General features: G+C 43.2%; 15 protein-coding genes across 17 annotated transcripts; 12 read left to right on the plus strand and 3 right to left on the minus strand.

Moving 5' to 3' along the window:
• Positions 1–17735: 17735 nt before the first annotated feature.
• Positions 17736–20396, minus strand: lsm3 (LSM3 homolog, U6 small nuclear RNA and mRNA degradation associated). Its single transcript, XM_079297240.1, has 4 exons — positions 20277–20396; positions 19246–19356; positions 19037–19132; positions 17736–18357 (listed from the first exon to the last, which is right to left on the minus strand). Exons 1-4 carry the CDS (start codon positions 20295–20297, stop codon positions 18277–18279), a joined length of 309 nt encoding a protein of 102 aa, XP_079153366.1. The 5' UTR covers positions 20298–20396; the 3' UTR covers positions 17736–18276.
• Positions 20397–20547: 151 nt separating this feature from the next.
• Positions 20548–22847, plus strand: LOC306775201 (E3 ubiquitin-protein ligase TRIM39-like). Its single transcript, XM_079265507.1, has 2 exons — positions 20548–20676; positions 20753–22847. The coding sequence occupies exon 2, from the start codon at positions 20770–20772 to the stop codon at positions 22153–22155; it is 1386 nt and encodes a 461-aa protein (XP_079121633.1). The 5' UTR covers positions 20548–20676; positions 20753–20769; the 3' UTR covers positions 22156–22847.
• A 6542-nt stretch (positions 22848–29389) lies between these two features.
• LOC306775542 (E3 ubiquitin-protein ligase TRIM39-like) lies at positions 29390–38822 on the plus strand (the record flags this gene model as incomplete). Its single annotated transcript, XM_079265994.1, has 2 exons — positions 29390–29422; positions 37593–38822. The coding sequence occupies 2 exons, from the start codon at positions 29390–29392 to the stop codon at positions 38820–38822; spliced, it is 1263 nt and encodes a 420-aa protein (XP_079122120.1).
• Positions 38823–40220: 1398 nt separating this feature from the next.
• c1qa (complement component 1, q subcomponent, A chain) lies at positions 40221–44989 on the plus strand. Its single transcript, XM_079266219.1, has 7 exons — positions 40221–40353; positions 40929–41102; positions 41526–41702; positions 42364–42443; positions 42952–43068; positions 43736–43816; positions 44602–44989. Exons 2-7 carry the CDS (start codon positions 40940–40942, stop codon positions 44740–44742), a joined length of 759 nt encoding a protein of 252 aa, XP_079122345.1. The 5' UTR covers positions 40221–40353; positions 40929–40939; the 3' UTR covers positions 44743–44989.
• Positions 44990–46645: 1656 nt separating this feature from the next.
• On the plus strand, positions 46646–49867 carry LOC306775798 (complement C1q subcomponent subunit C-like). 2 transcript variants are annotated; one of them, XM_079266310.1, is made up of 7 exons: positions 46646–46782; positions 47745–47860; positions 47936–47998; positions 48159–48312; positions 48885–49025; positions 49408–49534; positions 49645–49867. In XM_079266310.1, exons 2-7 carry the CDS (start codon positions 47755–47757, stop codon positions 49777–49779), a joined length of 726 nt encoding a protein of 241 aa, XP_079122436.1. In that variant the 5' UTR covers positions 46646–46782; positions 47745–47754; the 3' UTR covers positions 49780–49867. The 2 variants fall into 2 exon arrangements, with proteins under 2 accessions (XP_079122436.1, XP_079122437.1); XM_079266311.1 differs by having other exon boundaries at positions 46698–46804.
• Positions 49868–52086: 2219 nt separating this feature from the next.
• LOC306797664 (complement C1q subcomponent subunit B-like) lies at positions 52087–55034 on the plus strand. 2 transcript variants are annotated; one of them, XM_079297047.1, is made up of 5 exons: positions 52087–52228; positions 52739–52898; positions 53280–53511; positions 53888–54002; positions 54538–55034. In XM_079297047.1, the coding sequence occupies exons 1-5, from the start codon at positions 52226–52228 to the stop codon at positions 54745–54747; spliced, it is 720 nt and encodes a 239-aa protein (XP_079153173.1). In that variant the 5' UTR covers positions 52087–52225; the 3' UTR covers positions 54748–55034. The 2 variants fall into 2 exon arrangements, with proteins under 2 accessions (XP_079153173.1, XP_079153172.1); XM_079297046.1 differs by having other exon boundaries at positions 52148–52228; positions 52709–52898.
• Positions 55035–55631: 597 nt separating this feature from the next.
• Positions 55632–58895, minus strand: LOC306797818 (protein SPMIP1). The gene is made up of 4 exons (XM_079297254.1): positions 58619–58895; positions 58284–58458; positions 57461–57563; positions 55632–56373 (listed from the first exon to the last, which is right to left on the minus strand). The coding sequence occupies exons 1-4, from the start codon at positions 58789–58791 to the stop codon at positions 56255–56257; spliced, it is 570 nt and encodes a 189-aa protein (XP_079153380.1). The 5' UTR covers positions 58792–58895; the 3' UTR covers positions 55632–56254.
• A 1038-nt stretch (positions 58896–59933) lies between these two features.
• LOC306797597 (14-3-3 protein beta/alpha-1) lies at positions 59934–71799 on the minus strand. The gene is made up of 7 exons (XM_079296949.1): positions 71672–71799; positions 67397–67558; positions 66401–66541; positions 65214–65337; positions 64360–64523; positions 63305–63400; positions 59934–62521 (listed from the first exon to the last, which is right to left on the minus strand). Exons 2-7 carry the CDS (start codon positions 67547–67549, stop codon positions 62465–62467), a joined length of 735 nt encoding a protein of 244 aa, XP_079153075.1. The 5' UTR covers positions 67550–67558; positions 71672–71799; the 3' UTR covers positions 59934–62464.
• Positions 71800–75654: 3855 nt separating this feature from the next.
• LOC306775543 (nuclear pore complex protein Nup107-like) lies at positions 75655–79341 on the plus strand (the record flags this gene model as incomplete). Its single annotated transcript, XM_079265995.1, has 9 exons — positions 75655–75681; positions 76102–76300; positions 76378–76484; positions 76687–76789; positions 77852–78012; positions 78090–78215; positions 78311–78424; positions 78905–79072; positions 79150–79341. The coding sequence occupies 9 exons, from the start codon at positions 75655–75657 to the stop codon at positions 79270–79272; spliced, it is 1128 nt and encodes a 375-aa protein (XP_079122121.1). The 3' UTR covers positions 79273–79341.
• Positions 79342–80943: 1602 nt separating this feature from the next.
• LOC306775544 (nuclear pore complex protein Nup107-like) lies at positions 80944–89531 on the plus strand (the record flags this gene model as incomplete). Its single annotated transcript, XM_079265996.1, has 10 exons — positions 80944–81005; positions 81192–81228; positions 86292–86490; positions 86568–86674; positions 86877–86979; positions 88042–88202; positions 88280–88405; positions 88501–88614; positions 89095–89262; positions 89340–89531. The coding sequence occupies 10 exons, from the start codon at positions 80944–80946 to the stop codon at positions 89460–89462; spliced, it is 1200 nt and encodes a 399-aa protein (XP_079122122.1). The 3' UTR covers positions 89463–89531.
• Positions 89532–91087: 1556 nt separating this feature from the next.
• LOC306775545 (nuclear pore complex protein Nup107-like) lies at positions 91088–99623 on the plus strand (the record flags this gene model as incomplete). The annotated part of the gene is made up of 10 exons (XM_079265997.1): positions 91088–91149; positions 91336–91372; positions 96419–96617; positions 96695–96801; positions 97004–97106; positions 98146–98306; positions 98384–98509; positions 98593–98706; positions 99187–99354; positions 99432–99623. The coding sequence occupies 10 exons, from the start codon at positions 91088–91090 to the stop codon at positions 99552–99554; spliced, it is 1200 nt and encodes a 399-aa protein (XP_079122123.1). The 3' UTR covers positions 99555–99623.
• Positions 99624–101360: 1737 nt separating this feature from the next.
• LOC306775546 (nuclear pore complex protein Nup107-like) lies at positions 101361–109920 on the plus strand (the record flags this gene model as incomplete). Its single annotated transcript, XM_079265998.1, has 10 exons — positions 101361–101422; positions 101609–101645; positions 106709–106907; positions 106985–107091; positions 107294–107396; positions 108431–108591; positions 108669–108794; positions 108890–109003; positions 109484–109651; positions 109729–109920. The coding sequence occupies 10 exons, from the start codon at positions 101361–101363 to the stop codon at positions 109849–109851; spliced, it is 1200 nt and encodes a 399-aa protein (XP_079122124.1). The 3' UTR covers positions 109852–109920.
• A 1556-nt stretch (positions 109921–111476) lies between these two features.
• LOC306775547 (nuclear pore complex protein Nup107-like) lies at positions 111477–120021 on the plus strand (the record flags this gene model as incomplete). Its single annotated transcript, XM_079265999.1, has 10 exons — positions 111477–111538; positions 111725–111761; positions 116805–117003; positions 117081–117187; positions 117390–117492; positions 118532–118692; positions 118770–118895; positions 118991–119104; positions 119585–119752; positions 119830–120021. The coding sequence occupies 10 exons, from the start codon at positions 111477–111479 to the stop codon at positions 119950–119952; spliced, it is 1200 nt and encodes a 399-aa protein (XP_079122125.1). The 3' UTR covers positions 119953–120021.
• A 6730-nt stretch (positions 120022–126751) lies between these two features.
• LOC306775548 (nuclear pore complex protein Nup107-like) lies at positions 126752–130398 on the plus strand (the record flags this gene model as incomplete). The annotated part of the gene is made up of 9 exons (XM_079266000.1): positions 126752–126778; positions 127199–127397; positions 127475–127581; positions 127784–127886; positions 128921–129081; positions 129159–129284; positions 129368–129481; positions 129962–130129; positions 130207–130398. 9 exons carry the CDS (start codon positions 126752–126754, stop codon positions 130327–130329), a joined length of 1128 nt encoding a protein of 375 aa, XP_079122126.1. The 3' UTR covers positions 130330–130398.
• A 1556-nt stretch (positions 130399–131954) lies between these two features.
• Positions 131955–140510, plus strand: LOC306775549 (nuclear pore complex protein Nup107-like; the record flags this gene model as incomplete). The annotated part of the gene is made up of 10 exons (XM_079266001.1): positions 131955–132016; positions 132203–132239; positions 137283–137481; positions 137559–137665; positions 137868–137970; positions 139033–139193; positions 139271–139396; positions 139480–139593; positions 140074–140241; positions 140319–140510. The coding sequence occupies 10 exons, from the start codon at positions 131955–131957 to the stop codon at positions 140439–140441; spliced, it is 1200 nt and encodes a 399-aa protein (XP_079122127.1). The 3' UTR covers positions 140442–140510.
• Positions 140511–141990: the final 1480 nt, after the last annotated feature.

Consider the following 141990-nt stretch of genomic DNA (forward strand, 5'->3'; position numbering starts at 1 on the left):
TAGAATTACATTTCAGTCCAGAACTACAGGAGGCAAAGCAAAGCCACGAGAAGACAATAAGGTCAATAAGTGTCCTCTTCACATTATACATCAGCTCCATGTTGCAGGCTAATCGATTTTAAGTACAAAGATCTACATTTAGAAACGGGCTTACAGCACTTAGTTACATAAGGCGATAAGACAGGAGTACACATTTCCATGTGATGAGTTGTTACAGGAAAGCTTCTCACAAAAGGATCGTGTACTTTAAAGTGCACGGAGAAGCGGCACACGAAGTGGCCGTGCTTAGCGTTGGATCAGAGGTGACGTAGTCGTCCTGGCGTCGCCCATTGGTTTGTGGACTGACAATAAATAAAAAATATCCTGGGGGAGGATCTACTGAAAAAACCCTCTCAACCCCCCCACCCCCCCCCACCCCCATATATCCACATTTGATATCATATCCTAGTCCTTATAATCTGCCTTTTCACCATATTACCATGCAGTGTTCGGGTTATTCCCCATGCAGATGGTCTTTGTAGCATTGTTTTGAACAATAACAAAGGTTTTACTTGGTCACTTATCAGACACCGAGCACCTCCAGCTGGATCGGTATCCCTGCCTCTCCTGTTGTTTCTATAAGATGTACCCTGGAGGCAGACGATGGGACTGAAGAGTGTGAATTTGTTGACTTCTATTAGTTCCCAGTGTTCAGTACAGAGCGGAGCAAAGTGAAAGACGTATCCACACTGAGCACGTTTACATGCACACTATATATATGAACATCATATTCTGGATTAGGTCTTATTAATTAATTATCAAAAGATGCATTAAAGAAGAACATGTGACATAACAGCTGCCATGCTCTACACGTTATGCTTATTTGGAGGTTGAATGTTTGCAGGAAATGTTCGTGCAAGTCAAACTGCATCTTCTTAGAAGTGCCACCAGAACATACATACTCATGTCCATTGAAAACAAACTTTCCAGCTTTGACTCCAGACTCTCGCTCATCGAAGTCCTACACCGGGAATTCCAGGCTCTGCGCCACAGCCTGGAATTCAGTCAGAACCAAATCGACTCACTCACTCAGGACAACAAGTCACTTCATCATTCATCATAAAAACATCTGAAACACATCTTCAATAACAACACCATGGTTTCATTCCCTCACTTGGTTCAGAAGTACGGCATCAGGAGCAATCAATATCTGCAACTCAAATCATCCGTTCAATCCAAACTTAACATTCAGGCCACTCACCTAGAATTACCCCCTCAACCTCAGAATTAATTAATATCCCCTCTTCAAAAAAGTTCATCTCAAAAATATGTAGACAGTCACAGTCTGACAAAACATCATCCATACCATCAAGAAAATGGGAATCAGACCTATCCATCACTCCTGATGCTGATTTCTGGAACCAAATCTACAATAACATCTACTTCATGACTAAAAATGCCAATTTACAACTAATACAGTATAAAAATACTTCACAGAATTCATTACACCGGGCAAAAAATGTTTCAAATGGGATTCACGTCAGATATCTGTCCACATTGCACTCAAAACAGCCTGGATAGCTTTGTTCACGCCACCTGGCACTGCACACCAGTTCATCACTTTTGGGATAAGTGAGTCACTGTCTGTCTTCCCTTGCTGCCTCGTCCCTTTGTCCCCTTCACTGTGCTTACTAGGAGACATCTCAACAATACATCTGAGTAAAACAAACCGCAAATTACTCCTCGTGGCCCGAACTATCGGCAAGAAAACTATCCTCATGAACTGGAAATCAAGGAATAACACACACATCGCACACTGGAGGAACTTGATGACAGAATATATTTCAATGGAAAATCTAACCTCATCCATCACATACAATACAACAGAACACCATTCCACCTGCTCATCCCTCACAATGTTTCTGCAAACGTGACACCACCCATTCTATTAATATTGAAATATGTGTAGTATATATACCGGTGTATATATATTTCTTTTTGTGTATTTTTCTACTATTGATTTCTGTTTTGTTTTTCTTGCCGGACAACCAATTGAAACCCACGTACATGCACACCCATATGCACACATACTTACCTGTTTTTCATTTTTTCATATTTTGTTTTTGGTTTGGTTTTTTAAATTATTATTATTATATATATATATATATATATATTTTTTTTTTTCCTCCATCTCGAAAGGCTCAAGGACATTCTCACACACACACACACACGCACACATACACACACACTGACGATATGATATTTGCTGGCTTTTATCCCACTGTTCTTGTCATCCTCTTGTTGTTATGTCTTCTCAAACCATCGACGTCGGCTACACCGGTGTTCCTCCATCAATCCTCCGATCATTTCTATTCTCATCTTATTTATTTAATCCTCTCCCCGTTCTCCCTCCTCGCCGTCTTTTCCTTTCCTTCTCTCTTTCACTTTCTCTCTCTCCGTCTGTCTGACGGACACTTTGAGGACAATGAGAACAGGTGTAATGAAAATTTGAGCTGAGACCCACACTCGTCTCTGGTAACAAAGCTTGCACACACACACACACAGACACACACACACACACAGACACACAGACACACACACACACACACACACACACACGAGCTAGCTACACGCCAGCTGGAATGTTTAAAATGAGTAAGCGGGGATTGGCTGCAGGCTACTTCCTGTTGAAGGGAGTTACATGACGATCCACGACGATCCACAACGAATGTCACACTGCTGGTACTTTATCCAGGCTGAGAGCAACACACTTCCTGCTGCAACAATGTTAACGATTATTACTTCCTGATGCCGGTGTCAAGAGTGTCAAGAGTCATAAACGTTGAACTGGCTTCCTCGTGTTCAACGTCGCTTCATTTGTTTTTTACAGGATCCTTTCCAACAGCAGACATTTCTTTCTCTTACTGTGGACTTTCTGTGACTTACTGCAGAGACTTAAAGAGGAGAAGCACTGAGTAACACATTCTGTGACGCCCCCCCCCATGCATTATTACATCTATAGATGCATTATAAGTCTTATAATACAGCTATAGATGCATTATAAGTCTTATAATACATCTATATATGCATTATAAGTCGTATAATACATATATAGATGCACTATAAGTCTTATAATACAGCTATAGATGCATTATAAGTCTTATAATACAGCTATAGATGCATTATACGTCTTATAATACAGCTATAGATGCATTATACGTCTTATAATACAGCTATAGATGCATTATAAGTCTTATAATACAGCTATATATGCATTATAAGTCTTATAATACAGCTATAGATGCATTATAAGTCTTATAATACAGCTATAGATGCATTATACGTCTTATAATACAGCTATAGATGCATTATAAGTCTTATAATACAGCTATATATGCATTATAAGTCGTATAATACAGCTATAGATGCATTATAAGTCTTATAATACATATATAGATGCATTATAAGTCTTATAATACAGCTATAGATGCATTATACGTCTTATAATACAGCTATAGATGCATTATAAGTCGTATAATACAGCTATAGATGCATTATAAGTCTTATAATACAGCTATAGATGCATTATACGTCTTATAATACAGCTATAGATGCATTATAAGTCGTATAATACAGCTATAGATGCATTATAAGTCTTATAATACATATATAGATGCATTATAAGTCTTATAATACAGCTATAGATGCATTATACGTCTTATAATACAGCTATAGATGCATTATAAGTCGTATAATACCGCTATAGATGCATTATAAGTCTTATAATACAGCTATAGATGCACTATAAGTCTTATAATACAGCTATAGATGCATTATAAGTCTTATAATACTGTGTGACCTGCTTATAATCGTAGTTATAAGCACTCATAAATATCCTTAATGCTTTATAACAATAAAAATACACATTTTAAAGGTTATGTATCATAAAACATGATTGCTGGTCACTCTGACTTTTTTGCTGGATCATAGTGTATTATAATTACCATAGGTTTAATACATTATATCTTCATAATGCTCTATAATCACAGTTAAAGTGCATTATAATGTGATTATAAGTTAGCCTAAGGACCCGTTTATCTTCAAACCCGACAGGTTGGCTGGGGGCTTCTTAATCGGGTGAAATAAGGAGAGAAAATATTCTTTAAAGGAAAGCGGTGCTATTTTGTTGACCAGTGGGTGTTTAGTCTTTGAGTTGAAACTCCTCATGACAGTTCACTGTATTTTCTACCAGTGCAGAGCAACGGCAGATCGACGACCGCGGCCGTCACCTTACAGGCGACCCGCCCTTTGACACGTTTGGAACGCCCGGTTTTATCCCCACAAGGATGAAATAATACAAACATTACACAACATGCGATACGTTTGTGTCAGAGGTAAGGAACCGCTGGATGCGAAGTTCAAGCAGGAATGGAGAGCAGAGCTGGGAATAAACTACACTAAATAAACTATTAACAACGAAGACACTGGATAGCACACGCACACATGTAACCTCAAAGGCATCGTTTTACATTCACTACACAGCAGCACGACGGAGAGAAAATGCACACACACACACACACACACACACACACACACACACACACACACACACACACACACACACACACACACACACACACCTCGGTGTGAGGTCACTGTGTGTTCAGTTTGCTCTGAAGCTGCAACGCCACAGAGCATGCTAACATCACGCCTTCATATCTCAACGTTACACACTTTATGAAAGAAAAGGGAAGCGAAAAACAGAGCCAGCTCACTCGGCGTGAGAAATGTCTTATAAAGAGGTCAGACCCTGAAGGCAGCATGCCTTGCAACCAGGTTCAATGAATATAATGTCCAAATACAACACATTACAGAAAAACCACCTCCAACCCAGATCTGACTTCGCAGCCGCCTTCAACCTGCCGTTGGAGCTTCAACGGGACGAGCTCAGCAGCATCCACACGACCCAGATGGGGTTGGCCAAAGACAAGGTGGTGGTCCAAGAGAATCCTGTACATAGACTTTGGCGGGAAGTTCCACTGCGTGTACGACGGATGGAGAGAAACCGCAGTGATCCTTGTCTTAGCTTACTAAGCCTCAAAGGCACCAATTCCTCCTTGTTACAATTGGTTTCAGTTTGAATCCTGTATTGTACTGCTTTTACCCCTCAGACTTAACAGTGGAAGAATTAAGTACACAATCTTATATAAACGGCTGAACACCTGAAGAGTTTCGTTGCAATGCGACACCTTCTTCAGCAACCAGAGGAAAGAGCAGCAGCATAAAAGGGCTGTCATTCTTTGATACAGCAAATAGAGAGAGGAATAATATTAGATAACAACCATGTGAAACAAAGACACTTAAGTAATTCATAGAAAGCAGTCACGTCACCTTTTAAAAACATTAAATTCAACATGGCTGAGTCCTTGATTTGAACCTTTGGAAATTTATTTTTCCAAAAATGAGCTTCAGAAGATCTCTCTTGAATTTCAGCTCCCGCACTACAACACAATGGCCGGACCCAACAGCCAATGGCAGGCCACCAAACCCAAGAGAAGAACCTGACCTCAAAGTGGTTCATAAACCACCACTTAAAAAAGATCCACCATGAGCTGCATCATCCGGATTCTACCCGAGACGAGGCAGGAAGAAGGAAGTGAATCAGTTCGCTCTCAAAATATTCAGTAGACTGTAAATCCAGACAACCAATCACATTGAGTTCCCAATTCAGATAAAAAGTGGTGTTTCCCCGATTCTGTATTCCCTTTTAAAATCTCTCTTTAAACAATATGCGATATCAGTGTTGCTTAACAGAAATACAGGACTCTCCCAGATAATGTAACAATCTTACAGGTTCATGTTATGATCGTTTCTTCTTTCGTTTTCATGAGCTAGCTCTGTCCACCGTACGTAGAGAAGCCAGTAGGAAGTGCGAAACACAACGGAAGCAAATTTGTGTCTACGGATTTCTGAACAAATCACAACAACATTTGATTTCAGGTGCAGATTGTATCATTGGTTTTCTAATTCACAATCAAACATTATCTGCCATTTGCCCGGCATATCACGTTTAACCGCTAACCCAACGAAGGAGGTTTGTTTCCTGTGAAGACGGACACTTATTATGAAACAAATATGCAATGTAACAATTGACACGTGTTGCTGGACTTTTGTAGGAAAACACGAAAAATGAAAAGTAACTTTTTCGTAAGATGTACGAACCGTTGTAAGAGGATACTTTGAGATATAAGTATCAGTGAGCTAAACACATTCACGAGGGCTTTGGCAGCGTACGGCAACTCACTCAAACCAAACCCCAATTTCCGACATTCAATCGCCAGTTCACCTAAATGTCTCGTTCGGCAAAAAAGAGACCAGATCCCTTTGTGGGAACAAACAGTATCGCAAAGCTTCACAGTTCTAGAAACAGTGGGTTGTCCTATTCTAAAAACAGCAACTCAATATGTTTTCTTTGAGAAAAGCTGACAGTCGACACAAACAACTCACTTATAAAACCATCGCAACCTCAAGAAGCTAAAATATACAACTGGATAAGAAACAAAAATCCAACTACCAAGTTAAACATTTCACAAAAAAAACATCCTAAAGTATTATCCCAGAACTTCTGTGTCTCTGCGCCCCCCCCCCCCCCTTGCTGTGAGCCAGATATGAGATATTAAATGATTTGTTTACATATTAGAGGCGACAGGATGGAGAAGTTAGATCCACAGAGCGCTCAGCGGGCTCACGTTTGGTGTGCGAGAGAAGAATGGAGACATTGTGGTGCAATTTAGTGTGAGGCTGGTTAATGTGCTGGTTGATTTGCAGCCACTTTAAACAATTGCTTCGACAACAAATCTTTCATAGTGGATGGAAAACTTTTATTTCAACCAAAGTTTAATTTTAGCCAAAGCCAGTTTTTTTTTTAGAGTCTTTTGATGGGAAAAGCATGCTGGTAAGGTGCTTCGACAGTCATGCTGACAGGCTGCACTGTTGAAACAAAAAGTTCTTAAAAATCACATTCTCTTTTAAATAATGTTCATGCTTTGTTACTGTTTGCAGTTTGATTTTATGTCCGTAATTATCGCCGCCAAGGAGGTCACTGTATTGGTTTGTCAGCCGGATTACAGAAATACTACTGGCCCGATTCTCATGGAATTTGGTGGAAGGGGCCGAGCAAGAACCCATTTCATTTTGGAGTGGATCCACATCATGCGGGGGATATGAATGCATTCATTTTCAATTTTGGAAACAGCCTTTGCAGGTCTGTTTCTAAAACATCAAAGAATTCTGAAAAAAACTCTTATTTGATAGATATCTATCAAATAAGACAGAACAAAAGCAGGAAATCTTCCAATCTGGGATGCCAGAACGAAACGTTAAATCGATTCATCGACGAAAAATCTAAGATGAGGTCAGAAAAGGGAAAGCTTTAAATTCATGACTTATTCTGATGAAAGAAACAGGAGCCAGAGCCGACTCTCGGTTTATGAAACAAGAACAAGTGGAGATAGAGAGAGAGATGGAGGAACAAGAGCAGAGTGACGGTGCACAACGCTCTGAGGAGGTATGTAGGTCACCTACAATCAGACCACACCTCAGTCTGTGCTGACAGCTCTGACCTGCTAACCAGCAGCAGGTTATGGGTCACAAAAGTTACAAGGAATGAACACAAAGATTGTCTGCTAGCTTCAGCATAGAAGTGTTGAATCTTTTAATCGTACACCATTTAGTAACACGCTCTCACGCTCTGGGAAAACGAGAAATAAGTCAACTTGTTTGCCGTGATCTCTCCACATGCTACATCGAACTGGCCTACGTGTCTTTTGTTGTTTCAGACTGTAGACACGTAGCCTATGAAGCAGTATTCATACAGTGCAGTCTCGTGCATGAAGCTCTTTACAGACCTTGACCTCGACACTTTCTTTTTGTTTGCAGCGTATTGGTGTCCACAGAGAGTAAAAACCTCTGCCAGAGGGGAGGCAAAGCCGCAGCGTGCAGAGCTGCTTACCGTCTGGACAGCTAAAGACAGAGCAAATACCAAAAACATCCCAACCAGCCTCATAACACAGTCCAGACCAAAACATTATTATCCCCATCTGAATTCAAATCAAATCAAGCTGCTGTTGCCTGTTTGCAACAGACTGATGAACATCATTCGAAGCCAACCGTACTTCCAGTCTGACACCGAGGAGATGAATCAGCTCTGACAATCCTGAAAACAGACACTTTCACTCACAACTCATCACGAAAACGAATGAACAACAAATGGAAGTCAGCAGGAGCAGACTTTGAGGCCCCTGTTTCTGTGGACTTTACACAAACCATCTTTCAATCATTCGTCTGGTATTTTTAATTAGTTGTAACAAAAACTGCTTCCAAACCCAACCGCTCTCCTTTCATGTGTCTGTCTTTCATGTGTCTGTCTTTCATGTGTCTGTCTCACGGTGGAGCTTTATTTCTGCTGAGAAGCAAAACAGCACGTCTGATCTATTCGGTTGGTGTTTAGTGTGGGTTTAATGGCTTCTGTATCAGCGGGGCATCAATGTGACTTATCCAAACCACATCCGACCACATCGTTCCAGATTCCCTTGCCTAAAGCAAGTTGCCTTTTGGGAACTGATTTGTTTGTGGTTGGATGTCTCGCCACAGAATGTCCTCAGCAGCAGCGATGCCGAGAGCAGAACGCATGCGATTCAACACCCACGACTTGAGAACCACCAAAGCAAAGGTGCGCCATATTTGTCTCGCAAGCCAATGAGAACAGACCATTCAAACATTATTGGCATATTATCTAATTCATCAATATAAAATCTCAGAATAACTTGATCTGTAATGGTTGGATAGGCAGCTTAACATCAGTCAGCGTATCCTCGTACAACAGTCTGTGTGATATATATATATATATATATATATATATATATATATATATATATGTATGTATATATATATATATATATATACATACATACATACGTATATATATATATGTATGTATATATATATATATATATATATATATATACATACATACATATATATATAAATATATATATCATTGTGTAATGTATTAATATTATATGCATATTAATTAAAATACATCAAGTGTACATGCTCAACAACTTGTTTGAAGGACTGGGAGTTCTGTGCTGTCGGTTCTGTACCAACATGTGGCTCCTGACAGAACTTCAAGCAAACAAATGCTGCCGGTGACAACAGCTCATCGTGAGTTACATAATAGAAAATGCCGCGGCTCATTAGCTTCCCCTGCATTTCTTTCAATATTTCGTGATGCTTTGTTTGCGTGTCATTGTTATGCAAATGAGCTGTGTCAAGTGTAAAAGTCACGTGTTGGTTGGAGAGGATGCTGAAGGCCGGCGGGGCGGTAACAGACATCAGTTGTGTTCATGAGACGCAGGCGTTGCTGGTCAGGTGAGTCGAGGTGATTTGTGCAACAACGCTGTGACAAGATGAGGTTTTCATGGATTCATCGTCTCGTGCATAAATACATGACAGCAGCGCTCTCTACAGCACGCCGCCCGTCCACCGGCTCCGTTCAGGTCAAGGTGAGTTCATTTAACAGAAGACATCAAATCCTTTCAGAGAAGAAACAGCAAACACTGCAATCCAAAGCGCTAGCCTCCCTATTGTAACCATTTCATATGCATCTTACAATTGATGAAGACCTCAGGTTGTTTTTATGTCGTCTGAGAAAACGAATGCCAGCGTCTGCACATCATTGATCTCTCTTATTAATAACACTGACTCCTTCACATCCATCCTTCCTCTATGGGCAACAAAAACACTTCGTAAGGTTCAGGACAAACATGGCGAGCGTTTTAATGAATATATGAACTGAGTAAAATGTAAACAACGTAACACACCTCAAACTTCACTCGCTTTCTTCAGCATTATTCTTCAAGCAGTGGCTTTTCTTCTGGTTCTTCCACAGAGCCTATCTCTGTGCAGTGGACGGCTTTAAGGTGTCCTGTGGACAACACACAATCCTATTTAGGGGATTCACCGCAAAGCAGATCAGACCACATTTCAGATTATATTTTTTTGGATTTTTTTTCATTTAACTAAACCAATTTGAACTATTTTGTGTCGGTCCATTACATAAAATCTAAATCCAAATACATTTTAATTCCAAGTTGTAATCCAACAAATCCAAAGGGCTTGAATACATTTGCAGCACACTGTACTCGTACAAATGTCTCGCAAAGGCTCTGCCGGTTATTTGTTTCGCATTAAAAGTAGAACGCAAATCAGATCAACGCTGATATTAATCTCTGGACGACAGGCCTCCGCCGGTCACCTCAGCCAAATCAGATGGTTGCAAATTGTGCGTGCCATGTGCTCGGGACGGCCAGCTGACTTTGCTTAGAGGTAAATATCTGCACGGGTTCAGGATGTCACCAAGCAGTGTCCATCTGTCACGCATGCGTCAGTCCGTCTGCCTCTAGGGCTCCCGGGCAGAGAGAGATATTTTACTTCATCCGCTTTACAATTTATTATCCCTCATCTCTCTCTGTCCACTGATTACTTCATCCCTCACTTCATCCCTTTCATTCCCTTCTTCATTAAAGTCTCAGTGCCTCTTGTTGAGCTCTTATAATCTATCATGACTGACGCTGTCTCAGCCCACACTATGTCCATGAGAAATATGTCTCAAATAAATCTGTGTTATTGTAACTCATACCAGCAATAAAAGGGAGGCACAAAGGCAGCTTTGAGGTGACGGAGGACAAGGACATTTTGAGAGCTGATAGTTTGCATCCACTCACTCTTTCCTTTTTTTACTTCCCCGGCTGATTCTCTCCTTCCTCCTCCTCCTCCTGGTCGATGTGGGGAACCACGCGGTTAACTGCGGTCCGAGCCTTAACGGCGGTTTCTCGGAGACCTTGTGGCGGCACAATGACACCGTGGGCGGCCAGTTGCCACAAAGCTCCACGATCAAAACATCTCCATCAACCAGCAGCTGAGTATTCCACAAGAATCCTGTAAACACTTTAGTTTTGGGTTGATTCCACAATTTAGGAAGAAAACATGGCCGCTCTGGTAGAGCTGAGTGGTTGAGTCGCTGAGGATCCTGTTTAAGACTAAATCCCATCAAAGCGTTCCGCTTTCTTCCACTATGTCACGAACAGAGAATATAACTGTAGAAAATGAACAAACAGACATTTCATGAGTTTAACTCGACCCATCTGGTCCAGGTCAAGACCTGAACTCCTGGAAACATTTGATGAACTCAGATTACTTTGTCAAAAAGGTCTAAATGGTTTAGCAACAACAGTTTAACATTTAGCTCCTTGGGTCCAAAACAATTCTAAACACTGGATGATACAGAGGACCACGGTGTGTTTGGGATGCAACTAAAGAAAGGCCATTTGGTATACTTACCGGACACAGAGAGACGAAGGCCGCTCGGAGGAACTTTAAAATACCTTCACCAACACCAGGCCACCAATGTTCCCCAGGAACAGAGAGCCGACGCTCCGCTCGGCAGCGCTCTCCATCTCCGCAGAGTCGCTGAGGCCTGATGAGACACAGGTGTCATCATTTGATCTAATGATCCGATTGGATGTTGTTAAGTTAAGCGGAGATGCTACAGGTGAATCAGGTATGAACTATATCTGATGTATCTGTCTTAATGTAGGTGATTACCTACATTAAGACAATGTTATTTTGTATTACCAGTTTTATGAAATGTTATGATTAAATATGCAAATGAGGCATTATCTTATCAAATAGTACTGACAGTTGTAATATGTTTAATGTTATGCACTATCCACCGTCAAATTCCTTGTATGTGCATGTATGTATATGAGACCAGCAGTGGGAGACCAGTTGTGGGAAATGAGGGAACAAGTCTTTTATTTCCATGGGCAGCTCCAGTTGAAGTGAAGACATGTGACTCCTGACTGCTCCAGTGGGCTGTGGTCACACTGGGCAGCTCTCAGGTATGAACGTCTGGAGTCACCGCAAAGCCTCTCTTCCGTTCTCGTATACTGTTCCCAAGACTAGCAAGGACTCGGGTTACATGCTTACGATGAGGATTGTATTCATCGTGTTATTATGCAACACTATATATGCATGGGTGCATTATCAGAGGATGGGCCTCTGGGCCCAGACATGCACAGACATCTGATACATAGGAGCAAGACATGCTTTACAGTTTGTTCTCTTTGTTGTTGTTTTGTGTCTCTTTGTTGTTGTTTTGTGTCTCTTTGTTGTTGTTTTGTGTCTCTTTGTTGGTTTGTGTCTCTTTGTTGGTTTGTGTCTCTTTGTTGTTTTGTGTCTCTTTGTTGTTGTTTTGTGTCTCTTTGTTGTTGTTTTGTGTCTCTTTGTTGGTTTGTGTCTCTTTGTTGTTTTGTGTCTCTTTGTTGTTGGTTTGTGACTCTTTGTTGTTGTTGTTTTGTGTCTCTTTGTTGTTGTTTTGTGTCTCTTTGTTGTTGTTTTGTGTCTCTTTGTTGTTGGTTTGTGACTCTTTGTTGTTGTTGTTTTGTGTCTCTTTGTTGTTGTTTTGTGTCTCTTTGTTGTTGGTTTGTGACTCTTTGTTGTTGTTGTTTTGTGTCTCTTTGTTGTTGGTTTGTGTCTCTTTGCGTGACGTTTTGGAGATGAAGACCTTGGGGGGGGGACTTTGGACCCCTGGGCCTGTGCTTGGTAGGCCCTGTTTAGTAATGCATGTGACCACATTTCTTTCACTTTGTTTTCATTTAAACTTTAAGACATAGTGGCACATCGAGTCCACACACACACACACACACACACGCACGCACACACACACACACACACACACACAGCTGAGCCTGGGTCGCTGCTCTTCAGCGCAGCAGGCAGATCTGCGTTGGCATCTTGGTATTTTCTGGCCATCTGTCCGGTTCTCTTGTATAACTGATCCCTCTGGGCTGCGACTCCTAACCCCTACAACGGGTCACTTGTGAGAGGAAAAGGACTCAGGGCATCAATTCGTTTTTTTGCATCATAATTTAAATTCTTGGCTTTGCAGCTCAGGCAAATCCCAAACAAATAATCTGGCGGTGTGGATGTTCCTGCCATCATTGGCTGGATGGTAAGAAATCAGAATAGTTCTATCGCCACATAAACGCCGGTACTGCAGGATCACAGCACTTCAGGGAACAAACCCAAGAACTGTGTTTTTCTTCTGATCCTAAACCTCCTGAGAAAAAAGCTACAAAACATCAGCATCACGTTTCACAATCGGTCCTGTCTCAAGTCAAATATACCATTTAAGAGCATTTAAAACGAGTACAAAGAGACTCTGAATTAATACAAAAACACCAAAACATTTACAAAGTGACACAAAACAAACAATAAAGAACAAAAAGAGTGAAAGAAGTCGTGTGAAGTGCTGCTGAGTTTGTGTTACTCTTACTTGTGTTCATCTCTAACTGAGATAGTTTCTCACCAATCTTTGAGGCAAACTGCTCCTGAACTCTGAGAAAACGAGTGAAGATTCACTTTTGACATTTTCGTTGTTGTCAAATGCACCACACCCACACACACACACACACACACACACACACACACACACACACACACACACACACACACACACACACACACACACACACTGCACCAGCGGCAGCTACGAAAAACAAAGTGTCAAAGCTGCTGCTACACGTCATTTAAACACAGAAGTTGGGACGGGCAGCTGCATTCAAGGACACCTGTGGGACACTTCACACACAAAATAACAGCCCACGCAGGGATTTGGTGCAGTGTTTGGGTCTCACGTAATCTGCATGTTGATGTTCCGCCCACAGGAAGAGTAAAAGCTGTAATTATTTTACAATTCTTACCACTGACAAGAGTTTTTCTTTTTTAAATGTGCCGTTCAAAACGACCAGAACCCCAACGAGTACGAAGTTAAACACAGAAAAAGAGCAGCAGACAGTCGGAGGGTGGTGATATTTCTGATGCCTCCATGAGAGGAGCAGTGTGTGTGTGTGTGTGTGTGTGTGTGTGTGTGTGTGTGTGTGTGTGTGTGTGTGTGTGTGTGTGTGCGTGTGCTACGTGTCACCTCTGTCTGCAGTTATTCCTGTCCACAATGCTTCACCATGTGACAAACCTACACTGAGTCTATTTCCAGTTCTTCTTATCAACTCTGTCACACTTATGCACCAACAACACTGGCAGTAGAACCTTCCTGTGAAAAAGAGTTAACCGCACTGTAAACACTTCCATGTCATTATTAGACGCTCAGAGAAAATGATCCGAGAAGTGCGATGACGTGGTATGAAGACGGAAAACAAAAAACACAGGCGTGGGTCAAACAAACACACGGCTTTCAACCAGAAGACCAGTGTTCACGTCCCAAAGTGTTCCGACTCATTAGAAAGGTCACGTGTTTTCAGCACTGATGTTACTTTATTTACGTGACGTCCTTTTTTAAGCCCAACCGCGATGCTTTTCCTGAACCCAAGTAGTTTTTTCGCCTAAACCGACGCAAATGTTTCCGTTTAAAATGTGCAAAGTTAACCACATGTTCATTGCCACCAAAGTGGAGCTTCATAGTTTGGGCTAGAAAGCGACGCCAAGGCGATGGGAACGTGTTGGTACAAGAAGCAAACTACAAAAGACCAGAAATCAAATACAAATACAAATAATGCAGCTCTTTTAATTAGAATGCGTATCATATTCTTCGCTTATTTTTCAATGCGATGTTACAGAACACGCCTGTGATAAAGGTTATTTTCTTGTATATGTAGACACAGCAGCTGGCAGAAGATGACTCAGCACTAAAACAGTAGAATAATCACAGAAAAGCTGAATTTAAAACAGGAACGGATTCCTATCGTGACTTTGAAAGCGAAAACGTTTTCACGGATCCACAGAAACGTTTTAAAGGTGCTAAATTCCAAATGCAGAGCATTAATACAGCAGCAAACAACTATTAGCTGTGTAACATATAGTGGAGCAAGATCCACCGGTCCCTCCTCAGGTAAACACTGTTTGCCCTGTTTGCACTGTCACAAATCAGTTGACATATTGCGAAACAACCCTTCACTCAAATGCCAAGGAGACAAACAAGCATTGGTGTTTGGAGAAGTGACGGGGGCCGCTTTAAACGAGTTCAGCCACATTCAGGGACCCCGTTAGCCCGAGTGTGCTGAGAACGCAACAGAATATCTCTGACACAAGTGCGAAGACGTGAAGCACGAGGTTGTGAAGCATTTATTTGGGGAATCGGATGACGTGACGCTTGAGGACCGTCGTGTCTGAGAGCACTTCAAACTGCTCGCTGGAATGTGCAGAACATCACGTACTGGTGATGAAAACACAACGAAGCTCTTTTATATCCACCGTCCGGTCGCTCGAGTGGTTTGGTTTGTGTCGGACAGCTCGAGAGGCAATATAGAGCAGAACAGGAAGACCGCTGTTTACAAATGATCAGTCGCGTGACTTCACCTGAACATGGCTTTCACACTGAGATGACATCACATACATGGTTTTTAATGAGTACGAAGGGGAGACTCCCAAGTGCTATTTGGCTTCCTTTTATATTTTATAATATCTATAAACAAAACAAAAACAGAAGACATATCAAACAGACTTAAACCAAAGTAGACTCAGAGACATGAACCGAAACGCAGGGATTCTTCTGGGAGTCGTGAAAAGGCCACTTCGGATGATGGAGCCTCGCGCTGCACAGAAGAGTGTGTACGTTCGGTATCATGAGTGTGTCCTGAACAACTGATGTGATAACAGCACAACAGAACGAGGTGAACTCTCTGCAGAACACCGTGTGTGTGACTGTGAGGTCGATGCTGATAGTTCTGTCTGGCTCTTCAGAGATTAAACCAGCAGCCTGTTCAGAGGCGATGCTGGCAGCTGAGCGTAGGTCTGCGCCGCCCTCTGGTGGGGGAAACGCAACAATACAAGACTTCAGTACATTTACTCCAGGACTTGCACTGTTGTACTTGTACTTGGTTATTTCCATTTTCTTGCCGTTTTACGAGTCAACATATTGTTCCTTTTACTCCACAACACATTTGAAAGCTGTAATTATCCGTTGCATTAAAGACGGAGAAGAGTTTAAACAGAAAACATGTGAACATCACTCCTCTGGTTGTATAGAAGTCTATGAGAGAATGACTCTACTTCTCTCTTGATTTATTACCTCAGTAAACATTGTAAACATGAGTTCATGTCTCAATCTCTAGTTTCAAGTCTTCTTCAACACAGCATGATGTTCATTTAGTACATTATGGTCGTAGTGGCAGATGTTAATGAAATAAAAGAGTCGACAAGAGATGAGATCTTATACACTTGAGCGGTTTATTTGCAAAGAAGGCTAAAGCTGTGGTGTCCATCGTCTCTTCATGTAACCTTCTTTGTGATTGTGTGTGTGTGTGTGTGTGTGTGTGTGTGTGTGTGTGTGTGTGTGTGTGTGTGTGTGTGCGTGCACCTTTTGGCTCAGCTAGATACGACCTAATATGGTGAGATACGTGGCTGTGATGTCGGCTCAACTAAATGTTATCGAAAATGTTGCTAATTTCTGGGAAGAGGGCTCGTTGGCCCGCGGAGGAATGTTGGCGTGACGTGGAGCCTTGAGATCCGGAGAGATGCGTGTTGTTTGTGAGTGTGTTTGTGAGACATGTGACTACAACATACAATGATACTAAATGACGTATTTGACTCGACCAGATGGTCCATTTAGAGTCAAATGGACCATACAGCAGGGTGTGCTTTAGGGCGGGGCTGGCTGTGATTGACAGGTCTCTGTCTGAGCCGTATGGCGTCACTCCTCCACCGTCCAGAGGGTCCCTTCTGTTCACTGGTTGCAAAAAAACAAGATGGCGACGGCCAAAATGCTGCTTCTTATACAGTCTATGGTATACATACATTGGTGATGATAATTTTAGGGGAGTGGCTTTGGAGGAGCCCTGAGGAGACAGGCCTGCCAGTGTTGCAGACTTGGCAACTTTATATCTAGATTCAGCAACTTTTGGAGCAATAGTGCTGCTCGCTCCTTTTACTGGAAGAGTTGACAGCACTGGTCTGAGTTGTTAGGTTGGATAATTGTTCAAACATAGCGTACTCTTGCTAGTTTACCGACCCTGCCTTTAAAGGCAGTGTGCTGTAATACAACAGTATTTACAGTGTGCACTATGTGAACTCAATCAACTGAAACACATTTTAGACCCAGAGCTCCACCACAATGCACAGGCCACAGACGTGGTAATAATCAGAACTCATCATAGTTTATACTGTATTTAAATAGTGCTAAACTCTCAACATGTTATTTATGTACAACATACTCACACTGACCTGGAGCTTTACATTCACTTCTCCTGGTTCAACTGTGTTCAAGTGTTCAGTAAATAAAACCAGCTCAACGTTCACTAATGCATCAACACATCTGTAATAATAATCCTGTCATGCAAAGAAGCACTCTGCATGATGAGTAGTACTTATCGTACTTGAAGTATGTTTTACTTGTAGTCATGAAGTATTTATATTTATACACATTTGTCAATTTATAGATGAAATGGTGATACTGTGTGTGTATATATATATATATATATATATATATATATATATATATATATATTCATGGTTACCGCAGTGGGTCATTTTGCACGATGCAGACACCAGAATGAATTATAACTTATTTAATTTACTACTAATCCATTGATTTAGTGCCGACTCATCGCCGCGGCTCTATTTATCATCATTAGTGACACAGAACAAACTTCCGGAGCAAAGACTTGAAACACACGTTTCTTTTGAAATTACCTTTTTTATTCAAGTTGCCGAAACCAAATGTTGACATCTGAGCCCGATGCACTCTCCAGTCCCACGAAACACGACAAAATATACATGTAAAAAAACAAACTACAACTAAAGCTAACGTCTGAAGCAGTTACCTGAAACCACGACGAGACACTTGAAACACGGCCTGGTACTTTCAAAGACTGTGAAAAAGAGGGAATTCAAAACAATATTCAACAACTTACGGTGGGGATTCATCTACTGCTCTACCGAGCACAACCCAGTAAAAAAACCTGAGCAACGGAACTCAGACGGTGGCCTGAAACCACCTTTTATTAACAATATTTTACCCAAATAAAAACAAAAGAAAATGGCGTCTCTTTGTCCAAAACAAGTCGTCTTTCTGTCTTTGAGTCAAGACATACGATGGGGATGAGCAGTGACGTGGTGCAGCGTGTTGTGAATGTTAGGAGGACGGTGTTGACAGTCTGAAGATGTTTGAGCGTACAGCCCCCCCCCCCGGATCAGCGTTAGACACCAGGAAGTGGTGGAGGACTAGCCCACCCGGAGGGGCGGAGCTACGAGGACGACGCCGTCTCCTCGGACAAACAGCATGGGGATGTTTCTCTTGGTCGACTGTTGAAGGAGATGAACGTCATTCACAACATATGATAGAACAGAACTTTAACAGACACAGAATGCATGAATATTATTAGTTATAGTTCACAATCTGATATCAAGACTTTGGTCTGAAGCTGTTTTCACAACAACATAAATAGATATTAGAGATGAATTATGACTTTAACGCTCATAATACATCATGAAACGACTAATGACAAGATTTGTTTTATCCATAAAAATATAATCTTTTATTTCCGAATGATGTGAATTGTGTTTTTATGAAGAAAACAAACACTATAGATGAGTTAAACAAAGTAAAATAATAACATTTAGATTGTTTGATGGTTTACAGACTTCAGAGCGGTTTGTGAGAGTCTGGATCCTCGAGGACCAGCTGCTATAATCACAACAGAGGGATCTGTATCCGTCAACATGGATCATCAATGAGCAACAGTTAGTATCGCCGGCTAAACACGTGATCATGGATCTCTAGAAGTTACACTTGTTATATTTGCTCCCTTCTTTTCTTCTGTGCTGATCTGATCTGTGATCAGAACCGTGACTTCTATGATCCGTGGCACCACTACTACTGTAACTGCGTCACAATAAGCATTTAAAATGCTTCTTTGGAAGGTGAATCACGGCCCCACAGCAGCAGTTGTTCAGTAAACAGAGAGGAGGAACCATGTGGTACCTTGTACAGTTCTTCGTACGTCTCCTCGTCGATCTCCACCGTCGTCACCGTCTCCTCCACGTCACCGAGGATCATGTTCAGGTGCTGATCGTAAGCCTGGGACAAACACACCACCGCACATGTGAACTGGGAGAAAAGCACAGAAGAGACTGCAAAGCAAGAGCAGAAAAAACAGTCCGACTCCCGCTGCTGTAAGTGGTGCGTCTTACATGCAGGCGGCCGCGGAGCTCCCGGTCGTTCCTCATCTTGACGTAGATCCTCTCGTCTAGACTGAGTCTGATCAGGTCGAGTGGCTCCTCCACCGTGTTGGTAGTCGGTTGCTGCAGCACACGAGAGAGGACGTCAGACATGTGACGGAGACAGATTTCAAGAGACAAAAAGAAGCTAATTTAGCGGGCTGCTGCTTCTATTAGTTAGTTGCGATCTTTGGAAAAAGCCAAAAGGTTGTTTAACAGCACTCACGGCTGATTAAAAGGTTTTTACAGAATGTTCAGACCATTCTAATGAGGGATGTCTGAGACATAAATACATTTTATTGTTCAGCAGACCATTCTAATTCATCCACGGGGTTAGAACAGTCATCAAGTTCTACTTGTAAACTGAACACATTTTGGCTCACCTTGCATTAGAGGGTTTAATATTTTAGTGAATGACACGTGAGACAGATTTAATCACCAAGTCTCTTGTAGAAACACTTAACTTGAACTAATACTGCTGTAAAACAACTATTTAGAGAAAGTAAATCAGACCCAACTAAACGTTAACTAATGCAAAAAGGACACAAAAAGATAAGAACCGTGGTGAAGAGTTAATTAGATAGAAGTGTTGTATTTTCTACATTTTATATTTGAGCATTTAACGTCATATCCGGTTAAAATAATCCATTAAAACATTTGAAAGAAGTCAGACTCCTGTAACCAGTTTATCCAACAAACTAAACCATACAAATACAAGTTATTAGCTTTGAGCTATCGTGTATTTAGCCGGTTTAAGCTCTTGACTGGTCAACAAAACAGCATCAAACACGTGTAGTCATTTTTGACGGTAGCATTAAATGCTAATTTAGTTAGCTTTGCAGACCGCTGCGCGCTGTTTACGGAGCAAAAACAAACACAAGAGACACGATAACCTCCCTAAAAACAAGCTCTCGACTCAAACGTTGCCCCGGGCTTCTTCTGGGACCGTGAAATAAACGCTGTGTAGGAGATTAACGGTACAAATATGACGAGGCTGCACCAACCTGCTCTACTTCGTCCGCCATTGTTTTTGAGTCTGCGTCGTGTAGTTTGACCGGTACGTAAGTTGCCAGGTCCGTTAAAGCAAAACACGCGCTTTCAGATAGCAGCCGAGGGGACTCCTTCAGTCTACAGATCCAGCAATGAGTTAATACTACGGGAGACACGCCTCAGTGTTACATGGGAACCAACAACATTCATCAGAGGAGGCGTGACAAAGCTCCACCCCTCGACTGACTCGCTTGAGACGAAGCAGGAAACAGTTTGTCTTTCTCCCGCACTAAAGAGACACACGCAGCCTGAAAACAGACGATCAGATTCCTCTGAGTGAGTTCAGCTCCAGGAGAGAAAAGAGGAAAACTACAACACTGCTGCTTCAACCTGCTGACGCTCCACACACTGAATGTGAGTTTGACTAAAAACAGTGAAGTTAGTAGAGGAGGGAGGGGAGCCATGACTGATGTCCTTTCTGTGTTTTCAGCTTCACTCACAGACTAAATGGCTTCCAGATCAGAGGAGGATCTCTGCTGTCTGGTCTGTCGTGAAGTCTTTAGAGATCCTGTTGTTCTGTCATGTAGCCACAGCTTCTGTAAAGACTGTCTGAAGAGCTGGTGGAGAGAGAAACCAACTCAGGAGTGTCCAGTTTGTAAGAGAAGATCTTCTAGGAATCAACCACCTTGTAACCTGGTGTTGAAGAACCTGTGTGAGTCCTTCTTACTGGAGAGAGATCAGAGAGCTTCAGAGCCTCTCTGCAGTCTGCACTCTGAGAAACTCAAACTCTTCTGTCTGGACCATCAGCAGCCAGTGTGTCTCGTCTGCAGCGTTTCAGAGAAACACAGCGACCACAGATTCAGACCCATCGATGAAGCTGCAGAGGATCTCAAAGAGGAGATCCAGAAATCCCTGAAGCCCTTAAAGGAGAAGTTAAAGGTTTATGAAGAAGTTAAAGTGAAGTCTGATCAAACAGCACAACACATGAAGGTCCAGGCCCGACGCACAGAGAGGCAGATTAAGGATCAGTTTAAGAAGCTTCACCAGTTTCTAGAGGAGGAAGAGGAGGCCAGGATGGCTGCACTGAGGGAGGAAGAGGAGCAGAAGAGTCAGATGATGAAGGAGAAGATGGAGGCTCTGAGCAGAGAGATAGCAGCTCTTTCAGACACAGTCAGAGCCACAGAGGACGAGCTGAGAGCTGAAGACGTCTCATTCCTCAACAACTACAAGGCTGCAGTGGAAAGAGTCCAGCAGCGCCCCCTGCTGGAGGATCCACAGCTGCTCTCAGGAGCTCTGATAGACGAGGCCAAACACCTGGGCAACCTGGCCTTCAACATCTGGAACAAGATGAAGGACATGGTCTCCTACACTCCTGTGATTCTGGACCCAAACACTGCTCATCCAGAACTCATCCTGTCTGAAGATCTGACCAGTGTGAGACGAGGAGAGAAACAGCAGCTTCCTGATAATCCAGAGAGGTTTGATGAATACTTGTCTGTTCTGGGCTCTGAGGGATTTAACTCAGGGACTCACAGCTGGGATGTCGAGGTAGGAGACAGTACAGTCTGGAGACTGGGTGTGATAGCAGAGTCTGTCCAGAGGAAGGGACGCATACTGTCTGGATTATGGAGAATATGGTTCTATAATGGTAAATACTCAGCACAGTCACCATCAGCTCTCACTGATCTCAAAGTGCAGAAGAAGCTCCAGAGGATCAGAGTGAATCTGGACTGGAACAGAGGAAAGCTGTCGTTCTCTGATCCTGATACTAACACACACATACACACCTTCACACACACTTTCACTGAGAGGATGTTTCCAATCATTCACACTAAAGATGAAGTGAATATCTTACCAATGAAGGTGTGTGTGACAGTGGAACAGAGCAGTTAGAGATAAAGATCATAAATATATTCATGGTGTTGATGTTTTAAAGCCTTAAAGCTTCACCTGTCCTCCTGATGTCTCATTCTTCTCAATATATCTTTATTATTTCAGTTATTGTTGTATTATTGTTGTTCTTTAGTTTGACAATCAGCTGTTTGTTTCTGTTCTCTACCTTTTCATATATAAATATATCACTTAGTTGCTCACGTTGTGCTTTGTTCAGCCGTTCTCGACCGCCGAGACCAGAGGCTTCATGTTGTCGTCTTGTTTTCACGATGTTCGTCCGCTCCGTTCTCATCCATGTGATGTATCAGGAACGTCTGGAGGGAACTTCTTCACCTCTCACACAAACATCCACTTGGACTCAAGGATGAACTGATTATAACGTGAGGTCAAAAGTCACTTTGACGTCACAGAACAATCAAGAATTCATCTAATTATTCATTATAATTCCACACAAATGATGAAGTGGTGACGTTGTGAACAGACATGTTTGTGAACTGTAACGTGAGCGGTTGGTGGAGGAATACAGCCGTGAGTCGGTCGTTCTAGTTCTTGTTGTGGATACTGTGTCGTTTTAAACTTGAGTTTCTTTGATTGTTGTTGTGTGTGTGTGTGGAGTCATGACGACCAGCGAGCACTTTGTGGAAGCTGATGGATCCAAATGACGAATAAAGAATCAATTCATCATCAACTGAAGGTTTGAGCTTCAATCATTGTTCAGAGGTTCAATTACATGAAATGTTCACAATTTACACGATATATAAATAAACTAATTTAAACGGCACAGGTCGGGAGCGAGCGAAGGACTTTGAAAGTTAGCGGAAAGATTAACGTGAGACAACATCCGGTTTCTTCAGAGGAACATCCGGTTTTCAGAATAAGATGCCAACAAAGTATGAATTATATTCACGTTAAGTATGAAACATGCTGCCTGCATCTCGTGAACCAAATGTTATTGCACTTTTGTTCATACAGCAGGACTTTTAAAATAAAAGTGCGCAATACACTACTTTTGAATTCATTCTTGAACTTTGCCATAACAATGCGATTAAGCACGATTAATCGCAAAATATCCATGCGATTAATCGCAATTAAATATTTTAATCGTTGCCCAGCACTAATATATATATATATATATATTAAAACTCTCAATATCACATTTAGCACCTTTAGAACATGTTTGAATCTGATGCAAACTGTGTACAATCAATAAATAAAGTCATATTTTGACATTGTTGTCGAATCGTTCAGTGTTGAACGACAACGATGGAACTGGTGTTTAGGAGAAAGGACACCTGAGATTACACTGGCCAGGTGTTAATGGTTGTAACCATGGAAACACGTCAGCAGGTGTCTCTGATTGTTAAAACAGGTTAATAAAATAAAATCCAACCAAACATAATAAAGAAAGAACCAACCCCAGAATAACTGAATAATGCTGATGATGAGTCTGTAAAATAAGTGTCTGAGTCTATTAAACCAATGAAACATAAGAGAGCTGATTTAAGAGGTCTGTGAGTTGAACAGTTGTCTCACGTCTTTGCTCTCAAAGAGCTGAATCCACCAAAACATTCAGCATCAAAGAAACACGCGACTAAAAACTCCCAGAAGCATTTATTTTAGGAGACAGCCTGGAAGAATAAAAACGTGTTTCAGCTGCTTCCGGTCAATCTGAGCAAGCTGCTCTTACAACAATCACAGAAACCGAGCATTTATTTTGAAATACTGTGTTTGTAAAGCTGATCGTCTGTTGAAGACCAAGCAGATGCAATCACATCACCGGCCACAGGAGGTCAGTGCTGGACCACAGAACACAGACCCAATGTCCCCCCTACAGCCTCAAACCCTGAACCCTCAGGGACTTACTGACGTCACCTGGTGAGTGGTTGACGGTGAGAGAAATCTATGACAACGACAACAAATATGATGTATAATTGTGGGTATTTATTTGATACTTTGTACTCTTCCTGGCTCTTTCCTCACACGATGAGGTCATTTCATATTTACTCGTTTTTGTCAAAAAATGTTAATTTGTTTTTTTTTGCGTTCGCTTGTTTTGTGCCAAGAAGAACCAAGAGATTAAAGCGGAAACAGCAATGTGAAGACAACAAGTTGTCCGTGAACCGAGCGCTCGTTACCACCGAGACCGTTGAGATTCAGCACTTCCTGTGAGGAGGTTTTCGTTGCCAATGTCATCATTCAATTGAATCAGATTGGCCAAATCAACTGGCAGGATGACTCTGCAGAGAAATGAAAGGGATCGTTTGGGTGTTTTGAAGTTGAGTTACTCGACAGGAGACGATAGTTTGGAGAAGCAGACACGAGTATCAGCACAGCAGCAAAGTCAAATACTGCTGTGGACGGGGGACGCATGCAAAACGTGTTTTTGACTCTTATGAACAACGCAAAACGCTGATAGCTGATTAATCGACCGATATCTTCTCAAATCTCCATGTAAAACGGTGACGTGACCGCTGGAGGCTGCGCCGCCATCTCGGCCTCTATCGGAGGCCGGCGTCCTGCGTCTCATCGGCAACGACCAATCAGACGCGCTCTAGTTTCAATCCACTCTGCGAGGATCAACACGCAGATCATCCGAAACCGAATCTTCACCGTCTCCCATCAGAGGACGTGTTTCCCCTCGTACCTTCACTTCACTTTTACATCTCCGCTTTAGAAAAACAATTTGATTTATGTGGCTTTAATTATGGATGAAGCCAAAGTCAATGGAGCAAACTGACACAGATGAATTTACTCAGCCACATACTAATGTGTATACACAAAGTCCTCCAGCAGCAAGTTTGTTCAGAGCAGTGTGTCTCCTCTGCAGCTTGTTTCTGCAGGATCTCTTTAAAACACAAGCTGAGGAGGAGATGAAGGAAACACACACGATCCATTGACATCCACTTCTCATTATTCACTGAAAATGAGGAGAAAGAGCAATAATTAGCACTGCCCTCTGCTGGTTAGCATCCAATCAGCAGCAACAAATGACGCAAAGACAACATGTGAACAGGGGATTGAAGCATGTACAGCATGTTCAATCGTTCTATAAATAATTTCATATCTTGATTTATTGATTTATAGTCATTTCCCCCTCTTATTTCCCGTAAAGAAGAGATCCTCGCCCGCGTTTACACGATTGATCCGTCTTGGTTTTCACGAGTTACATGCCAACAAACACAAATGCAGGACTTTCACCCAGGAGACCATTGCTCGTGTCTCCAAAACCAAGAGTTATTTAAACATAGTTTAACGATGTAACACCCTTCTTATGTAACATAACAAGCTAGCTGTTTTAGTTTACGGAAATACTTATTTCAACCCAAATCCTCATATTATTCAAACCTAACCAGGTGGTTTTGGTGCGTAAGTAAACCTAAAAACGAAGTCAACCTGAGTCGGAAGGTTCTTTTGAACAGAGCCTGTCGAGCAGAAACTGTGCGTTTCCTGATGTGAGTGATGTGAATTCTGCTCATTTGCATCAGTTTTTGCAGCATTAGTTCCTACTAAACCTTTCAGCAAAGTAAATGAACAAGACATTGGTGCCACTGAAGTTTTCCGCAGCAGAATAACTTTGGGTTTCTTTGGTTGAACTCGTATCCGTTCGCCTACTGTGACAGAAAGCCATTATGGAGAAGGGGAGTTGCAGCAATTTAGGCTGCGACCCACTGCTGGCTATTTGGAGCAATGTGAATTAGAGCAGGCAGCAAATGATAGCTATCTGTCATGAGGCTAGACATCGCTGCTGAGCAAAGAAGAGGAAGAAAGAGGAAACGAAGGTAAAGATGACGAGACAGAGGAGACAAAAGGAGAGCTGAGGAAAATGGAGCATATGTCAGGAAAAGGAAACGGAAGGACATGAGACTGTGAGCGGGGAAGATGAGAGCAGTTCATATTCAAAGCCTGGAGCCAGAGGGAAAAAATACAATCTATTTATGGAGTGAAAGCTCTGCCAGAGATCCCTTAGGATCCGTGATGTCTTTCTTTGTGTATTTACATGACAGAATTATCTGTTCAAAACGTTGTCTCCGCTGCCCTCAAGTGGCCAAAAAGTAAGTTATGTGATGTATTATGAAGAGCAACACAAACCAACAGGGAGAGCCGGGGTCCTGCAATAGCGTCAGGGGATGAATTGCGCAATAATGACTCGCTTATTGCACGGCTACATACTGAAGAAATCAATAATTTGACCTGAAATATGGATTTAAAAATTATTTCATTGCTCCAGCTACAAAGAATAGTCCGCTTGCTGAAGATGGCGAAGATTGAGTGTTGGACAAAGCCGAGTAATAGTGCTGGCTTCAGTTGTTTGGTGCTTAAACCTTCAGATCAGGAAGTGATACAATCAAAAAGTGGTACGTACCAATTTGTGCAAGGTCCCGGCAAACAATGGCGTCAGTCAGCGCCAACAGACCAGTAAACCTCATCTCATGGGAAGGCGGACAATTCGCGCAACATTTTAAGGACATTCTGCAGATGATGATGACGGATTTTAGTTCTTTCGCGTGTCATTTTACGCTACGTTGTTACTGTGAAACGACAGCAACAAAAACACTTCGGTTTAGGAAAAACATCAGGTTAATTATACCTGTTTGTAAATGAAGGACTTGATTTGTTGGAGGGTCAGCGGCTCGTCAGCGGGACACGCTGACATTAACCGGCTCTTTGTCGTGCTAATGCGCTCCGGCAATGTGTTATCCAGACTAATTAATCCGCAACATTCTGTCACGGGAGTTCACGGGTAGGACCCAAATGCAGACCACAGGAGACAAAGTCCAACGGGCAGACGGACGGGCCTGCCACCCAGATTTTCGCCTCAGACAGGTCCAGGGTTTCTTACGTGGTCGGCTTACTGCGGGGAAGGGCTTTGGACTGGGCCACGAACACACTGAGCATCGACCAGCCTAATCTTGTGGATTATGTCGACTTTGTGGAGGATCTGAGGAGGGTTTTCGACCACCCAGTGGACTCCGAGGATGCAGCTCAACGCCTCCTCCGCTTGCGACAGGGTCAGTCTGTTCTGTCACGGGAGTTCACGGGTAGGACCCAAATGCAGACCACAGGAGACAAAGTCCAATGAAACAGGTTTATTTGGTAGACAAGTGGGTGGCTGGTGTGAGTCCCGTGGCTCGACACCGGGGGCTGGTAGCTCGACGGTGTGATGTCCCGTGGCTCGACACTGAAGAGTTGACAGATCGACGGTGTGATGTCCCGTGGCTCGACACCGGAGAGTTCGTAGATCGCCCAGTACTTTCCACCCGTAGCAGAGAGGAGAGAGGTTAGCACAGGAAGATACCATGGGGTTTACTCACGACACGGCGGACGCTACCGAGGCAGAAGACAATACAGACTGACGCCCCAAGCCTGCAGGCCCAGGGCTTATATGCTGCCGGGTAACGAGCCAGATTGTCCGCAGCTGGCATCCATCAGAGCGGTAGCAGTGGGAGGAGTCTGGAGGCAGGTCCGAGAAAACACCAAGCACATGGCATAACAAAACACACACAGGGGAATGACAGACACATGAGGAGAGGAGATTGGAGGGGAAACAGAGGTAACCACACAGTGGGTCAGACCGGGATCCTGACAGTACCCCCCCCTCAACGGGAGCCTCCAGGCGGTCTGCCAGTCTTGTCCGGGTGCCGTCGATGAAAATCCCGAACGAGAGTGGGGTCGAGGATCCTAGACCGGGGCACCCATGAGCGTTCCTCAGGACCGTAACCCTCCCAGTCCACGAGGTATTGGAAACCCCGACCCCGAGGGCGAACATCCAATAGTCTGTTGACCGTATGCGCTGGACCTCCGTCGATGAGTCGGGCGGGTGGTGGGGGTCTGGCCGGAGGGCACAGGGCACAGGTGGACACCGGTTTGATCAGCGACACGTGGAACGTCGGGTGGATCCTCATGGATGAGGGAAGCTTCAGACGAACTGCGGACGGGTTGATAATTGTCTGGACCGCAAACGGACCGATGAACCGGGGAGACAACTTCCGGGATTCGGTCCGTAATGGGATGTCCCTGGCGGAGAGCCACACCATTTGACCGACTTGGTAATGTGGAGCAGGGATGCGGCGGCGATCCGCAAAACGCTTATTCTGTTCCGCCGTGCGGAGAAGGGCGGCCCGGGTCTCCCTCCACACCTTCCTACAGCGACGAAGGTGGCGCTGCACTGAGGGAACAGCTATCTCCACCTCCTGGGCGGGGAACAGAGGTGGCTGGTAACCCAGGGAGGCCTCGAATGGAGTGTGGCCCGTAGCCGATGATGTATGGGAGTTGTGGGCATATTCCACCCAAGGCAGGTGAGTACTCCAGCTGGAGGGATTCGATGCTGCCACGCAGCGGAGGGAGGCCTCGAGCTCCTGATTAAGCCTCTCCGTCTGCCCGTTGGACTGGGGGTGGAACCCCGAGGACAGACTGATGGTTGCGCCGAGGGCCCGGCCGAAGGCTCTCCAGACCTGGGATACGAACTGCGGACCTCGGTCCGACACAATGTCCACCGGGATACCATGCAGACGGAACACCTGGCTGACCATGATATCCGCCGCCTCCTGAGCTGAGGGAAGCTTGGGCAGAGCGAGGAAGTGAGCCGCCTTGGAGAAGCGGTCAACCACCGTAACGATGACCGTGTTTCCATGAGAGGGTGGCAGGCCCGTCCGTCTGCCCGTTGGACTTTGTCTCCTGTGGTCTGCATTTGGGTCCTACCCGTGAACTCCCGTGACAGAACAGACTGACCATAAAATGGACGCAGCGACCACAGGAGCAGCTACGCTGGCCGGACATAGCACGCAGCTGGAGGCACACCAGCAGATGCTCATGGAGATGCGTCAAGCCCTGCAATCCATGGCAGGTGAGGTCTCTGAGGTTGGCCGCATCTTGCAGGGACTGGTTCGGACAGGCCAGCTTCAGCCGGCTCCAGCCCCGGACCCATCACCTGCACTCCCCTCTCCAGGCCTCGCCCCGCCGGTTCGGGAGTCCCCCGTGCCACCTCCGGAGCCCTATGACGGAACGCTGGGGAGATGCCGGGGCTTCCTGTTTCAATGCAGGCAGGTGTTTGACCGACAGCCCCAGATTTTCGCCTCAGACAGGTCCAGGGTTTCTTACGTGGTCGGCTTACTGCGGGGAAGGGCTTTGGACTGGGCCACGAACACACTGAGCATCGACCAGCCTAATCTTGTGGATTATGTCGACTTTGTGGAGGATCTGAGGAGGGTTTTCGACCACCCAGTGGACTCCGAGGATGCAGCTCAACGCCTCCTCCGCTTGCGACAGGGTCAGTCTGTTCTGTCACGGGAGTTCACGGGTAGGACCCAAATGCAGACCACAGGAGACAAAGTCCAATGAAACAGGTTTATTTGGTAGACAAGTGGGTGGCTGGTGTGAGTCCCGTGGCTCGACACCGGGGGCTGGTAGCTCGACGGTGTGATGTCCCGTGGCTCGACACTGAAGAGTTGACAGATCGACGGTGTGATGTCCCGTGGCTCGACACCGGAGAGTTCGTAGATCGCCCAGTACTTTCCACCCGTAGCAGAGAGGAGAGAGGTTAGCACAGGAAGATACCATGGGGTTTACTCACGACACGGCGGACGCTACCGAGGCAGAAGACAATACAGACTGACGCCCCAAGCCTGCAGGCCCAGGGCTTATATGCTGCCGGGTAACGAGCCAGATTGTCCGCAGCTGGCATCCATCAGAGCGGTAGCAGTGGGAGGAGTCTGGAGGCAGGTCCGAGAAAACACCAAGCACATGGCATAACAAAACACACACAGGGGAATGACAGACACATGAGGAGAGGAGATTGGAGGGGAAACAGAGGTAACCACACAGTGGGTCAGACCGGGATCCTGACACATCCGGGTGTAAAAAGTAAAGCCAGTGATTTTGCATTCTTTTAACTGAGAATGGTTTGTTTTGTTTGTCGTGTGTTTGGTGTGTTACAAATGGGCTACAACTGAATTTGGTTGTGCGTCCCCGTGTTGCATAATGACAATAAATGATCCCTGAGTGGTGTCCGATCGACCGACATTGCCATCCATGGAGCCGCACGTCTGACGGCAGCAACACGTTTACATCTGTGTTAAAACGAACACATCGTTCATCTCAGAGCTTGTTAAATGAAGCAACCAAACCACCGAGGAAGAGCGCCGGTCCAGAGGACGAGCTTCTCATTCAAACTGAGAAGTGGTGACCAATAAGCACGAAGAAAAAAGAGGCTGCACATGATGAATATATTAAACCCATGTTTGACAGCAGCAATATTTTCTGTGCAGTGGAGCTCGTTGCAGAATGACGGGATCATTTATTACGCAGCTTGTTTACCAAAAGCAGTTGTTACTCTCCGCCATGCATGTCATCTGGATATATATCGGTGTATGTGTTGTACACTGCAAACTGGGAGCCACTGCAGACGTCGTCCCTCGTGCACTTGTCCTGCGTCTGTCCCGCGTTAGCATGGACGTATTACTGAAAGGGCCTTTCCAAAGGGTCAGGGGGCCTCTCTCACGAAATGTTGTTGCGATAAACGTAAAAGAGATCGCAAAGCAACGCCACATGACCACAAACACACACAAAACAACCCACGATGACCACATCGAGACGCTAAATGACCAAGAAAAAGACCCAAAATGACTAAAAGCAAACCAAAGTGACTACAAGGAGACACAGAACGACCACAAACAAACGAAAATACCTAAAATAGATGCAGAATGATTGCAAATAGACCCAAAAACTACAAAGAGACTCAAAACGACAAAGAATAGATGCTCAACAATGAGAGAGATGCAAAATGACTTCAAAAGGACGCATTACTCATAATATAATGACTAAAAGTAGTCTCTTTGAGTTTGGGTGTCTTGTTCCGATGTAGTCAGGGTTGGGGGGCCTCTGACATGCCTGTGCTCAGGGGCCCATTGTCTCACAATCCGTCTAAGTGCATTAAGCCGACAGTCTCTTCACGATCGAAGAGAAATCTGAAGGTTGCTGCTTCGTACAGACGATGAGTTCGCAGTCTTTCCTGCTTTGTGCTCATTCCTGTCGGTTCTTCAAAGAATGTGCAGCGGTAAGATGTTTGTAATAACATGAAATACTGCCGATGCTTTTCAGCCAATTAAAACCGGGAGTCTGGGAAATGTATCAAATCCACGCATTCCACATTATGTGAAGAAAGTTGCGCTGAGGGCGGCATTATCTGCTCCATCACGATATTAGCTCCATTATCTAATGGGTTTTGGATGTGACCGCACTGCTGCACGTCTGCCACAACGCTGTGTCATCAAATATCTTGCAGCATTACAGACTCAGGTGGGGGGTTGATTATTGCAAATGGAAGGAGAAATGAGGGCGAAAGGGTGGAGGAAAAGTGATCAATGTTGGCAATACTCGTTCCTCTCTCATTTATTAATCTCCGTTATAAGAACGCAGATTCATTTTATCACAACAGCAAGACGGGAAAGAAGAGGTGGAGAGATACTGATGACAAAGGAGAGGAAGCGGAAGAGAAATGAATGTTGGCATTCTGATGAAGACCACGTTACACACTGAATGACGTCACAAAACACGGTGTGTGTGTGTGTGTGTGTGTGTGTGTGCAGCTCGGGAGCCAGAAAAAGATTTTGGCATTGTGTGTTTCTACAAACCACGGATACGAACAATGTTTTTTTCTTTATTTTTTTTTTGTGAACGTTTTTGCATTCATGTCGAGGAAGTGACGTCGTATGTGGAGTGACAGTTGTTGACTTTCAGCCGGGAGGCCGATGTTTATTTCTTGTGTGAAATCAAAAGTAAATGTTGAGTTTACGCTTGTTGAGGAACGTTGTTCAACATTTTACTGAACATTACGCAAGAAAGTTGACTACGGGCAGTTGTTATTATTCATGCTAGTTATGTTGGTAGGCTAGTTACGCTACCATGTTATGTTCGGTTGTTCTGTTACGTTACTTTGATACCTTACGGTGTTACTTTACACTGTTACATTACTTTGTCACGTTACTTTGTCACGTTGTTATTTTACAACGTTACGTTGTTTTATTACATTGTTGCTTTTTATTTTCATACAATGATGTTTTTTTTCAAACCTTAACCAAGTACTTTTGTTGCCCAAACCGAACCAATTGTTTCACAAAGTTAACCACGTGTCATTGTGCGTTTTAGCAAGCGTGATATGAGGCTGATGTGAACCATCGTTATTAAATGTATATTTGATTCCGAAACTCGCATCCGGTGTTCTGGCGACTGGGAAGTTGGAAAATCCTGCAAAACCCTGGATGAAGTCGAACAATGCGCCGCTCTGCTCGACAACCATTCATTGGATTCCAATGAAGTCTGTGCTGAGACTCGTGACCCCCAGAGGATGGATTGTAATTACTTTGGCGATCCCCTGACCTTTCATCTAGAGCCGCCAAACGGTCAAAATTATCACCTGTGAAACATCATAAGATCATCATTTTGCGGCAAAAAATGGTTAAGCCTAATGACTTTGGTTATTCCCTGATCGTCCCGCATCCTTTATCCATCCAGTACTTTGGTTCATGACCAAATACCTGCAAGACGAATGACATTCCCATCAGCTCAGCATGCACTGTGTAATTAGTGCTAATAGCTAATGCTAACATGCTAAACCAAGATGGTGAACATGGTAAATATGCTGAACATCAGCAAGTACCGCCTCACAGAGCCGTGAGCGTGGCTGTGGACTCTTGGTCTTTCAGTACAGATAATTGCTACCTAGCACCTTCAAAGACTTTGTGTGTGTGTGTGTGTGTGTGTGTGTGTGTGTGTGTGCCTCTTAGGGATTGCCTAATTATTAAAAGAAGCCAACAGTAACTGCTGCACTGAGACAGGATGCAGACCCTGGTCCCTGGCATCTCAGCAGAGCATGAAGCTTATTTTTACAAAACATAAAACGAGTCACGTGACTAAACACTGACTTGACCAAATATGTCAGCATTGACTTTTAGGCTTTCGGGCCACTGGCCAAGCTGCGGTGTTTATACTCGATGTGCCGTTCGCGGCATTATTCTCCTAAACGCCGGAGTGCGTACGAACAAAACCTGTGAAGAATGAAAAAGACGAGTGTAACTCATAGATATGCCCACAGACTGAGTAGATATGAACACAAAAACTCAGAGTATTGAAGAACACGGAGCTGTAAGCGTGAACTAATTTGTCCATCCTGTACTTGAGTCGCTGACACATGATGGAGGGATTTAAAGAGATGAATATGTTGTGTTTTCTATTGTTGTTATAGTTTGGTTCAGTCTGAACCACACAACGTACCGCCGCCGCTCTTCTCTTCCGTGCTCCAAATGCACAATACGGGGGAATTAAATCAGCAATCAAAATGCTGACATGCACGTCTGTTCAATACAGTCCTGTTTCAAGCACCAAGTTCACTTTAATACTGAATGTATTCTAGGTATGCTCAGTTCAACGCACTCCGGATTTGTTTGTTTGTTTGTTGTCATGTCACTTAACCCCTGATGGGCAGGTGGCAGCTTGCATAGTAGCATTCAGTGTATGAATGGATGAATGAGCTTTGAACGGTCAGAAGACTCGAAATATATGCAAGTACAAGTCCACCTATTTGTTTGTTTATCATATTCTTATTAATCAAATTATGTTTACAGTTGCACTGTGTTTACTGTCACGTTTACTGTTTCTTCTTATTCAGGGTTATGCTTTTGCCATATGTTCTGAACGGCGGCTGTCCTTTGGAGTGAAATGACATTCCGACACAATAACTCTTGAAATAAAAGATGCAACAAAAGTGAAAAGGTTTTGTTCATTTGTTCTTTGAAAAAGAAACATTCAGTGTGAACACAGCGTAACAAGTCCACGGTTGCCCTCAACTCATGCTTCCACTTCCTCAAACGGGACAAAGACAAGTATGAATGTGTTGTGACTGTGTAACAGTTTCCTCTGAGGATGCAGACTGAAGAGGATCCGGAGCCAAAGACGGTTGCCCTTTTCACCAGTGATGCATCAGAAATCATTGTTCATCGTCCGTGGCTGTGCGGTGATGTCATCGCCAGAGAAACGTTCTCTCCTCACGCTGACTCCGATCTGTCTCCTGGCAGCGAGACTTTGGACAGTGACACATTTGTGTGTGTGTGTGTGTGTGTATTTGTGTTAACATGTACTCTCTCTGTACATGGAGGTGTTCATGCCTGTTTTTTTTATTTTGTTTGACCAAAACCCATATTTTGTCAGGAACAATTCGAATTGAAGACATTTTTGGAAAGTGGCATAAGGTCTTCAAATGGTAGGTTTCAGGGTTAACATTCGGTTCATGTTAATGGTAGCGGTAAAGTTAACCATGTCACTCTTATTATTGTTAAGCGTTGGTTAGGCATCATGTCGGTGAGGGACCCTCACAAGTATAGACATGCAAATGTGTGTGACTATGTGTGTGTCACACCGGCTGCGTCTGCCAACACACCGGCACTCGGGACCGACCAGGAATGAGATCTCACTTCTGGCTCGCCGTGCTGCAGCGATGGCGTCAGCAAGACACAAGAATAAAAAAGACCTCCTACAGTTCGACGTGAACATATATACCTCATTATGCAAGAGAGAGACACGCAAACCTGTGTGTGAATATGTTGCGACTCAAATGTTTGTGAGTGGAAACACACACTTGACCTCAAGTGTTCTGTTGTGGACGTGTTTTATTGAGGAAATGGAGCGTTTGGGCGTTTACATGGACCGATATGTTTGAATGGTGCAGTGAAACAGGAAAATGACACCATCACTCCTCCTGCATGGCCGTCATCAGGACTTTAATAATGCTGACGTTATGTGTGAGTCCACTTTTATTTTATTTTTAAACACAACCTGCTCCGCTTCTGGAAGTAAAAGTCCTGTTTATTTTTAAGACAGTGTTACACATCAGCATGGGACTCTCCCGGTGAGATCATCAACACAAAAGATTAACACCTGTGTCTCAAAACATCAGGTTATTTGGGGGGGGGGGGGGGGTGTAGAAGTTAACTGCAACTCCCAGGCTGCATTTCAGAAAGAAACACACCATCACCAAGCTCAAGAGTCTTCCTCTGTAGAGGGAAGAGAAAGCTAAAGATTACGGTGTTGAGGAAAGAGTTAAGTCAATCAATTAAGTTTTATATTACATGTTAGTTTTGAATGATTTCAGTGGAGGCGGCGACTAGTTTTCTTCTCAACTTCAAAATAAACTAAGTAGAGGCTTTAAGATAAACCAGGCGGCAACCTCCGGTTCTGCCGAGTGAAGCCAATGCGGAAGTGTGTTAAAGCTGCATTCTCTCTAGTGACCACCAGGGGGCGACTCCTCTGGTTGTATAGAAGTCTATGAGAAAATGACTCTACTTCTCTCTTGATTTATTACCTCAGTAAAGGTTGTAAACATGAGTTTATGTCTCAATCTCTAGTTTCAAGTCTTCTTCAATACAGCATGATGTTCATTTAGTACATTATGGTCCATTTAGAGTCACACAGACCATAAAGCAGGGGATGCTTTAGGGCGGGGCTACACACTGATTGACAGGTCTCTACCTGTAAACGGCGTCTCTACGTCACTCCTCCGCATTCCAAATCTGGTCATTTTTGTTCACTGGCTGCAAAGAAGGCCAAGATGGCGACGGCCGTAATCCAACTCGAGGCTTCATAACATCAGTCCACAAACCAAAGGGTGATGACGACTACATCCACTTCTTATATACAGTCTGTGGGATGAACCTATATGACTCATAACACATGAGGATACTGTACAGTTTTCCATCAGAGGTTTACTCGCGTACAGGTTCACACTTGAGGCACTGCAGCGCTTCAGCTGCATAATCACATTTAAGGAATTTGACAAAATGCTTAAACAATGAAATTCCAAATGTCTGCAGAGAGAGATTGCAGATCAACCCAATCAGATCAGTCGATCTGTGACAACTTCAAGGAGTGATTGATACTTTTAAGGCTGTTTTTTCTTTTTTCATGAATTGTAGGGCTCGTTAAACCAACAGCTTATCATCGTGAGTCCGACCAGATGGAGGCCTGGCTGTGTGAGATTCTGTCGACAGAAACACTTTTCATGTGTTTGTGGCATTTTCCGGCTTTCCGCTTTGTTTACTACGTCAGCTGACTTCAGGACTACTTGCTCTGAGCGTCTCATATAATCGTGGCGTGAAAATCACAAAAAAAGGACGAATTGCGAAGTTGAAAACACGCAAACTTACTTCAGAAATTGGCGCGCTATTCATCGGCCCTTTGGGTTGTAAGACTTTACCCGCTCAACACTAAAATTATTTAATATGATCGATGAAAGGACCTTTACTTTGAAACCCTTCTCAGTCTGTCAATTTAAATAAAGGTGCACATTTTAACTTTGTTTTTATTTTGTTTATATTATTGAACAGTTATCAAGACAGTTGAAGAAGTTGTGTTCATTTTTGTATTCAAAATAATCATTCTTACATGGCCATTTTTTTGTAAACTTAAACTTTAAAATGAAAATATAAGTATTTTTTAAAAGTCAGTGGGCCTGAAGCTTCTTAAAGTGCCCTTCAGCGACACTCAGCCTCTCTGCCAGCTCGCAGGTGAATAGATACACGGAGTTTCTTTTCCTGCAGGGATCAACATTATTATCCAGCTGGTGACTCACGCAGCAGATACAGTATGAAAAGCAACATTTCACTCTGATTAAGTCGGGTGTAAATACTCGTATCGCATCTTTCCTCATAGCTTTCAAGTGCCTGGCACGTCTATTTCTGTGCGAGCCCGCTAGTGCACAGCGGGCGGTGGGAGCGTGCATGTGAGGCAGCTGCTGGCATCAGGAACTGAAAGCGCATGTATATATATATATAGATATATATGCCAGAAACCTGAGCTGAACTCGGCATCAACCGGTTATTTCAGTCCGTGGACACTCAGACGACGCGCTCGGCTGCGACACAGATACAAATGTTTTATTATTCACTCATTGTGCTGAACATTTGAATAATTACGCTTTAGTTTACCAGATAAATCAATAACACCATGAGTGGGTTGTCTTTACGTTGTTTTTGTGTGTATGAGGGTGATGCAACGCGGGTCAGATGTATGTCAAGTTCAACACTAAATGCAACTAAAATGCTGCTTCATGTGTTTCTGCTCTTCAAACAGACACAGATGTTTCCGCTCAATGTTTTTAGGCATACGTGCACAAGAATGACGGCAGCAACAACAGAGGATTAAAGCATGAATAGAAGAGAATTAGAACCACAGTTGAAAGTTACATCAAATTTCTTTATTTAAATGTCTCATTTAATTCTGTATAATGAAGACTAACAACTGCTAATTACTCACTCAATCACACAATGAATCTCATTGTGTGAGTCATTGGAGATACATATATAATCCCCTCTGTGTTGATCACGGTGACCGTCACTAATGAGCTTTTCTAAGGGAGAAACTCACATCGCAATTTACATATTGTGTAACAGGCCACGTGTAACAGAAGATCATCAAGAACTGATCCACCTGTTAGTTTGGTGATAAAGAACCTGTGTGAGTCCTTCATACGGGAGAGAGATCAGAGAGCTTCAGAGCCTCTCTGCAGTCTGCACTCTGAGAAACTCAAACTCTTCTGTCTGGACCATCAGCAGCCAGTGTGTCTCGTCTGCAGAGATTCAAAAACACACAACAACCACAGATTCAGACCCATCGAGGAAGTTGTACAGGATCTCAAAGAGGAGATCCAGAAATCCTTGAAGCCCTTAAAGGAGAAACTGAAGCTCTTTGAAGAAGTTAAAGTGAAGTCTGATCAAACAGCACAACACATGAAGGTCCAGGCCCGACGCACAGAGAGGCAGATTAAGGATCAGTTTAAGAAGCTTCACCAGTTTCTAGAGGAGGAAGAGGAGGCCAGGATGGCTGCACTGAGGGAGGAAGAGGAGCAGAAGAGTCAGATGATGAAGGAGAAGATGGAGGCTCTGAGCAGAGAGATAGCAGCTCTTTCAGACACAGTCAGAGCCACAGAGGACGAGCTGAGAGCTGAAGACGTCTCATTCCTCAACAACTACAAGGTTGCAGTGGAAAGAGTCCAGCAGCGCCCCCTGCTGGAGGATCCACAGCTGCTCTCAGGAGCTCTGATAGACGAGGCCAAACACCTGGGCAACCTGGCCTTCAACATCTGGAACAAGATGAAGGACATGGTCTCCTACACTCCTGTGATTCTGGACCCAAACACTGCTCATCCAGAACTCATCCTGTCTGAAGATCTGACCAGTGTGAGACGAGGACAGACACAGAAGCGTCCTGAAAACACAGAGAGGTTTGACTGTTTTTGTATTGTTCTGGGCTCTGAGGGGTTTAAGTCAGGGACTCACAGCTGGGACGTTGATGTTCAAGACAACACAGACTGGTTTGTGGGTATGGCAGCAGAATCTGTCCAAAGGAAAGGAGGCATAAAGTCTGGATTGTGTAGAATAGGGTTTTATGAAGGTAAATACACAGCAGTCTCCCCCTCACAGCCACAAACTGCTCTCTCAGTGAAGAAGAAGCTCCAGAAGATCAGAGTTCATCTGGACTGGGACAAAGAAAAGCTGTCGTTCTCTGATCCCGATACTAACACACACATTCACACCTTCACACACACTTTCACTGAGAGGATGTTTCCATACTTTAACACGTGGAATGAACTCCCACTGAAGATATTACGGGGCGAGATCTAAGAAAAGAAAAGCTCTAGAGATGATTATAACGAGACGCACGTCTCATGATTAAAAGCAGTATTGCCACACAAATTCCCAGTGAAGTTGTTTGTGTCAAACTGATGAATGTAAATCCAACTAGACACTGTTTTTTTTGACAAAAAAGACACATTAACAATGTGTCTATTTAATAAAACGTATATGTTTTCATCATATAAAAGCTTCATATAAAAAATAACTCATATAAATGTGGTGTAAAAGTATAATATTTCACTCTGAAAGTAGTTTCCGGAAATGGAAATACTGGATAAACATACATTCAGAAGACACCTTTTTGTTGGATCTCAGAATTGCTGCGTGCAGATAAAGATTGATTTTGTGGGAGAAAAAACGATTTGTGTGTTGAAATATATTTGTGTAAAATCAATCATGTCCATAATTTGAAATGCATCCATGTGTATTCACATTCATCCTGTGATAATGGCCGGTATCATCGGCATGTTATTCACGTCACTGAGACAGGGAGTCCAGCATAGCGGCCTTGGAGCCGGTGAAGATAGAGGGAGGATGACGAAGATAAACAAGTTTCTAACGCGGGGGATGAACGTGAGCCGGTCGCTGTGACGGGCGGCCTGAGGCGGAATCGGGAGAAGACGAGTGTGGAAGGAGACTGGTGTGACCCTCTGTTATGACTTGTCCACGGTACATCGTGTAACTTGTCTCGGTGAAAGTTCAGTGGAGGACATCTCCGAAGGGCGGGAAGACTTAGATTAGAGTGGAGGTATAAAGTAATGTACAATGCTATTGTGAAGTGAGTTGACTCCGGACAGCTCGGTTTACTTGTATACTTTGTGATGCAAATAAATCTGCGTGAACTGAAGAAAATCCAATCTCTCTTGTGTCCTGTGGTCACAACACAACTCAACACAACACAACTATTTCAAATGTACAGATTGAACCGTATGTCAGGCTGCTGTTATTGCATCGTATCACCACATGAGGGCGCCCCACACTTTTTATTTACGCTGCAACATCAGATGCTTTTAGCACTTTTGGTCGAAGCCTAACTGCGTTTTGTTGTCTCGACTCAACTGCAAGGACAATAAAGTTGAGTCAAATGTAATCTAAACAGATTACTGCTGTCTCTGTCTGCGTCACATCTGTTTCGATAAATGTTAATTTATCTCACTGACCAGAGATCCAAATGTAAAGGACAGTCAGACATTTATTTAACAAAAAACGTTTCGAGATTATTACTTGAAATTGCATTACACAAATTTAACAAATTAAAAAATATCTTTGTTAAATTGGCCCAAGATCATGAACCAGCCACTTTGAACAATCAATCTTTCTTCCTGTCAGATCGCAAGTTTCATTTCCTTCCTGATGTTTTGTGTATTCGTGAGTGTGTGAGTGTGTGTGTGAGTGTGAGTGTGTGTGTGAGTGTGTGTACCGAGTCGAATAAGAAGTCTTGATCTGTTCACCAAAAGAGGAAATCACGTCTTTTCCTCGCAGCTCCTCATCTCCGCTCGTGAGACAGAGAAGTCGACCGGTGAGTAAAAATAATGTCTTCCAACATTCAATATGTTTTTATACTTTTCTGTCAACATTACGACAGTATCAACAACTGTACAGCAGCAAAACAACATAACACAATTGAAACATTACATAACGTAAAGATAAAGTTAACTAAACGATCACTGTGACAGATTATCTCTCTGAAGCAAAGTTAAAACCTCTGTAATGTGAAAACTAATGGGATTATTTCAATTCGTAAAAATGTAATTGCCTATTGTTTTGCCGATTTATATTGCGCCTTTCTCTTTTATTATGTGTGTGAATCAATTCTGTATCCTGATCTTTTTTGTGTCTTTTTTTGTAAACCACTTCCCTCTGTTTGATTATATTCTGCTAATATCAATGTGTGAACACTATCTATTGAGTCTATTCAGTTCTCTGCACCATTCAATTTAACTACAGTGGAAATATATTTTGTATCAAAAACATGTTTGTAAAACCCTGATAATAATTCAACTTCTTGTTAAGTGTCTTCTCGTCATCTGTCTCTTGTGCTTTGTCGTCCATCATTGCCACAACCTTCTTCTTAAGCATCATTGTTAAATCCAGGGTTTTGGACCATGGCCGGTTATTATGGGATGGCGGTTCTGGTGGGCGTGGCTTTGCTTCTGACGACCGGCCAATGTGATGTGAGCTGCAGAGGGACGGACGGCCGGGCTGGAGAGGCAGGAGCTCCGGGTAGAGATGGATTTCCTGGAGTGAAGGGAGAGAAAGGAGAGCCAGGTAACAAACCGACAGTTCTGTGCAACTTTATATTTCCATTTAATCACACTGAGGCAAAGAACAGGGGAATTAATCATTCTGAAAACTGAAATACAATCTACGTTTTAGACAGTTAAAGACAGCAGTATCTTTCCCTAAACCTAACTAAGTATTTTACGATCTTTTTCTACATCCATTTAAGTATTTTGCAAACTTTTCCTAAATCTAAGCAAGTATTCATAAATGATAAATTATCAAATTGATAAAACAGTACAATAGATGAAACAATTAAACCAATCAATACCATAGAATATCAAAAGAAAAAGAAAATATTAACAAAAATAAAATAAAACCAATAAAAAGACGACGTCACATGAAAGCCTGCAGTGTAAATACGTTTTAAGAAATGATTTAAAAGAGATTCCTTCATCTGTTTGTCTCCAGCTGTGATGGACGACGGTCCGGTGGATGTCGGCGTCCTGCTGAGGCTACGGGGGGAGGGGGGCAGTCGAGGCCCTCAAGGGGCCATGGGTCCTAAAGGTTACCGCGGACATCTGGGACCAGCAGGTGGCCCTGGAGAGCTCGGTCGCCCCGGCCCCGAGGGGAAGAGCATCGGCCACGGTAATGACACGACTTCTGACCCGACAGCTTACAGTATACAAAATGCTAACTCATGTATAATAAAAAAAAAATCTGACAAGACAGAGAATAAAGCAGATCATACACAGATGAAATAAATCAAAAGGAAAAAGGGGAGTTATCTGTTTGCTGGCACTTATTAAGATAGTAGCAATCAAGGATTAAGAATACATTTTAAGTCAATAGAATATCTGTATTGACGGGTGAGGACAGACATTGAGATATTGGGCAGAATAAAAATGTACACAACAAATTATTATGGTGACAACTGAACAAAAACAATAACAACCAGCTCTCCAGAATTTCACAAAATGGGAAAAGTTAATTTCTAGAGGGGAATGAGAAAAAACTGAAGCAGAATTCCAGCCATGTATGTATTGTTCATGCTGCCGATTTGTCCCAGTGGCCACTTGTGGTACTGCAACCATTTAAAAAAAACATTGTCGGGAGTTGCCTCCCTTTTGGGGACAAAATGTAAGTCCCCGTAAGTTATACCATTCGTTTTTAGGGTGAAGTCTTGGTTTGATGTTAGGGTAAGGGTTATACAGTAAGTCTCCAAGAAATGAATGTAAGTCAATGCAATGTCCCCAAAAGTCACGTAAACATGACTGTGTGTGTGTGTGTGTGTGTGTGTGTGGTTTAGGAGGACAGCTCTCCCCTCAGCAGGGTCGTTCAGCCTTCTCAGTGATCAGGACTGAAAGCAGTTATCCTCGCTACGGCCAGGTTCAGTCCGTCGTCCATCACACCTCTCTGTCTCTCTGCTGTTTCATCTCAGGAACGTTTTAAAATCTGCAAAATGTCTACAAATAAAACTTTTCGTCTTTATTTGATGTCTGCTAGAGTAAAAGTAAAGTTTTTTCAGAGAGAAGCAGTGATGGAAAGTAACCAAGTACATTTACTCAAGTAATTTTACATGAAGTATTTCCATTTTCTGTTCCTTTATACTTTTACTCCACTACTGTATATCTCAGAGGGAAATATTGTACCTTTGACTCCACTACATTTATTTGATACCTTTGTATTCATTCTTTCTAGTTATTGTGTCTCTGTTCGTCTGGATAATCCACAGAGCTCATTGTCAACTGTTTTCATGGGAACCACCAAAGAAATTGTTCCTTTGTAACTGTTCACTGTTCACTGTCATACTATTTTACCTTTTTTTTCCTTTACATTTGTATGATTGTATCAGCTCATTGTTTATCTTTGACTGTTCTTTATGTGTGTGTATCAGACAATAACCTTCCAGATAACCGTGGTCAACACACAAGACGACTTTAACGCAGCCACAGGTCACTTCATCTGCCGAGTAGCCGGCGTTTATTACTTCACCTTCCACTCTGTGGCCAAGGTAGCACACTTTAAAGCTTTAAACTACGTAACAGATCAGAAATGCTATTTTTATGGAATCAATACCTTTTCACAAGTAATGTGGTACAAAGTTGAGGTACTTACTTTTATGCATCTTTATACTTCTACTCTACTAAATCTCAGCAGGGAAATATTGTACTTTTTTGCTGCACTACATTTGTCTGACAGCTTTAGTTGCTTTCAGATTACGATGTTTGTTAACCTTCCTGTCAGGTGACAACAAAAGAAAAGTTGAAATTAAATTATTTTTCTGACAAACTGAATGATAGAGGGTTAGAGATAGAGAGTAAAAAACCTTCTTTCCTACTTCTTACGCGAAATAAACTCTTTAAAAAGCCTCTTGGATCAGTTGGAAAATGCATTCTTTTGATTAATTGTAGATACAACTAGCCAACAGTATATTAAACACATCAACAGCAGAAAATGCAACGTACACAGGGAACATTCAGTACTTTTCATACTTTTACTTAAGTTGGGTTTTGAATTCAGGACTTTTACTTGCATGGAGTACTTTCACAGTGTGGTATTTGTACTTTTTATGTAATTAAAGGATCTAAATACTTTTTCCACCGCCAGTAATCTGCACCTACAGATAGCTCCGTTATCAAACTGCGTTTCAATTGTTCTGTGTGTTGTGTGTTTCTCAGGTCAGCGTGTGTCTTGGTATCAACAGTGACGTTCTGACAGACAAGCTGGGATTCTGTGATTACAACAGGAACAACGATCAGGTCAGTTTGACAGAATTATTACAGCAAGAACTATCCCTCTACCGGCTGTAGTTTTCAGACGATAGAATTTCTACTTTAACTTAAAGAGGCTACAAGGAACTTTCATTTTGTGTTGATTTTGTCGCCCCCTGTGGACAAAAGCGGTAGTGTTTGTTTTCTATGAGCATCACAGCTTCGTGTGGTAAAGATCTTGATCTGGCTTGTGCATCACATGCTTTTGTTTTGAAAAAAATCAACTTGGTCATGAAATAGGTTTATTTACTTCAGTGGTTTATCTTTTCAAGTTTATACAAACTACTGTTGATAGCCTGGTGCATGTTGGTCATCACGCTCGTAATCACGGAAAACTTTTTATACTGACGTTAGCTACATTCAACTTAGCCAAATCGTTAGCTAGCTTTGTTTTAGCCACCAATGTAAATGGATATACTGATGTAAAACCACGTCTTCTTTCTTTTTCTCTTTGCTGCCCCAGTATCAGACATACAACCACAAAATATAACTTAAAACAAATAATACTCGAAAGAAAACTCTCCCTCTGCTTCATCTAGATAATGACACGTGCACGAGCGTCAAAGTTTGAAGCTTAAACCCACTGTGAGAATGTGTCGGATTTTAGCGGGAATTGAACTCGGAATAACAGCCAATCTTCTCACTGATGATGTCATATAGAGGCACCAGTTTTAGATTGAGACAGTTTCACAACCAGTTAAAAACGTTTTGCATTGAACTTCTTCCACCACTTCTGACTTTTGTCATGTGATTGTCTGTGTTGTGTTGTTCAGGTGATGTCGGGCGGCGTGGTCTTACAGCTGGCGGTCGGACAGAAGGTTTGGCTGGAGTCCTTTAGGGACCAGCAGAGAGACGCTGAAACACGAGACAACCACGAGAAACGGATCATCTTCAGCGGCTTCCTGCTCTTCTAAAAAACCAGAGACTGCCTTAACGAATTTAGCATCAAAAAATTAAAGTTGACATTTTTCAAAAACTGTTTTCAATGGAGAAATTCACTACAACACAGCATCATGTACATCATCATCGTGTTTGTGAATCTTTAGTAACTTTAGATTTGTTCATCTGTTTCCTTCATATTGACTCATGTAAACCGCCTCTGAATCTTAACTGTAAATGCAACTGCAGGTAAAACAAAATTAAAGTTTATTATTGAGTGTGGGTTATGTGTGGTTGTATTAAATGTATGATACGTATAATTTCATTACACAATTCAGGGACAGTCATTGGTTTTGTTGAAGTCCCCCAAACCCTAAATGTCTTCTCACTGTTGTTGTTTTAATGTCATCATAGTTTCAAAACCAGTGACTCAAGAATTACTCTACTTTACTCAAGTAAAAGTACCAATACTGCAGTAAAAATACTCTGTTACAAGTAAAAGTCCTGCATTCAAATTGTTACCTAAAACTACTATATTTTTGTGTTGATTTTGGCGGTGTCTGTGGACAAAATCGGTACTGTTTCCCAGAACTTTTTCTTAATTTTTTTCTTTTTCTTTTACTGCCATAAATGAGCTTCCACAAGATGTACATCAAAATACACATATTGACTTAATATCACGTGCCAGATTTTCATTTGGGTTTTAAAAAACTACGCAAGTTACTGAAGTACGCAAGTTACTGAAGGACGCAAGTTACGTAAAAGATATATCAACTGACTCGACTGAATGATGCCCGCTCCGCTCCTGCGCTCCTGCTTTTGCGTTTTTTAAATTTCCTCGCTCATGATTACGTGGAAAACATATGAAATCATTTCGTGGGGTATCTACGAATTACCACGCATTATTTTTCGTTGCTATTGCTATGAATGCTGGATGAGATTGAAGTAGTTCAAAATTATTAAAAAATCGACAAATATATGCAGACAAATAGACAAAATTAACAAAAATGGAAACTAAATTCATAAAATAGTTAATTTCTCTCGCAGCCAACACAGATACAGTGACGTCTCCAAACAAATATCTAAACACATGAAATGTACAGCTGTTTTAAATGTTCGCTCTAGAAATCTCACTGATAAATGGACTACCGAGAGTCAGGTCAGATGACTAACAAAGCTAGGCTAGCAGTTTCCCCCTGCTTCCATTCTTTGTGCTAAGCTAGGCTAACCACGCCCTGGATCAAAATGACAGACGTGTGTTACATCCTCAATGTAAATGCTTTTTCTATCATAAACATTACAGCTGACCGTAAAAAGAAAATAAATGTTTCCTTTGATCTATGCGGTACTTCTATGTTTGGCCCCGTCTCATAGAACACTTTCACGCGACCCCTCTGAAGATTATAGAAGCGAAACATTTCTGTTTTTCGCACACTTCTTCTTTCTTGGGAAACTTTTGCCCCTCTGGCTCTCCCTCAGTTGACTTCCTCTTGTTCTCATGCTCACCAGAACAAGGGTCATATTCTACATTTTTGGGAACACATCAAAACCAACAACGTGTCGCCTTTCTGACTTCGATACTGTGGCTCTAAGTCCCAAGTGTACTGGTTCTACCGAAGACAACGTACGTCTTTACAAACAGCTCACAAATATATAAGTTCATTGAAAAATCAAAAAAGACTCAGTAACTTCGTAAAACAGCTGGTCACTGTAGTTTTTATCAAACGTCTTTCGAACAGGATTGAACCACACCTGGTGCTCGAGTGAGTATTTGTGGAAACAGGACGGTGTGTGTGTGTGTGTGTGTGTGTGTGTGTGTGTGCGTGTGATTTAGTCAAATTAAACGATAGTGTGTGTGTTCATGGTGATGCAGAAACATCATTTCAACATCTCTCTCTCTCTCTCTCTCTCTCTCTCCCTCCGGCTCTCAACAACTTCCCAAAATTTGCAGAACTACATGAAACAGGCTCTGAGGAGAACTTCCGGCGTAGAAGCTGCTGAATCTGAACGTTTTGTCGTCGGCTTTCTGCTCCGGCTGCTGCAGGACTCTGCAGGTTAGCTTTGAAATCACTGAGGTGGGTTTAAATCTTCTGTCAGGTGAGTTTTATATATATATATATATATATATATATATATATATATATATATATATATATATATATATATATATATATATATACTTTGTGTTGATTACAGTTTGAAGTCAATGACATTTGCAAAAGAGGATCTGATGAGTCTTCTTTTTTTAACATCATTGTTGTGAATATACTTTTACATATATTTGTATTTTAATAGAGAATCATAATAAGATCATAATATGACCTCACGTTTCTTTTGTTCACGCAGTTACGGGGCAATGTTTTTGCAATAAATAAATCCTGAACCTCTTTGGAAACAGCACAATTATGTCTTCTGTGTATTACAACTCAGTTATTATGCCTTAAATCGTGAAACAATCTAAAGAAACGCAAGTTGAATTTCTTTGACAATAATTTTGTTACAAAAACTGGAAAACTATTTGTCTTCTCTTCCTTCCTTCCTTGTGTGTCTTTCCTCTCATTTATTTATTTTCCCTGTTTTCTGTCCTTGTCGTCTCTCCCTTCCTCCTCCTGTCAGCTTCTCATCTCTTCTCCTTTCCTTTCTTGTCTCTTTGTTTCCTCTCCCCTTATCCCATTTCCTTTATCTTCTCCTTTTGCCTCCTGTCCTATCATCCTATCCTCCCTCCACCCTTTTTCTATCAATCTTGTCTCTTCCCCACTTTCCCCATCTTCTGTCATTTCTCCTCTTGGACTCTCCTTTTTCCTTTCTCCCTCTTTCTCTCCTTTTAACCTTTCCTTTCCTTCTCCCCTCCTCCCGTCACCTCTCCTTCTCTTGTTTAATCTCTTTTCTTCTCATCTCATTTCATCTTTCCTCCCTTTTTTTCTCCTTGTCTCTTCAAGTCCTTTCCTTCTCTCCTTTCCCAAATTCGGCTCTCCTCTGGTTTTGATCCCCTAATTCCCTCCCATCTCCTTGTTTCCTCTCCTCGTCTCCCGGTCAGGTTCATCATCATGCTCCGTCATTGTTTCCTCGTGATCGGTGCCTTGCTCTCGTTGGCCACACCTCTGCTGTTAGCCGTGGAGACCTGCCAGACAACAGGGATGCACGGGATGCCAGGTGGGTACAGGCCATGTTTGTGTGTTTGCACCTTGTTGTTGTCTTTCGTTTGTTTACCTGTCTCTCCGTCCTCAGGTATTCCCGGGCTGCCTGGCAGAGACGGCCGTGACGGACAGCAAGGAGACAAAGGACAGACAGGTAACCGACACGCACGTCTTCTGATGGTTCGGTTAATCCTTCCGGTTCCTACACATACTAGAGATATACTGGAGAATAGTGAAGGAAAACAAACAAACCCGGATGCCTAGAAGTGGCTTGTTGTTATGTTCAATGATCGGCATGTTGTTGCTGTGAACAGGAGCAGTGCGGCACGGCGGCCTCGGCCCTCAGAAGGGGGAGAAGGGGGAGCCGGGGCTGATGGGGTTTCCTGGCAAACGAGGACAGAGCGGGAAATCGGGAGAACCGGGGGTCCCAGGGATTGGTGGTCCTCCAGGGGAACCAGGAGAATCAGGGTATGTAAACAGAGAAGACTCCTTCATATCTACATCGGTAACTTTTAACATTTAATTAATAAGGTTGTGAGGCAACCACAGGCTGTACATAAGAAGTGGACGTAGTCGTCGTGACTTCACTCATTGGTTCGTGGACTGATGTTTTGAAGCCTCGAGTTTGGCTTTTTGCAACCAGTGAATGGAAGTTACCATATTTGGACGATGGAATAGTGACGTAGTGACGCCGTATACGTCTCTGATTGTGACATGTCAATCACAACGTCATTTACTGAATGAACATCACGCTGTATTGAAGAAGACTTGAAACTAGAGATTGAGACCATAAACTCATGTTTACAATGTTTACTGAGGGAATAAATCAAGAGAGAAGTAGAGTCATTTTCTATAGACTTCTATACAACCAGAGGAGTCGCCCCCTGCTGGACACGAGAGAGAATGCAGGTTTATAACACGTCTGCATCGGCTTCACTGATCAGAACTGGAGGTTGGGGCAACAGTGGTTCAATGGGGATCCACCAGCAGGTTAATCCAGCTCTGAGCATCAGTCTGTGTTGTTGGTTCTGTGGCTGCAGGAACGTTGGAGTCCACCAGCAGGCGGCCTTCAGCGTGGCCAGAGGAACCAACGACTACCCGGACAAATCCAGCGTCATTCGGTTCACCAAAGTCATCACCAACATCAACAATGACTACAACACCGTGACAGGACGCTTCAGGTGAGAAATAACGCCTGTTTTCTCATCATACGGTACAGAATTTGAAAGCAGAGCATTTCTTATTTTGGATGAGGTCACTGTAATGTACAAGAACAAGAAGAAATCAAGTCTACAGCCATGCTAGCTGCCGAAATCTAAACTCGCTGTGGAGACCAGTTTATTTTGAAAATAGCCAAATAGCATTCCTTCAACATTTCCTTCCATCTAATCTTATTTTGAGGATTGCCTCAGGGGCAGCATCATAAAGTCGTAACAAGCTAAAGATAATAAAACATTTCTGTTTGAAGAGATTGAAAGCTGTGGTCAAGCTGCACAACCAGCCAGGAAGAAAGAAAACAACAGAATCCACTTTTGGTGAATTGATTGAGTTCGTGTGTTGCAGGTGTCGCGTCCCGGGAACGTACTACTTTGTGTACCACGCCTCGTTAGATGACCGGCTGTGTGTGCTGATGAAGCTGGACGGAATGCAGCTCACAGCGTTCTGCGATCATCGCCGCGTCAGGAGACAGGTGATAAAACAGGGCGTTGTTTTACATTATTGTGCCAGCAAACAAGTGAATTTAAACTGGCAGCGCTCTGCAAAAAGATGTTCCCTGTAACGAATTTCGACATATTCCAGGTGACGTCTGGCAGCCTGGCGGTCTACCTGTCGAGGGATCAGGAGGTTTGGCTGGAGACCAAAGACTACAGAGGGATGAGAGGAAAACCGGAAGGTTACAGCATCTTCTCCGGCTTCCTGGTGCAACCTCACTGACACGAAACAGCCTGTACTCACTTTTTAATGAACTGTTTTACAGCAAGTCTGAAACTAAAAGCAAAATAAAGTCTTCCCTTCCTTCACACTCAGTATCTCACCTTTGTTTTTTATAAATACATACATATTTCACATTGTATTGTCCCTTCTCTATCCAGGTAAAGCTTCATTGCGATTGAAATCTCTTTTCAACAAGGCAGAATAAAACCATGACTACAACAAAGCCATAATTATCACAGTGATTAATAATAATAATGATTTTATCTTCTCTGTCTGCCAGTAAACAGATCATTTGAACCAATTAAAGACAAATAAACCAATAAAAAACACCAGAATATTTTGTAATTTGTCCTGGAATTTCTTTCAGTCTGATCATAACACTGTGATCTACTTTGCATCTTCATAGTTTGAAGACAGTTGTGTCACAATGTCTGCTTCAGTTGTGTTATTCTATCTGTTCCTATCCTCTACCCGTCCACTAGAGGCATTCAGACTTTCAAACCGGGACCGGTTTCACGACAATCGTAAATCAAATGGCTATTGCAGAAAAAAATATGAATCATAAATCGATTTAAAAAAATGAAGTGCAATCGGAAGGATTATCCCTGAATACAGTTGATTCATTCGGTATTTCAACATTGATTCATACAAACAGCGCGAATAAAGCACAAGTCATCATAGGAAGACATTTGCAGGATTTCCCCAAAAACTAGAAAGTCAAGAAAAAAGCTTCGCGTTCCAAACTTGCAGAAACAAAAAAGAAAACCTGCACGAAATGGAAAGAGGATCCGAGAAGACAGAAAATGACAACCTGGCAAATTTCACAGGATGGAATGATTAAAAATATACATCAGCTCTTTGTTGATAGATACCCGTTGATGAAATTTAATATTTTGTGGAACAGATACTGACGTCCACGAGAACAAGCTGCCAGGAAAACAGCGGCAACAAAGAGGAAGTTCGGAGAAAAACAGAACAAAATGTTAATTCGGAGGAAAGATTTTTTTTATCCGAAGCAGCGATGCTTCATCATCAGTTCTTCATCAGGTGGAGTTTTTCCTGACTTCTTGTTACCATGTTTCACTTCCTCTGATGAGATATTTGTTTCGTCAGATGAATGCAATAAAATAATCACAGATTTACAGGAAAGGACATCAAGCAGAGGAAACTATATGAGAAACCTACTAAAATAAAAACACAAAGAGAGAAAACATCTGAACAACAGAAAGACGAAGAACGTAATTAAGTACATGAACTCAAGTGCTGAAGTACAATTTAAATTCAATTTCAACTTTTTTCCAACTGACGCTCTGTGACGTGACGTCTGTTTTGATTTTGTCGCGTCATCATATTTGTGACTCCAGTCTCCAAGTAACGTGACCCGAGCGAGTCCGCTCCCGACCACAGGTCCACGCTTCAGACTGTAACAAGTACACGTGTGTGAGTATTATCAGCAACATGTACTTGGGAATAAAAGTACTCATAATGCAGAGAAGAAATGGCCCTTGTGAATAAAATACTCAATTTGTTTGTTATTACAGACAAATCAATGTGTGATTATATTTAAATGTTATAGTTGGTCATAGTGGAGCAAATTTGAAGTAATTTATCAGACTGTTTATTTAAGTCAATGCATATTTTACAACAGTGTTTTATAACCGACTCACAACAGGCCTCATCTATAAACCGTGAGAAGAGCGAATTCATGCATGAATTAACATTCATGACCATTTTTACTGCCGTTGTCTTGAAACCAGCAATTAATAAAAGATACGTTTTATAAATCAAAAACTCTGTATTATGCATGTGTTATTGGAAATGTGTGTTAAATACTTTATAAATGAGACCAAATAAATGCATTGAGTCAGAGTTAACAGGTTCTCGTTTTCCTCCTCATTCAAACAAACAGAATGTACGCTACCCTGTCATGTTACATTCAACGCCATAAGTAAGCGACAGTTATCAGAAGGATACGATCATTCAGGCTCCTCGTGCGGCTCAAACCTGTTCGGCAACTATAAATGTCAAATGAAAGACGACGGAAGAAACTTATTTATCATAAAACCTCCCTGCGACCCACCGACGGGTCCCGACCCGGTCTTTGGGAAAGTTTTAAAACATATTCCTTGTACGTAAAAATAAACTCCAGCTGTCAGATAAATGTATTGCAGTGAAAAGTGAAATATTTATCTAAAAGCAGTACGTGAGTATCTGTACCTTCATTCATTCCACCACTAACTGGAGGTGACTTGTTTCAGTCATCAAGTCAGTCGATCAGAATCCTACAATCATTACTGTGAACACCAACATGCTCTCTTGACCTGTTTCACTTCCTGATTATTTTTGTGTGGTTTTCTTTCCAGACTGAGCTGCTGCCGTCGCTGAACAGCTCTTCATCTCGGCTCTCCATCAGCGGATCTCTCCACCACAACACCAAAGGCTGCAAATGGTGAGACGTTTAATGTTCGACAGAACCAAAGAACAGGCAAAGAAAGAAATGTGTGGATGTAGACCGAGAGGGGAGAGTCTCGTATTCTGCATTGGTGGTACCAGAAGTGGACGGTCATTGTGTTTAACTTTTAAACATAGTCGAGTTTAAGTTGTTGTTAGAGTTTTTGTCTGTCTAAGGTTTAAAATGTCTTAAATTTAAATGCACAAATGTATTTTCTTTAGCCATTCATTTGTCTTAAACTTAATTTTAGATCTTGATTTTAACATTGTACATTGTATCGTGTGTGTGTATGTATATATATATGTATATATATATATATATATATATATATATATATATATATATATATATATATATATATATATATATATATATACATATATATATATATATAAAACAATGTTTCTTCAAGTGTTGGTGTGTGAGACTTGAGTGTTTGAGTTTAAAGTTCATGGTCCTCCTTAGTCACAAAAACAGGATTCTGTGTGTATCTGTGTGTTGACTCAGGCCCCCCGGTGGCTGAGCTGCAGTACTGCAGTGTTTCTGCTCTTGGTTCACATCACTCCAGCCGTCACACAGTCCTGCTACGGGGGAGGGATCCCCGGGATACCCGGCACCCATGGGCCCAACGGCAACAACGGTGCCAAGGGAGAGAAGGGGGACCCTGGTGAGCTCGCACCGGACACAAGGACATATCAGCTACTTTTTAAATGATCGTTTTAATGTGAATCTCACTAATGTGTCGTTTTAATGTGAATCTCACTAATGTGTCGTTTTAATGTGAATCTCACTAATGTGTCGTTTTAATGTGAATCTCACTAATGTGTCAGTGTTACTGAGCAGTTGTTGATTGAACTTAGTATGTTAAGTTTAATCAACATGTTTTCTCAGGTTCAGTGAACTCATTTTCACGACTCATGAGCCGACTTTGAATAAATTATTCGAGTTTGAACTTACGTTTTTACGTAGACGTCAAAGGGACAGTGAGTAGGATACTGTGCCACCTTAGTGTCAGTTCACAGTAACAAGTGTGTGTCTGTATGAGCAGGTGAGGCAGGTCAGCCTGTCAGGGGCAAGAAGGGGTTGCCAGGTCTGCAGGGCCCCCCAGGACGGCCTGGGCTGAAGGGGGACTTGGGTCTCCCTGGGCCTCCCGGTTCTCCAGGCCGTCTGGGGGAGAAGGGAAGAGCCTTCAACCCGTCCAACCAGCAGAAATCCTTCTTCTCCTACAAACGGGAGATACCACAAACACCAGATTTGGACACCGCCATCAACTTCAACAGGTCAGTGCTGTGGACGGTTAACGCCACAGAGCATGAGAGGTATTTCATGTGATGTATTAGAAAACCACTTGTTTTACTGCAGCAGGGTCTGACAGTCTTCCCCGCTCAGTCCTGGTTCTCCCGTGTCTGCCAAATCACCTCTTTCAAAGGCAACAATCGGCAGTTGCGTGACTTGTTATTTACGGTAGTTTGATTGTTTAGTTTCCCCCTCTGATTGGCTACCACTCGTAGCTTTCTTTTGAGAATTTGTTCTGTTTATTTCTCATGACCAGGATTGGTGGAATGTTGGTTGGGTTAATTATTTCAACTCAGATGTGGATGTTTTCATCAGGATAGATTCAGATATAGTATAAATTCTTTTAAAATCTTCCCTCAGTGAGATTTTGGACCTGGACGAAGAGTTTAAAGGACACTCGCTGACAAACGGGACGTTCACGTGCGTCATCGGAGGGATCTATTTCTTCAGTTACCACGTTTCAGCAAAGAGCAGAGTGAGTCATCTGTTGGTGTCTTTCTGGTTTGTCTGTCTCCTTCTTTTCAGATTTTTTGATTTGCTTAATTTTGTCCTCAAGAGACGGATTCAGTCATTTAAAGTTGACATGAACTCTTCAACCTGCTATAATATTGAAATACTGCTCACACCTTAAAGCATGAATATTAACAGTAATGATGTAGCATTTAGAAAGCTAAAGCAGAAATTTACTTTTACTTCGGTACATTTTTATAAGCAGGACTTGAATGATGTTACATTGTGGTACTTCTACATTCTCCTTTCTATTGGTACGCCCCAAAATAAGGAGTAACTTTTCGTAGTATATCGTACGAACCATCGTATGAGCACACGTTGCGTAAAGACGTCCTGAAAAACGTGACGTAATACAAACAAAATACGTCTCAAGCGTCATCTTTTGAGGAGACAATGTCTCATTTTGAGGATGTTGGTGCTCCAGACTGTCTTTGCATTCTACTTTGCATACAATCTTTCTGTCCAGATCTGAGTTCTTCTGTGTATTCGAACCGTCACAGGTGTGTCTGAAGCTGGTGAAGGGCAGCGACAGCGACCTGACGCTGTGCGACTCATCCGAGGGCTTCCTGGTCACCTCCGGCTCGGCGGTCCTGGAGCTGCTGGCCGGGGACACGGTCTCGCTGCAGGCGACCCGGTACAACCACCTTGTGACGAGCCAGGGCAGCACCAGCCACATCTTCACCGGCTTCCTGATCTTCCCGACCGCCTAGAGATCCAATAAAATCCACCCGTCCTCCTGGTCCATTCAATCATTGTTGGTGACATCACAGACTTTTTATGAAACATATCTTTTCTGTAACAGTGCACACATCAGCAGAATTAATAAAGATTGGCTCAATAGTGCTGCCTTTAAGGACTATATCAGCGTTTTTGCATGAACTACTAAAAGTGTGTATTTTGCATTCCTGATTTTCCAAAACATACCATGATGTTCGCAACCTTTCCGACAGCCAGTGGTGTTTACTTGTTTTTCTGTAGAATAAATTCACCAGCTTTATTCTATGATTTTAGAGCATTTTTAAGGTACAACCTGTAATCCACATATGATAGCCTTGTGTTTTTATAATCTGTTTTGGGATTTTTTTTTTTTTATTACAATTTTCTTGTGAACAGTTAATATAGGATATTAGGTGACTCATCCACAGACCGTCTATAAGAAGTAGACGTAGTCACAGTGACGTCATTTATTGGTTTGTGGACATTTTGAAGTCTTGAGTCCGGCATTTCGTCCCGTCGCCATTTGGTGTTCTTTTGCAACCGGAAGTGACGCGAGAGGGTGGAACTCAGTACAACTGAAAAACTTTTTTTTCAGTTTACTAAATGAATATCATGCTGTGTTGAAGAGGACTGAGTCGCCCCCTGCTGGTCAGCAGAGATAATACACCTTAAAGACTGTTATTAGCTTCATTTTTAAAGACATTTTTAGATCTGTTAAACACTTACTAGAGCTCGTAATGAGGATTAATCCGCTGCTGAAAATAGTCCACAACAAAAAACCGAGGACACTTTAAGTCAAAACACTTACGTGTAAACACATCTGGGACCAAGAGGAAAGAAAACAGAACATATGAGCTTATTTCAATATTAAATAAGTTTAACCTTTATTTAGTAATACATCCTTACAACAGGAACAAAACTACACTGCTCGGCTGAAGAATAATGTAGTTACTGCTATTTATGTTGGTGTGGTGTGCAACACTTCCTCCAGTGGCTCGCTGGTTAAAAACACAGAGGTATCAAGTGAACATCTTTCTGACTGATACCAGGCCAGGTGTTCATTAATTATCCATCACACAGTATCGGGTTGGACACTTTACCATCCACACGGCTGTGAGGTAAACAGGAAGTAGAGGATCATCATTCACACAAAGACCCCGTCATACATATTACAATATATCTTTAAAACGTGTAATATCTAACCAATCACTGCTCTTCGAGTTGTCTGACACAGGTGTTTAAATCAAACCACTCAAACACAAAAAAGTAGAGGGCAAAACAAACAAAAGAATGTGAGTTTCAATACAACTTCTGTTAAATAACAGATTACTAAGATTTTATATCGTGCCTCCAGAAGTTGCTAACACCCCCCCCCCCCCCAAATGACTTGAGCTGGTGGCACAATTGGGATTAAAATCAGGGTCTTAAAACAAACAAAAACCCGTTTGCTTGAGCTACGCGCTCACTAAAGACCGCCCCCTGGTGGTTGGAGGCCAAACTTCAGCCCAGCTCGTCAGTGGCTGACGGGCTGCTGAACACGCCGTTCCTGGCGTAGAAGGTGTTCTTCACCACCGACGACTTGGCGCGGGACGGAGTCCTGTAATCCAGCGTGTGGTCACCTGAGGATGCAGGTCGAAAATAACTTCACAACAAAGTGAGAATGTGTAGAAATATGAAAACAGAAACACAGATATATGTTTTTAATCTGCAGGTAAATCGAGAGCTGATTCAACATACATTTACAACAAACAAACACATTTACAAACTTAGTTGGACATTTTTTATCCAGAATTTCACATTTCCAGCAACAAGTCACATGACAGAATAAAGAAAGGGAAAGTTTAGTGGACTTATATATTGATGGTGATGAGTTGCCCCCAAGGTAATGTGCAATACTGGAACTAGTTCAACCATTGTTGTCCCCATTGGTCACTTAAACAAACAAAAATAATAAAATAGGGTCCAGGTTTAAAAACACAGAAGTTACCCTTCAACCCATTCTCCATTGCTGCAGGCGGGAGGGAAGCAGGCGGGAGCGAAGCAGGCGGGAGGGAAGCAGGCGGGAGCGAAGCAGGCGGGAGCGAAGCAGGCGGGAGCGAAGCAGGCGGGAGCGAAGCAGGCGGGAGGGAAGCAGGCGGGAGGGAAGCAGGCGGGAGGGAAGCAGGCGGGAGGGAAGCAGGCGGGAGGGAAGCAGGCGGGAGGGAAGCAGGCGGGAGGGAAGCAGGCGGGAGGGAAGCAGGCGGGAGGGAAGCAGGCGGGAGGGAAGCAGGCGGGAGCGAAGCAGGCGGGAGCGAAGCAGGCGGGAGCGAAGCAGGCGGGAGGGAAGCAGGCGGGAGCGAAGCAGGCGGGAGCGAAGCAGGCGGGAGCGAAGCAGGCGGGAGCGAAGCAGGCGGGAGCGAAGCAGGCGGGAGCTAAGCAGGCGGGAGCGAAGCAGGCGGGAGGGAAGCAGGCGGGAGCGAAGCAGGCGGGAGCGAAGCAGGCGGGAGCGAAGCAGGCGGGAGGGAAGCAGGCGGGAGGGAAGCAGGCGGGAGGGAAGCAGGCGGGAGCGAAGCAGGCGGGAGCGAAGCAGGCGGGAGGGAAGCAGGCGGGAGCTAAGCAGGCGGGAGCGAAGCAGGCGGGAGCGAAGCAGGCGGGAGCGAAGCAGGCGGGAGCGAAGCAGGCGGGAGGGAAGCAGGCGGGAGGGATCAGGCGGCGGCTCTCACTCACCCAGCCTCCAGCCGTACTCCCAGGACGAGAGCAGAGGAAAGTCAAACTTCTCCTCCGGTCTCATGTGGCCACGTTTCTGCAGGTAGAGCTTCCGCCCTTTACCCTGCAAGAGAACGCTTAGTTTAAAAACGACTGTTCAACACGTTACGTTTCAACTTAAGGGCAGAAATACTTGAATTCCGACCAACCGAATTATGAAATATCTGTCAGCTAAATGTCTTCATAGAAGCAGTTCCATTAGCTCCATTTACACTTTGGATACAATTGAAATCCTATTTTTGCAAACTGTAACAATTGAAGACACTGTGGTTCATGCATATGTTACGGCTGAACGTGTTCCCTGTGCTGTCGTCCCTTTCTTGCCTCTCTAGAAGCTCTGCCTCTGGTCTGTTGAACTGCTGAACTTGCAGGCCCTCAGCTTATGATTTTGTTTTGCCTCGTGTTTTTATGGCAATAAATCCTATGGATTTGTTTTAAAGAGTGTCTTCTGTGGTTGATTTGGCTTCAGTGGTTGTCTGTGAAGTGAAGTTTGCTCTGCCGTTTGTAAGTAGCTTCATGTGCAGAGACGAGTATCCAGCTGCACCTCGTTTAACAATGCAGCACACCTGGACAGAGCTTCCAGAGAGGGACGACAGCACAGGGAACATTTACAGCCAAAACCCAGAATAGTTACGGATTTAGGACTAAAAAAGTTCAATTACATGGAGCAAGTAATTAAAAACTGAAAAGTTAAGACAGCTGGGAACCTGCTACCCTCATGGAAACAACAGATTTGGACATTTTAAACCAAACATGTCCGGTTTAGTGCGACAGGGATTCGTACGTGGTGCGAGGAGTCCTGGTAGAGAGAGAGTCTGGTCTGAGGAGAAACTGGCCTCATCAGAGGGGCCACATTGAGAGGGCCGTCTCCTTCCAAAGAGACCACAGGAGGACGAGGAGGCGCAGGAGGAAGGGCGCTCCGCTTCTCGGTTGTCCTGCTGGCGGGAGGCAGGACCGCTCTGGTGGGCGGAGCACAAACACGAGATCATCAGGAGTCCGCGCGATACACTTGAATGACTTCACAGAGTTTTAAACAGAGCTTGGAAATACTTTTTGATTGATAACAGAGCTGCAGTTTTAGATGAAAACTCTTTGCGACGGTTTAATGAAGCAGCTCACCGCTCGTCAGCGGGCAGACGGGGCGGCTGTGTTGGCTCTGTGCCGTCGTCGTTTTTTGGGGGCTTGCAGCAGGAGGGGTAGAGGTCGGCATAGCGGCTCCTCCAGGTCAAGCGGGTCAACATCTCCTTCTGGATCTGCTCCCGGTAGCAGTTCTGGCTCTGGGTCGTCAGCATCGCCTGCCAGAAAAAAAGCTTAATTTAGCAACTCTGTGTGCACAGTTTGACACTGTTTTACATTGACTTCCATCTTTTCGAGACCAACGGAGCCAGAGTTGAAATTTTTTGGATAGGTGGATTTTGTTCCTCTACCCTGCTTTATGGTCTGTGTGACTCACAATGGACCATAATGTATTAAATGAACATCATGCTGTATTGAAGAAGACTTGAAACTAGAGATTGAGACATAAACTCATGTTTACAATGTTTACTGAGGGAATAAATCAAGAGAGCAGTAGAGTCATTTTCCATGAAGTGGACCCGCTCCCCATGCAGATATTAGAGGCTCATTCGAAGCTAAATACAACATAACTCGTCTTCGTTTGAGGTGATTATACACTCATGAAACATAGTTATGTGTGTTATATTCAGTGCTACACACTGTTCCTTTAAGACAGATTTAAACATATGTAAAGACCTGAACTCTCACTTGGACATGAATGCAGGTCGTTATTTTCTTTCGTGTCCTGGAGAGGAACCCGTGGACATGGAAATAAAGAGTGTTCACTTATCAGTATGGTTCATTTCAAGTTTAAATAAAGTTGAAAAAACAAAAGAGAATCCACCAGAAACACAAACCGATCTCTCTCACCAACAAAAGAGGAAAATGTTTTTGAAAACCTGACTCCTGCCTCGTTCAGACGGCAGAGACTGAAGTCTCTTCATGAAACGATTCGACAAGATAATCGTAAAATATCTTCATTTACCTTTTGTTGTGCTTGAAGCAGAGCTGTGCAGGGTCGGCTTCTCACCGTGGAAATTATGTGGATCAGATAACATTGTGTAACCCAAGGAAACACCCCCCCACACACGAACCTTTGATGAACAGCGACCCCTGTGGCTACAAATGGTAATTGTAACACATTAAAAGATTCTCTTTAGTTTCTTTAATAATGCTCTCTCCCTGATTTCACACACACACACACACTTCTTTTAAGTGTCTAAAATGCATTTTGCACAGCAGTACCCTCTTTCCTCCCGTCTGGTTTCCGTGTGTAAGACTTTCGACCTGCTTTGCATCTTCAATCATGAAACGGAGCTGAAGTATAAAACATGCGTCGCTACGAGACGAGCTGTGGTAATAAACAGAACAGCGTTGATTCGGAACTGATAAAACCTTTATTTCACTTTAAATTGTCTTTTACATTTTTGTCCTGTTTATAACATGAAAGGTGAAACTAGAGTTGGATTTTTTTTTTAAAAGACAAACACAAATCTAGCATTACTTCAATAACCAGGGAGGGGGGGGGGAGGTGTTGGAAGGGTTTTCTTTTTTTTGGTGTTCTTAAGCTAAATCTAAATTTTCACAACCACGTGCGCGCTAAGCAATAAAACCGTCACAGAAGCTAACTTTTTTTTTGTTGAGTTTTTTTTGGGATTATTTGTTTTTTCCTTTTTTTATTTTAAGCAGAATACTGGTCAGTAAAAACAAAAGTATTTGAGATACCAGATATACAGACAGGCTCGATGCCACATTCACTACTGCAGGGGATCCGTTTGTTTCCTTATAAAGCGTAGAATAGAATAACTGACTTATTGTTCAGCTAACGAGAAAAAGAGCAGCGGGGGGGGGGGGGGGGGGGGCGGGGGGTCGTTTTTATTTGTTATTTTTACCTTTTGAACTTCAGTGCATGAAAACATTTGTCGTCAGCTAAAGAAACGGAACAAAACATTGAGACACGTGACTTCTCTACACCTACAGAGTGGAATGTGGAGATGGTGAGTGACGAGGTTGTTGTGACACTGAGTGGACCGGCCCTCTGATTCTCACCCTTTGGGTTTTAAACTGGACCTTTAACTGACGGATTGTTTTGTTTCCTTCTTCTGAATGAGGCCCAAAAGATAAAAAAGGCTCCTCGAAAAAGAGTCGCCTCGACACGAACACGTGTTTTATGAATTTTAGATCCAAGCGACACGTTCTCACTTCCGCTCACAGATGATTGGCTGATCGGCTGCCGGGGAGATTCGGCTCCTTTCATGCACGAAAACATTGTGGACTCGAAGTAAAGGGGACACTTAAGAACACCGCTTCCTCATCCAAAAATATAAGATGTTATTTTACAGTTGAATCAATTTAAATAAGTCAACTTGGTTAAACCTAAAAATAAAGCCCTCGTTGGATTTGGTTACGAAGACGTAAATTTTTGACGTAAAGATTTAAAAGACAACAGATTCCGTTTCCAACTCACCTTTTATTTTGAAGGGCAGTTAGCTGAACTGTGTCAGATCACAGGAAGACAAACTGGTCTAACTGTATTTTGGAAATGAGGAAGCGTCGTTCCAGAGTGAACAACGCTCACGTGTAGATTTACGTGGTGATGAATGACGGCGGGCCATCTTGTTGGAAGATCATTCAGCAATAAGTGGAAACTTTCTGTAGACTTTAGGAGGTAGAAGAGGTGGAAGAGGGGGAGGGGGGGTCCAAAAAATAAATGTTGAGGACAGCAGCTGACTGTAACGGCTTCAAGGTTTTCATTGCAAGCACAGGTGTTAACTAACGACGACAGACAAAAAAAACTTTTGTTTCTCCAAAAGACAGATTTACAGTTAAGCTCTAAAAATGTGTTTACAATTTTACAGTTCTCAAAAACCAGAAAGAAGAGAATTTGATTTGTTACACAAAGAAAATAAAAAAAGAAAGAAAAAGGGGAAATGAGCACGTTTTAGGAGTTTACATTTCGGGACAGCAGCGCTGATGTTGATCCAACGGTCCGCTTGTCTTCTCAAACATTTAGATGGAATGTATGAATTTTGTTGTTTTATTACGTTTTCAAATCCGTTGGCGTTGAATAAAACTCTGGGCCTCAGTTAGAGAGTAAAACACAAACAGGTGAGTGTTGGACTACAGCAGGTGAACCGTCAGTGTCACAGTACGGCCTCGTGGGAGGACCTTCTGTATGACCCTCAGCTCTAAACACACCCTCCCTCCGAGTACAGGGCCGTTTACCATCAAAACGAGGAGCAAGGTGGAGGAAGAACTAAGCATCACAGTGTTTGTTGAAAATAAACGGACAGTTTAATAACCTTTATGTAATTGTTGTTTCGTTTAAAGTGGAATAAAACCAGCCATTTGCCAGTAACACTAAGAAAAAAAGCCAAAAGAGAAGGGATGGACAACTAAGCGTTAACTCACTAGAGCAAGGAGGAAGGGAAGGAGGGAGGGGACAACTATATAAGTGCGTTAACTCAATAGAGCGAGGGAGGAGGGGGGGCACTAAGGAGAGAGGGAAGAGGACAGAGGGAAGAATGGAGGAGATTAAAAAAAAACATGAATTAATTTGGATCATTTTGGATAAAACCCCTCGCTGCGTGCTAGAAGACTAGACTGACCCGTGGGTTTGGTCAGTCCTGGAGTGCCATGACCAGAGGGGGGTGGGGGGGGGGGGGGGGTGGGGGAGGATTTTAGGGTGATGGAGCAGTTTCTCCCCCCCCCCTCCATTTATTTTACGATCCGTCTGTGGAGGTCGGGTACTATTCATGCTGTTGGTTATACAGAAGGGCGGGGGGGATGAACGGGGGGGGGGGGGGGATGTGTTAATGTGTACGAAGAGAAGGAAGAAGAGGAGAGAGAGAGAAAGAGAGACCAGAGGAGGAGGAAGAAAGAGGGGTCGTAGGTCAACAGTGAAGTGCGCTAGTTCTCTCCGTCGCCGGTTTCGCCCTCGTCGCACTGGTTTTCTGATGTCCACAGCTGGGGAACAAAAAGAGAAATATTTGGATTACTTTAAATACAGCAACAATAAGTCACTCTTCTTCACTGAGGTACGATTCTGTAGAACCTGTTATCAATAAATCCTCTGAAGAGACCAACAATGAATACATCCTACGGACAAGTACATCTCATTCATTACCCCGAGTGGTACTTTGCAGTACTGCAGGGAGCACTTGAGATTAGTTTATAAATGTAAAAAATATAAGTTACGTAAAGTTCCCAAAACAATTATACCACAAGGTAAAACTTGGAGAAACGCTGCACCAGAGCACCAAATCCGCCACTGAAAATAGTCCAACAAATGCACAACTTCTCTCCCGTTTGCTACAAACCACCGTGTTCAGCTGCTTTCATGAGATTTGCTGACAGTAAAAATATCAAGTACATCACCAGTTCATGTTGTAGTTTATACAACATTAAACTGTATATAGTTGTGTTTTAATCTACACATTGGAATGACAGGTGTGCCTGGTTTCAGACGGTTCAACACAAAACAAAGAGCTGAACTGGTTCAGTATCTCTCATGAGTTACATCACCGTCACTGTATCTAAAGACTCTTCTCTCCAACGGCTGCTGTCCGATGGTTTTGTTGCGGCCACTTTCTCCTTACACCTCATCTTCACTATTGTTATCCTGTTATGGACCGCTTCATGTTTTCTATTATTATTATTTAGCACATCTGCACAGAAACCGTGGCTGTACATTTACACGCGTCAATACAAAACATCCTTCATATTCTCTGATCAGCAGTGGTTACTCACAGTGAGGTTGTCCCTTAATAGCTGCATGATCAGTGTGCTGTCTTTGTACGAGTCCTCGTTCAAGGTGTCGAGCTCGGCGATCGCCTCGTCGAAAGCCTGCGGGGGGGGGGGGGGGGGGGGGGGGGAGAGAGAGTTAGTGATTCTTAAAAACACATTTACATGAAGGTTAGGTTCGTCTCGTTTAATGAGTTCATCGGTTTGTTTGCTCTGTGTTCTCAACATGTAAAGTAACCAGGCAACAACCTCTGGTTCTGTTGAGTGAAGCCGATGCTGAAGTGTCTTAAAGCTGCATTCTCTCTAGTGTCCACCAGGGGGCGACTCCTCTGGTTGTATAGAAGTCTATGAGAAAATGACTCTACTTCTCTCTTGATTTATTCCCTCAGTAAACATTGTAAACATGAGTTTATGTCTCAATCTCTAGTTTCAAGTCTTCTTCAATACAGCATGATGTTCATTTAGTACATTATGGTCCATTTAGAGTCACACAGACCATAAAGCAGGGGATGCTTTAGGGCGGGGCTTGCTGTGATTGACAGGTCGCTACCAGAGTTATATATACGGCGTCTCTACGTCACTCCTCCACAGTCCAAATATGGTCACTTATGTTCATCGATTGCGAGAAAAAAAACATGGCGACGGCCGTAATCCAAGATGGCGACGAAATCCCCGAACTCGAGGCTTCAAAACATCAGTCCACAAACCAATGAGTGACATCACGATGACTACGTCCAGTTCTTATAGACGTCTATCAAAGTAACATGTAGCATCCTTTTAAGCGGATTTTAAGGTATCAAATTAAGTACTCTTGGTATCAATATCACTTTAAGGGTAATCTTCAGGGTACTGGCACCTTCAACTCTACCCAGCTCCATAAAGCTCCAGGTATCCAGCAGAAGTCACACATTAAAAATGCTGTAACTTTTGGGTGCTTTCGCTCTTGAGTTGCAATTTTAAAAAGTCGCCCCAAGCTGCCAAAAAGACAGCGCTCTGTCTGATCATAACACCATAAAAGAAAAACTCCTAACGTGAACGAACACAAAGCGTTGTGCACCCACCTGCTTGGCCAGAGTGCAGGCCTGCTCGGGCGAGTTGAGGATTTCGTAGTAGAAGACGGAGAAGTTGAGGGCCAGGCCCAGCCGGATGGGGTGTGTCGGCTGCATGTCCTTCTTGCTGATGTCGAAGGCGTTCTGGTAGGCCTGCTGAGAGTTCTCCACCGTTTCTTTAACACAAAAACACAACGCTCAGTCACACCGTCATAACAATGTGAACATTATTACGACACACGTTACATAAACCTGCAGTGAATGTCCTCTTGATGGCAGCAAACGAGGCTAAAAGGCTAGAGTCACGTAAGCAGCTCTGTGAGGCTGCACTCAAGCTAAATGCTAACGGCACGCTAACACAGGCAATGTAAACCAGCTGATGATGAGCTAGCATGTTTAGAAGGTGTGTTTACCACGTTCAGCGTCTTAGGTTAATGCATCAGTGTGGTAACGTTTGCCAATTCAGCATTAAATACAAAGTACAGCTGAGGCTGATGATGCTGCGAGATGGAAAGTCACTACAATTCATCCTGAAGACGATATGAATATCTGTACAAAATGTCTGTTTTCAATGGTACTTTTTGGAGAGTGGAAGTATCTTCTGATGGCTTTTGGTAAAACACATTTAAAAAAGGGAGCTGGAAAATGTTCACTTTACTGTAAATGTTTACTGAGTTCTGTTCATTAAAAGGAATATTAACCCCGGAGCTACATCGCAAACAGCACCGGACTTTTGTTTGAGCAAAGAAGAAAATTACCCAGGTGCCCCAGCCCTGAGCCAACAAGCATCGCTCTGCACAAGCTGTCCAATAGAAAGACACTGAATCAACACCGTGACCACCTCCGGGTGATGAAAACACACTCACCCTTCTTTGAGTCCCCAGAGGCCACCTCCGACAGGTATCTGAAGTAGTCTCCTTTCATTTTGAGGTAGAACACCTTGCTCTCCGGCTGAGACGCATTGGGAATGAGGAATTTGTCGAGCAGATTCTGAAACGCACACAAAGACCACCGGACGGGTTTATACACAGAAACATATTTACATATTTAAACATATTTAAAAAACCAACAGGTCAGCAGATTCTGTACGTTATACTTACAAAGTATGAACTCTTTCATGCATTCAATAGATATAGATATAGATAGATATAGATATATATAGAGATATAGATATATAGAGAGATATAGATATATAGATATAGAGAGATATAGATATATAGATATATATATATATACACACACACAAAGAAATAAACCGGGAACGTCCCGACCACAGCAGCAGAAGAAGAACGGTGAAATCACAGACAAGAGCGCACAACATACACAACAGTGGGTCATACCTGACGAGTGACAGTGGTTATGTCTGTCTATACTTTGTCTTTTCACCATGAATATTAGGGTGTGACCCGCAGCTTCATTAATTTCAATGCATTATGACGTCACCCGACAAAGACCAATCGAACGCACGCACACATCCCAGGTTCATTACTTCTCATGGACATCGTGTGATTCTAGCGTTTACATCAGAGCTAATGCATCCGGTCTCGTGCCATCGTGAGCACTTGGTAGAGTTTGGCCAGCTGACGAGCCTCTAAACTCATAAATGTTTCACTCAAAACTGGACTTTCTGGATCGTACTTCATGTTGTTTTCACATCCATCCAAAGAAGCACTTCATGGTTCCCTCGAAAGACCAGCCTGAGCTTAACATCTTCTAAACAAGCTCAGTAAACGTGTTTTGGTGTTAATTCAAACCAGATTTATTCTACTTTAGAGGGTATGATTTCAATTTTGTTTCATATTTATTCTCACTATTAGCGACGCCAAGATCTCCCTCGTTGCCAATGTTTTGGTACATTTTATAAAAATGAAGTAAGTTTAATGTAAAAATGAAACACCAGAGTGTGGTTTATATTTTGTACTACCTTCATCATTTGAAAGTGTGAGACAAAAAGCAGAAAACATTCAGACTTTTAGTTTGACAGCTCTTAGCAGCTGCTATAAGCGACGTAATTAGAAAAAACAGTGTGATCATCGCCCCCCCCCCCCCGTACCAGCACATCCATGCAGATCTCTTGGAGTTCAGTCTCGATCTTCACACGGTACTCTCGGGCCATCAGCTGTTTCTTCTCGTTCCCCTCAGTCTTCTGCTCGATGCTGGAGATGACGCGCCAGGATGAGCGGCGGGCCCCCACCTGATGACGTCAACAACATCACTTTAAAATCTCACACACAACGGCATAAACAGCTGAAATAATACTCATTTAGTACGATAGAATGATAGTACGCTATTCTCCCATCGCAACAGGTGAAACGTACCGAGAACGACCGCATCGACATCAATGAAACCTGGATGATAAATAGAGCAGCAGTGCTGAGGCTGCTCTTATATAATTTGTGCTTTTATAAATAGACGATAAAATCTTCATGAAAAAGGCTCCTGTAACAGAACATACTGACGACTACGACCATTGACGAGCCGGGAGACGCTCCCAGCTGACAGCTATTAAAATGCACAATAAGAAGGTGTTTATTATTGGTGACATGCTCAATGCAACGCTTCCTTACATGCACAAGTGGAGCAGCTCATGAAGTTCTCCGAAAGACAAATGAAAAATAGATGTGATCTTTATTAGTGGACAATATTCAGTTAAAATATAAACGATCGGGAGATTTGCATTAATGATTCCTAGTCGCCGGCCCCTGGTAACGCTACACTGTTATCAAACATAACTAAAAGTACTAATGCATTATCCACTCTGCTGCTGTAATCCTGCAGACGTGCCTGCTGCGGGACTAATAAAGGATCATCTCGTCTCTTATCTCCATACATTTATTCTTTATTATTACGAGGACAGTTTTAATCTTCAGCTCAGTTCTATGGAGAAAACATACCTGTGAAACATTTATTAATCAATTTAACAACGCATGAACCGTGAGCTCTGCATTGAAGCAAATCATTAGCCGCCTGCACAGTTCCATCTACACATTTGGTGTGAATTAATAACAACAAATAAAAGGAAGGTGTGAGCCATCAGATGGATGCATACCACGTTCTTGTAGGCGACAGACAGCAGGTTGCGCTCCTCGTTGCTGAGCTCCAGGCCCTGCTCCGTCACGGCCTTCATGGCAGCCGCCATGTCGTCGTAGCGCTCGGCCTGCTCGGCCAGCTTGGCTTTCTGCACCAGGTCGTTCTTATCCATTTTTTTAGGCTGCAGGGGAAGAAGAACAAGAGGGGAAGGAAAGACCAGAGTCAGTGTTTGGACTTAGGATCTACCATTTACCAGCTGGAACGAAAAAAAGGCGAGACAAGAGAGTAGAGAGGCGACGAGAACGATACAAAGACCAGAGAGACCGCGATATAAGTAGAGCATGCCGAAGATGGAGAATATATTAAGAGAAAAGGGAGGCCACGAGTGCGAATAACCAGAGTGTTGGGCTAGAAGCTCAAGCATCCATATAGATGTTGTACGTGAATATTAGGATATTAAAATATACCAGAAGGGATGTCAACAGCTTAAAAACAGTAAAATCAGACGTAGCACTTTGAAATGTGCCAAAACTTCAGCAAAAAGATCTTTTTGTATTTCACACCATTTTAAACATTCACCAGTTAGTTACCCGTTAACGGGAAGCAAAATTAAACCAAAACCGACATCCCTATGTGCAAGCAAAGACCTTCCAGCGCCTCGTTGAATGTCAAAAACCCTTTCAATAAAAGGTCCCCCAGTTATCACGTCCCCGAGGGCTTTTTCTACTCGCAGGATGAATCTGTAGGTCTAAGTAGGCCACAGCCACCATCTCACATCTACCCAGTAACTCTCCACTGTGGGCTTTTACTGGCTGCGTTGATTAACCTGTACATCCCATCACATCGTTTAAAACTGCTTAAGAATGAACAGATACACAAGAAGGTAAATATGCACCAACACCAGAATACAGCTGTACCCTCACATCTGCACGACAACAAGTTGGATATATTTCCAGGTGAGAGCAGCAGCCACCCTTCTTCCACCAGAGGGACATGTATTCAAACACCACCTTGTTGGAGCTTACCTGAATTCTGACCACCCTGTCGAAAGGAATGAGGACGGGGTTTCCCTACGGAGGGCAAAAGAGGTCATCTATAAGCTTGATGTATTGTTCTGTTCTTTCCTACATATGATGCTACATAGTGAACGACAAATCTGTGTTGAAATCAGCAGAGAGAGAGATAGCCAACGTTAGCGGTTAGCAACCGGTGGGCTATGAGCCAACGTTAACAGAGGTTGCTTTGGCGATACTAAATTTAAAATTCAAGAGAAAATACTGTATTCAACCTCTTCAAAGCAGTTCTCTAAAAAACATTGCGGCAGGTTTTACTCTTGGAAACACGTGTTTTTTTATTGCATTCACGTCTTTACCCCCACAGCATGACATGTCACCACCAGGCATCAGGCTGAAGTGCAGGGCCCGGCTTCAGCCTGACTGTCACAAAGACCCACTTTCCTCCTTCTGACTTGTTTCAGCATTTACGGTCTTCTTGCAGATGCTCGGGATAAACTAGGCTTTTAAAAATATTTTTCATATACGATCTTCTGCACTCCAAACGTTATTTAGTATATAATGTTAAAAAAATCATATTATATCATGCAAATACAAAGCACATCATGAAGTCTAGCTCAGCACCACCAGATGGCAGCCGTGTTTTCACCATGACATTCAATAGAGCTGGTTCAACTGTGGCTCTGATGTTATAATACATTTAATTCATGGCGTCAGATAAGCGTTTTTTCTTTTCTTCAATTGGTTCAACTATTACTAAGGCAATTCAATTGTTTTTGTATGAATTTGGGATCAATATAATGAAGCAACTTCATTCATCTGCCATTTAAATTGCCGGATTAGAAAAGTATCGATATTTATGACAGCAGGACTGCAGCCCTTGCACCCGACTGAAAAGATGGAAGCGGACAAACAAAACTCAAATATTTTGGTTATTCACAAAGTTAGATCCTGCAGCCTCTCTCATACACTTCCTGTGGTCTGCAGGGTAATTATTGGTCTCTCAGCACACCAGTGGCACAGTTCCAGTGCTGATTCAAGAAATCAATTATTTGTGGATATTGAGTGCGGTTCCATTCTTTCACCTAAAAACAAAATGCATTATAGCATCATTATACATTCAGATACCCATTTCCAGGACACTGATTAGGAAGAAATCCCTCAGATTTTCATTATGTCAACAGCTAAACTACTGTTCAGTTTCATCGATCTGAAAGTGAGAGGGGTTTTATCACATTACATCAGTTTTAAGAAAAGAAACACACCCACATCATGATCATAATGTAAATCAATAGTCAAGACACCATTTGATTTTGAATTGAAATACCCGAACAAATTATAATAATTATGGGAAAGGTGGTGTTTACTTTATGTCTGACAAACATTTAAAATAAACTCAGAATTACCGTGTCTAACCTCTTCATGTCATTCAGTCAAACGATTGGCAGAAAACTCAGCAACTTCAATTACACCTTCGGAAAGTGGAAGGTTCAGGTGAGTCCACCAGAGTTTAACTTTTACTATAAAAGGTTCCAGCATGCTTAAAACTTTACACCCCGATAAACATCCCCACACTCATGAAAAAAGCATTTTATAATCGAGTATGAAAAGGGTGGCTACGATTTAATAGATTTCACTCCTCTTAAACATACGTGTTATTTTAATTAAAATACCTCTTCAGGTGTTCTCATCTCTCAGGGTTAATCGTCTAAATTATTTTAGTTTTATTGACATGGTTTTTATTGCGGCCACTGAGTTAATCACTGAGGTTTTGCTGATAAAGAACTTATGACGTTGACAGGTCATTAAATAAGCACAAACAGGAACGCGTGCCCAGTGTGAAAATGAAAATGGTGAAAGCTTTTTTTCAGCATCGATGAAAAGGAAGTGAATCTTCAGAGGCTGTCTGTTGCATTCGCACAGTGATGTCATTTCGACAACCGTGTTATGCCTCCGAAGCTAATTAGAGTTAGCATTTAGCTCAAACGCCACTCATTGTGGTTATTAACAAGTAATGGTTAAGATAAGCATAATCAACCGCCTCACGTCGGTTAAAATTGATCAAAGTATGGCAATTTCATCACACTACCATCGTCTGGCACGGTACCAACACCACCAACGTTACAACCGTTCCCATCTTACGTTATAGCTAGCTGACTACTAGGTTAACAGGCGTATGCGCACCGAGAGAGAGAGAAACAAAAATGGGGTACACCACCTTCAACAGTCGGCACGAAAAAAATAAAATAAGACAGTGAACTTTTTTGCCCCCCCCCAAGCACGTTTAGAAACAAGCCCACCAGGCCGTGAGATGTTCCGGTCATGTCGGTTATAGTCGGCCTGCCATCAAACTACGCCCTCCTTGTCGCATTCCCCTGCGGAATTTTTAAGATGGAGAGATAGATTACCGCTAGCATTAGCATGCTAACAGAACGTCATATAGCACGGAGGTCGGCTTTTTAGCTAACCTGTTAGCTTAGCTAGCTAGATAACGGGAGCTGACCCAGTTCAAATCGGAACAGCGATACATTAAATGTGCCGAGCTACGAACTGAAATAGCGTAATGATTTAAATACGGCATGTGTTCCAATTTCTCCGCTGTCCTCTGTCGGTTGTGTGATATGGAAAATAATTTAAATCGTATTTTGAGAGGAAACTCCCGGTGAAATACGGAGGGTGTGTTAGCATCCATGTCGTTTCACTACGCCATAACGGAGCTAAGCTAAAGACATTAAGTTATTCAATTACGCTGTTTCTGCGAAGAATGAGGTCGAGACATATGTCGGGTTGTTCTGGGTGTTGTCAGTAGCTCAGTACTGTAGCTTTGCATTATCCACCATGCAATGTACTGGCTGTACTTTAGCATTGCCTGCTAAAAAAAAGAAGAAGAAATGCTGCTTTCTCGACGGCTACGCTGTCAAAATGGCCAAACTTGCCGCTTCCTTCTCCCTCCCTACACGGTCGCGTGGTCCCGGGCCTTCAAAAAAAAATAATCAACGCTCTAAAAGCACGTTATAGAACACAAAGAGCACACGAGACCTTTCGACCGGTGGTTTTTTAAGGGTTATTTATCGCTATTTTTGGGCCACAAAGTCTCGGCCTAAAAATCCTCGCAACCCAGCCCCAAAACCCACAATAGGCACCTTCCGCCGCATAGGAAAGGAATGGGGGGGCCAACCGCTGGGGCTTTTTACCTTTACAGCCCCCCCCCCCCCAAAAAGAAAGTGTGTCCTCACGCTGTGATACAAGACAATAATCGAGTATTATTTAGGTGAACTCACATTTTAAAGCGAACAAGGAAATCCCGATTTTATTCTCTGAAACGATGGGAGTTTATCAAGCCGTCCTCCGCTCGCTGCTCAGGGTATTCAGGGCAGTACCACTTCCGCCTTTGCTCTGACACTTCCGCTTCCTCTAAAACCCCACCCCTCCCCCTCCCAGTATCCATGGCGACCGAGCCAGGGGGTTTCCTGAGCATCTTGCGAGGGGCTTTGACGTCAGAGACAGAAGACCATGGCAACCAACCGCTACGGGATGACGCCGGTCTCCGTGGCAACTGTCTCCACGAGTTCACCATCGTGTCAGCTGACACAGCGTTGTGTGGGTTTTTTAAATTTTTATTATTATTAAATATTTTCTAGTCAAACCCTCAAAGCCCATCATTAACAATCAGTAATTAAAAATATATATATATTTTCCACATGCTTTTCTCAGATTTATTTGTGAATTTTATAATAAAAACATATTTAAAAATAGATTTGAACAGATACAAAAGCTAAATAATTAAAAAGTACATTATCATCATATACTTTTCATTGTTCGATGCAGGCCATTTTAGTAGAGGCATTCAATATTACAACAGCATTGACAACTTTTTAGTGTTACTCTTGGACAGCGATTTGTTTTCCCTTCACTGGCATCCTTTGATGATATACGTAGAGCTGCGTCCTGGTGGTGCAATGAGACAGCAGCCTGCACTTATAGTAATAATAATAATAATAATTTTATTTATATAGCACCTTTAAAATCAGAGTTTACAAAGTGCTTTGACAGGCAAAGAAAAGCAAGACAAGAATAACAATAACAGAAAGCTCAGTGACACAGTTGATACGATACAAATAAACGAAGTCACTTAAATACATTCTCTGCCCCATTGGGATGCTTGTTATGAACTTCAGCAGCTCATCTTCACCATTCAAGGATCAAAGGATCATTTATTGTCATTTTTCAAAACAGGGATGCACGACGGAATTCAGTTGTAGCCCATTTATAACACAAGAAACGCACGACAAACAAAACAAATACAGTAGAATGTAAACAGCAGCAAGTAAATCATTTCTCTGGGGCAGATAATATGTCCAGATAATATGTCCGACATCTTCACATTAAAAATGAAACATGAGGAAAAACATTGTCCATCTACTTTGACTGATGTTTGAGCTCCAAGCATCAGTGATGTAAACACCGAGTCCAGCTCCTCTCGTCCCACCGGAGTCCTGCTCTCTGTCCTGATGTCTACCCTCCATGTTTAAATGCCCACAATGCCTTGTGTTGCTGCCTGATTTGCTGGTTAGAAATGGTGAACAGGTGTAATAAAGAGGCACGTTTAGGCATGTTTCATCCGGCCCACAGACATTGATTCCCTATTCAGATCCCCCCCCCCCCCCCTGTCTTTAGAGCAGGCTCATCATTTGAGTAATCATTTGATTACCTTTCCAAGGCTGCAACATTTGCTGTCCATATAACAAAAGCAAGCTATGCCTTGAATCATCAAATCTTTGCATCATCGTCACAACAGAGTCACATAACTCATTTTTGCATGGAGCCGATGCATTTTGGGGTTGTTTTAGACACTTCTCTTGTAGCTCTGTGGGGGACATTTTATCCGGGCACTATACAGTACACTATACAGTACACTGTACAGTGTACTGTATAGTGTACTATATAGTAAATAAGGACACGGCCGATAACAAAGAATTCTTCAGTACGTCACTGTAGCAGCCACTAGGTGGCAGTGAAGTCTGCTGCTGGTTTCACTGTGCAGCTCTGTGCAGCTCCAGCAACTCATTTTAGATTATACAATTGATCTCTTCTTGAATAATGCTGTTACATTTATATTTATGATATTCAGAGTTTTATGTTATTATTTTAATTGTCTATCAGATACAGGGTATAATGAGGACTAGTTATAATTATAGATACATGTACGACGAAAAAACAAAACATTCAAACAAATACAACAAAAAGGAAAGAAAGCGAAAAAGGAGAAACTCATAAATAAATGCAAGAAAAAACGATTCTGTTAAACATTCAATCTGAAGAAAAAAATGCTTTTAAACTCTTCTTCTTCTACTACTTTATTCATGCAGCGCCTTAATAACTTTTCAAGGACTGCATGTCTTTGCACGGTACATCAACCTTTAGACATTTAAACACTACAAATGTGTCAATGAGACAAGTCCAATCAGGCAGTTAAACAAAAGCACAATTCATCAAAATAAGATACAAAAAGAAAACAAAGAAGACATTCATAACTCAGTACATAAATACTAGTGAAATGGAAAACTGTCGCAGGAAAAACTTGACAGAACTGAAGTTAAATCCGGCCACTTTGATTGATGCAACCCGTCTAGACTCTCAATTTAAAGAAAGGACCTTTAACAGGAGAATTATTATCATTGTTATTATTTCTTTCTTTACTAAATTAGTTCACATCTGCTGCAGCGGCTGTGCATTGATTCCTCCCCATGTCTCTGTGAAAGCATGTCAACTTCTAACTTTATGGGTTTGTGAATGTCGAGAGATCCGTCTCTCTTCCTGTTTGTTCACAACATGACGAACCAGAACACATTCGATGAGTTTGACCCTTTAATCAAACAACCTGCAGACGCTGAGCACGTGTTTCTCCGGCAGCCTCACCAGTCTGCTGTGACCTACAAGTGGAATAAATTTAGACCGTCATGACGGCAGGACCTGTTTAATCTTAAAATGTTCGACATCCGTTCTGGAAAGGATGGTGTGACTGAAATGTTTTAATCGATAGTCTATTTTAGAAAGAACTTCCTGTCTCCGTACCAAGTGCGTCATTTTAATTTCAACTTTAGGAGAGACAAGCCAGCGGTCTATAAGAGAGTTTTGTTCTGAAACTTCATAAAACTGAGATAATATTCATGTCAGAATCATGCTTTCAACAATTCTGTGCCACATCTGGAGCTTGGCACAGGAAATAATTAAATACCTTTCTGTCATGTGGAGTATTTACCTAATTTTATTTTATTAATCAATTCATTTTTGACTCTCACTTCTTCTTAAATGCAGCTGTACTTAAGCTAGAAACGTAACGTGTTAGAAACTTGTATCTTCTTCCAAGCTGTCCGGGTAACGAGAGAGGTTACCAGCCTGAGCATGAAGAACATCTGGAACCAGCGATGAGCGTCTACGGAGCAGAGACGGATATCTGTCTGACCCCGGCTGGAGCTGGCCGACAATGTTATCGCCACATATACACTAACCCATGTAAGCACACATGTACACATTTGTGTTTACAACACATCATCATCTTCTCCTCTAAACCCCCCCAAACCCTTTTCAGTCAAACATTAAAATGAATGAGATTATCGAATCACCTTCTTGCTTTTATCTGTGAAAATGTCTCAATTAATATTACGGACAGAAGTTAATGTTAATCCAGGAAGTGTGATACAATGTGTTATTGTATTTCTTTTGTTTTACATGTCGGATGACAGTTAATTACATTGAATGTCAATTTAAATCAGATAAAATATATCGTTTTGCAGATATTTTATATACACTATATACGTCGATATTACTTTCCTCCACATTGCCAAGACTTACATGCTTTCTGTAATTCAGCCCTGACATATTTGCACTCATTTAATGTTATAATGAGGCTCTATGTAATCAACCACGCGTGGATATTCCAGTGTTAAAGAGTTTACACAGATCGCACAAACACACGTGATCATCCAGAGGTTTACAGCTGCACAGCTGCACAGCTGCATGCTGCCTCTGGATTGGTCGACTCTCCAGGTGAAGTAGCCGAGTCCATTCTCTGCAGTCCCCAATCAACCTGAAGGACTTTTAATCAATATGCTATGAAGTCCTATAACTCAGGTCCTGCTGTCCGGTTGCAAGCAGAAAAAACAGATCGACTGAAAATCAATGGAGTCACAGTTTCCCAACACAGCCAAGGAGACAGCGTTGGAAAATATCAGGAAGCAGGACGAGGGAGACGAGTGGAGGGATGCTGGAGCAGAAAGAGAGGGTGGAAGTAAGAGAGATGAGACATTAAGACAACAGAGAGCAAGACAATTCACTCAGGGAAAACATCCAAAACACACATTTACGTGTTTGTTTTACTACTTTGTCTTTTTGCGTCTGAAGATTTTTTTCACCAAAAGTCAGCATCACATAATGCCTGATTTGCACATTTAAACATAATATTTTCAGTAAATGTGTAATACAAAAAAATATTGTCTTCATGTAAATAATCAACTCGGTAAGTTTCATGGTGATATCTATTCCTTTTTCTTTTTACCCTGTTCACCTGTAGAGTCTCTACATGTCTGGAACTAAAGGTCTCTTTAAAGGACGGTTCCTCTCAATCAGTTTGTTCTCAGACTCTGATCCAGAAATCTCCACTTTTACATCCACCAAACTTTACACTTGCACTTCTCTCTGTACTCTGAAGGTTCTGAAGGAGGAGGTGTGTGTGGATGTCCTGAAGGCGTACGTCTCCCTCCTGATCTGGGATCGACAGACCGATCTGGTGGCGAGCTACGTGAGCCAGCTGCCCGCCGAGCTCGCCACCGTCCAGTACGCCGCTTTCCTGGAGACGGTCAGCCAGCCGGAGATGCGTCCCCGCTGCCTGCAGCTCGCCAGCGACGCCGGTGAGACGCGGAAAACAACCCAAAAACACAACTGACGGCGGTTTGATGAGTGAATACTAAACCTGCTGTCTGTGTAGGTCTGGATGTTGCTGCGATAACCAAGCTGGTAGTGGAGACTGTGAGAGAGACAAATGAAACTGAGTTTACACACCACAACCAGACGCTGGAGATGGGAACCACAAAGGTACAGACTGATAACCAAACTATAGTGTTCCTACTTTTCACAATAAAAGCCCTAGACGTATGCAAAGTATTTTCAGACGAGTATTTTGAAAAACAGCCTTGAAATGCATGATTGAGACAAGATTTAACTGATAAACTGTTCAATGTACAGTTTGTTGCAAATGTGGAAGTGTGGAAGTTACTGTGATGCTGTGCTCTGATAGGAGGACCTAAGAAAGATCGATGTCATCGATTGGCTGCTGTTTGACCCCGCCCATCGAGCCGAGTCCCTGAAACAGTCCAATGCCATCATGAGGAAGTTTCTGGGTAATTCTTATTCATTTATTCATCTCGACTGCCTCCGTGTCCGAGGACCGCGGTGCATGGCTTCAGAGGACCGCGGTGCATGGCTTCAGAGGACCGCGGTGCATGGCCTCGTGTCAGAGGACCGCGGTGCATGGCTTCAGAGGACCGCGGTGCATGGCTTCGTGTCAGAGGACCGCGGTGCATGGCCTCGTGTCAGAGTACCGCGGTGCATGGCTTCAGAGGACCGCGGTGCATGGCTTCGTGTCAGAGGACCGCGGTGCATGGCCTCGTGTCAGAGTACCGCGGTGCATGGCTTCAGAGGACCGCGGTGCATGGCTTCGTGTCAGAGGACCGCGGTGCATGGCCTCGTGTCAGAGGACCGCGGTGCATGGCTTCAGAGGACCGCGGTGCATGGCCTCGTGTCAGAGGACCGCGGTGCATGGCTTCAGAGGACCGCGGTGCATGGCCTCGTGTCAGAGGACCGCGGTGCATGGCTTCAGAGGACCGCGGTGCATGGCTTCGTGTCAGAGGACCGCGGTGCATGGCCTCGTGTCAGAGTACCGCGGTGCATGGCTTCAGAGGACCGCGGTGCATGGCTTCGTGTCAGAGGACCGCGGTGCATGGCCTCGTGTCAGAGGACCGCGGTGCATGGCTTCAGAGGACCGCGGTGCATGGCCTCGTGTCAGAGGACCGCGGTGCATGGCTTCAGAGGACCGCGGTGCATGGCCTCGTGTCAGAGGACCGCGGTGCATGGCCTCGTGTCAGAGGACCGCGGTGCATGGCTTCAGAGGACCGCGGTGCATGGCCTCGTGTCAGAGGACCGCGGTGCATGGCCTCGTGTCAGAGGACCGCGGTGCATGGCCTCGTGTCAGAGGACCGCGGTGCATGGCCTCGTGTCAGAGGACCGCGGTGCATGGCCTCGTGTCAGAGTACCGCGGTGCATGGCCTCGTGTCAGAGGACCGCGGTGCATGGCCTCGTGTCAGAGGACCGCGGTGCATGGCCTCGTGTCAGAGGACCGCGGTGCATGGCCTCGTGTCAGAGGACCGCGGTGCATCGCTTCTATCTGACCGTCTCTCTCTCAGCCCTGCAGAAACATGACGCAGCCAAGGTGGTCTTCTCTAAAGTTCCGGAAGATTCTATGAGGGAGATTTACTGCCAGTGGTCGGGGGTCGGTCAGACCACAGCTCTACCTGCTGAGGACGAGAACGCCATCAGAGAACACCTGTGTATCAGAGCCTACCTGGTCTGTCACCTGTTTCTCATCAATGAGGTTTATTCATCTGGATGTGTCTTTATTTTTATTTTGTAATTATTTTACAGGAAGCCCACGAGGCGTTCACTGACTGGTTCAGCCACAGCAGCTCGGCCCCCCAGAAGCCAGTGCCGGCCTCCGAGGCCAAATTCACAGAGAGAGTAGCCAATGAGATGAGAGAGAAGGAGTACCAGGTACACACACAAGCGCACGCACGCACGCACACACACACACACACGCACACACACGCTCACACACACTGTAAAACTACTTCTTATGTGTGCGTTAGGCCGCTCTGTCTGCCTGGTCGTGCCGTCTGGACGTTTTAACTGAAGATGTGAAAGAAAGAATCTACAACGTGCTGCTGTTCGTAGACGGAGGCTGGATGATCGACAACAGACAGGTAAGTGTTTACGACGCCACGCGTGAGAACCAAACGTTCTCTCTCAGGGAACCAGAAACTAAACCTGTGTTTCAACCAAAGGAACCAGAAACTAAATTTAGTTTCTGTACGATATCGACAGCTGCTTAAAAAGGCCCTTTATGTTCCTGGTTTAGCGCCTGTGGTTCCACAGTTCCTGGGTCTAAAATTTCAAGGAATAGTTTGCCATTTTGGGAATATCGCTTGTTCCCTTCATGGCGGAGAGTTCTCTGTATCTATGCATTCAATATAAAGCTGCAGTCGCAAAAGGATGCACATATGCAATCTAGACGCGGTTAAACTCGATTAGCGGGGCAGGAAATGTTAAAATCACCTCTTAATAGGCCTTAATAACATCTGAAATCATGGGATTTATTTTGTCTAATTGACTTATAGAAGCAATAAGTTGCGATTGTTTGCACGTTTGTTTGGTTCGTAAATTGTTTGTTTTGTGTTTTTCAGGACTCTGAGCCGGATTCCGAGCGCAGCCACCAGATGGCGGCGCTGCGCTCTCTGTGTCTCCCTCGCCTCAACTTCCTGCTGCTCAGCGTTCTGCAGAACTCCTCCAGAGACCAGGAGGCGCTGCGCCTCGCTGACATCATCTCATCGGACCAGCACCGCCTCTACCAGGTAGCTGGAGAGATTTGATCGGCCCTGTACGTTGAGTTATGGGAACAGTGAGTTCATGTTTCTGCCCACAAATTCAGGTTTTCTCCAAAGAGGAGCTGAGGAGGTTTCTCCAGAAGTTGAGGGAGTCGTCGCTCTCTCTTCTGGACCGAGGACTCGACCCGCTGGGCTACGAGTTACAGCCGTGTACACACACACACTGAGCAGTGTTTGAATCACTGTTGTTTTTTGTTGATCTTTTTCCCTCAATAAAAGCCTGTGTTTTCCTGCAATGGTTTTGTGTAAATTGAATTTGAAGGTCTTAATGATTCTGGTGCTATAGAGCTGTGAATGATCTAAACGCCAGAGCAAACAGTTCAATGTTGTTGGTGTTTTGTGGCTTCCATCTAATTAAATTGTGAGGACTACAGAGTTGTTTACGGATGATAAATGGACATGGGTTCATGATAAGAGCACAGAGAGCCTTTAATGTAATGCCACGGTATTCGGGCTACTGAAAAATGACGAGAGTTAAGTCATAAATATTACAGTAAGAAGTTAGATTTTAAGAGTATATTTGTCAAGGAAAAAAAGTAATTTTGTGAATGAAGTCAGAATTGTTAGGGGGGAAACCATCACAATATATCGAGAAGAAATTACATATTTTGAGTCTTAACATTTAGGCTTTTCACAGCAGGAAAAGCATTATTGATCACTTTTAAAATCCCTGTTTTCAAATTACCTGAGTTACATGCTGGCTTCTGCTATGACAATACATTAAAAGAGCAATTACAGTACCTCGAATGAATACAATATACACGATATAATAAGGTAATGTATATCATGTAATTGTAATAGGCACACACTACATGAAGTGTATACATATTAAACATGGATGTATCTTATGATATGGCGTGTAATAAATAAAAACAATGGAAATATTACTATTACTGCAAATTTATTCATATTAAGGTATTATTATGAGGACATCTGTCAACTTCTATCACAGTAGAAGTGATCAGATGTCCTAATAATAATAAAACTTCTACTATCACAGTAGAAGTTCACATGTCCTAATAATAATAAAACTTCTACTATCACAGTAGAAGTTCACATGTCCTAATAATAATAAAACTTCTATCACAGTAGAAGTTCACATGTCCTAATAATAATAAAACTTCTACTATCACAGTAGAAGTTCACATGTCCTAATAATAATAAAACTTCTATCACAGTAGAAGTTCACATGTCCTAATAATAATAAAACTTCTACTATCACAGTAGAAGTTCACATGTCCTAATAATAATAAAACTTCTATCACAGTAGAAGTTCACATGTCCTAATAATAATAAAACTTCTACTATCACAGTAGAAGTTCACATGTCCTAATAATAATAAAACTTCTACTATCACAGTAGAAGTTATCAGATGTCCTAATAAGGAAGTTGGACCTCTGTGAAGGGGAGTGATGCCCAGATTAATTACAGGCTCTTCACTTGGTCCAGTTCAGATTTGTTTTTTTTGATATCCGCGAAACCAGCTCCTCCACGAATACCTGAACTAATCTGCGTTCTTTAGTTCTTCCAGTGGCGTTGCACCTGGCCAAGGTGGAGTATATGCGGCCCAATATACTGAGTCAGATATTGAATGAGAATCTGCGTTCTTCAGTTCTTCCTGTGCCGTTGCACCTGGCCCAGGTTCAGAAAGTTCGTCCTCATATGCTGATTCATTTGTTGAATCAGAATCTGCATTCTTTAGTTCTTCCTGTGCCGTTGCATCTGGCCCATGTTCAGAAAGTTCATCAGCTGAGCACACCCCGTCTGTCTGTGATGTTTCTGATCTATCCATGGAGATTGTTTCCCGAACCTCCTTTCCACATATGAAGCTGTTGGAGATGGCTTTGCCCACAGACGAGAAGAACTTGCAGACGGTGTTGGGCTTTTTGGGTCGTCTCAGGTAATATTCGACATAGAAGGCAACGCAGGTCCCAAGTTTTTGTTCCTCTAATTTCATGGCCAACAGCACATCTCTTGAATCGCCCCAATACTTAGAAAGTTTCTTGTAAATGGCCTTGTCAAGATTTTTTAATGTTGTTGGATCAAAATCGATATTATGGACTGTGATCCACGTTCTGTCAAACAGACGCATAGTGATGGCCTCGTGGTCTTCAGTGTTCCAGGTCAGTTTTGTTTTCCTGAATATCCGCGAAACCAGCGCCTCCACGAATACCTGAACTGACCTTTTCTTTAGTTCTTCCTGTGCTGTTGCACCTGGCCAAGGTTCAGAAAGTTCATCAGCTGAACACACCCCCTCTGTCTGTGATGGTTCTGCTCTATCCATGGAGATTGCTTCCCGAACCTCCTTTCCACACATGAAGATGTTGGAGACGGCTTTGCCCACAGAAGAGAACTTGCAGCCTGTGTTGGGCTTTTTGAGTTCATCATTCAAATGATGAGGTTTCTGTTTATCCATTGCTAATGTCATTGTAGTCTAACTCTCTGTAAGGATCTCAGGTAAAGGTCTGTGATTATCACTCTAAACTCAGGCACTGGGGTACTATGACAAGTGTCTGTGAAAGACATCAACGGCGATCACGTGACGTCACAGAGGTGACGCACAGATGTTCTAGAACACAGAGGTGACGCACAGAGGTTCTAGAACGCAAACAGCGGACTCAGCGACATCAAAGGCGATCACGTGACATAACAGAATCCCGAGACAGAACGCAAACAACGGACGCAGCGCATCGTTCTATTTCAAGCCTTTGTGACATCACGTGAACGACACGTGATGCACGTCCGTTGTTTGCGTACAAAACGTTTAAAATAAAACGTGTAATTTTCCTGATTATGCTTACATACTTTTACTGAAGTTTTGTTTTAAATTTTTACAATATTTCTACATGTTTACATCAGTGGGAATGCAGTATATAAGCACTGAACTATAGGGGCAGCATAGTGTCTCACGGCATCCAATCTACCGAGAAAGAAGAAGAAGAAGAAGACGAAGAAGAAGAATAATCAATTATCACGAAGAAGAAGCCTGTCAATCCTCGTGAAGCGGGAATTTGTAGCCCACTATCATGGACTGGTAAATTACATTTCACTGGGTTTTGAACATGAATCATCTTATACACATGTTGTTATATTTTTAATTATTCCCGTCGAACCGTTAGCTTGTTATTTAGCCTGCTATTGCGGCTACTTTACTGTGTTAGCTGGTGGCTAACTAAACCGTTCATAATCCATGCTGATGCTAATCAGGATAAATGCTGGTTTGTGTACTATTGACATGTTTTAACCATCGCTAAACACGTGGTTCTCGGTCAGTTATTGGAGATAATATATATGTATGATCTGTTATTGATTACACAAAGTTTAAATTATCACCGCTGAATGAACTAACAACAAACAGCTGTTTATTGTCGTTAGTACAGTTGGTATTACTGTCTATCAGGGAGTGCTTTCAGCTGTTAATGAATAGTTAGTTAACTAGTTAGTTACGTTATGTATTCGTACTTAAGTGCATTTACTATTGTACAATACAATTTGAGGTACTTGTACTTCCATTTTCTGCTACTGTATACTTCTAACGTTACTCCACTACTCTTCAGAGGGAAATGTCGTAGTTTGTTACACAGATTATTCATTCAAAAATACAAATTAACAAATATATTATGATGTATTATTATAGTTTAAGATACTCAGCAGTATTCTTTAAAAGTAGCTCCACGGTTAGTGATGAACACATTACTGCATTCATATTTAAAATCTATCAAGATATTGTTTATGATTTAGAAATGAGCCTTTCTGCATAATGACTATAGGTATTCTTAGATACTTTTCACTGAAGTAGAATTTACTTGTAACAGAGTTACTCTACTACTTCTACTAAAGTACGTCTTCCAGCTGGTCGAACACATACGAGACTGCTAGAAACGTACAAAAGTACAGTTTCAGTGGTGAAACATTTGTCTCACATCAACAGAACTTCTTACGTTTCATTACAAGCAAAGAACTTCTTCTGCTTCAAGCTCAATACGTAAACGCTGCCACAATAAAGGGTTCTTTGACTAAAACACTCGAGTCCTTTACGGTCTTCCATCTGACCAAAATTAAACAAGAATTTAGAATCTGGCTTTATGCAATGTTCAAATATCTCTTTTAGAATTGTATGCAAATTAGACTACATGCATACATACACTACATGCACTGTTGCAAACAATATTACATGCAAATGTTGCACAAATATAACATCAAAACATTCAAAAATGGTAAAAAAAAAAGATTCCAAGATGTATCTTCTTCTGGAACCTGAATGTTTGTGTAGAATTTAAACAAAGGAGATCCAGCGTGACACTGCGTATCCAGATACTTACGGTTTTGCTTCAGTAGGCAGGTATGTGAGCGTCAACGCGTTGCTGAATAGTTCCCACGTCTCTGTGCTGCAGATTGAATGCATGTGGGCAGCATCCCAGGAGAGAGTAGGTTCAGTTCCTCATCCCGTTCGTTTGTCCAAACGTGCCGTCAGAGCAGCGCTGTTCACTTCACTTTCATTTAAGCGTGCGGATCATCAGCATGTCATTTTCCATCATGTGTGTTGTTTTGACTGACGTACTGCAGAGCTGCAGTTGAGGACGTGTCACAGGGATCAGAAACCCCGTTCAGGTGTTTGCACGCCACAGTACATTTCTATCCGAGTGCTCCTGGTCCTGATGTAAGACATTTAAGGGATGCAGGAAATGAGCAGGAACTCCAGTGAGGCAGGAACTGTCCTTCGAGCGGCCTGTTTCTGTGGTTTCTTTATTTTTTCATGGCTCCCGCTTGCTTGTTGTTAAACATTCAATCTGAAGAAAAAAATGCTTTTAAACTCTTCTTCTTCTACTACTTTATTCATGCAGCGCCTTAATAACTTTTCAAGGACTGCATGTCTTTGCACGGTACATCAACCTTTAGACATTTAAACACTACAAATGTGTCAATGAGACAAGTCCAATCAGGCAGTTAAACAAAAGCACAATTCATCAAAATAAGATACAAAAAGAAAACAAAGAAGACATTCATAACTCAGTACATAAATACTAGTGAAATGGAAAACTGTCGCAGGAAAAACTTGACAGAACTGAAGTTAAATCCGGCCACTTTGATTGATGCAACCCGTCTAGACTCTCAATTTAAAGAAAGGACCTTTAACAGGAGAATTATTATCATTGTTATTATTTCTTTCTTTACTAAATTAGTTCACATCTGCTGCAGCGGCTGTGCATTGATTCCTCCCCATGTCTCTGTGAAAGCATGTCAACTTCTAACTTTATGGGTTTGTGAATGTCGAGAGATCCGTCTCTCTTCCTGTTTGTTCACAACATGACGAACCAGAACACATTCGATGAGTTTGACCCTTTAATCAAACAACCTGCAGACGCTGAGCACGTGTTTCTCCGGCAGCCTCACCAGTCTGCTGTGACCTACAAGTGGAATAAATTTAGACCGTCATGACGGCAGGACCTGTTTAATCTTAAAATGTTCGACATCCGTTCTGGAAAGGATGGTGTGACTGAAATGTTTTAATCGATAGTCTATTTTAGAAAGAACTTCCTGTCTCCGTACCAAGTGCGTCATTTTAATTTCAACTTTAGGAGAGACAAGCCAGCGGTCTATAAGAGAGTTTTGTTCTGAAACTTCATAAAACTGAGATAATATTCATGTCAGAATCATGCTTTCAACAATTCTGTGCCACATCTGGAGCTTGGCACAGGAAATAATTAAATACCTTTCTGTCATGTGGAGTATTTACCTAATTTTATTTTATTAATCAATTCATTTTTGACTCTCACTTCTTCTTAAATGCAGCTGTACTTAAGCTAGAAACGTAACGTGTTAGAAACTTGTATCTTCTTCCAAGCTGTCCGGGTAACGAGAGAGGTTACCAGCCTGAGCATGAAGAACATCTGGAACCAGCGATGAGCGTCTACGGAGCAGAGACGGATATCTGTCTGACCCCGGCTGGAGCTGGCCGACAATGTTATCGCCACATATACACTAACCCATGTAAGCACACATGTACACATTTGTGTTTACAACACATCATCATCTTCTCCTCTAAACCCCCCCAAACCCTTTTCAGTCAAACATTAAAATGAATGAGATTATCGAATCACCTTCTTGCTTTTATCTGTGAAAATGTCTCAATTAATATTACGGACAGAAGTTAATGTTAATCCAGGAAGTGTGATACAATGTGTTATTGTATTTCTTTTGTTTTACATGTCGGATGACAGTTAATTACATTGAATGTCAATTTAAATCAGATAAAATATATCGTTTTGCAGATATTTTATATACACTATATACGTCGATATTACTTTCCTCCACATTGCCAAGACTTACATGCTTTCTGTAATTCAGCCCTGACATATTTGCACTCATTTAATGTTATAATGAGGCTCTATGTAATCAACCACGCGTGGATATTCCAGTGTTAAAGAGTTTACACAGATCGCACAAACACACGTGATCATCCAGAGGTTTACAGCTGCACAGCTGCACAGCTGCATGCTGCCTCTGGATTGGTCGACTCTCCAGGTGAAGTAGCCGAGTCCATTCTCTGCAGTCCCCAATCAACCTGAAGGACTTTTAATCAATATGCTATGAAGTCCTATAACTCAGGTCCTGCTGTCCGGTTGCAAGCAGAAAAAACAGATCGACTGAAAATCAATGGAGTCACAGTTTCCCAACACAGCCAAGGAGACAGCGTTGGAAAATATCAGGAAGCAGGACGAGGGAGACGAGTGGAGGGATGCTGGAGCAGAAAGAGAGGGTGGAAGTAAGAGAGATGAGACATTAAGACAACAGAGAGCAAGACAATTCACTCAGGGAAAACATCCAAAACACACATTTACGTGTTTGTTTTACTACTTTGTCTTTTTGCGTCTGAAGATTTTTTTCACCAAAAGTCAGCATCACATAATGCCTGATTTGCACATTTAAACATAATATTTTCAGTAAATGTGTAATACAAAAAAATATTGTCTTCATGTAAATAATCAACTCGGTAAGTTTCATGGTGATATCTATTCCTTTTTCTTTTTACCCTGTTCACCTGTAGAGTCTCTACATGTCTGGAACTAAAGGTCTCTTTAAAGGACGGTTCCTCTCAATCAGTTTGTTCTCAGACTCTGATCCAGAAATCTCCACTTTTACATCCACCAAACTTTACACTTGCACTTCTCTCTGTACTCTGAAGGTTCTGAAGGAGGAGGTGTGTGTGGATGTCCTGAAGGCGTACGTCTCCCTCCTGATCTGGGATCGACAGACCGATCTGGTGGCGAGCTACGTGAGCCAGCTGCCCGCCGAGCTCGCCACCGTCCAGTACGCCGCTTTCCTGGAGACGGTCAGCCAGCCGGAGATGCGTCCCCGCTGCCTGCAGCTCGCCAGCGACGCCGGTGAGACGCGGAAAACAACCCAAAAACACAACTGACGGCGGTTTGATGAGTGAATACTAAACCTGCTGTCTGTGTAGGTCTGGATGTTGCTGCGATAACCAAGCTGGTAGTGGAGACTGTGAGAGAGACAAATGAAACTGAGTTTACACACCACAACCAGACGCTGGAGATGGGAACCACAAAGGTACAGACTGATAACCAAACTATAGTGTTCCTACTTTTCACAATAAAAGCCCTAGACGTATGCAAAGTATTTTCAGACGAGTATTTTGAAAAACAGCCTTGAAATGCATGATTGAGACAAGATTTAACTGATAAACTGTTCAATGTACAGTTTGTTGCAAATGTGGAAGTGTGGAAGTTACTGTGATGCTGTGCTCTGATAGGAGGACCTAAGAAAGATCGATGTCATCGATTGGCTGCTGTTTGACCCCGCCCATCGAGCCGAGTCCCTGAAACAGTCCAATGCCATCATGAGGAAGTTTCTGGGTAATTCTTATTCATTTATTCATCTCGACTGCCTCCGTGTCCGAGGACCGCGGTGCATGGCTTCAGAGGACCGCGGTGCATGGCTTCAGAGGACCGCGGTGCATGGCCTCGTGTCAGAGGACCGCGGTGCATGGCCTCGTGTCAGAGGACCGCGGTGCATGGCTTCAGAGGACCGCGGTGCATGGCTTCGTGTCAGAGGACCGCGGTGCATGGCCTCGTGTCAGAGTACCGCGGTGCATGGCTTCAGAGGACCGCGGTGCATGGCTTCGTGTCAGAGGACCGCGGTGCATGGCCTCGTGTCAGAGTACCGCGGTGCATGGCTTCAGAGGACCGCGGTGCATGGCTTCGTGTCAGAGGACCGCGGTGCATGGCCTCGTGTCAGAGGACCGCGGTGCATGGCTTCAGAGGACCGCGGTGCATGGCCTCGTGTCAGAGGACCGCGGTGCATGGCTTCAGAGGACCGCGGTGCATGGCCTCGTGTCAGAGGACCGCGGTGCATGGCTTCAGAGGACCGCGGTGCATGGCTTCGTGTCAGAGGACCGCGGTGCATGGCCTCGTGTCAGAGTACCGCGGTGCATGGCTTCAGAGGACCGCGGTGCATGGCTTCGTGTCAGAGGACCGCGGTGCATGGCCTCGTGTCAGAGGACCGCGGTGCATGGCTTCAGAGGACCGCGGTGCATGGCCTCGTGTCAGAGGACCGCGGTGCATGGCTTCAGAGGACCGCGGTGCATGGCCTCGTGTCAGAGGACCGCGGTGCATGGCCTCGTGTCAGAGGACCGCGGTGCATGGCTTCAGAGGACCGCGGTGCATGGCCTCGTGTCAGAGGACCGCGGTGCATGGCCTCGTGTCAGAGGACCGCGGTGCATGGCCTCGTGTCAGAGGACCGCGGTGCATGGCCTCGTGTCAGAGTACCGCGGTGCATGGCCTCGTGTCAGAGGACCGCGGTGCATGGCCTCGTGTCAGAGGACCGCGGTGCATGGCCTCGTGTCAGAGGACCGCGGTGCATGGCCTCGTGTCAGAGGACCGCGGTGCATCGCTTCTATCTGACCGTCTCTCTCTCAGCCCTGCAGAAACATGACGCAGCCAAGGTGGTCTTCTCTAAAGTTCCGGAGGATTCTATGAGGGAGATTTACTGCCAGTGGTCGGGGGTCGGTCAGACCACGGCTCTACCTGCTGAGGACGAGAACGCCATCAGAGAACACCTGTGTATCAGAGCCTACCTGGTCTGTCACCTGTTTCTCATCAATGAGGTTTATTCATCTGGATGTGTCTTTATTTTTATTTTGTAATTATTTTACAGGAAGCCCACGAGGCGTTCACTGACTGGTTCAGCCACAGCAGCTCGGCCCCCCAGAAGCCAGTGCCGGCCTCCGAGGCCAAATTCACAGAGAGAGTAGCCAATGAGATGAGAGAGAAGGAGTACCAGGTACACACACAAGCGCACGCACGCACGCACACACACACACACACGCACACACACGCTCACACACACTGTAAAACTACTTCTTATGTGTGCGTTAGGCCGCTCTGTCTGCCTGGTCGTGCCGTCTGGACGTTTTAACTGAAGATGTGAAAGAAAGAATCTACAACGTGCTGCTGTTCGTAGACGGAGGCTGGATGATCGACAACAGACAGGTAAGTGTTTACGACGCCACGCGTGAGAACCAAACGTTCTCTCTCAGGGAACCAGAAACTAAACCTGTGTTTCAACCAAAGGAACCAGAAACTAAATTTAGTTTCTGTACGATATCGACAGCTGCTTAAAAAGGCCCTTTATGTTCCTGGTTTAGCGCCTGTGGTTCCACAGTTCCTGGGTCTAAAATTTCAAGGAATAGTTTGCCATTTTGGGAATATCGCTTGTTCCCTTCATGGCGGAGAGTTCTCTGTATCTATGCATTCAATATAAAGCTGCAGTCGCAAAAGGATGCACATATGCAATCTAGACGCGGTTAAACTCGATTAGCGGGGCAGGAAATGTTAAAATCACCTCTTAATAGGCCTTAATAACATCTGAAATCATGGGATTTATTTTGTCTAATTGACTTATAGAAGCAATAAGTTGCGATTGTTTGCACGTTTGTTTGGTTCGTAAATTGTTTGTTTTGTGTTTTTCAGGACTCTGAGCCGGATTCCGAGCGCAGCCACCAGATGGCGGCGCTGCGCTCTCTGTGTCTCCCTCGCCTCAACTTCCTGCTGCTCAGCGTTCTGCAGAACTCCTCCAGAGACCAGGAGGCGCTGCGCCTCGCTGACATCATCTCATCGGACCAGCACCGCCTCTACCAGGTAGCTGGAGAGATTTGATCGGCCCTGTACGTTGAGTTATGGGAACAGTGAGTTCATGTTTCTGCCCACAAATTCAGGTTTTCTCCAAAGAGGAGCTGAGGAGGTTTCTCCAGAAGTTGAGGGAGTCGTCGCTCTCTCTTCTGGACCGAGGACTCGACCCGCTGGGCTACGAGTTACAGCCGTGTACACACACACACTGAGCAGTGTTTGAATCACTGTTGTTTTTTGTTGATCTTTTTCCCTCAATAAAAGCCTGTGTTTTCCTGCAATGGTTTTGTGTAAATTGAATTTGAAGGTCTTAATGATTCTGGTGCTATAGAGCTGTGAATGATCTAAACGCCAGAGCAAACAGTTCAATGTTGTTGGTGTTTTGTGGCTTCCATCTAATTAAATTGTGAGGACTACAGAGTTGTTTACGGATGATAAATGGACATGGGTTCATGATAAGAGCACAGAGAGCCTTTAATGTAATGCCACGGTATTCGGGCTACTGAAAAATGACGAGAGTTAAGTCATAAATATTACAGTAAGAAGTTAGATTTTAAGAGTATATTTGTCAAGGAAAAAAAGTAATTTTGTGAATGAAGTCAGAATTGTTAGGGGGGAAACCATCACAATATATCGAGAAGAAATTACATATTTTGAGTCTTAACATTTAGGCTTTTCACAGCAGGAAAAGCATTATTGATCACTTTTAAAATCCCTGTTTTCAAATTACCTGAGTTACATGCTGGCTTCTGCTATGACAATACATTAAAAGAGCAATTACAGTACCTCGAATGAATACAATATACACGATATAATAAGGTAATGTATATCATGTAATTGTAATAGGCACACACTACATGAAGTGTATACATATTAAACATGGATGTATCTTATGATATGGCGTGTAATAAATAAAAACAATGGAAATATTACTATTACTGCAAATTTATTCATATTAAGGTATTATTATGAGGACATCTGTCAACTTCTATCACAGTAGAAGTGATCAGATGTCCTAATAATAATAAAACTTCTACTATCACAGTAGAAGTTCACATGTCCTAATAATAATAAAACTTCTATCACAGTAGAAGTTCACATGTCCTAATAATAATAAAACGTCTACTATCACAGTAGAAGTTCACATGTCCTAATAATAATAAAACTTCTATCACAGTAGAAGTTCACATGTCCTAATAATAATAAAACTTCTACTATCACAGTAGAAGTTCACATGTCCTAATAATAATAAAACTTCTATCACAGTAGAAGTTCACATGTCCTAATAATAATAAAACTTCTACTATCACAGTAGAAGTTCACATGTCCTAATAATAATAAAACTTCTACTATCACAGTAGAAGTTATCAGATGTCCTAATAAGGAAGTTGGACCTCTGTGAAGGGGAGTGATGCCCAGATTAATTACAGGCTCTTCACTTGGTCCAGTTCAGATTTGTTTTTTTTGATATCCGCGAAACCAGCTCCTCCACGAATACCTGAACTAATCTGCGTTCTTTAGTTCTTCCAGTGGCGTTGCACCTGGCCAAGGTGGAGTATATGCGGCCCAATATACTGAGTCAGATATTGAATGAGAATCTGCGTTCTTCAGTTCTTCCTGTGCCGTTGCACCTGGCCCAGGTTCAGAAAGTTCGTCCTCATATGCTGATTCATTTGTTGAATCAGAATCTGCATTCTTTAGTTCTTCCTGTGCCGTTGCATCTGGCCCAGGTTCAGAAAGTTCATCAGCTGAGCACACCCCGTCTGTCTGTGATGTTTCTGATCTATCCATGGAGATTGTTTCCCGAACCTCCTTTCCACATATGAAGCTGTTGGAGATGGCTTTGCCCACAGACGAGAAGAACTTGCAGACGGTGTTGGGCTTTTTGGGTCGTCTCAGGTAATATTCGACATAGAAGGCAACGCAGGTCCCAAGTTTTTGTTCCTCTAATTTCATGGCCAACAGCACATCTCTTGAATCGCCCCAATACTTAGAAAGTTTCTTGTAAATGGCCTTGTCAAGATTTTTTAATGTTGTTGGATCAAAATCGATATTATGGACTGTGATCCACGTTCTGTCAAACAGACGCATAGTGATGGCCTCGTGGTCTTCAGTGTTCCAGGTCAGTTTTGTTTTCCTGAATATCCGCGAAACCAGCGCCTCCACGAATACCTGAACTGACCTTTTCTTTAGTTCTTCCTGTGCTGTTGCACCTGGCCAAGGTTCAGAAAGTTCATCAGCTGAACACACCCCCTCTGTCTGTGATGTGTCTGCTCTATCCATGGAGATTGCTTCCCGAACCTCCTTTCCACACATGAAGATGTTGGAGACGGCTTTGCCCACAGAAGAGAACTTGCAGCCTGTGTTGGGCTTTTTGAGTTCATCATTCAAATGATGAGGTTTCTGTTTATCCATTGCTAATGTCATTGTAGTCTAACTCTCTGTAAGGATCTCAGGTAAAGGTCTGTGATTATCACTCTAAACTCAGGCACTGGGGTACTATGACAAGTGTCTGTGAAAGACATCAACGGCGATCACGTGACGTCACAGAGGTGACGCACAGATGTTCTAGAACACAGAGGTGACGCACAGAGGTTCTAGAACGCAAACAGCGGACTCAGCGACATCAAAGGCGATCACGTGACATAACAGAATCCCGAGACAGAACGCAAACAACGGACGCAGCGCATCGTTCTATTTCAAGCCTTTGTGACATCACGTGAACGACACGTGATGCACGTCCGTTGTTTGCGTACAAAACGTTTAAAATAAAACGTGTAATTTTCCTGATTATGCTTACATACTTTTACTGAAGTTTTGTTTTAAATTTTTACAATATTTCTACATGTTTACATCAGTGGGAATGCAGTATATAAGCACTGAACTATAGGGGCAGCATAGTGTCTCACGGCATCCAATCTACCGAGAAAGAAGAAGAAGAAGAAGACGAAGAAGAAGAATAATCAATTATCACGAAGAAGAAGCCTGTCAATCCTCGTGAAGCGGGAATTTGTAGCCCACTATCATGGACTGGTAAATTACATTTCACTGGGTTTTGAACATGAATCATCTTATACACATGTTGTTATATTTTTAATTATTCCCGTCGAACCGTTAGCTTGTTATTTAGCCTGCTATTGCGGCTACTTTACTGTGTTAGCTGGTGGCTAACTAAACCGTTCATAATCCATGCTGATGCTAATCAGGATAAATGCTGGTTTGTGTACTATTGACATGTTTTAACCATCGCTAAACACGTGGTTCTCGGTCAGTTATTGGAGATAATATATATGTATGATCTGTTATTGATTACACAAAGTTTAAATTATCACCGCTGAATGAACTAACAACAAACAGCTGTTTATTGTCGTTAGTACAGTTGGTATTACTGTCTATCAGGGAGTGCTTTCAGCTGTTAATGAATAGTTAGTTAACTAGTTAGTTACGTTATGTATTCGTACTTAAGTGCATTTACTATTGTACAATACAATTTGAGGTACTTGTACTTCCATTTTCTGCTACTGTATACTTCTAACGTTACTCCACTACTCTTCAGAGGGAAATGTCGTAGTTTGTTACACAGATTATTCATTCAAAAATACAAATTAACAAATATATTATGATGTATTATTATAGTTTAAGATACTCAGCAGTATTCTTTAAAAGTAGCTCCACGGTTAGTGATGAACACATTACTGCATTCATATTTAAAATCTATCAAGATATTGTTTATGATTTAGAAATGAGCCTTTCTGCATAATGACTATAGGTATTCTTAGATACTTTTCACTGAAGTAGAATTTACTTGTAACAGAGTTACTCTACTACTTCTACTAAAGTACGTCTTCCAGCTGGTCGAACACATACGAGACTGCTAGAAACGTACAAAAGTACAGTTTCAGTGGTGAAACATTTGTCTCACATCAACAGAACTTCTTACGTTTCATTACAAGCAAAGAACTTCTTCTGCTTCAAGCTCAATACGTAAACGCTGCCACAATAAAGGGTTCTTTGACTAAAACACTCGAGTCCTTTACGGTCTTCCATCTGACCAAAATTAAACAAGAATTTAGAATCTGGCTTTATGCAATGTTCAAATATCTCTTTTAGAATTGTATGCAAATTAGACTACATGCATACATACACTACATGCACTGTTGCAAACAATATTACATGCAAATGTTGCACAAATATAACATCAAAACATTCAAAAATGGTAAAAAAAAAAGATTCCAAGATGTATCTTCTTCTGGAACCTGAATGTTTGTGTAGAATTTAAACAAAGGAGATCCAGCGTGACACTGCGTATCCAGATACTTACGGTTTTGCTTCAGTAGGCAGGTGTGTGAGCGTCAACGCGTTGCTGAATAGTTCCCACGTCTCTGTGCTGCAGATTGAATGCATGTGGGCAGCATCCCAGGAGAGAGTAGGTTCAGTTCCTCATCCCGTTCGTTTGTCCAAACGTGCCGTCAGAGCAGCGCTGTTCACTTCACTTTCATTTAAGCGTGCGGATCATCAGCATGTCATTTTCCATCATGTGTGTTGTTTTGACTGACGTACTGCAGAGCTGCAGTTGAGGACGTGTCACAGGGATCAGAAACCCCGTTCAGGTGTTTGCACGCCACAGTACATTTCTATCCGAGTGCTCCTGGTCCTGATGTAAGACATTTAAGGGATGCAGGAAATGAGCAGGAACTCCAGTGAGGCAGGAACTGTCCTTCGAGCGGCCTGTTTCTGTGGTTTCTTTATTTTTTCATGGCTCCCGCTTGCTTGTTGTTAAACATTCAATCTGAAGAAAAAAATGCTTTTAAACTCTTCTTCTTCTACTACTTTATTCATGCAGCGCCTTAATAACTTTTCAAGGACTGCATGTCTTTGCACGGTACATCAACCTTTAGACATTTAAACACTACAAATGTGTCAATTAGACAAGTCCAATCAGGCAGTTAAACAAAAGCACAATTCATCAAAATAAGATACAAAAAGAAAACAAAGAAGACATTCATAACTCAGTACATAAATACTAGTGAAATGGAAAACTGTCGCAGGAAAAACTTGACAGAACTGAAGTTAAATCCGGCCACTTTGATTGATGCAACCCGTCTAGACTCTCAATTTAAAGAAAGGACCTTTAACAGGAGAATTATTATCATTGTTATTATTTCTTTCTTTACTAAATTAGTTCACATCTGCTGCAGCGGCTGTGCATTGATTCCTCCCCATGTCTCTGTGAAAGCATGTCAACTTCTAACTTTATGGGTTTGTGAATGTCGAGAGATCCGTCTCTCTTCCTGTTTGTTCACAACATGACGAACCAGAACACATTCGATGAGTTTGACCCTTTAATCAAACAACCTGCAGACGCTGAGCACGTGTTTCTCCGGCAGCCTCACCAGTCTGCTGTGACCTACAAGTGGAATAAATTTAGACCGTCATGACGGCAGGACCTGTTTAATCTTAAAATGTTCGACATCCGTTCTGGAAAGGATGGTGTGACTGAAATGTTTTAATCGATAGTCTATTTTAGAAAGAACTTCCTGTCTCCGTACCAAGTGCGTCATTTTAATTTCAACTTTAGGAGAGACAAGCCAGCGGTCTATAAGAGAGTTTTGTTCTGAAACTTCATAAAACTGAGATAATATTCATGTCAGAATCATGCTTTCAACAATTCTGTGCCACATCTGGAGCTTGGCACAGGAAATAATTAAATACCTTTCTGTCATGTGGAGTATTTACCTAATTTTATTTTATTAATCAATTCATTTTTGACTCTCACTTCTTCTTAAATGCAGCTGTACTTAAGCTAGAAACGTAACGTGTTAGAAACTTGTATCTTCTTCCAAGCTGTCCGGGTAACGAGAGAGGTTACCAGCCTGAGCATGAAGAACATCGGGAACCAGCGATGAGCGTCTACGGAGCAGAGACGGATATCTGTCTGACCCCGGCTGGAGCTGGCCGACAATGTTATCGCCACATATACACTAACCCATGTAAGCACACATGTACACATCATCATCTTCTCCTCTAAACCCCCCCAAACCCTTTTCAGTCAAACATTAAAATGAATGAGATTATCGAATCACCTTCTTGCTTTTATCTGTGAAAATGTCTCAATTAATATTACGGACAGAAGTTAATGTTAATCCAGGAAGTGTGATACAATGTGTTATTGTATTTCTTTTGTTTTACATGTCGGATGACAGTTAATTACATTGAATGTCAATTTAAATCAGATAAAATATATCGTTTTGCAGATATTTTATATACACTATATACGTCGATATTACTTTCCTCCACATTGCCAAGACTTACATGCTTTCTGTAATTCAGCCCTGACATATTTGCACTCATTTAATGTTATAATGAGGCTCTATGTAATCAACCACGCATGGATATTCCAGTGTTAAAGAGTTTACACAGATCGCACAAACACACGTGATCATCCAGAGGTTTACAGCTGCACAGCTGCACAGCTGCATGCTGCCTCTGGATTGGTCGACTCTCCAGGTGAAGTAGCCGAGTCCATTCTCTGCAGTCCCCAATCAACCTGAAGGACTTTTAATCAATATGCTATGAAGTCCTATAACTCAGGTCCTGCTGTCCGGTTGCAAGCAGAAAAAACAGATCGACTGAAAATCAATGGAGTCACAGTTTCCCAACACAGCCAAGGAGACAGCGTTGGAAAATATCAGGAAGCAGGACGAGGGAGACGAGTGGAGGGATGCTGGAGCAGAAAGAGAGGGTGGAAGTAAGAGAGATGAGACATTAAGACAACAGAGAGCAAGACAATTCACTCAGGGAAAACATCCAAAACACACATTTACGTGTTTGTTTTACTACTTTGTCTTTTTGCGTCTGAAGATTTTTTTCACCAAAAGTCAGCATCACATAATGCCTGATTTGCACATTTAAACATAATATTTTCAGTAAATGTGTAATACAAAAAAATATTGTCTTCATGTAAATAATCAACTCGGTAAGTTTCATGGTGATATCTATTCCTTTTTCTTTTTACCCTGTTCACCTGTAGAGTCTCTACATGTCTGGAACTAAAGGTCTCTTTAAAGGACGGTTCCTCTCAATCAGTTTGTTCTCAGACTCTGATCCAGAAATCTCCACTTTTACATCCACCAAACTTTACACTTGCACTTCTCTCTGTACTCTGAAGGTTCTGAAGGAGGAGGTGTGTGTGGATGTCCTGAAGGCGTACGTCTCCCTCCTGATCTGGGATCGACAGACCGATCTGGTGGCGAGCTACGTGAGCCAGCTGCCCGCCGAGCTCGCCACCGTCCAGTACGCCGCTTTCCTGGAGACGGTCAGCCAGCCGGAGATGCGTCCCCGCTGCCTGCAGCTCGCCAGCGACGCCGGTGAGACGCGGAAAACAACCCAAAAACACAACTGACGGCGGTTTGATGAGTGAATACTAAACCTGCTGTCTGTGTAGGTCTGGATGTTGCTGCGATAACCAAGCTGGTAGTGGAGACTGTGAGAGAGACAAATGAAACTGAGTTTACACACCACAACCAGACGCTGGAGATGGGAACCACAAAGGTACAGACTGATAACCAAACTATAGTGTTCCTACTTTTCACAATAAAAGCCCTAGACGTATGCAAAGTATTTTCAGACGAGTATTTTGAAAAACAGCCTTGAAATGCATGATTGAGACAAGATTTAACTGATAAACTGTTCAATGTACAGTTTGTTGCAAATGTGGAAGTGTGGAAGTTACTGTGATGCTGTGCTCTGATAGGAGGACCTAAGAAAGATCGATGTCATCGATTGGCTGCTGTTTGACCCCGCCCATCGAGCCGAGTCCCTGAAACAGTCCAATGCCATCATGAGGAAGTTTCTGGGTAATTCTTATTCATTTATTCATCTTGACTGCCTCCGTGTCCGAGGACCGCGGTGCATGGCTTCAGAGGACCGCGGTGCATGGCTTCAGAGGACCGCGGTGCATGGCCTCGTGTCAGAGGACCGCGGTGCATGGCTTCAGAGGACCGCGGTGCATGGCTTCGTGTCAGAGGACCGCGGTGCATGGCCTCGTGTCAGAGTACCGCGGTGCATGGCTTCAGAGGACCGCGGTGCATGGCTTCGTGTCAGAGGACCGCGGTGCATGGCCTCGTGTCAGAGTACCGCGGTGCATGGCTTCAGAGGACCGCGGTGCATGGCTTCGTGTCAGAGGACCGCGGTGCATGGCCTCGTGTCAGAGGACCGCGGTGCATGGCTTCAGAGGACCGCGGTGCATGGCCTCGTGTCAGAGGACCGCGGTGCATGGCCTCGTGTCAGAGGACCGCGGTGCATGGCTTCAGAGGACCGCGGTGCATGGCTTCGTGTCAGAGGACCGCGGTGCATGGCCTCGTGTCAGAGTACCGCGGTGCATGGCTTCAGAGGACCGCGGTGCATGGCTTCGTGTCAGAGGACCGCGGTGCATGGCCTCGTGTCAGAGGACCGCGGTGCATGGCTTCAGAGGACCGCGGTGCATGGCCTCGTGTCAGAGGACCGCGGTGCATGGCTTCAGAGGACCGCGGTGCATGGCCTCGTGTCAGAGGACCGCGGTGCATGGCCTCGTGTCAGAGGACCGCGGTGCATGGCTTCAGAGGACCGCGGTGCATGGCCTCGTGTCAGAGGACCGCGGTGCATGGCCTCGTGTCAGAGGACCGCGGTGCATGGCCTCGTGTCAGAGGACCGCGGTGCATGGCCTCGTGTCAGAGGACCGCGGTGCATGGCCTCGTGTCAGAGTACCGCGGTGCATGGCCTCGTGTCAGAGGACCGCGGTGCATGGCCTCGTGTCAGAGGACCGCGGTGCATGGCCTCGTGTCAGAGGACCGCGGTGCATGGCCTCGTGTCAGAGGACCGCGGTGCATCGCTTCTATCTGACCGTCTCTCTCTCAGCCCTGCAGAAACATGACGCAGCCAAGGTGGTCTTCTCTAAAGTTCCGGAGGATTCTATGAGGGAGATTTACTGCCAGTGGTCGGGGGTCGGTCAGACCACGGCTCTACCTGCTGAGGACGAGAACGCCATCAGAGAACACCTGTGTATCAGAGCCTACCTGGTCTGTCACCTGTTTCTCATCAATGAGGTTTATTCATCTGGATGTGTCTTTATTTTTATTTTGTAATTATTTTACAGGAAGCCCACGAGGCGTTCACTGACTGGTTCAGCCACAGCAGCTCGGCCCCCCAGAAGCCAGTGCCGGCCTCCGAGGCCAAATTCACAGAGAGAGTAGCCAATGAGATGAGAGAGAAGGAGTACCAGGTACACGCACGCACGCACACACACACACACACGCACACACACGCTCACACACACTGTAAAACTACTTCTTATGTGTGCGTTAGGCCGCTCTGTCTGCCTGGTCGTGCCGTCTGGACGTTTTAACTGAAGATGTGAAAGAAAGAATCTACAACGTGCTGCTGTTCGTAGACGGAGGCTGGATGATCGACAACAGACAGGTAAGTGTTTACGACGCCACGCGTGAGAACCAAACGTTCTCTCTCAGGGAACCAGAAACTAAACCTGTGTTTCAACCAAAGGAACCAGAAACTAAATTTAGTTTCTGTACGATATCGACAGCTGCTTAAAAAGGCCCTTTATGTTCCTGGTTTAGCGCCTGTGGTTCCACAGTTCCTGGGTCTAAAATTTCAAGGAATAGTTTGCCATTTTGGGAATATCGCTTGTTCCCTTCATGGCGGAGAGTTCTCTGTATCTATGCATTCAATATAAAGCTGCAGTCGCAAAAGGATGCACATATGCAATCTAGACGCGGTTAAACTCGATTAGCGGGGCAGGAAATGTTAAAATCACCTCTTAATAGGCCTTAATAACATCTGAAATCATGGGATTTATTTTGTCTAATTGACTTATAGAAGCAATAAGTTGCGATTGTTTGCACGTTTGTTTGGTTCGTAAATTGTTTGTTTTGTGTTTTTCAGGACTCTGAGCCGGATTCCGAGCGCAGCCACCAGATGGCGGCGCTGCGCTCTCTGTGTCTCCCTCGCCTCAACTTCCTGCTGCTCAGCGTTCTGCAGAACTCCTCCAGAGACCAGGAGGCGCTGCGCCTCGCTGACATCATCTCATCGGACCAGCACCGCCTCTACCAGGTAGCTGGAGAGATTTGATCGGCCCTGTACGTTGAGTTATGGGAACAGTGAGTTCATGTTTCTGCCCACAAATTCAGGTTTTCTCCAAAGAGGAGCTGAGGAGGTTTCTCCAGAAGTTGAGGGAGTCGTCGCTCTCTCTTCTGGACCGAGGACTCGACCCGCTGGGCTACGAGTTACAGCCGTGTACACACACACACTGAGCAGTGTTTGAATCACTGTTGTTTTTTGTTGATCTTTTTCCCTCAATAAAAGCCTGTGTTTTCCTGCAATGGTTTTGTGTAAATTGAATTTGAAGGTCTTAATGATTCTGGTGCTATAGAGCTGTGAATGATCTAAACGCCAGAGCAAACAGTTCAATGTTGTTGGTGTTTTGTGGCTTCCATCTAATTAAATTGTGAGGACTACAGAGTTGTTTACGGATGATAAATGGACATGGGTTCATGATAAGAGCACAGAGAGCCTTTAATGTAATGCCACGGTATTCGGGCTACTGAAAAATGACGAGAGTTAAGTCATAAATATTACAGTAAGAAGTTAGATTTTAAGAGTATATTTGTCAAGGAAAAAAAGTAATTTTGTGAATGAAGTCAGAATTGTTAGGGGGGAAACCATCACAATATATCGAGAAGAAATTACATATTTTGAGTCTTAACATTTAGGCTTTTCACAGCAGGAAACGCATTATTGATCACTTTTAAAATCCCTGTTTTCAAATTACCTGAGTTACATGCTGGCTTCTGCTATGACAATACATTAAAAGAGCAATTACAGTACCTCGAATGAATACAATATACACGATATAATAAGGTAATGTATATCATGTAATTGTAATAGGCACACACTACATGAAGTGTATACATATTAAACATGGATGTATCTTATGATATGGCGTGTAATAAATAAAAACAATGGAAATATTACTATTACTGCAAATTTATTCATATTAAGGTATTATTATGAGGACATCTGTCAACTTCTATCACAGTAGAAGTGATCAGATGTCCTAATAATAATAAAACTTCTACTATCACAGTAGAAGTTCACATGTCCTAATAATAATAAAACTTCTACTATCACAGTAGAAGTTCACATGTCCTAATAATAATAAAACTTCTATCACAGTAGAAGTTCACATGTCCTAATAATAATAAAACTTCTACTATCACAGTAGAAGTTCACATGTCCTAATAATAATAAAACTTCTATCACAGTAGAAGTTCACATGTCCTAATAATAATAAAACTTCTTCTATCACAGTAGAAGTTCACATGTCCTAATAATAATAAAACTTCTACTATCACAGTAGAAGTTCACATGTCCTAATAATAATAAAACTTCTATCACAGTAGAAGTTCACATGTCCTAATAATAATAAAACTTCTACTATCACAGTAGAAGTTCACATGTCCTAATAATAATAAAACTTCTATCACAGTAGAAGTTCACATGTCCTAATAATAATAAAACTTCTACTATCACAGTAGAAGTTCACATGTCCTAATAATAATAAAACTTCTACTATCACAGTAGAAGTTATCAGATGTCCTAATAAGGAAGTTGGACCTCTGTGAAGGGGAGTGATGCCCAGATTAATTACAGGCTCTTCACTTGGTCCAGTTCAGATTTGTTTTTTTTGATATCCGCGAAACCAGCTCCTCCACGAATACCTGAACTAATCTGCGTTCTTTAGTTCTTCCAGTGGCGTTGCACCTGGCCAAGGTGGAGTATATGCGGCCCAATATACTGAGTCAGATATTGAATGAGAATCTGCGTTCTTCAGTTCTTCCTGTGCCGTTGCACCTGGCCCAGGTTCAGAAAGTTCGTCCTCATATGCTGATTCATTTGTTGAATCAGAATCTGCATTCTTTAGTTCTTCCTGTGCCGTTGCATCTGGCCCATGTTCAGAAAGTTCATCAGCTGAGCACACCCCGTCTGTCTGTGATGTTTCTGATCTATCCATGGAGATTGTTTCCCGAACCTCCTTTCCACATATGAAGCTGTTGGAGATGGCTTTGCCCACAGACGAGAAGAACTTGCAGACGGTGTTGGGCTTTTTGGGTCGTCTCAGGTAATATTCGACATAGAAGGCAACGCAGGTCCCAAGTTTTTGTTCCTCTAATTTCATGGCCAACAGCACATCTCTTGAATCGCCCCAATACTTAGAAAGTTTCTTGTAAATGGCCTTGTCAAGATTTTTTAATGTTGTTGGATCAAAATCGATATTATGGACTGTGATCCACGTTCTGTCAAACAGACGCATAGTGATGGCCTCGTGGTCTTCAGTGTTCCAGGTCAGTTTTGTTTTCCTGAATATCCGCGAAACCAGCGCCTCCACGAATACCTGAACTGACCTTTTCTTTAGTTCTTCCTGTGCTGTTGCACCTGGCCAAGGTTCAGAAAGTTCATCAGCTGAACACACCCCCTCTGTCTGTGATGGTTCTGCTCTATCCATGGAGATTGCTTCCCGAACCTCCTTTCCACACATGAAGATGTTGGAGACGGCTTTGCCCACAGAAGAGAACTTGCAGCCTGTGTTGGGCTTTTTGAGTTCATCATTCAAATGATGAGGTTTCTGTTTATCCATTGCTAATGTCATTGTAGTCTAACTCTCTGTAAGGATCTCAGGTAAAGGTCTGTGATTATCACTCTAAACTCAGGCACTGGGGTACTATGACAAGTGTCTGTGAAAGACATCAACGGCGATCACGTGACGTCACAGAGGTGACGCACAGATGTTCTAGAACACAGAGGTGACGCACAGAGGTTCTAGAACGCAAACAGCGGACTCAGCGACATCAAAGGCGATCACGTGACATAACAGAATCCCGAGACAGAACGCAAACAACGGACGCAGCGCATCGTTCTATTTCAAGCCTTTGTGACATCACGTGAACGACACGTGATGCACGTCCGTTGTTTGCGTACAAAACGTTTAAAATAAAACGTGTAATTTTCCTGATTATGCTTACATACTTTTACTGAAGTTTTGTTTTAAATTTTTACAATATTTCTACATGTTTACATCAGTGGGAATGCAGTATATAAGCACTGAACTATAGGGGCAGCATAGTGTCTCACGGCATCCAATCTACCGAGAAAGAAGAAGAAGAAGAAGACGAAGAAGAAGAATAATCAATTATCACGAAGAAGAAGCCTGTCAATCCTCGTGAAGCGGGAATTTGTAGCCCACTATCATGGACTGGTAAATTACATTTCACTGGGTTTTGAACATGAATCATCTTATACACATGTTGTTATATTTTTAATTATTCCCGTCGAACCGTTAGCTTGTTATTTAGCCTGCTATTGCGGCTACTTTACTGTGTTAGCTGGTGGCTAACTAAACCGTTCATAATCCATGCTGATGCTAATCAGGATAAATGCTGGTTTGTGTACTATTGACATGTTTTAACCATCGCTAAACACGTGGTTCTCGGTCAGTTATTGGAGATAATATATATGTATGATCTGTTATTGATTACACAAAGTTTAAATTATCACCGCTGAATGAACTAACAACAAACAGCTGTTTATTGTCGTTAGTACAGTTGGTATTACTGTCTATCAGGGAGTGCTTTCAGCTGTTAATGAATAGTTAGTTAACTAGTTAGTTACGTTATGTATTCGTACTTAAGTGCATTTACTATTGTACAATACAATTTGAGGTACTTGTACTTCCATTTTCTGCTACTGTATACTTCTAACGTTACTCCACTACTCTTCAGAGGGAAATGTCGTAGTTTGTTACACAGATTATTCATTCAAAAATACAAATTAACAAATATATTATGATGTATTATTATAGTTTAAGATACTCAGCAGTATTCTTTAAAAGTAGCTCCACGGTTAGTGATGAACACATTACTGCATTCATATTTAAAATCTATCAAGATATTGTTTATGATTTAGAAATGAGCCTTTCTGCATAATGACTATAGGTATTCTTAGATACTTTTCACTGAAGTAGAATTTACTTGTAACAGAGTTACTCTACTACTTCTACTAAAGTACGTCTTCCAGCTGGTCGAACACATACGAGACTGCTAGAAACGTACAAAAGTACAGTTTCAGTGGTGAAACATTTGTCTCACATCAACAGAACTTCTTACGTTTCATTACAAGCAAAGAACTTCTTCTGCTTCAAGCTCAATACGTAAACGCTGCCACAATAAAGGGTTCTTTGACTAAAACACTCGAGTCCTTTACGGTCTTCCATCTGACCAAAATTAAACAAGAATTTAGAATCTGGCTTTATGCAATGTTCAAATATCTCTTTTAGAATTGTATGCAAATTAGACTACATGCATACATACACTACATGCACTGTTGCAAACAATATTACATGCAAATGTTGCACAAATATAACATCAAAACATTCAAAAATGGTAAAAAAAAAAGATTCCAAGATGTATCTTCTTCTGGAACCTGAATGTTTGTGTAGAATTTAAACAAAGGAGATCCAGCGTGACACTGCGTATCCAGATACTTACGGTTTTGCTTCAGTAGGCAGGTATGTGAGCGTCAACGCGTTGCTGAATAGTTCCCACGTCTCTGTGCTGCAGATTGAATGCATGTGGGCAGCATCCCAGGAGAGAGTAGGTTCAGTTCCTCATCCCATTCGTTTGTCCAAACGTGCCGTCAGAGCAGCGCTGTTCGCTTCACTTTCATTTAAGCGTGCGGATCATCAGCATGTCATTTTCCATCATGTGTGTTGTTTTGACTGACGTACTGCAGAGCTGCAGTTGAGGACGTGTCACAGGGATCAGAAACCCCGTTCAGGTGTTTGCACGCCACAGTACATTTCTATCCGAGTGCTCCTGGTCCTGATGTAAGACATTTAAGGGATGCAGGAAATGAGCAGGAACTCCAGTGAGGCAGGAACTGTCCTTCGAGCGGCCTGTTTCTGTGGTTTCTTTATTTTTTCATGGCTCCCGCTTGCTTGTTGTTAAACATTCAATCTGAAGAAAAAAATGCTTTTAAACTCTTCTTCTTCTACTACTTTATTCATGCAGCGCCTTAATAACTTTTCAAGGACTGCATGTCTTTGCACGGTACATCAACCTTTAGACATTTAAACACTACAAATGTGTCAATGAGACAAGTCCAATCAGGCAGTTAAACAAAAGCACAATTCATCAAAATAAGATACAAAAAGAAAACAAAGAAGACATTCATAACTCAGTACATAAATACTAGTGAAATGGAAAACTGTCGCAGGAAAAACTTGACAGAACTGAAGTTAAATCCGGCCACTTTGATTGATGCAACCCGTCTAGACTCTCAATTTAAAGAAAGGACCTTTAACAGGAGAATTATTATCATTGTTATTATTTCTTTCTTTACTAAATTAGTTCACATCTGCTGCAGCGGCTGTGCATTGATTCCTCCCCATGTCTCTGTGAAAGCATGTCAACTTCTAACTTTATGGGTTTGTGAATGTCGAGAGATCCGTCTCTCTTCCTGTTTGTTCACAACATGACGAACCAGAACACATTCGATGAGTTTGACCCTTTAATCAAACAACCTGCAGACGCTGAGCACGTGTTTCTCCGGCAGCCTCACCAGTCTGCTGTGACCTACAAGTGGAATAAATTTAGACCGTCATGACGGCAGGACCTGTTTAATCTTAAAATGTTCGACATCCGTTCTGGAAAGGATGGTGTGACTGAAATGTTTTAATCGATAGTCTATTTTAGAAAGAACTTCCTGTCTCCGTACCAAGTGCGTCATTTTAATTTCAACTTTAGGAGAGACAAGCCAGCGGTCTATAAGAGAGTTTTGTTCTGAAACTTCATAAAACTGAGATAATATTCATGTCAGAATCATGCTTTCAACAATTCTGTGCCACATCTGGAGCTTGGCACAGGAAATAATTAAATACCTTTCTGTCATGTGGAGTATTTACCTAATTTTATTTTATTAATCAATTCATTTTTGACTCTCACTTCTTCTTAAATGCAGCTGTACTTAAGCTAGAAACGTAACGTGTTAGAAACTTGTATCTTCTTCCAAGCTGTCCGGGTAACGAGAGAGGTTACCAGCCTGAGCATGAAGAACATCTGGAACCAGCGATGAGCGTCTACGGAGCAGAGACGGATATCTGTCTGACCCCGGCTGGAGCTGGCCGACAATGTTATCGCCACATATACACTAACCCATGTAAGCACACATGTACACATTTGTGTTTACAACACATCATCATCTTCTCCTCTAAACCCCCCCAAACCCTTTTCAGTCAAACATTAAAATGAATGAGATTATCGAATCACCTTCTTGCTTTTATCTGTGAAAATGTCTCAATTAATATTACGGACAGAAGTTAATGTTAATCCAGGAAGTGTGATACAATGTGTTATTGTATTTCTTTTGTTTTACATGTCGGATGACAGTTAATTACATTGAATGTCAATTTAAATCAGATAAAATATATCGTTTTGCAGATATTTTATATACACTATATACGTCGATATTACTTTCCTCCACATTGCCAAGACTTACATGCTTTCTGTAATTCAGCCCTGACATATTTGCACTCATTTAATGTTATAATGAGGCTCTATGTAATCAACCACGCGTGGATATTCCAGTGTTAAAGAGTTTACACAGATCGCACAAACACACGTGATCATCCAGAGGTTTACAGCTGCACAGCTGCACAGCTGCATGCTGCCTCTGGATTGGTCGACTCTCCAGGTGAAGTAGCCGAGTCCATTCTCTGCAGTCCCCAATCAACCTGAAGGACTTTTAATCAATATGCTATGAAGTCCTATAACTCAGGTCCTGCTGTCCGGTTGCAAGCAGAAAAAACAGATCGACTGAAAATCAATGGAGTCACAGTTTCCCAACACAGCCAAGGAGACAGCGTTGGAAAATATCAGGAAGCAGGACGAGGGAGACGAGTGGAGGGATGCTGGAGCAGAAAGAGAGGGTGGAAGTAAGAGAGATGAGACATTAAGACAACAGAGAGCAAGACAATTCACTCAGGGAAAACATCCAAAACACACATTTACGTGTTTGTTTTACTACTTTGTCTTTTTGCGTCTGAAGATTTTTTTCACCAAAAGTCAGCATCACATAATGCCTGATTTGCACATTTAAACATAATATTTTCAGTAAATGTGTAATACAAAAAAATATTGTCTTCATGTAAATAATCAACTCGGTAAGTTTCATGGTGATATCTATTCCTTTTTCTTTTTACCCTGTTCACCTGTAGAGTCTCTACATGTCTGGAACTAAAGGTCTCTTTAAAGGACGGTTCCTCTCAATCAGTTTGTTCTCAGACTCTGATCCAGAAATCTCCACTTTTACATCCACCAAACTTTACACTTGCACTTCTCTCTGTACTCTGAAGGTTCTGAAGGAGGAGGTGTGTGTGGATGTCCTGAAGGCGTACGTCTCCCTCCTGATCTGGGATCGACAGACCGATCTGGTGGCGAGCTACGTGAGCCAGCTGCCCGCCGAGCTCGCCACCGTCCAGTACGCCGCTTTCCTGGAGACGGTCAGCCAGCCGGAGATGCGTCCCCGCTGCCTGCAGCTCGCCAGCGACGCCGGTGAGACGCGGAAAACAACCCAAAAACACAACTGACGGCGGTTTGATGAGTGAATACTAAACCTGCTGTCTGTGTAGGTCTGGATGTTGCTGCGATAACCAAGCTGGTAGTGGAGACTGTGAGAGAGACAAATGAAACTGAGTTTACACACCACAACCAGACGCTGGAGATGGGAACCACAAAGGTACAGACTGATAACCAAACTATAGTGTTCCTACTTTTCACAATAAAAGCCCTAGACGTATGCAAAGTATTTTCAGACGAGTATTTTGAAAAACAGCCTTGAAATGCATGATTGAGACAAGATTTAACTGATAAACTGTTCAATGTACAGTTTGTTGCAAATGTGGAAGTGTGGAAGTTACTGTGATGCTGTGCTCTGATAGGAGGACCTAAGAAAGATCGATGTCATCGATTGGCTGCTGTTTGACCCCGCCCATCGAGCCGAGTCCCTGAAACAGTCCAATGCCATCATGAGGAAGTTTCTGGGTAATTCTTATTCATTTATTCATCTCGACTGCCTCCGTGTCCGAGGACCGCGGTGCATGGCTTCAGAGGACCGCGGTGCATGGCTTCAGAGGACCGCGGTGCATGGCCTCGTGTCAGAGGACCGCGGTGCATGGCTTCAGAGGACCGCGGTGCATGGCTTCGTGTCAGAGGACCGCGGTGCATGGCCTCGTGTCAGAGTACCGCGGTGCATGGCTTCAGAGGACCGCGGTGCATGGCTTCGTGTCAGAGGACCGCGGTGCATGGCCTCGTGTCAGAGTACCGCGGTGCATGGCTTCAGAGGACCGCGGTGCATGGCTTCGTGTCAGAGGACCGCGGTGCATGGCCTCGTGTCAGAGGACCGCGGTGCATGGCTTCAGAGGACCGCGGTGCATGGCCTCGTGTCAGAGGACCGCGGTGCATGGCTTCAGAGGACCGCGGTGCATGGCCTCGTGTCAGAGGACCGCGGTGCATGGCTTCAGAGGACCGCGGTGCATGGCTTCGTGTCAGAGGACCGCGGTGCATGGCCTCGTGTCAGAGTACCGCGGTGCATGGCTTCAGAGGACCGCGGTGCATGGCTTCGTGTCAGAGGACCGCGGTGCATGGCCTCGTGTCAGAGGACCGCGGTGCATGGCTTCAGAGGACCGCGGTGCATGGCCTCGTGTCAGAGGACCGCGGTGCATGGCTTCAGAGGACCGCGGTGCATGGCCTCGTGTCAGAGGACCGCGGTGCATGGCCTCGTGTCAGAGGACCGCGGTGCATGGCTTCAGAGGACCGCGGTGCATGGCCTCGTGTCAGAGGACCGCGGTGCATGGCCTCGTGTCAGAGGACCGCGGTGCATGGCCTCGTGTCAGAGGACCGCGGTGCATGGCCTCGTGTCAGAGTACCGCGGTGCATGGCCTCGTGTCAGAGGACCGCGGTGCATGGCCTCGTGTCAGAGGACCGCGGTGCATGGCCTCGTGTCAGAGGACCGCGGTGCATGGCCTCGTGTCAGAGGACCGCGGTGCATCGCTTCTATCTGACCGTCTCTCTCTCAGCCCTGCAGAAACATGACGCAGCCAAGGTGGTCTTCTCTAAAGTTCCGGAGGATTCTATGAGGGAGATTTACTGCCAGTGGTCGGGGGTCGGTCAGACCACGGCTCTACCTGCTGAGGACGAGAACGCCATCAGAGAACACCTGTGTATCAGAGCCTACCTGGTCTGTCACCTGTTTCTCATCAATGAGGTTTATTCATCTGGATGTGTCTTTATTTTTATTTTGTAATTATTTTACAGGAAGCCCACGAGGCGTTCACTGACTGGTTCAGCCACAGCAGCTCGGCCCCCCAGAAGCCAGTGCCGGCCTCCGAGGCCAAATTCACAGAGAGAGTAGCCAATGAGATGAGAGAGAAGGAGTACCAGGTACACACACAAGCGCACGCACGCACGCACACACACACACACACGCACACACACGCTCACACACACTGTAAAACTACTTCTTATGTGTGCGTTAGGCCGCTCTGTCTGCCTGGTCGTGCCGTCTGGACGTTTTAACTGAAGATGTGAAAGAAAGAATCTACAACGTGCTGCTGTTCGTAGACGGAGGCTGGATGATCGACAACAGACAGGTAAGTGTTTACGACGCCACGCGTGAGAACCAAACGTTCTCTCTCAGGGAACCAGAAACTAAACCTGTGTTTCAACCAAAGGAACCAGAAACTAAATTTAGTTTCTGTACGATATCGACAGCTGCTTAAAAAGGCCCTTTATGTTCCTGGTTTAGCGCCTGTGGTTCCACAGTTCCTGGGTCTAAAATTTCAAGGAATAGTTTGCCATTTTGGGAATATCGCTTGTTCCCTTCATGGCGGAGAGTTCTCTGTATCTATGCATTCAATATAAAGCTGCAGTCGCAAAAGGATGCACATATGCAATCTAGACGCGGTTAAACTCGATTAGCGGGGCAGGAAATGTTAAAATCACCTCTTAATAGGCCTTAATAACATCTGAAATCATGGGATTTATTTTGTCTAATTGACTTATAGAAGCAATAAGTTGCGATTGTTTGCACGTTTGTTTGGTTCGTAAATTGTTTGTTTTGTGTTTTTCAGGACTCTGAGCCGGATTCCGAGCGCAGCCACCAGATGGCGGCGCTGCGCTCTCTGTGTCTCCCTCGCCTCAACTTCCTGCTGCTCAGCGTTCTGCAGAACTCCTCCAGAGACCAGGAGGCGCTGCGCCTCGCTGACATCATCTCATCGGACCAGCACCGCCTCTACCAGGTAGCTGGAGAGATTTGATCGGCCCTGTACGTTGAGTTATGGGAACAGTGAGTTCATGTTTCTGCCCACAAATTCAGGTTTTCTCCAAAGAGGAGCTGAGGAGGTTTCTCCAGAAGTTGAGGGAGTCGTCGCTCTCTCTTCTGGACCGAGGACTCGACCCGCTGGGCTACGAGTTACAGCCGTGTACACACACACACTGAGCAGTGTTTGAATCACTGTTGTTTTTTGTTGATCTTTTTCCCTCAATAAAAGCCTGTGTTTTCCTGCAATGGTTTTGTGTAAATTGAATTTGAAGGTCTTAATGATTCTGGTGCTATAGAGCTGTGAATGATCTAAACGCCAGAGCAAACAGTTCAATGTTGTTGGTGTTTTGTGGCTTCCATCTAATTAAATTGTGAGGACTACAGAGTTGTTTACGGATGATAAATGGACATGGGTTCATGATAAGAGCACAGAGAGCCTTTAATGTAATGCCACGGTATTCGGGCTACTGAAAAATGACGAGAGTTAAGTCATAAATATTACAGTAAGAAGTTAGATTTTAAGAGTATATTTGTCAAGGAAAAAAAGTAATTTTGTGAATGAAGTCAGAATTGTTAGGGGGGAAACCATCACAATATATCGAGAAGAAATTACATATTTTGAGTCTTAACATTTAGGCTTTTCACAGCAGGAAAAGCATTATTGATCACTTTTAAAATCCCTGTTTTCAAATTACCTGAGTTACATGCTGGCTTCTGCTATGACAATACATTAAAAGAGCAATTACAGTACCTCGAATGAATACAATATACACGATATAATAAGGTAATGTATATCATGTAATTGTAATAGGCACACACTACATGAAGTGTATACATATTAAACATGGATGTATCTTATGATATGGCGTGTAATAAATAAAAACAATGGAAATATTACTATTACTGCAAATTTATTCATATTAAGGTATTATTATGAGGACATCTGTCAACTTCTATCACAGTAGAAGTGATCAGATGTCCTAATAATAATAAAACTTCTACTATCACAGTAGAAGTTCACATGTCCTAATAATAATAAAACTTCTATCACAGTAGAAGTTCACATGTCCTAATAATAATAAAACGTCTACTATCACAGTAGAAGTTCACATGTCCTAATAATAATAAAACTTCTATCACAGTAGAAGTTCACATGTCCTAATAATAATAAAACTTCTACTATCACAGTAGAAGTTCACATGTCCTAATAATAATAAAACTTCTATCACAGTAGAAGTTCACATGTCCTAATAATAATAAAACTTCTACTATCACAGTAGAAGTTCACATGTCCTAATAATAATAAAACTTCTACTATCACAGTAGAAGTTATCAGATGTCCTAATAAGGAAGTTGGACCTCTGTGAAGGGGAGTGATGCCCAGATTAATTACAGGCTCTTCACTTGGTCCAGTTCAGATTTGTTTTTTTTGATATCCGCGAAACCAGCTCCTCCACGAATACCTGAACTAATCTGCGTTCTTTAGTTCTTCCAGTGGCGTTGCACCTGGCCAAGGTGGAGTATATGCGGCCCAATATACTGAGTCAGATATTGAATGAGAATCTGCGTTCTTCAGTTCTTCCTGTGCCGTTGCACCTGGCCCAGGTTCAGAAAGTTCGTCCTCATATGCTGATTCATTTGTTGAATCAGAATCTGCATTCTTTAGTTCTTCCTGTGCCGTTGCATCTGGCCCAGGTTCAGAAAGTTCATCAGCTGAGCACACCCCGTCTGTCTGTGATGTTTCTGATCTATCCATGGAGATTGTTTCCCGAACCTCCTTTCCACATATGAAGCTGTTGGAGATGGCTTTGCCCACAGACGAGAAGAACTTGCAGACGGTGTTGGGCTTTTTGGGTCGTCTCAGGTAATATTCGACATAGAAGGCAACGCAGGTCCCAAGTTTTTGTTCCTCTAATTTCATGGCCAACAGCACATCTCTTGAATCGCCCCAATACTTAGAAAGTTTCTTGTAAATGGCCTTGTCAAGATTTTTTAATGTTGTTGGATCAAAATCGATATTATGGACTGTGATCCACGTTCTGTCAAACAGACGCATAGTGATGGCCTCGTGGTCTTCAGTGTTCCAGGTCAGTTTTGTTTTCCTGAATATCCGCGAAACCAGCGCCTCCACGAATACCTGAACTGACCTTTTCTTTAGTTCTTCCTGTGCTGTTGCACCTGGCCAAGGTTCAGAAAGTTCATCAGCTGAACACACCCCCTCTGTCTGTGATGTGTCTGCTCTATCCATGGAGATTGCTTCCCGAACCTCCTTTCCACACATGAAGATGTTGGAGACGGCTTTGCCCACAGAAGAGAACTTGCAGCCTGTGTTGGGCTTTTTGAGTTCATCATTCAAATGATGAGGTTTCTGTTTATCCATTGCTAATGTCATTGTAGTCTAACTCTCTGTAAGGATCTCAGGTAAAGGTCTGTGATTATCACTCTAAACTCAGGCACTGGGGTACTATGACAAGTGTCTGTGAAAGACATCAACGGCGATCACGTGACGTCACAGAGGTGACGCACAGATGTTCTAGAACACAGAGGTGACGCACAGAGGTTCTAGAACGCAAACAGCGGACTCAGCGACATCAAAGGCGATCACGTGACATAACAGAATCCCGAGACAGAACGCAAACAACGGACGCAGCGCATCGTTCTATTTCAAGCCTTTGTGACATCACGTGAACGACACGTGATGCACGTCCGTTGTTTGCGTACAAAACGTTTAAAATAAAACGTGTAATTTTCCTGATTATGCTTACATACTTTTACTGAAGTTTTGTTTTAAATTTTTACAATATTTCTACATGTTTACATCAGTGGGAATGCAGTATATAAGCACTGAACTATAGGGGCAGCATAGTGTCTCACGGCATCCAATCTACCGAGAAAGAAGAAGAAGAAGAAGACGAAGAAGAAGAATAATCAATTATCACGAAGAAGAAGCCTGTCAATCCTCGTGAAGCGGGAATTTGTAGCCCACTATCATGGACTGGTAAATTACATTTCACTGGGTTTTGAACATGAATCATCTTATACACATGTTGTTATATTTTTAATTATTCCCGTCGAACCGTTAGCTTGTTATTTAGCCTGCTATTGCGGCTACTTTACTGTGTTAGCTGGTGGCTAACTAAACCGTTCATAATCCATGCTGATGCTAATCAGGATAAATGCTGGTTTGTGTACTATTGACATGTTTTAACCATCGCTAAACACGTGGTTCTCGGTCAGTTATTGGAGATAATATATATGTATGATCTGTTATTGATTACACAAAGTTTAAATTATCACCGCTGAATGAACTAACAACAAACAGCTGTTTATTGTCGTTAGTACAGTTGGTATTACTGTCTATCAGGGAGTGCTTTCAGCTGTTAATGAATAGTTAGTTAACTAGTTAGTTACATTATGTATTCGTACTTAAGTGCATTTACTATTGTACAATACAATTTGAGGTACTTGTACTTCCATTTTCTGCTACTGTATACTTCTAACGTTACTCCACTACTCTTCAGAGGGAAATGTCGTAGTTTGTTACACAGATTATTCATTCAAAAATACAAATTAACAAATATATTATGATGTATTATTATAGTTTAAGATACTCAGCAGTATTCTTTAAAAGTAGCTCCACGGTTAGTGATGAACACATTACTGCATTCATATTTAAAATCTATCAAGATATTGTTTATGATTTAGAAATGAGCCTTTCTGCATAATGACTATAGGTATTCTTAGATACTTTTCACTGAAGTAGAATTTACTTGTAACAGAGTTACTCTACTACTTCTACTAAAGTACGTCTTCCAGCTGGTCGAACACATACGAGACTGCTAGAAACGTACAAAAGTACAGTTTCAGTGGTGAAACATTTGTCTCACATCAACAGAACTTCTTACGTTTCATTACAAGCAAAGAACTTCTTCTGCTTCAAGCTCAATACGTAAACGCTGCCACAATAAAGGGTTCTTTGACTAAAACACTCGAGTCCTTTACGGTCTTCCATCTGACCAAAATTAAACAAGAATTTAGAATCTGGCTTTATGCAATGTTCAAATATCTCTTTTAGAATTGTATGCAAATTAGACTACATGCATACATACACTACATGCACTGTTGCAAACAATATTACATGCAAATGTTGCACAAATATAACATCAAAACATTCAAAAATGGTAAAAAAAAAAGATTCCAAGATGTATCTTCTTCTGGAACCTGAATGTTTGTGTAGAATTTAAACAAAGGAGATCCAGCGTGACACTGCGTATCCAGATACTTACGGTTTTGCTTCAGTAGGCAGGTGTGTGAGCGTCAACGCGTTGCTGAATAGTTCCCACGTCTCTGTGCTGCAGATTGAATGCATGTGGGCAGCATCCCAGGAGAGAGTAGGTTCAGTTCCTCATCCCGTTCGTTTGTCCAAACGTGCCGTCAGAGCAGCGCTGTTCGCTTCACTTTCATTTAAGCGTGCGGATCATCAGCATGTCATTTTCCATCATGTGTGTTGTTTTGACTGACGTACTGCAGAGCTGCAGTTGAGGACGTGTCACAGGGATCAGAAACCCCGTTCAGGTGTTTGCACGCCACAGTACATTTCTATCCGAGTGCTCCTGGTCCTGATGTAAGACATTTAAGGGATGCAGGAAATGAGCAGGAACTCCAGTGAGGCAGGAACTGTCCTTCGAGCGGCCTGTTTCTGTGGTTTCTTTATTTTTTCATGGCTCCCGCTTGCTTGTTGTTAAACATTCAATCTGAAGAAAAAAATGCTTTTAAACTCTTCTTCTTCTACTACTTTATTCATGCAGCGCCTTAATAACTTTTCAAGGACTGCATGTCTTTGCACGGTACATCAACCTTTAGACATTTAAACACTACAAATGTGTCAATTAGACAAGTCCAATCAGGCAGTTAAACAAAAGCACAATTCATCAAAATAAGATACAAAAAGAAAACAAAGAAGACATTCATAACTCAGTACATAAATACTAGTGAAATGGAAAACTGTCGCAGGAAAAACTTGACAGAACTGAAGTTAAATCCGGCCACTTTGATTGATGCAACCCGTCTAGACTCTCAATTTAAAGAAAGGACCTTTAACAGGAGAATTATTATCATTGTTATTATTTCTTTCTTTACTAAATTAGTTCACATCTGCTGCAGCGGCTGTGCATTGATTCCTCCCCATGTCTCTGTGAAAGCATGTCAACTTCTAACTTTATGGGTTTGTGAATGTCGAGAGATCCGTCTCTCTTCCTGTTTGTTCACAACATGACGAACCAGAACACATTCGATGAGTTTGACCCTTTAATCAAACAACCTGCAGACGCTGAGCACGTGTTTCTCCGGCAGCCTCACCAGTCTGCTGTGACCTACAAGTGGAATAAATTTAGACCGTCATGACGGCAGGACCTGTTTAATCTTAAAATGTTCGACATCCGTTCTGGAAAGGATGGTGTGACTGAAATGTTTTAATCGATAGTCTATTTTAGAAAGAACTTCCTGTCTCCGTACCAAGTGCGTCATTTTAATTTCAACTTTAGGAGAGACAAGCCAGCGGTCTATAAGAGAGTTTTGTTCTGAAACTTCATAAAACTGAGATAATATTCATGTCAGAATCATGCTTTCAACAATTCTGTGCCACATCTGGAGCTTGGCACAGGAAATAATTAAATACCTTTCTGTCATGTGGAGTATTTACCTAATTTTATTTTATTAATCAATTCATTTTTGACTCTCACTTCTTCTTAAATGCAGCTGTACTTAAGCTAGAAACGTAACGTGTTAGAAACTTGTATCTTCTTCCAAGCTGTCCGGGTAACGAGAGAGGTTACCAGCCTGAGCATGAAGAACATCTGGAACCAGCGATGAGCGTCGGAGCAGAGACGGATATCTGTCTGACCCCGGCTGGAGCTGGCCGACAATGTTATCGCCACATATACACTAACCCATGTAAGCACACATGTACACATCATCATCTTCTCCTCTAAACCCCCCCAAACCCTTTTCAGTCAAACATTAAAATGAATGAGATTATCGAATCACCTTCTTGCTTTTATCTGTGAAAATGTCTCAATTAATATTACGGACAGAAGTTAATGTTAATCCAGGAAGTGTGATACAATGTGTTATTGTATTTCTTTTGTTTTACATGTCGGATGACAGTTAATTACATTGAATGTCAATTTAAATCAGATAAAATATATCGTTTTGCAGATATTTTATATACACTATATACGTCGATATTACTTTCCTCCACATTGCCAAGACTTACATGCTTTCTGTAATTCAGCCCTGACATATTTGCACTCATTTAATGTTATAATGAGGCTCTATGTAATCAACCACGCGTGGATATTCCAGTGTTAAAGAGTTTACACAGATCGCACAAACACACGTGATCATCCAGAGGTTTACAGCTGCACAGCTGCACAGCTGCATGCTGCCTCTGGATTGGTCGACTCTCCAGGTGAAGTAGCCGAGTCCATTCTCTGCAGTCCCCAATCAACCTGAAGGACTTTTAATCAATATGCTATGAAGTCCTATAACTCAGGTCCTGCTGTCCGGTTGCAAGCAGAAAAAACAGATCGACTGAAAATCAATGGAGTCACAGTTTCCCAACACAGCCAAGGAGACAGCGTTGGAAAATATCAGGAAGCAGGACGAGGGAGACGAGTGGAGGGATGCTGGAGCAGAAAGAGAGGGTGGAAGTAAGAGAGATGAGACATTAAGACAACAGAGAGCAAGACAATTCACTCAGGGAAAACATCCAAAACACACATTTACGTGTTTGTTTTACTACTTTGTCTTTTTGCGTCTGAAGATTTTTTTCACCAAAAGTCAGCATCACATAATGCCTGATTTGCACATTTAAACATAATATTTTCAGTAAATGTGTAATACAAAAAAATATTGTCTTCATGTAAATAATCAACTCGGTAAGTTTCATGGTGATATCTATTCCTTTTTCTTTTTACCCTGTTCACCTGTAGAGTCTCTACATGTCTGGAACTAAAGGTCTCTTTAAAGGACGGTTCCTCTCAATCAGTTTGTTCTCAGACTCTGATCCAGAAATCTCCACTTTTACATCCACCAAACTTTACACTTGCACTTCTCTCTGTACTCTGAAGGTTCTGAAGGAGGAGGTGTGTGTGGATGTCCTGAAGGCGTACGTCTCCCTCCTGATCTGGGATCGACAGACCGATCTGGTGGCGAGCTACGTGAGCCAGCTGCCCGCCGAGCTCGCCACCGTCCAGTACGCCGCTTTCCTGGAGACGGTCAGCCAGCCGGAGATGCGTCCCCGCTGCCTGCAGCTCGCCAGCGACGCCGGTGAGACGCGGAAAACAACCCAAAAACACAACTGACGGCGGTTTGATGAGTGAATACTAAACCTGCTGTCTGTGTAGGTCTGGATGTTGCTGCGATAACCAAGCTGGTAGTGGAGACTGTGAGAGAGACAAATGAAACTGAGTTTACACACCACAACCAGACGCTGGAGATGGGAACCACAAAGGTACAGACTGATAACCAAACTATAGTGTTCCTACTTTTCACAATAAAAGCCCTAGACGTATGCAAAGTATTTTCAGACGAGTATTTTGAAAAACAGCCTTGAAATGCATGATTGAGACAAGATTTAACTGATAAACTGTTCAATGTACAGTTTGTTGCAAATGTGGAAGTGTGGAAGTTACTGTGATGCTGTGCTCTGATAGGAGGACCTAAGAAAGATCGATGTCATCGATTGGCTGCTGTTTGACCCCGCCCATCGAGCCGAGTCCCTGAAACAGTCCAATGCCATCATGAGGAAGTTTCTGGGTAATTCTTATTCATTTATTCATCTTGACTGCCTCCGTGTCCGAGGACCGCGGTGCATGGCTTCAGAGGACCGCGGTGCATGGCTTCAGAGGACCGCGGTGCATGGCCTCGTGTCAGAGGACCGCGGTGCATGGCTTCAGAGGACCGCGGTGCATGGCTTCGTGTCAGAGGACCGCGGTGCATGGCCTCGTGTCAGAGTACCGCGGTGCATGGCTTCAGAGGACCGCGGTGCATGGCTTCGTGTCAGAGGACCGCGGTGCATGGCCTCGTGTCAGAGTACCGCGGTGCATGGCTTCAGAGGACCGCGGTGCATGGCTTCGTGTCAGAGGACCGCGGTGCATGGCCTCGTGTCAGAGGACCGCGGTGCATGGCTTCAGAGGACCGCGGTGCATGGCCTCGTGTCAGAGGACCGCGGTGCATGGCCTCGTGTCAGAGGACCGCGGTGCATGGCTTCAGAGGACCGCGGTGCATGGCTTCGTGTCAGAGGACCGCGGTGCATGGCCTCGTGTCAGAGTACCGCGGTGCATGGCTTCAGAGGACCGCGGTGCATGGCTTCGTGTCAGAGGACCGCGGTGCATGGCCTCGTGTCAGAGGACCGCGGTGCATGGCTTCAGAGGACCGCGGTGCATGGCCTCGTGTCAGAGGACCGCGGTGCATGGCTTCAGAGGACCGCGGTGCATGGCCTCGTGTCAGAGGACCGCGGTGCATGGCCTCGTGTCAGAGGACCGCGGTGCATGGCTTCAGAGGACCGCGGTGCATGGCCTCGTGTCAGAGGACCGCGGTGCATGGCCTCGTGTCAGAGGACCGCGGTGCATGGCCTCGTGTCAGAGGACCGCGGTGCATGGCCTCGTGTCAGAGGACCGCGGTGCATGGCCTCGTGTCAGAGTACCGCGGTGCATGGCCTCGTGTCAGAGGACCGCGGTGCATGGCCTCGTGTCAGAGGACCGCGGTGCATGGCCTCGTGTCAGAGGACCGCGGTGCATGGCCTCGTGTCAGAGGACCGCGGTGCATCGCTTCTATCTGACCGTCTCTCTCTCAGCCCTGCAGAAACATGACGCAGCCAAGGTGGTCTTCTCTAAAGTTCCGGAGGATTCTATGAGGGAGATTTACTGCCAGTGGTCGGGGGTCGGTCAGACCACGGCTCTACCTGCTGAGGACGAGAACGCCATCAGAGAACACCTGTGTATCAGAGCCTACCTGGTCTGTCACCTGTTTCTCATCAATGAGGTTTATTCATCTGGATGTGTCTTTATTTTTATTTTGTAATTATTTTACAGGAAGCCCACGAGGCGTTCACTGACTGGTTCAGCCACAGCAGCTCGGCCCCCCAGAAGCCAGTGCCGGCCTCCGAGGCCAAATTCACAGAGAGAGTAGCCAATGAGATGAGAGAGAAGGAGTACCAGGTACACACACAAGCGCACGCACGCACGCACACACACACACACACGCACACACACGCTCACACACACTGTAAAACTACTTCTTATGTGTGCGTTAGGCCGCTCTGTCTGCCTGGTCGTGCCGTCTGGACGTTTTAACTGAAGATGTGAAAGAAAGAATCTACAACGTGCTGCTGTTCGTAGACGGAGGCTGGATGATCGACAACAGACAGGTAAGTGTTTACGACGCCACGCGTGAGAACCAAACGTTCTCTCTCAGGGAACCAGAAACTAAACCTGTGTTTCAACCAAAGGAACCAGAAACTAAATTTAGTTTCTGTACGATATCGACAGCTGCTTAAAAAGGCCCTTTATGTTCCTGGTTTAGCGCCTGTGGTTCCACAGTTCCTGGGTCTAAAATTTCAAGGAATAGTTTGCCATTTTGGGAATATCGCTTGTTCCCTTCATGGCGGAGAGTTCTCTGTATCTATGCATTCAATATAAAGCTGCAGTCGCAAAAGGATGCACATATGCAATCTAGACGCGGTTAAACTCGATTAGCGGGGCAGGAAATGTTAAAATCACCTCTTAATAGGCCTTAATAACATCTGAAATCATGGGATTTATTTTGTCTAATTGACTTATAGAAGCAATAAGTTGCGATTGTTTGCACGTTTGTTTGGTTCGTAAATTGTTTGTTTTGTGTTTTTCAGGACTCTGAGCCGGATTCCGAGCGCAGCCACCAGATGGCGGCGCTGCGCTCTCTGTGTCTCCCTCGCCTCAACTTCCTGCTGCTCAGCGTTCTGCAGAACTCCTCCAGAGACCAGGAGGCGCTGCGCCTCGCTGACATCATCTCATCGGACCAGCACCGCCTCTACCAGGTAGCTGGAGAGATTTGATCGGCCCTGTACGTTGAGTTATGGGAACAGTGAGTTCATGTTTCTGCCCACAAATTCAGGTTTTCTCCAAAGAGGAGCTGAGGAGGTTTCTCCAGAAGTTGAGGGAGTCGTCGCTCTCTCTTCTGGACCGAGGACTCGACCCGCTGGGCTACGAGTTACAGCCGTGTACACACACACACTGAGCAGTGTTTGAATCACTGTTGTTTTTTGTTGATCTTTTTCCCTCAATAAAAGCCTGTGTTTTCCTGCAATGGTTTTGTGTAAATTGAATTTGAAGGTCTTAATGATTCTGGTGCTATAGAGCTGTGAATGATCTAAACGCCAGAGCAAACAGTTCAATGTTGTTGGTGTTTTGTGGCTTCCATCTAATTAAATTGTGAGGACTACAGAGTTGTTTACGGATGATAAATGGACATGGGTTCATGATAAGAGCACAGAGAGCCTTTAATGTAATGCCACGGTATTCGGGCTACTGAAAAATGACGAGAGTTAAGTCATAAATATTACAGTAAGAAGTTAGATTTTAAGAGTATATTTGTCAAGGAAAAAAAGTAATTTTGTGAATGAAGTCAGAATTGTTAGGGGGGAAACCATCACAATATATCGAGAAGAAATTACATATTTTGAGTCTTAACATTTAGGCTTTTCACAGCAGGAAAAGCATTATTGATCACTTTTAAAATCCCTGTTTTCAAATTACCTGAGTTACATGCTGGCTTCTGCTATGACAATACATTAAAAGAGCAATTACAGTACCTCGAATGAATACAATATACACGATATAATAAGGTAATGTATATCATGTAATTGTAATAGGCACACACTACATGAAGTGTATACATATTAAACATGGATGTATCTTATGATATGGCGTGTAATAAATAAAAACAATGGAAATATTACTATTACTGCAAATTTATTCATATTAAGGTATTATTATGAGGACATCTGTCAACTTCTATCACAGTAGAAGTGATCAGATGTCCTAATAATAATAAAACTTCTACTATCACAGTAGAAGTTCACATGTCCTAATAATAATAAAACTTCTACTATCACAGTAGAAGTTCACATGTCCTAATAATAATAAAACTTCTATCACAGTAGAAGTTCACATGTCCTAATAATAATAAAACTTCTACTATCACAGTAGAAGTTCACATGTCCTAATAATAATAAAACTTCTATCACAGTAGAAGTTCACATGTCCTAATAATAATAAAACGTCTACTATCACAGTAGAAGTTCACATGTCCTAATAATAATAAAACTTCTTCTATCACAGTAGAAGTTCACATGTCCTAATAATAATAAAACTTCTACTATCACAGTAGAAGTTCACATGTCCTAATAATAATAAAACGTCTACTATCACAGTAGAAGTTCACATGTCCTAATAATAATAAAACTTCTATCACAGTAGAAGTTCACATGTCCTAATAATAATAAAACTTCTACTATCACAGTAGAAGTTCACATGTCCTAATAATAATAAAACTTCTATCACAGTAGAAGTTCACATGTCCTAATAATAATAAAACTTCTACTATCACAGTAGAAGTTCACATGTCCTAATAATAATAAAACTTCTACTATCACAGTAGAAGTTATCAGATGTCCTAATAAGGAAGTTGGACCTCTGTGAAGGGGAGTGATGCCCAGATTAATTACAGGCTCTTCACTTGGTCCAGTTCAGATTTGTTTTTTTTGATATCCGCGAAACCAGCTCCTCCACGAATACCTGAACTAATCTGCGTTCTTTAGTTCTTCCAGTGGCGTTGCACCTGGCCAAGGTGGAGTATATGCGGCCCAATATACTGAGTCAGATATTGAATGAGAATCTGCGTTCTTCAGTTCTTCCTGTGCCGTTGCACCTGGCCCAGGTTCAGAAAGTTCGTCCTCATATGCTGATTCATTTGTTGAATCAGAATCTGCATTCTTTAGTTCTTCCTGTGCCGTTGCATCTGGCCCATGTTCAGAAAGTTCATCAGCTGAGCACACCCCGTCTGTCTGTGATGTTTCTGATCTATCCATGGAGATTGTTTCCCGAACCTCCTTTCCACATATGAAGCTGTTGGAGATGGCTTTGCCCACAGACGAGAAGAACTTGCAGACGGTGTTGGGCTTTTTGGGTCGTCTCAGGTAATATTCGACATAGAAGGCAACGCAGGTCCCAAGTTTTTGTTCCTCTAATTTCATGGCCAACAGCACATCTCTTGAATCGCCCCAATACTTAGAAAGTTTCTTGTAAATGGCCTTGTCAAGATTTTTTAATGTTGTTGGATCAAAATCGATATTATGGACTGTGATCCACGTTCTGTCAAACAGACGCATAGTGATGGCCTCGTGGTCTTCAGTGTTACAGGTCAGTTTTGTTTTCCTGAATATCCGCGAAACCAGCGCCTCCACGAATACCTGAACTGACCTTTTCTTTAGTTCTTCCTGTGCTGTTGCACCTGGCCAAGGTTCAGAAAGTTCATCAGCTGAACACACCCCCTCTGTCTGTGATGGTTCTGCTCTATCCATGGAGATTGCTTCCCGAACCTCCTTTCCACACATGAAGATGTTGGAGACGGCTTTGCCCACAGAAGAGAACTTGCAGCCTGTGTTGGGCTTTTTGAGTTCATCATTCAAATGATGAGGTTTCTGTTTATCCATTGCTAATGTCATTGTAGTCTAACTCTCTGTAAGGATCTCAGGTAAAGGTCTGTGATTATCACTCTAAACTCAGGCACTGGGGTACTATGACAAGTGTCTGTGAAAGACATCAACGGCGATCACGTGACGTCACAGAGGTGACGCACAGATGTTCTAGAACACAGAGGTGACGCACAGAGGTTCTAGAACGCAAACAGCGGACTCAGCGACATCAAAGGCGATCACGTGACATAACAGAATCCCGAGACAGAACGCAAACAACGGACGCAGCGCATCGTTCTATTTCAAGCCTTTGTGACATCACGTGAACGACACGTGATGCACGTCCGTTGTTTGCGTACAAAACGTTTAAAATAAAACGTGTAATTTTCCTGATTATGCTTACATACTTTTACTGAAGTTTTGTTTTAAATTTTTACAATATTTCTACATGTTTACATCAGTGGGAATGCAGTATATAAGCACTGAACTATAGGGGCAGCATAGTGTCTCACGGCATCCAATCTACCGAGAAAGAAGAAGAAGAAGAAGACGAAGAAGAAGAATAATCAATTATCACGAAGAAGAAGCCTGTCAATCCTCGTGAAGCGGGAATTTGTAGCCCACTATCATGGACTGGTAAATTACATTTCACTGGGTTTTGAACATGAATCATCTTATACACATGTTGTTATATTTTTAATTATTCCCGTCGAACCGTTAGCTTGTTATTTAGCCTGCTATTGCGGCTACTTTACTGTGTTAGCTGGTGGCTAACTAAACCGTTCATAATCCATGCTGATGCTAATCAGGATAAATGCTGGTTTGTGTACTATTGACATGTTTTAACCATCGCTAAACACGTGGTTCTCGGTCAGTTATTGGAGATAATATATATGTATGATCTGTTATTGATTACACAAAGTTTAAATTATCACCGCTGAATGAACTAACAACAAACAGCTGTTTATTGTCGTTAGTACAGTTGGTATTACTGTCTATCAGGGAGTGCTTTCAGCTGTTAATGAATAGTTAGTTAACTAGTTAGTTACGTTATGTATTCGTACTTAAGTGCATTTACTATTGTACAATACAATTTGAGGTACTTGTACTTCCATTTTCTGCTACTGTATACTTCTAACGTTACTCCACTACTCTTCAGAGGGAAATGTCGTAGTTTGTTACACAGATTATTCATTCAAAAATACAAATTAACAAATATATTATGATGTATTATTATAGTTTAAGATACTCAGCAGTATTCTTTAAAAGTAGCTCCACGGTTAGTGATGAACACATTACTGCATTCATATTTAAAATCTATCAAGATATTGTTTATGATTTAGAAATGAGCCTTTCTGCATAATGACTATAGGTATTCTTAGATACTTTTCACTGAAGTAGAATTTACTTGTAACAGAGTTACTCTACTACTTCTACTAAAGTACGTCTTCCAGCTGGTCGAACACATACGAGACTGCTAGAAACGTACAAAAGTACAGTTTCAGTGGTGAAACATTTGTCTCACATCAACAGAACTTCTTACGTTTCATTACAAGCAAAGAACTTCTTCTGCTTCAAGCTCAATACGTAAACGCTGCCACAATAAAGGGTTCTTTGACTAAAACACTCGAGTCCTTTACGGTCTTCCATCTGACCAAAATTAAACAAGAATTTAGAATCTGGCTTTATGCAATGTTCAAATATCTCTTTTAGAATTGTATGCAAATTAGACTACATGCATACATACACTACATGCACTGTTGCAAACAATATTACATGCAAATGTTGCACAAATATAACATCAAAACATTCAAAAATGGTAAAAAAAAAAGATTCCAAGATGTATCTTCTTCTGGAACCTGAATGTTTGTGTAGAATTTAAACAAAGGAGATCCAGCGTGACACTGCGTATCCAGATACTTACGGTTTTGCTTCAGTAGGCAGGTATGTGAGCGTCAACGCGTTGCTGAATAGTTCCCACGTCTCTGTGCTGCAGATTGAATGCATGTGGGCAGCATCCCAGGAGAGAGTAGGTTCAGTTCCTCATCCCGTTCGTTTGTCCAAACGTGCCGTCAGAGCAGCGCTGTTCGCTTCACTTTCATTTAAGCGTGCGGATCATCAGCATGTCATTTTCCATCATGTGTGTTGTTTTGACTGACGTACTGCAGAGCTGCAGTTGAGGACGTGTCACAGGGATCAGAAACCCCGTTCAGGTGTTTGCACGCCACAGTACATTTCTATCCGAGTGCTCCTGGTCCTGATGTAAGACATTTAAGGGATGCAGGAAATGAGCAGGAACTCCAGTGAGGCAGGAACTGTCCTTCGAGCGGCCTGTTTCTGTGGTTTCTTTATTTTTTCATGGCTCCCGCTTGCTTGTTGTTAAACATTCAATCTGAAGAAAAAAATGCTTTTAAACTCTTCTTCTTCTACTACTTTATTCATGCAGCGCCTTAATAACTTTTCAAGGACTGCATGTCTTTGCACGGTACATCAACCTTTAGACATTTAAACACTACAAATGTGTCAATGAGACAAGTCCAATCAGGCAGTTAAACAAAAGCACAATTCATCAAAATAAGATACAAAAAGAAAACAAAGAAGACATTCATAACTCAGTACATAAATACTAGTGAAATGGAAAACTGTCGCAGGAAAAACTTGACAGAACTGAAGTTAAATCCGGCCACTTTGATTGATGCAACCCGTCTAGACTCTCAATTTAAAGAAAGGACCTTTAACAGGAGAATTATTATCATTGTTATTATTTCTTTCTTTACTAAATTAGTTCACATCTGCTGCAGCGGCTGTGCATTGATTCCTCCCCATGTCTCTGTGAAAGCATGTCAACTTCTAACTTTATGGGTTTGTGAATGTCGAGAGATCCGTCTCTCTTCCTGTTTGTTCACAACATGACGAACCAGAACACATTCGATGAGTTTGACCCTTTAATCAAACAACCTGCAGACGCTGAGCACGTGTTTCTCCGGCAGCCTCACCAGTCTGCTGTGACCTACAAGTGGAATAAATTTAGACCGTCATGACGGCAGGACCTGTTTAATCTTAAAATGTTCGACATCCGTTCTGGAAAGGATGGTGTGACTGAAATGTTTTAATCGATAGTCTATTTTAGAAAGAACTTCCTGTCTCCGTACCAAGTGCGTCATTTTAATTTCAACTTTAGGAGAGACAAGCCAGCGGTCTATAAGAGAGTTTTGTTCTGAAACTTCATAAAACTGAGATAATATTCATGTCAGAATCATGCTTTCAACAATTCTGTGCCACATCTGGAGCTTGGCACAGGAAATAATTAAATACCTTTCTGTCATGTGGAGTATTTACCTAATTTTATTTTATTAATCAATTCATTTTTGACTCTCACTTCTTCTTAAATGCAGCTGTACTTAAGCTAGAAACGTAACGTGTTAGAAACTTGTATCTTCTTCCAAGCTGTCCGGGTAACGAGAGAGGTTACCAGCCTGAGCATGAAGAACATCTGGAACCAGCGATGAGCGTCTACGGAGCAGAGACGGATATCTGTCTGACCCCGGCTGGAGCTGGCCGACAATGTTATCGCCACATATACACTAACCCATGTAAGCACACATGTACACATTTGTGTTTACAACACATCATCATCTTCTCCTCTAAACCCCCCCAAACCCTTTTCAGTCAAACATTAAAATGAATGAGATTATCGAATCACCTTCTTGCTTTTATCTGTGAAAATGTCTCAATTAATATTACGGACAGAAGTTAATGTTAATCCAGGAAGTGTGATACAATGTGTTATTGTATTTCTTTTGTTTTACATGTCGGATGACAGTTAATTACATTGAATGTCAATTTAAATCAGATAAAATATATCGTTTTGCAGATATTTTATATACACTATATACGTCGATATTACTTTCCTCCACATTGCCAAGACTTACATGCTTTCTGTAATTCAGCCCTGACATATTTGCACTCATTTAATGTTATAATGAGGCTCTATGTAATCAACCACGCGTGGATATTCCAGTGTTAAAGAGTTTACACAGATCGCACAAACACACGTGATCATCCAGAGGTTTACAGCTGCACAGCTGCACAGCTGCATGCTGCCTCTGGATTGGTCGACTCTCCAGGTGAAGTAGCCGAGTCCATTCTCTGCAGTCCCCAATCAACCTGAAGGACTTTTAATCAATATGCTATGAAGTCCTATAACTCAGGTCCTGCTGTCCGGTTGCAAGCAGAAAAAACAGATCGACTGAAAATCAATGGAGTCACAGTTTCCCAACACAGCCAAGGAGACAGCGTTGGAAAATATCAGGAAGCAGGACGAGGGAGACGAGTGGAGGGATGCTGGAGCAGAAAGAGAGGGTGGAAGTAAGAGAGATGAGACATTAAGACAACAGAGAGCAAGACAATTCACTCAGGGAAAACATCCAAAACACACATTTACGTGTTTGTTTTACTACTTTGTCTTTTTGCGTCTGAAGATTTTTTTCACCAAAAGTCAGCATCACATAATGCCTGATTTGCACATTTAAACATAATATTTTCAGTAAATGTGTAATACAAAAAAATATTGTCTTCATGTAAATAATCAACTCGGTAAGTTTCATGGTGATATCTATTCCTTTTTCTTTTTACCCTGTTCACCTGTAGAGTCTCTACATGTCTGGAACTAAAGGTCTCTTTAAAGGACGGTTCCTCTCAATCAGTTTGTTCTCAGACTCTGATCCAGAAATCTCCACTTTTACATCCACCAAACTTTACACTTGCACTTCTCTCTGTACTCTGAAGGTTCTGAAGGAGGAGGTGTGTGTGGATGTCCTGAAGGCGTACGTCTCCCTCCTGATCTGGGATCGACAGACCGATCTGGTGGCGAGCTACGTGAGCCAGCTGCCCGCCGAGCTCGCCACCGTCCAGTACGCCGCTTTCCTGGAGACGGTCAGCCAGCCGGAGATGCGTCCCCGCTGCCTGCAGCTCGCCAGCGACGCCGGTGAGACGCGGAAAACAACCCAAAAACACAACTGACGGCGGTTTGATGAGTGAATACTAAACCTGCTGTCTGTGTAGGTCTGGATGTTGCTGCGATAACCAAGCTGGTAGTGGAGACTGTGAGAGAGACAAATGAAACTGAGTTTACACACCACAACCAGACGCTGGAGATGGGAACCACAAAGGTACAGACTGATAACCAAACTATAGTGTTCCTACTTTTCACAATAAAAGCCCTAGACGTATGCAAAGTATTTTCAGACGAGTATTTTGAAAAACAGCCTTGAAATGCATGATTGAGACAAGATTTAACTGATAAACTGTTCAATGTACAGTTTGTTGCAAATGTGGAAGTGTGGAAGTTACTGTGATGCTGTGCTCTGATAGGAGGACCTAAGAAAGATCGATGTCATCGATTGGCTGCTGTTTGACCCCGCCCATCGAGCCGAGTCCCTGAAACAGTCCAATGCCATCATGAGGAAGTTTCTGGGTAATTCTTATTCATTTATTCATCTCGACTGCCTCCGTGTCCGAGGACCGCGGTGCATGGCTTCAGAGGACCGCGGTGCATGGCTTCAGAGGACCGCGGTGCATGGCCTCGTGTCAGAGGACCGCGGTGCATGGCTTCAGAGGACCGCGGTGCATGGCTTCGTGTCAGAGGACCGCGGTGCATGGCCTCGTGTCAGAGTACCGCGGTGCATGGCTTCAGAGGACCGCGGTGCATGGCTTCGTGTCAGAGGACCGCGGTGCATGGCCTCGTGTCAGAGTACCGCGGTGCATGGCTTCAGAGGACCGCGGTGCATGGCTTCGTGTCAGAGGACCGCGGTGCATGGCCTCGTGTCAGAGGACCGCGGTGCATGGCTTCAGAGGACCGCGGTGCATGGCCTCGTGTCAGAGGACCGCGGTGCATGGCTTCAGAGGACCGCGGTGCATGGCCTCGTGTCAGAGGACCGCGGTGCATGGCTTCAGAGGACCGCGGTGCATGGCTTCGTGTCAGAGGACCGCGGTGCATGGCCTCGTGTCAGAGTACCGCGGTGCATGGCTTCAGAGGACCGCGGTGCATGGCTTCGTGTCAGAGGACCGCGGTGCATGGCCTCGTGTCAGAGGACCGCGGTGCATGGCTTCAGAGGACCGCGGTGCATGGCCTCGTGTCAGAGGACCGCGGTGCATGGCTTCAGAGGACCGCGGTGCATGGCCTCGTGTCAGAGGACCGCGGTGCATGGCCTCGTGTCAGAGGACCGCGGTGCATGGCTTCAGAGGACCGCGGTGCATGGCCTCGTGTCAGAGGACCGCGGTGCATGGCCTCGTGTCAGAGGACCGCGGTGCATGGCCTCGTGTCAGAGGACCGCGGTGCATGGCCTCGTGTCAGAGTACCGCGGTGCATGGCCTCGTGTCAGAGGACCGCGGTGCATGGCCTCGTGTCAGAGGACCGCGGTGCATGGCCTCGTGTCAGAGGACCGCGGTGCATGGCCTCGTGTCAGAGGACCGCGGTGCATCGCTTCTATCTGACCGTCTCTCTCTCAGCCCTGCAGAAACATGACGCAGCCAAGGTGGTCTTCTCTAAAGTTCCGGAGGATTCTATGAGGGAGATTTACTGCCAGTGGTCGGGGGTCGGTCAGACCACGGCTCTACCTGCTGAGGACGAGAACGCCATCAGAGAACACCTGTGTATCAGAGCCTACCTGGTCTGTCACCTGTTTCTCATCAATGAGGTTTATTCATCTGGATGTGTCTTTATTTTTATTTTGTAATTATTTTACAGGAAGCCCACGAGGCGTTCACTGACTGGTTCAGCCACAGCAGCTCGGCCCCCCAGAAGCCAGTGCCGGCCTCCGAGGCCAAATTCACAGAGAGAGTAGCCAATGAGATGAGAGAGAAGGAGTACCAGGTACACGCACGCACGCACACACACACACACACGCACACACACGCTCACACACACTGTAAAACTACTTCTTATGTGTGCGTTAGGCCGCTCTGTCTGCCTGGTCGTGCCGTCTGGACGTTTTAACTGAAGATGTGAAAGAAAGAATCTACAACGTGCTGCTGTTCGTAGACGGAGGCTGGATGATCGACAACAGACAGGTAAGTGTTTACGACGCCACGCGTGAGAACCAAACGTTCTCTCTCAGGGAACCAGAAACTAAACCTGTGTTTCAACCAAAGGAACCAGAAACTAAATTTAGTTTCTGTACGATATCGACAGCTGCTTAAAAAGGCCCTTTATGTTCCTGGTTTAGCGCCTGTGGTTCCACAGTTCCTGGGTCTAAAATTTCAAGGAATAGTTTGCCATTTTGGGAATATCGCTTGTTCCCTTCATGGCGGAGAGTTCTCTGTATCTATGCATTCAATATAAAGCTGCAGTCGCAAAAGGATGCACATATGCAATCTAGACGCGGTTAAACTCGATTAGCGGGGCAGGAAATGTTAAAATCACCTCTTAATAGGCCTTAATAACATCTGAAATCATGGGATTTATTTTGTCTAATTGACTTATAGAAGCAATAAGTTGCGATTGTTTGCACGTTTGTTTGGTTCGTAAATTGTTTGTTTTGTGTTTTTCAGGACTCTGAGCCGGATTCCGAGCGCAGCCACCAGATGGCGGCGCTGCGCTCTCTGTGTCTCCCTCGCCTCAACTTCCTGCTGCTCAGCGTTCTGCAGAACTCCTCCAGAGACCAGGAGGCGCTGCGCCTCGCTGACATCATCTCATCGGACCAGCACCGCCTCTACCAGGTAGCTGGAGAGATTTGATCGGCCCTGTACGTTGAGTTATGGGAACAGTGAGTTCATGTTTCTGCCCACAAATTCAGGTTTTCTCCAAAGAGGAGCTGAGGAGGTTTCTCCAGAAGTTGAGGGAGTCGTCGCTCTCTCTTCTGGACCGAGGACTCGACCCGCTGGGCTACGAGTTACAGCCGTGTACACACACACACTGAGCAGTGTTTGAATCACTGTTGTTTTTTGTTGATCTTTTTCCCTCAATAAAAGCCTGTGTTTTCCTGCAATGGTTTTGTGTAAATTGAATTTGAAGGTCTTAATGATTCTGGTGCTATAGAGCTGTGAATGATCTAAACGCCAGAGCAAACAGTTCAATGTTGTTGGTGTTTTGTGGCTTCCATCTAATTAAATTGTGAGGACTACAGAGTTGTTTACGGATGATAAATGGACATGGGTTCATGATAAGAGCACAGAGAGCCTTTAATGTAATGCCACGGTATTCGGGCTACTGAAAAATGACGAGAGTTAAGTCATAAATATTACAGTAAGAAGTTAGATTTTAAGAGTATATTTGTCAAGGAAAAAAAGTAATTTTGTGAATGAAGTCAGAATTGTTAGGGGGGAAACCATCACAATATATCGAGAAGAAATTACATATTTTGAGTCTTAACATTTAGGCTTTTCACAGCAGGAAAAGCATTATTGATCACTTTTAAAATCCCTGTTTTCAAATTACCTGAGTTACATGCTGGCTTCTGCTATGACAATACATTAAAAGAGCAATTACAGTACCTCGAATGAATACAATATACACGATATAATAAGGTAATGTATATCATGTAATTGTAATAGGCACACACTACATGAAGTGTATACATATTAAACATGGATGTATCTTATGATATGGCGTGTAATAAATAAAAACAATGGAAATATTACTATTACTGCAAATTTATTCATATTAAGGTATTATTATGAGGACATCTGTCAACTTCTATCACAGTAGAAGTGATCAGATGTCCTAATAATAATAAAACTTCTACTATCACAGTAGAAGTTCACATGTCCTAATAATAATAAAACTTCTATCACAGTAGAAGTTCACATGTCCTAATAATAATAAAACGTCTACTATCACAGTAGAAGTTCACATGTCCTAATAATAATAAAACTTCTATCACAGTAGAAGTTCACATGTCCTAATAATAATAAAACTTCTACTATCACAGTAGAAGTTCACATGTCCTAATAATAATAAAACTTCTATCACAGTAGAAGTTCACATGTCCTAATAATAATAAAACTTCTACTATCACAGTAGAAGTTCACATGTCCTAATAATAATAAAACTTCTACTATCACAGTAGAAGTTATCAGATGTCCTAATAAGGAAGTTGGACCTCTGTGAAGGGGAGTGATGCCCAGATTAATTACAGGCTCTTCACTTGGTCCAGTTCAGATTTGTTTTTTTTGATATCCGCGAAACCAGCTCCTCCACGAATACCTGAACTAATCTGCGTTCTTTAGTTCTTCCAGTGGCGTTGCACCTGGCCAAGGTGGAGTATATGCGGCCCAATATACTGAGTCAGATATTGAATGAGAATCTGCGTTCTTCAGTTCTTCCTGTGCCGTTGCACCTGGCCCAGGTTCAGAAAGTTCGTCCTCATATGCTGATTCATTTGTTGAATCAGAATCTGCATTCTTTAGTTCTTCCTGTGCCGTTGCATCTGGCCCAGGTTCAGAAAGTTCATCAGCTGAGCACACCCCGTCTGTCTGTGATGTTTCTGATCTATCCATGGAGATTGTTTCCCGAACCTCCTTTCCACATATGAAGCTGTTGGAGATGGCTTTGCCCACAGACGAGAAGAACTTGCAGACGGTGTTGGGCTTTTTGGGTCGTCTCAGGTAATATTCGACATAGAAGGCAACGCAGGTCCCAAGTTTTTGTTCCTCTAATTTCATGGCCAACAGCACATCTCTTGAATCGCCCCAATACTTAGAAAGTTTCTTGTAAATGGCCTTGTCAAGATTTTTTAATGTTGTTGGATCAAAATCGATATTATGGACTGTGATCCACGTTCTGTCAAACAGACGCATAGTGATGGCCTCGTGGTCTTCAGTGTTCCAGGTCAGTTTTGTTTTCCTGAATATCCGCGAAACCAGCGCCTCCACGAATACCTGAACTGACCTTTTCTTTAGTTCTTCCTGTGCTGTTGCACCTGGCCAAGGTTCAGAAAGTTCATCAGCTGAACACACCCCCTCTGTCTGTGATGTGTCTGCTCTATCCATGGAGATTGCTTCCCGAACCTCCTTTCCACACATGAAGATGTTGGAGACGGCTTTGCCCACAGAAGAGAACTTGCAGCCTGTGTTGGGCTTTTTGAGTTCATCATTCAAATGATGAGGTTTCTGTTTATCCATTGCTAATGTCATTGTAGTCTAACTCTCTGTAAGGATCTCAGGTAAAGGTCTGTGATTATCACTCTAAACTCAGGCACTGGGGTACTATGACAAGTGTCTGTGAAAGACATCAACGGCGATCACGTGACGTCACAGAGGTGACGCACAGATGTTCTAGAACACAGAGGTGACGCACAGAGGTTCTAGAACGCAAACAGCGGACTCAGCGACATCAAAGGCGATCACGTGACATAACAGAATCCCGAGACAGAACGCAAACAACGGACGCAGCGCATCGTTCTATTTCAAGCCTTTGTGACATCACGTGAACGACACGTGATGCACGTCCGTTGTTTGCGTACAAAACGTTTAAAATAAAACGTGTAATTTTCCTGATTATGCTTACATACTTTTACTGAAGTTTTGTTTTAAATTTTTACAATATTTCTACATGTTTACATCAGTGGGAATGCAGTATATAAGCACTGAACTATAGGGGCAGCATAGTGTCTCACGGCATCCAATCTACCGAGAAAGAAGAAGAAGAAGAAGACGAAGAAGAAGAATAATCAATTATCACGAAGAAGAAGCCTGTCAATCCTCGTGAAGCGGGAATTTGTAGCCCACTATCATGGACTGGTAAATTACATTTCACTGGGTTTTGAACATGAATCATCTTATACACATGTTGTTATATTTTTAATTATTCCCGTCGAACCGTTAGCTTGTTATTTAGCCTGCTATTGCGGCTACTTTACTGTGTTAGCTGGTGGCTAACTAAACCGTTCATAATCCATGCTGATGCTAATCAGGATAAATGCTGGTTTGTGTACTATTGACATGTTTTAACCATCGCTAAACACGTGGTTCTCGGTCAGTTATTGGAGATAATATATATGTATGATCTGTTATTGATTACACAAAGTTTAAATTATCACCGCTGAATGAACTAACAACAAACAGCTGTTTATTGTCGTTAGTACAGTTGGTATTACTGTCTATCAGGGAGTGCTTTCAGCTGTTAATGAATAGTTAGTTAACTAGTTAGTTACGTTATGTATTCGTACTTAAGTGCATTTACTATTGTACAATACAATTTGAGGTACTTGTACTTCCATTTTCTGCTACTGTATACTTCTAACGTTACTCCACTACTCTTCAGAGGGAAATGTCGTAGTTTGTTACACAGATTATTCATTCAAAAATACAAATTAACAAATATATTATGATGTATTATTATAGTTTAAGATACTCAGCAGTATTCTTTAAAAGTAGCTCCACGGTTAGTGATGAACACATTACTGCATTCATATTTAAAATCTATCAAGATATTGTTTATGATTTAGAAATGAGCCTTTCTGCATAATGACTATAGGTATTCTTAGATACTTTTCACTGAAGTAGAATTTACTTGTAACAGAGTTACTCTACTACTTCTACTAAAGTACGTCTTCCAGCTGGTCGAACACATACGAGACTGCTAGAAACGTACAAAAGTACAGTTTCAGTGGTGAAACATTTGTCTCACATCAACAGAACTTCTTACGTTTCATTACAAGCAAAGAACTTCTTCTGCTTCAAGCTCAATACGTAAACGCTGCCACAATAAAGGGTTCTTTGACTAAAACACTCGAGTCCTTTACGGTCTTCCATCTGACCAAAATTAAACAAGAATTTAGAATCTGGCTTTATGCAATGTTCAAATATCTCTTTTAGAATTGTATGCAAATTAGACTACATGCATACATACACTACATGCACTGTTGCAAACAATATTACATGCAAATGTTGCACAAATATAACATCAAAACATTCAAAAATGGTAAAAAAAAAAGATTCCAAGATGTATCTTCTTCTGGAACCTGAATGTTTGTGTAGAATTTAAACAAAGGAGATCCAGCGTGACACTGCGTATCCAGATACTTACGGTTTTGCTTCAGTAGGCAGGTGTGTGAGCGTCAACGCGTTGCTGAATAGTTCCCACGTCTCTGTGCTGCAGATTGAATGCATGTGGGCAGCATCCCAGGAGAGAGTAGGTTCAGTTCCTCATCCCGTTCGTTTGTCCAAACGTGCCGTCAGAGCAGCGCTGTTCGCTTCACTTTCATTTAAGCGTGCGGATCATCAGCATGTCATTTTCCATCATGTGTGTTGTTTTGACTGACGTACTGCAGAGCTGCAGTTGAGGACGTGTCACAGGGATCAGAAACCCCGTTCAGGTGTTTGCACGCCACAGTACATTTCTATCCGAGTGCTCCTGGTCCTGATGTAAGACATTTAAGGGATGCAGGAAATGAGCAGGAACTCCAGTGAGGCAGGAACTGTCCTTCGAGCGGCCTGTTTCTGTGGTTTCTTTATTTTTTCATGGCTCCCGCTTGCTTGTTGTTAAACATTCAATCTGAAGAAAAAAATGCTTTTAAACTCTTCTTCTTCTACTACTTTATTCATGCAGCGCCTTAATAACTTTTCAAGGACTGCATGTCTTTGCACGGTACATCAACCTTTAGACATTTAAACACTACAAATGTGTCAATTAGACAAGTCCAATCAGGCAGTTAAACAAAAGCACAATTCATCAAAATAAGATACAAAAAGAAAACAAAGAAGACATTCATAACTCAGTACATAAATACTAGTGAAATGGAAAACTGTCGCAGGAAAAACTTGACAGAACTGAAGTTAAATCCGGCCACTTTGATTGATGCAACCCGTCTAGACTCTCAATTTAAAGAAAGGACCTTTAACAGGAGAATTATTATCATTGTTATTATTTCTTTCTTTACTAAATTAGTTCACATCTGCTGCAGCGGCTGTGCATTGATTCCTCCCCATGTCTCTGTGAAAGCATGTCAACTTCTAACTTTATGGGTTTGTGAATGTCGAGAGATCCGTCTCTCTTCCTGTTTGTTCACAACATGACGAACCAGAACACATTCGATGAGTTTGACCCTTTAATCAAACAACCTGCAGACGCTGAGCACGTGTTTCTCCGGCAGCCTCACCAGTCTGCTGTGACCTACAAGTGGAATAAATTTAGACCGTCATGACGGCAGGACCTGTTTAATCTTAAAATGTTCGACATCCGTTCTGGAAAGGATGGTGTGACTGAAATGTTTTAATCGATAGTCTATTTTAGAAAGAACTTCCTGTCTCCGTACCAAGTGCGTCATTTTAATTTCAACTTTAGGAGAGACAAGCCAGCGGTCTATAAGAGAGTTTTGTTCTGAAACTTCATAAAACTGAGATAATATTCATGTCAGAATCATGCTTTCAACAATTCTGTGCCACATCTGGAGCTTGGCACAGGAAATAATTAAATACCTTTCTGTCATGTGGAGTATTTACCTAATTTTATTTTATTAATCAATTCATTTTTGACTCTCACTTCTTCTTAAATGCAGCTGTACTTAAGCTAGAAACGTAACGTGTTAGAAACTTGTATCTTCTTCCAAGCTGTCCGGGTAACGAGAGAGGTTACCAGCCTGAGCATGAAGAACATCTGGAACCAGCGATGAGCGTCGGAGCAGAGACGGATATCTGTCTGACCCCGGCTGGAGCTGGCCGACAATGTTATCGCCACATATACACTAACCCATGTAAGCACACATGTACACATCATCATCTTCTCCTCTAAACCCCCCCAAACCCTTTTCAGTCAAACATTAAAATGAATGAGATTATCGAATCACCTTCTTGCTTTTATCTGTGAAAATGTCTCAATTAATATTACGGACAGAAGTTAATGTTAATCCAGGAAGTGTGATACAATGTGTTATTGTATTTCTTTTGTTTTACATGTCGGATGACAGTTAATTACATTGAATGTCAATTTAAATCAGATAAAATATATCGTTTTGCAGATATTTTATATACACTATATACGTCGATATTACTTTCCTCCACATTGCCAAGACTTACATGCTTTCTGTAATTCAGCCCTGACATATTTGCACTCATTTAATGTTATAATGAGGCTCTATGTAATCAACCACGCGTGGATATTCCAGTGTTAAAGAGTTTACACAGATCGCACAAACACACGTGATCATCCAGAGGTTTACAGCTGCACAGCTGCACAGCTGCATGCTGCCTCTGGATTGGTCGACTCTCCAGGTGAAGTAGCCGAGTCCATTCTCTGCAGTCCCCAATCAACCTGAAGGACTTTTAATCAATATGCTATGAAGTCCTATAACTCAGGTCCTGCTGTCCGGTTGCAAGCAGAAAAAACAGATCGACTGAAAATCAATGGAGTCACAGTTTCCCAACACAGCCAAGGAGACAGCGTTGGAAAATATCAGGAAGCAGGACGAGGGAGACGAGTGGAGGGATGCTGGAGCAGAAAGAGAGGGTGGAAGTAAGAGAGATGAGACATTAAGACAACAGAGAGCAAGACAATTCACTCAGGGAAAACATCCAAAACACACATTTACGTGTTTGTTTTACTACTTTGTCTTTTTGCGTCTGAAGATTTTTTTCACCAAAAGTCAGCATCACATAATGCCTGATTTGCACATTTAAACATAATATTTTCAGTAAATGTGTAATACAAAAAAATATTGTCTTCATGTAAATAATCAACTCGGTAAGTTTCATGGTGATATCTATTCCTTTTTCTTTTTACCCTGTTCACCTGTAGAGTCTCTACATGTCTGGAACTAAAGGTCTCTTTAAAGGACGGTTCCTCTCAATCAGTTTGTTCTCAGACTCTGATCCAGAAATCTCCACTTTTACATCCACCAAACTTTACACTTGCACTTCTCTCTGTACTCTGAAGGTTCTGAAGGAGGAGGTGTGTGTGGATGTCCTGAAGGCGTACGTCTCCCTCCTGATCTGGGATCGACAGACCGATCTGGTGGCGAGCTACGTGAGCCAGCTGCCCGCCGAGCTCGCCACCGTCCAGTACGCCGCTTTCCTGGAGACGGTCAGCCAGCCGGAGATGCGTCCCCGCTGCCTGCAGCTCGCCAGCGACGCCGGTGAGACGCGGAAAACAACCCAAAAACACAACTGACGGCGGTTTGATGAGTGAATACTAAACCTGCTGTCTGTGTAGGTCTGGATGTTGCTGCGATAACCAAGCTGGTAGTGGAGACTGTGAGAGAGACAAATGAAACTGAGTTTACACACCACAACCAGACGCTGGAGATGGGAACCACAAAGGTACAGACTGATAACCAAACTATAGTGTTCCTACTTTTCACAATAAAAGCCCTAGACGTATGCAAAGTATTTTCAGACGAGTATTTTGAAAAACAGCCTTGAAATGCATGATTGAGACAAGATTTAACTGATAAACTGTTCAATGTACAGTTTGTTGCAAATGTGGAAGTGTGGAAGTTACTGTGATGCTGTGCTCTGATAGGAGGACCTAAGAAAGATCGATGTCATCGATTGGCTGCTGTTTGACCCCGCCCATCGAGCCGAGTCCCTGAAACAGTCCAATGCCATCATGAGGAAGTTTCTGGGTAATTCTTATTCATTTATTCATCTTGACTGCCTCCGTGTCCGAGGACCGCGGTGCATGGCTTCAGAGGACCGCGGTGCATGGCTTCAGAGGACCGCGGTGCATGGCCTCGTGTCAGAGGACCGCGGTGCATGGCTTCAGAGGACCGCGGTGCATGGCTTCGTGTCAGAGGACCGCGGTGCATGGCCTCGTGTCAGAGTACCGCGGTGCATGGCTTCAGAGGACCGCGGTGCATGGCTTCGTGTCAGAGGACCGCGGTGCATGGCCTCGTGTCAGAGTACCGCGGTGCATGGCTTCAGAGGACCGCGGTGCATGGCTTCGTGTCAGAGGACCGCGGTGCATGGCCTCGTGTCAGAGGACCGCGGTGCATGGCTTCAGAGGACCGCGGTGCATGGCCTCGTGTCAGAGGACCGCGGTGCATGGCTTCAGAGGACCGCGGTGCATGGCCTCGTGTCAGAGGACCGCGGTGCATGGCTTCAGAGGACCGCGGTGCATGGCTTCGTGTCAGAGGACCGCGGTGCATGGCCTCGTGTCAGAGTACCGCGGTGCATGGCTTCAGAGGACCGCGGTGCATGGCTTCGTGTCAGAGGACCGCGGTGCATGGCCTCGTGTCAGAGGACCGCGGTGCATGGCTTCAGAGGACCGCGGTGCATGGCCTCGTGTCAGAGGACCGCGGTGCATGGCTTCAGAGGACCGCGGTGCATGGCCTCGTGTCAGAGGACCGCGGTGCATGGCCTCGTGTCAGAGGACCGCGGTGCATGGCTTCAGAGGACCGCGGTGCATGGCCTCGTGTCAGAGGACCGCGGTGCATGGCCTCGTGTCAGAGGACCGCGGTGCATGGCCTCGTGTCAGAGGACCGCGGTGCATGGCCTCGTGTCAGAGGACCGCGGTGCATGGCCTCGTGTCAGAGTACCGCGGTGCATGGCCTCGTGTCAGAGGACCGCGGTGCATGGCCTCGTGTCAGAGGACCGCGGTGCATGGCCTCGTGTCAGAGGACCGCGGTGCATGGCCTCGTGTCAGAGGACCGCGGTGCATCGCTTCTATCTGACCGTCTCTCTCTCAGCCCTGCAGAAACATGACGCAGCCAAGGTGGTCTTCTCTAAAGTTCCGGAGGATTCTATGAGGGAGATTTACTGCCAGTGGTCGGGGGTCGGTCAGACCACGGCTCTACCTGCTGAGGACGAGAACGCCATCAGAGAACACCTGTGTATCAGAGCCTACCTGGTCTGTCACCTGTTTCTCATCAATGAGGTTTATTCATCTGGATGTGTCTTTATTTTTATTTTGTAATTATTTTACAGGAAGCCCACGAGGCGTTCACTGACTGGTTCAGCCACAGCAGCTCGGCCCCCCAGAAGCCAGTGCCGGCCTCCGAGGCCAAATTCACAGAGAGAGTAGCCAATGAGATGAGAGAGAAGGAGTACCAGGTACACGCACGCACGCACACACACACACACACGCACACACACGCTCACACACACTGTAAAACTACTTCTTATGTGTGCGTTAGGCCGCTCTGTCTGCCTGGTCGTGCCGTCTGGACGTTTTAACTGAAGATGTGAAAGAAAGAATCTACAACGTGCTGCTGTTCGTAGACGGAGGCTGGATGATCGACAACAGACAGGTAAGTGTTTACGACGCCACGCGTGAGAACCAAACGTTCTCTCTCAGGGAACCAGAAACTAAACCTGTGTTTCAACCAAAGGAACCAGAAACTAAATTTAGTTTCTGTACGATATCGACAGCTGCTTAAAAAGGCCCTTTATGTTCCTGGTTTAGCGCCTGTGGTTCCACAGTTCCTGGGTCTAAAATTTCAAGGAATAGTTTGCCATTTTGGGAATATCGCTTGTTCCCTTCATGGCGGAGAGTTCTCTGTATCTATGCATTCAATATAAAGCTGCAGTCGCAAAAGGATGCACATATGCAATCTAGACGCGGTTAAACTCGATTAGCGGGGCAGGAAATGTTAAAATCACCTCTTAATAGGCCTTAATAACATCTGAAATCATGGGATTTATTTTGTCTAATTGACTTATAGAAGCAATAAGTTGCGATTGTTTGCACGTTTGTTTGGTTCGTAAATTGTTTGTTTTGTGTTTTTCAGGACTCTGAGCCGGATTCCGAGCGCAGCCACCAGATGGCGGCGCTGCGCTCTCTGTGTCTCCCTCGCCTCAACTTCCTGCTGCTCAGCGTTCTGCAGAACTCCTCCAGAGACCAGGAGGCGCTGCGCCTCGCTGACATCATCTCATCGGACCAGCACCGCCTCTACCAGGTAGCTGGAGAGATTTGATCGGCCCTGTACGTTGAGTTATGGGAACAGTGAGTTCATGTTTCTGCCCACAAATTCAGGTTTTCTCCAAAGAGGAGCTGAGGAGGTTTCTCCAGAAGTTGAGGGAGTCGTCGCTCTCTCTTCTGGACCGAGGACTCGACCCGCTGGGCTACGAGTTACAGCCGTGTACACACACACACTGAGCAGTGTTTGAATCACTGTTGTTTTTTGTTGATCTTTTTCCCTCAATAAAAGCCTGTGTTTTCCTGCAATGGTTTTGTGTAAATTGAATTTGAAGGTCTTAATGATTCTGGTGCTATAGAGCTGTGAATGATCTAAACGCCAGAGCAAACAGTTCAATGTTGTTGGTGTTTTGTGGCTTCCATCTAATTAAATTGTGAGGACTACAGAGTTGTTTACGGATGATAAATGGACATGGGTTCATGATAAGAGCACAGAGAGCCTTTAATGTAATGCCACGGTATTCGGGCTACTGAAAAATGACGAGAGTTAAGTCATAAATATTACAGTAAGAAGTTAGATTTTAAGAGTATATTTGTCAAGGAAAAAAAGTAATTTTGTGAATGAAGTCAGAATTGTTAGGGGGGAAACCATCACAATATATCGAGAAGAAATTACATATTTTGAGTCTTAACATTTAGGCTTTTCACAGCAGGAAAAGCATTATTGATCACTTTTAAAATCCCTGTTTTCAAATTACCTGAGTTACATGCTGGCTTCTGCTATGACAATACATTAAAAGAGCAATTACAGTACCTCGAATGAATACAATATACACGATATAATAAGGTAATGTATATCATGTAATTGTAATAGGCACACACTACATGAAGTGTATACATATTAAACATGGATGTATCTTATGATATGGCGTGTAATAAATAAAAACAATGGAAATATTACTATTACTGCAAATTTATTCATATTAAGGTATTATTATGAGGACATCTGTCAACTTCTATCACAGTAGAAGTGATCAGATGTCCTAATAATAATAAAACTTCTACTATCACAGTAGAAGTTCACATGTCCTAATAATAATAAAACTTCTACTATCACAGTAGAAGTTCACATGTCCTAATAATAATAAAACTTCTATCACAGTAGAAGTTCACATGTCCTAATAATAATAAAACGTCTACTATCACAGTAGAAGTTCACATGTCCTAATAATAATAAAACTTCTTCTATCACAGTAGAAGTTCACATGTCCTAATAATAATAAAACTTCTACTATCACAGTAGAAGTTCACATGTCCTAATAATAATAAAACTTCTATCACAGTAGAAGTTCACATGTCCTAATAATAATAAAACTTCTACTATCACAGTAGAAGTTCACATGTCCTAATAATAATAAAACTTCTACTATCACAGTAGAAGTTATCAGATGTCCTAATAAGGAAGTTGGACCTCTGTGAAGGGGAGTGATGCCCAGATTAATTACAGGCTCTTCACTTGGTCCAGTTCAGATTTGTTTTTTTTGATATCCGCGAAACCAGCTCCTCCACGAATACCTGAACTAATCTGCGTTCTTTAGTTCTTCCAGTGGCGTTGCACCTGGCCAAGGTGGAGTATATGCGGCCCAATATACTGAGTCAGATATTGAATGAGAATCTGCGTTCTTCAGTTCTTCCTGTGCCGTTGCACCTGGCCCAGGTTCAGAAAGTTCGTCCTCATATGCTGATTCATTTGTTGAATCAGAATCTGCATTCTTTAGTTCTTCCTGTG

The sequence above is a fragment of the Melanostigma gelatinosum genome (assembly GCF_949748355.1).
Source record: "Melanostigma gelatinosum genome assembly, chromosome: 3".
In the NCBI taxonomy this organism is placed as follows: domain Eukaryota; kingdom Metazoa; phylum Chordata; class Actinopteri; order Perciformes; family Zoarcidae; genus Melanostigma; species Melanostigma gelatinosum.

Coding starts and splice junctions, on each gene's coding strand:
- LOC306775201 (XM_079265507.1), top strand. CDS start 20,770: ATGGCTTCCAGATCAGAGGAGGATCTCTGCTGTCTGGTCTGTCGTGAA.
- lsm3 (XM_079297240.1), bottom strand. CDS start 20,297: ATGGCGGACGAAGTAGAGCAG. Junction 19,133..19,245: donor AGCTCCGCGGCCGCCTGCAT/GTAAGACGCACC, acceptor TGTTTGTCCCAG/GCTTACGATCAGCACCTGAA. Junction 18,358..19,036: donor CGTACGAAGAACTGTACAAG/GTACCACATGGT, acceptor CTCCTTCAACAG/TCGACCAAGAGAAACATCCC.
- LOC306797818 (XM_079297254.1), bottom strand. CDS start 58,791: ATGCTGACGACCCAGAGCCAGAACTGCTACCGGGAGCAGATCCAGAAG. Junction 58,459..58,618: donor CGTCTGCCCGCTGACGAGCG/GTGAGCTGCTTC, acceptor TCCGCCCACCAG/AGCGGTCCTGCCTCCCGCCA. Junction 56,374..57,460: donor GGAGTACGGCTGGAGGCTGG/GTGAGTGAGAGC, acceptor CTGCATCCTCAG/GTGACCACACGCTGGATTAC.
- LOC306775798 (XM_079266310.1), top strand. CDS start 47,755: ATGCTCCGTCATTGTTTCCTCGTGATCGGTGCCTTGCTCTCGTTGGCC. Junction 49,026..49,407: donor ACCGTGACAGGACGCTTCAG/GTGAGAAATAAC, acceptor CGTGTGTTGCAG/GTGTCGCGTCCCGGGAACGT. Junction 49,535..49,644: donor ATCGCCGCGTCAGGAGACAG/GTGATAAAACAG, acceptor GACATATTCCAG/GTGACGTCTGGCAGCCTGGC.
- c1qa (XM_079266219.1), top strand. CDS start 40,940: ATGGCCGGTTATTATGGGATGGCGGTTCTGGTGGGCGTGGCTTTGCTT. Junction 43,069..43,735: donor CCTTCCACTCTGTGGCCAAG/GTAGCACACTTT, acceptor TGTGTTTCTCAG/GTCAGCGTGTGTCTTGGTAT. Junction 43,817..44,601: donor ACAACAGGAACAACGATCAG/GTCAGTTTGACA, acceptor TGTGTTGTTCAG/GTGATGTCGGGCGGCGTGGT.
- LOC306797597 (XM_079296949.1), bottom strand. CDS start 67,549: ATGGATAAGAACGACCTGGTGCAGAAAGCCAAGCTGGCCGAGCAGGCC. Junction 65,338..66,400: donor AGATCTGCATGGATGTGCTG/GTACGGGGGGGG, acceptor TGTGCGTTTCAG/AATCTGCTCGACAAATTCCT. Junction 64,524..65,213: donor CTCTGGGGACTCAAAGAAGG/GTGAGTGTGTTT, acceptor TTTGTGTTAAAG/AAACGGTGGAGAACTCTCAG.
- LOC306797664 (XM_079297046.1), top strand. Junction 52,899..53,279: donor GGGAGAGAAGGGGGACCCTG/GTGAGCTCGCAC, acceptor CTGTATGAGCAG/GTGAGGCAGGTCAGCCTGTC. Junction 53,512..53,887: donor ACCGCCATCAACTTCAACAG/GTCAGTGCTGTG, acceptor ATCTTCCCTCAG/TGAGATTTTGGACCTGGACG.